Below are 144,179 nucleotides of genomic sequence, written 5' to 3'. Positions count from 1 at the left end.
ACTACCAAACCTTTCTACTTAGTTCTGAATTCTTGACCTTCTCCCTGCTGGACCCATCTTGGGAATCACAGATGTGCCCTGAGGGGCTTTTTCTGCTGGAACCACTGCACGTAGGTAGTGGTGTGTACATAGGTAGCTGGTTTGGGCAGAAGAAATAAACTTGAAGGCTCTTAGATCAAGACCCCAGGGTGGTTGAGGGACATAGTACAGAGAATGCACACAACTCACTAATTAATAGTTATAGCAGGCAGCCTCGTTTCATAAAGTGAAATGTTCACCTAAGATCCAATGATCAAGATTCATTTCTACCCAGGTGTGGTGGCCTGTGTCTGTTATCTTACCTTTCCAGGGTCTAAGCAGTGAGAGATTAGCTACAAACTGGAGACCAGCCTGGTCTACATATTGAAATCCTGTATCTAACTGACCAATGAACAAATGAATAAGTGAACTGAATACCTGATTCATAACTAGAAGAAAATCTACTGCAATTGTGAGCTAGTAACCTAAGATGGTCACTGAGGGGTTAAACCAAGCTGGGTTCATTTCAGCCCAGAACACTAGGAAGTGGAGAGGGACCAGGCAAGAAACAGATGTGGGGGAACATGCCTGTGATGTCAGCCCTCCTCAGGCATAGTCAAGGGTAACTGCCATGAGGTCAAAGACAGCCATAGTGAGTTCGAGGCCAGCTAGGGGTACATATTGATAGACTGTGTCTTAAAAAAACAACATGAGCCTGGTGGTGATGGTGCATGCATTTAATCCCAGCACTTGGGAGGCAGTGGCAGGCTGATCTTTAAGTTTGAGGACTGCCTGTTCTACAAAGTGAGTTCCAGGACAGCCAGGGATACACAGAGAGACACTGACTTGAAAAGCAAGCAAGCAAGCAAACCATCCCCCCCCAAAAAAGAAGAAAAAGAAAAAAGGAAAGAAAGCTGGAGAGATGCTCAGAGGTTAAGAGCTCCTAGTGTTCCCTGCTCTTCCAGAAGATAAGAGTTCAATTCCCAGCTGTGTTGGCAATTCACAACTGCCTGTAACTCCAGCTCCAGGGGGTTCAGTGCCCTCTTCTGGTCTCCTAGGGCACACTCATGGCAGACACTCATGAAGATACACATATATACATAAATCAAAACCAAACAGAAGCAGGCCCGGGCTAGCTCTGAGCCTGGCTGAGGCAACCACTGGGTCCTGTGAGAAGAAAATAAGCAGGCATCCTTGCACAAAGTGATGGGTATGTACTGAGTATCTGCTTAGTGGCATCCTTGAGGCAGCATGGAATATTGTCAGCAAGTGTGGTTCTTCCTCTCTTAAGCACATTTTGGTAGCAAGTAACAGAAGACACAACCTAATTAACTTACACATTAAAGGGAACGTACCCCAGTATCTAGCCAGGGAATTGGATCTCCCAGCACCTTCAGCCAGGACTCTGCTCTATTTCTTTGAAGTTCTCTTGGGCCTTCCTTTATCCATATACCCACTCTGGCTTAGGAAGGCCTGATTTCCTTTTTGTTGGTGGTGCTGCTGGCTGCCAAGAATATCTACAGCTGCTAGTCTAATGTTGTGTGCAGGGACATTATCCTTCAGTTGTGGCTCCGTGTACACATTCCTTACTTAGCATAAAGCAGAAGACACGGACACCCTGCTTGCTGTAGACTAACTCAGTGCTCAGTGTGGCTGGAAGAGCAGCTATTGACAGAGCATCCTCACTTGGGACTTTGCTACAAGTACAAATCCTCAGGATTGGTCCCCCTCCCTCAGCTGAGGGGAGAGCACGGCAAACAGTTCAACAGCCAGCTGGTGATGCACAGTCATTTACCCTCAGATCAACCGCATCCCATCTGGTATGGAGTCAGTGTGGTGCTGTTAACTGCACGACCTAACTATAGAAACACCGTGCCATGGTGGAAAGATGGAGTGAATGGGAGTGAGATGACTGTGGAGGACATCGCCTGTAGTGATTAAGATGGTTACCACAGGGGCTGGAGAGATGGATGGCTCAGTGGTTAAGAGCACTAGATGCTCTTGTAGAGAGGAGCTGGCTCAGTTCCCAGCACCCATATGGTGGTTCACAACCATTTCTAATTCTAGTTCCAGGGAATCTGACACCCTCTGTTGGCATGTGTGTGATATATAGATATGATGTAGGCAAGGCAAAAACACACACGTGAAAATAAAATAAATTGGGCTGGAGAGGTGGGTCAGTGGTTAAGAGCACTGACTGCTCTTCAGAGGTCTTGAGTTCAATTCCCAGCAACCACATGGGGGTTCACAACCATCTGTAATGGGATCCGATGCCCTCTTCTGGTGTGTCTGAAGACAGCTACAGTGTGCTCATATACAAAATAAATAAATAAATCTTAAAAAAAAATCTAAAAAAAAACTTTTTGTACCATAATTGTGTGTGTGTGTGTGTGTGTGTGTGTGTGTGTGTGTGTGTGTGTGTGTGTGTCTGTGATGTTTCCCTAAACAACGAAAGGAAATTTTAGTCAATGGAAAACACAGTAGAAGAGGAGAGATAGATTTTCAAGAGTGACAGCAGAGCCTTTACTCCCAGCACTTGGGAGGCTGTGGCAGGCCTATCTTTGTGAGTTCAAGGTCAGCCTGATCTACATGTGAGACCCTATCTTTAAAAAATTTATTTACGGGAGGGGGCATGGAATAGGGGGTTTATGGAAGGGAAACCAGGAAAGGGGCTAACATTTGAAATGTAAATAAAAAATCTCCAGTAATAAAAAAATTTCCTTTTATTTCTGTGTATGTGTGGTATACCTCATGTGTTCAGGTGTCTATGGAAGCCAGGAAAGGGCATCTGATTGTTTGGAGCTGGAGGTGTTTGTGAACCAACCTGTGTGGGTGTTGGCAATGAATTTGGGTCCTCTGGAAGAGCAGCAAGCACTTTTTTTTTTATCTTTATTAACTTGAGTATTTCTTATTTACATTTCAATTGTTATTCCCCTTCCCGGTTTCTGGACCAACATCCCCCTAACCTCTACCCCTCCCCTTCTATATGGCTGTTCCCCTCCCCATCCTCCCCCCATTACTGCCCTCCCGCCAACAATCACGTTCACTGGGGGTTCAGTCTTAGCAGGACCAAGAGCTTCCCCTTCCACTGGTGCTCTTACTAGGCTATTCATTGCTACCTATGAGGTCAGAGTCCAGGGTCAGTCCATGTATAGTCTTTGGGTAGTGGCTTAGTCCCTGGAAGCTCTGGTTGCTTGGCATTGTTGTTCATAAGGGGTCTCGAGCCCCTTCAAGCTCTTCCAGTTCTTTCTCTGATTCCTTCAACGGGGGTCCCATTCTCAGTTCAGTGGTTTGCTGCAGGCATTCGCCTATGTATTTGCCATATTCTGGCTGTGTCTCTCAGGAGAGATCTACATCCGGTTGCTGTCGACCTGCACTTCTTTGCTTCATCCATCTTGTCTAATTGGATGGCTGTATATGTATGGGCCACATGTGGGGCAGGCTCTGAATGGGTGTTCCTTCAGTCTCTGTTTTAATCTTTGCCTCCCTATTCCCTGCCAAGGGTATTCTTGTTCCCCCCTTTTTTTTTTTTGGTTCTTTTTTTCGGAGCTGGGGACCGAACCCAGGGCCTTGCGCTTCCTAGGTAAGCGCTCTACCACTGAGCTAAGTCCCCAGCCCCTCTTGTTCCCCTTTTAAAGGAGTGAAACATTCGCATTTTGGTCATCCCTCTTGAGTTTCATGTGTTCTGTGCATCTAGGGCAATTCAAGCATTTGGGCTAATAGCCACTTATCAATGAGTGCATACCATGTGTGTTTTTCTGTGATTGGGTTACCTCACACAGGATGATATTTTCCAGTTCCCTCCATTTGCCTATGAATTTCATAAAGTCATTGTTTTTGATAGCTGAGTAATATTCCATTGTGTAGATGTACCATATTTTCTGTGTCCATTCCTCTGTTGAAGGGCATCTGGGTTCTTTCCAGCTTCTGGCTATTATAAATAAGTCTGCTATGAACATAGTGGAGCATGTGTCTTTGTTATATGTTGGGGCATCTTTTGGGTATATGCCCAAGAGAGGAATAGCTGGGTCCTCAGGTAGTTCAATGTCCAATTTTCTGAGGAACCTCCAGACTGATTTCCAGAATGGTTGTACCAGTCTGCAATTCCACCAACAATGGAGGAGTGTTCCCCTTTCTCCACATCCTCGTCAGCATTTTCTGTCACCTGAGTTTTTGATCTTAGCCATTCTCACTGGTTGTGAGGTGAAATCTCAGGGTTGTTTTGATTTGCATTTCCCTTATGACTAAAGATGTTGAACATTTCTTTAGGTGCTTCTCAGCCACTCGGCATTCCTGAGCTGTGAATTCTTTGTTTAGCTCTGAACCCCATCTTTTAATAGGGTTATTTGTCTAGCAGCAAGCACTCTTAACCACTGAGCCATCACCTCTCAGCCTGTACCACTGGGCCACTGTTTTCTTTCTTTGTTTCTTTGTTTCTTTGTTTCTTTGTTTCTTTGTTTCTTTCTTTCTTTCTTTCCTCCTTCCTTCCTATCTTCTTTCTCTCTCTGCTTTTAGCAGTTGAAGAAAGACATTTATTGAGGGTGAATAAACACCTGTACAACAGCCTCAGAGGGAATAAGACCCTCAGCAAAGCAGAGGGACTTAGGAAGCCACACAAACCAATTCTCACCTTTTCTAAGGACACCTATCATTGGATTCTGTGTTCACCCTATTCCCTAAATAACCTCACTCTGAGATCTTTACCTCAATCATAGCTGCAAGGACAATACTTTGAAATAAGGTGAGCAGGGCAAGAAGGCTCAGTGGGTAAAATGGGATTATGCAAATCATGGACCCATGTAAAAGTGAAAGCAAAGAACTGAGCCTACAAGGCCTTCTTTTTCCTCTCACCTTCACAAGTGTGTTGTGTCATGGGTGTCTATACACATATCACATCCACTACCACCACCACCACCACCACCACCACCACCATCCTCGTTCTCATTTCAGGAGAGGGAATATATCTGGAAGCAAGGACATAATTCAGTCCCCTGGCTGCTATCCAGTGAGCTCTTCTGTGCACAAACACAGTTGTCTCGTACCCTCCCCAAAGCAGTTATGACTGTGAAGGGCTTTGTAAAGGAGTCTTTTCTTCAACAGGCTGTTTGTTCCTGGGCCCACCTAGAGGTCCATTTGTACCTCTTATCTGTGTGCAAAAACTTTCCCCAATCATATTAGCATATAATAAATCATGAGTTTGTTATTGTTTTTTATATAATTTATTTTATTTTATGTTTATTTGCGATTTGCCTGCATCTAAATCTGTGTGAGGGTTTCAGAAGCCCTGGAACTGAAGTTCCAGTGGTGTGAGCTGCCATGTGGGTGCCGGGAACCGAACCTGGGTCCTCTGGAAGAACAGCCAATGCTCCCAGCAACTGAGCCAGCTTTCCTGCCCCTGTTTATTGGTTTTGGTTTTCTTGTTTGATTTTTTGTTTTGTTTTGTTTTTTAGATTTATTTATTATATACACTGTAGCTGCCTTCAGTCACACCAGAAGAGGGCATCAGATCCCATTACAGATGGTTGTGAGCCATCATGTGGTTGCTGAGATTTGAACTCAGGACCTCTGGAAGAGCAGTCAGTGCTCTTAACCACTGAGCCACCTCTCCAGCCCTTTTTGTTTTGTTTTTGAGATAAGGAATCTATGATGTAGTCATGGCTGTCCTGAATCTCACTTTGTAGAACAGGCTGACCTCAAACTCACAGATATCCTCCTGCCCCTCTACCTTTTGAGTGCTGGGATTAAAGGAGTACATCACCAAACTAGGCTAACCAGGTGTTTAAAGACAGCAAGGGGGTTTGGGGGTTTAGCTCAGTGGTAAAGCGCTTGCCTAGCAAGCACAAGGCCCTGGGTTCGGTCCCCAGCTCCGAAAAAAGGAAAAGAAAAAAAAAATAGCAAGGTTCAGACAGGAGTCAGGCCTAGAGAAGCCCTGTATATTATATGATAAGGAAGTATCAACTAATTTTCCCTTTTTAATTCCTTTCACTTTTACATGAGTCTAGGATTTACATCTCCTCATTACCACCCAAGGGCAATAGGAGCCATAGGCTAGTTTTAACCTTGGACCTGGGAGGCAAAGAGAACCTTTCTCTTTGTTTCTTCCTTTCTCTCTCTCTCTCTCTCTCTCTCTCTCTCTCTCTCTCTCTCTCTCCTTTTCCTTTTCTGGAGGATGTAGGGCCACTGGTAAGATTACCATGCTCTAGAAGATGGCCCCACGCCATACATATATGAATAGCACTAAAGGGACTTAATTTTTTTTAATGAAAAAAAAAAAGACATGAAGTTGGGAGGGATGTATATTGTAGAGGCTATGAGGGGAATTTGAGAGGAAAAAGAGGGGTTATATATAATCATATTTCATTGTATATCTGCATAAAATTCTCAAGAATAAAGAAAATTAAAAGGTGTTTCTGGTGCTGAAGGTGAAGTGAGGTTAGTAGTGCGTTTGCTTAGCATGCATGGTCCCTTGGATTCCATGATCAACACGATGTATATCAGGCATGGTGGTACATGCCTCCTCCCAGAACTCAAGAGGTGGAGGCAGGGAGATTGGGAATTCAAAACTATACTTGGCCACCTAGCAAGTTGAGCACACCCTGAGATACCCTGAGATACGGGAGACCTTGTCTCAAAATCAATCAACCAACCAATCAATCAATCTATCAATCAATCTGTTGGCAGCATAGAGAATTGAGAGGAGACAGAAAAGTTAATTCAAAGCCCACAGCAGGGGTCTGTCTCATGGAGATGGGGACTGGGAAGTGGTAGAAATACCCAAGAGCATGGCTGAAGGTCTTGAGGTTAATCACAGGGCACTTGATTTTCTGCCTAGACTGTTTTTTCAAACAAGAGAGAGAGCAAGTTTCAGGGTAGAAGAGCTCAGTTTTTGAACTGATTTATTAAGAACTGAGTGAACTATACATGTGATTTTACACATGTATACATATGGCTTTGGGGTTTTTTGAGAGGGTAGACCTCTGCATCTACTCAACTTCAGACTAGGAGTCTTGTATGGATTACGTCTGAGTCACTGACCTGTCCCATTGGAGACATTTCAATTTGCCTTTTCTTTTTCTTTTTTCTTTTCTTTTCTTTTTTTTTTTCGGAGCTGAGGACCGAACCCAGGGCCTTGCGCTTGCTAGGCAAGCACTCTATCACTGAGCTAAATCCCCAACCCGCCTTTTCTTTTTCTGAAATTTTAATTATATTCATTTATTTTAGCATGTGTTGGGGAGGACATTACAGGGTGTGGAGGACAGAGGGATACTTACTTTTACCAGTGGACATGGGAGTTGAACTCAGGTTGTCAGGCTTTGAAACAAGTGCATTTACCCTTTGCCCTTTGAGTCAGCTCACCCCACCTCCTTTAATTTTAAAGACAAGATCTCTCTATGAAGCCCTGGCTGCCCCGGAGCTTGCTAGTTAGACCAGGCTGGCCTTCCAAATACCGGGGCTCGTGATGTGAGTCACCACTCCTGCTCATCAACGCCTTTATTTTATTTTCCTGTAAGAAGACCGAAAACTAAGCAAGCCACCTAGAATCATATAAATAAGTGTTAAACTGAGTAACTGTAAACCCAAGTCCAAAAATCCCTGCATGAAATCAGTCTGCTTTCCCAAGCCCCAACTTTTTATTCTGTTATGTCTGCGTGATGTGTTTTATATACATATATTTTACATATATGTATCCTATTATATTCATGTGTCTATGTATGCCAAGAGGGTGGAACACCAAGGGTAAGGCCTTATTTTTTGTTCACTTATATATCCTCAATGACTGATATATATGTATATATAATATATGTTATATACATTATATATGTTATATATAATACATATATATATATATTAGATCTTACTATATACAGTCTTACTACTTACTAGACACGGGAATGAAGGAAGGGAGGAAGGGATGCAAGGAAGGAGAGAGGAGGGAAAGGGGAGGGAGGGAATGGTGAATATGTAGTTAATTGACTTTAACCCTCAAGATTTTACTGAGAAGGGAAAGCCCAAGGTTTGCCTGTCTAAGTGACTTGTTATAAACAAACACAAATAGCACAAAGAGAGTAGGAATCTCTGAGAGAGAATGACCAAATTTACACACATTCATATATGAGTACACGTATTTAAAATCTGAGACACACAGTGGTAATGAAATGAATAAGTAAAGGATATGCGTGCGTGTGTGTGTGTGCGCGTGTGTGTGTGTGTTCTTTCTTCCTTCCCTTCCTCTTCTTTTTCTTCCTTCTCTCCCTCCTCTTCCTCCTCCTCTCCTCTCCCTCCTTTTCCTTTTCCTCCTTTCTTGTTTTCTTGAGATGGGGGTTTCTCTGTGCAGCCCTGACTGTCCTGGAACTTGTTCTGTAGATCAGGCTGGCCTCCTCCATCCTCCTGCCTCTGCCTACTGAGTGCTGGGACTAAAAGTGAGCCCCACCACACCCAGTTTATTTTCTTTATATTACTGTCCCTTCTTTGGCATTAGGTTTGATAGTGGTGAAATAGAGAGAGGATACCATTTAAGGCCAACCCCTAGTTATTTCTTATTCTTGCTCTTCCTCATCTTTGTTTTTTGTAAGCCAGACTGTCCTGGAGCTCCCTAAGTGGCCCAGGACATTGAACTCTGCGACCTACCCACCTTTGACTCCCAGGCACGTCTAATTATTTAACGCCCCTGGCTCTTGTAATTATTTTGCCTTCTGGTTTAGTAGAAAAGACCTAGGATTTCCTGGCTGCTTGTCCAAATACTTCATCCAGAGAGGAAGTAAGACATAATGATATTCTGAAAGGCGGGACCATGGCAAACACCACCCAGGCTGCTATCTGCTGATTGTCGACTTGAGTGTACAGAAGCACTCCTGCAAAATCTCATTTAAAATGTTGAATTACCACAGGGCACAGGGATGCATGGCTTTAATCCCAGCACTTAGAAGACAGAGGCAGATGTATCTCTTTTTTTTTTTTTTCTTTTTTTTTCTTTTTTTTTTTTTTTTCCGGAGCTGGGGACCGAACCCAGGGCCTTGCGGTTGCTAGGCAAGCGCTCTACCACTGAGCCAAATCCCCAACCCGCAGATGTATCTCTTGAATTTGAGGCCAGACTGGTCTTCAGAAGGAATTCCAGTACAGGGCTACACACAAAAACCCTTTCTCGGGGGTGGGGTGGGGGTGGGGAGTTAATTTCCACGTTTCACCCTAGTCAATCCCATCAGATTTTGGTCTGGAGAATCTGGGATGGCCAAGGCAGTCTACATTCACTGCCATCACTTGAGGAGCACTGACCATATGTTAAGATCCTCACTGCCAGCATTTCCGTGACTTTTCCTCAGCCTCCCGTTGTCAGCTCTGTGCTCTGAGGTGCAAGCAGGCCGGCTGACCCTAAAGTGACTGGCTGGTCTGTCAACGCCACTCCGGGGGAAGATGCTCTTCTACCTTATTCCAATGTGATGGCATAAAGGGAGATGCTCTCCGAGATTACACGTCCACAGCCAGGTCGAGCACGCAGAGAATGAAGGTGTGACTTACGGACCACCTTACCCTTTCAACATCTAAATGGCCTGACCCAGCACTGACCCTGGACACATGGCCCAAAAAGCATTTGAAAGAATTTAGGAAAGTTGACAAAGGAACCAGGGGGCAAAATAGGCTCAGCTAACGCCGTAGTCATGGTTGGGCTAAGTCAGGTCTCCCAGAAGCAGTGAGCTTTCAGCTCTTTGCAGCATATACTCCTTCCCCTTATCTCTACCATCAGTAGCAGCCATGGGATTCTGCTGACCACCCACAGGACACATCCTACTCTAATTATGGGATAGAGATGCTGACAGCAATCATTTCCCCCTTTCATTTCCAAGCTTTTAGGCAGGAAGACCTCATCCATCTATCCTCAAGGATATCAAAAGTATATTTTAAGATCTTCACAAGGTGATTTTTCTTCCTCTCATGGGCCTGGGCATCTTTCCATAGCAACCCTTCTGATGAACTATTTTATTTCCCTTAACTATCACTAATGTTTTATAATGTGTGTGCATCTAAATTAGTATCAGTTTCTGTAAAAGTAGATTTAAGGACATACAGGTTTTGTGATTTCAAGCCATAATGAACCATATCATACCTCTCTTTGCATGGAGGATCAATTGTTGGTATAAGACAACATATAGAGAGGCAATTGCTAGATCAAAGACTAGAGCCCTTAGCATTTGGAGCAAGTACCTCCCATCTCCTTCAAAGGTTATGACCGTTAAGACACCTTACAATATTGTATGAAGAAGCAACAGCTTCTTCATTTCAAGACTGGAAACTATAGATCAGGAAGCAGGAGTAACTCAGATTGGATTTTTTTTTACAGGAAATTTTATTTAGCCCAAGTTGACCTGGAGCTCACTTTATAGCTGAGACTGTCCTTATCCTGATCCTCCTGCCTCTATCTCCCAAGTGCTGGTGTTAAAAGCATGCACCACCATGCCTAGCTTCTATGATTGGATAGGTTTTTAAATTTTTATTTCATTATTAATAAAATATTGTTTTATATATTTGTGTGTGTGTGTGTGTGTGTGTGTGTGTGTGTGTGTGTGAAGTATTCATTCACATGTTCACATGTGTGGTCAGAGAACAACTTTCAAAGTTAGTTCTCCTATCATAGGAGTTCTGGGTGTCAAACTCAGGTTGTCAGGCTTGGCAGTGAGCCTTTGCCCAGAGTCACCTTACTGGCCCTGTAATTGGATATCTTTTTTTTTTTTTTTACATTTTTTTTTCGGAGCTGGGGACCGAACCCAGGGCCTTGTGCTTGCTAGGCAAGTGCTCTACCACTGAGCTAAATCCCCAACCCCTGTAATTGGATATCTTAATAATGAAACTGATAACAGGAAAAATAAGTTAAACCTATGGACACAGCAGTCTCTGTCAGTAGAATAGGAAGGTAGTTGATTCATTTGTGTATCTTTCTTAAACAATGTCCACGTTAGGCAAGAGAGATGGCTCAGTGGTTAAGAGCATTTGTTACACTTGCAAAGGACCCAGGTTTGAGTCACAGCACCCTATTTGGTGGCTCAAAACCATCTTTAACACCAATTAAAGGGGAATCTGACACACTCTTCTGAACTCTTCAGGCACAGGCACACAACGCAGTACACATACATACATGCAGGCAAAATGCTCATACACATAAAATAAAATAAATACATCTTTAAAAACCTTTAGTGTGGGCTGGAGAGATGGCTCAGAGGTTAAGAGCACTGTCTGCTCTTCCAGAGGTCCTGAGTTCAATTCCCAGCAACCACATGGTGGCTCACAACCATCTACAATCAGGTCTGGTGCCCTCTTCTGGCCTGCAGGCATACATGCAGGCAGAAAGCTGTGTGATGTATACATAATAAATAAATAAATGTTTTAAAAAAGAAAAACCTTCAGTGCTCAAGGGCTGTAGAAATGACCCAGTGGTTAAGAGCACTGACTGCTCCTCTAGAAGACCCGGCTTCAATTCCCAGCATCCACATGGCAGCTCACAACTGTCTATAACTGCAGTTGCCGGCGGTCCATGATACCAGGCATGCATGTGGTACATGTGTGCATGCATGCAGGCAAACACTCATGCACATAAAATAAAATAAATAAATCTTAAAACATTAGTGACCATGTTTCCTTTATGTCGAGACATACTAGTGATGGAGTAGTTTAATTACTTTGCAATCCTGAGCATTGAAGACCTCATGCACACCAAGAACTCTACCACTGAACTACATCCCTCAGCACTCTTTTTTCTCTCTCGTCATTTTTCTTTTTATTTTAAGACAGACTTGTCCTCATTGTGTGGCCCAAACTGTCCATGAACCTGTGATCCTCCTGCCTCAGTCTCTGGTAGCTGGGATCACAGGTTTGGTTTTGATACACAAACTCCATTAGGTTATGCTCAAGAAAAAAGTATATAGCTCAACTGTAGATGTCAAGTGAGGCTGAGCGCACTATCTGCTGTGGTAAATTCCATCTGACTAGGCTCAGCGGTGCCCAGCTAGCTGGTAATACATTATTTTAGGGGTTATCTCTGAAGGTGTATCAGGTAGAGCAGCATTGAGAGGGTTTCCCTTCCCGGAGGGGTGGGGTGGGTAGCACTGTCCAATCCATGTAAGGGTCCACACAGAGCAAAAAGAGAAAAGGCGGGCATGTACAACAGGTCTCTTGAGTTTTTGTTTATCTGTTTTGTGACAGTGTCTCACATAGACCAGGTGACTTCCACCTCGCTGTATAGCTAACAATGAACTTAAACTCCTCCTGCTTCTGCCTCCTCTGTATGTGCCAGAACAAGAAGCAAGTGTCACCACCCTGTACTGTGTGTAAGAAAGTTCCTATACAGATTTTTGAGGCCAGTGAGGTGGCTTGGCCTTAACTGACTGAGCCATCTTGCTATGTATGTATGTATGTATGTATGTATGTATGTATGTATGTATGTACCTATCTATCTACCTTTATCTATTTATCATCTATCTATTAATCTATCTAATCTATTAATCTACCTCTATCTATCTATCTATCTATCTATCTATCTATCTATCTATCTGTGACAGAATCTCTGTACATAGCCCTGGCTGTCCTGGAACTCACTATGTTTCAGAGACCTGCTCGATTCTGTATGCTTCTTAAGTGCCAGGAATAAAGGCATGCACTAACCACACTTGACTCAGTTTGTGAGCCTTAAATAAACTTTATTATAGCTATTATTCCCATTTTTCTATTTAATTGTGCTGTCTGTAACAGTCCATGGTGCCTAATTTATAGATGACACTTTTATCAAAGGCATGTCCTGCAAAAGGGGAACTGCAGCTAGGGTGTGATGCTCAGCAGTACCTTTGGAATGTACCTGTTAGACATTTTACTGAACAATGAAGTGAGAGGTCCCGAGTTCTTAGGCCTCTTTAATACTTGCGGAGACTCAAAAAAAAAAAAAAAAAATACTTGCGGAGACTCGACAGTCTTTTTTCCTGCGAAGTGAACCTCCTTCCACCTGCCTTCCGTTGTCCAAGCACCTGGAAGACTCTGGGGCCTCTGCTCCCTCATCTGTGAACAGCAGGGGGCGACAGCGACGACGCGGTTTCCTGTTTCAGACCTAAGAATCCAGAGTTGCTAGAGAAGCGTCTTCAGTGTAGATTATTCTACATTTGGCGACAAAGAAAGGAGAGGACAGATAGCAGGCCAATAATCATGAATCCAGGCAACTGTGAAATTCAGGTCACTTGGCCTGGAGAAATCCAGACCTTCAGGGACCCTCAGGGGATATGCATCAGGACTGGGAAAGGACAGAGCCTGTGTGCTCCTAGTGCAACAACATCGCATGGGGACAGATCGCTCTGAACGTACTCTGCCATTTCCAGAGCTGTCTCCTTGAAAGCTAACGACCCTCTGCTGTGAGAGAGCGCAACATCCTCACTAGATAGCGCATCCTAGAGATAAGGCAATCCCACCTGGATCTTAACCAGACCTCTTCCTCTTGCCCTGCTGGGCCCTGCATCTGCCTTACCTGGTTGTTTGTTCTCAAAGTGAGGGGGGCTTAATTTGTGCAGAGAGCCTGGGGACAAGGCCCTACTTTGGGAAAAGCCTGTTTGGTACCACGCCCCCTCCAGGATCTAGGAGAGGGCATTGTGCTTTGTAATGTGGCCTTGCTGTTTGTGTTTCTGGCGCTGGGGAAAGGCTGCTCCTAATTAAAGGCATAAATGCTTTAATCTCTGGCCTGGAGGCTTCCCATGGCGCATTAGCCCTGCTAGGGAGGAAGTGGGTTGTAATCCCTTTAATAGAAGCCTGGAGGAACTAGGGCTTCTAAGTTGGAGGAATTGCCTTCTGACCTAATGATATTAACAGACTGAATTTGCATAGACAGAAATTTGGGGGCTTGACTCTCCCTCTGAGGTACAGAGGTTGAAGCGGGATTCACACTAAGGAAAGCTTTGGGGGCATTCTGCAGCTCCTACAGCTTACTAGACTCGGAGTCCAGTAGGTGAATGCACACCACTTCTTTTGCTTGTCACAGCTAAATCTGTGAGTGTGTTTGGACAAGTGTTTTATCGATTTGGAGGTGACTATTCTCACTGGAGGAAAGGGGAAAGGACGAGCCTGAAGAACAAATGATGTTCCTGAGAACCTGAGTTGTTCCTGCTACCTGGGGTATTGGATCCTGTCCACAAAGGTCACCCCTCCCCTTCATTTTTGCAACCTTTTAAGTATTGTTTAATTTAGCACAACGACGTTTCTACAGTCTTATTGGCTACTAAATTTTTATTTAATATGTCTTGTCCTACACTACACATACACACTCAAGATGGAGTTTCTGGAAGCTGAGATGGGAGGACCCTTGGGGTCAGGATCAGCTTGTACAAAATGGGCAAGACAAACTTTGCTTTCTGGAGTATTTTTCCGTCCCTTGCAAATGTAGAAAGCATACATTTGAATGTCAATAAAGTATGTGATAATAAGCATCATGGGAAAAAAACATGTTTTGTGCGTTTGTTCTTGAGAAACATATAACTGGGTAGTGAGTGGTACTACACACCTTTAATCCCAGCACTTGGGAGGCAGAGGCAGGTGGAATTCTGTGAGTTTGAGGCCAGCCTGGTCTACAGAGAGTTCCATGATAGTCAATGCTACAAAGAGAAACCTTGTTCGAAAACGTGAGGAAATAAAGGGGGTTGGGGTGGGGGGACTCAGGTGATACAGCGTTTATCACACTAGCATGAGGACCTGAGTTCAGATCCTGCACGCCCACATACAAAAGCCTAGGCATTGGTGGAACACATCTGTGCTCTCAATGCTGTGGATGCAGAGAGGTGGATCCCTCCAGCTCACTGGCCAACTAGCCTACCCAAATTAGGTTCAGTGAGAGATCCTGGCTCAAGAGCTAAGGTGGGGAGTGATACTGACCTCTTAACTTCCACATGCATATAAGCATGTGCTCGTGCACGCACACACTCACTCAAATATATACCATACATGCACAAGGGGTGTGCTGTATTGCACTGTAAAAAGTTAAATTTAGTACAGTGTGATAGTTTGTGTGTAGTCTGTGGTAAGAAAGACTGAAGAACCCAGGCTTTCAGTCCCCAGTGAAGGACTCGCTGGAATGAAGTAACCTGCCCAGTTACTCATGCAGGCTGCTCTCCTAAGTGCCAAATAAAAAACAATCATTTCACCTCTGTGTCTCTGCATCTGGCAATGTCTGCTGCATTTGTCTTTTTGTGACTAGGTTTTGAACTTAGCCTGTTTTCAAGTTTCAGTCCCTCTGTAGCATGGGTCAGAACTTTCTTCCTTTGTGGCACTAACACCATTCAGTATGCCTGTCCATTTAGGTGACCCCTTTAGTTGCCAGTGGCCGATTAGGCATCATGAATTCTGCTGTCATGGGGAGTAGTATCCAGTACCTCTGCTTCTCTTACTCTAGGACTATGTGACTATAAGTGAATTTTCCAGATCACATGGCTCTTTCCCAAGTGGTTTTTTTTTTTTTTTTTTTGGAGCTAGGGACCGAACCCAGGGCCTTGCGCTTCCTAGGTAAGCGCTCTACCACTGAGATAAATCCCCAGCCCAAGTGGTTTTAAAGCACTTATTTATAATCTGTATGTGCACGTGGAGGTCAGAGGGCAACTTTCCAGAGTTGGTTCTCTCCTTCCACCATGTAAATCCCAGGTTCAAACACAAGTAGTACCATTTAGGGGCAAGCATCTTTTGCTGCTGGGCCGTCTTGTGGGCCCCTGGGGTTACCTTTGGAGGTACCATCACCATCATTGCATGAGATTCTCAACAACACTTGCTACTTTCTGCTTTGGGCTTTTTGTTTGTTTGTTTTTAATTAGCTTTACTAATATGAGTAAAAGAGAAAAGGCTTTTGACAAATAGGACGAGACAGGTTCTAAGGTGATAGAAACTTGCCAGGGCATGGGTTTAGTTAAAACCAGTTTGATGTCATCAGCCAACTGCCTGTCCTGGTAATGGTGTGATCTGTGGAGTACTGAAAGCATCTCTCCTCTGCCATCAGCCAGGTTTATTCTGGTCCAATTGGTCCAGATTTACTGAGACTCCAGGAGGGGTAAGCCAGGGACAGGGCAACTGACATGAGGACAGCTGAGTAGCTACCCACATCACAATGACCAGGGCTGATGACTAAAGCAGTTTCAATTGTGTAGGTCAAGGCTGGTCACAGGGGTGATTAGTTATCAAGACAGTGCCAACAGGACTCTCCATACAGCTGAGACACCTGGGGTTGAAAGGGCAGGAACACTGTGTCTTGCCAAAAGAAAAGGTAGGCTCTGAACTAAAGTGAGATCCTGTTTGTATTCAGAAAGGAGGAAACATGGAATATCAGTTGAGGTCTGGCCAGTACCACAGCCAGCTGACCCCCATGCACCTCCAGGCAGAGTAGTTCCTGGGAGTGAAATGAGGGAGCGATTGCTGGGGATATAGCTTAGTTAGTGGGGTGCTTATCTAGTATATGAGCTCTGAACTAAATTCCTAGCACCACCTAACCTAGACATGGTGGTGCACTTGTGCAGTTTGGTTTAGTTTTGTCTTTGAGACGAGGTCTCTCTATGTAGTCCTGGCTTGCCTAGAACTCACTATGTAGACCAGGCTTGACTTGAACTTGCAGAGATCCATTTGCTTTTTCCTCATCTGTGCTGGGACTAACGGTGTGTGGTACATGTTTGCAATCCCAGCAGTCAGGAGGTTGAGATACGAAAATCAGAAGTTTGAGGTAACTCTTAGCTACTAGCAGTTTTGAGGCCAGCCTGGGCTATATGAAACCCTGTCAGACAGGAGAGAGGTGGGGGAGGGGGGAGGACAGACAGAGAGACAGAGAGACAGAGACAGACAGAGAAAAGAGAGACAGAGATACAGACATACTCATGACATGGTTTCCCTGAAGATTTCAGGGTTGGTCATGAGGGACAGGGTTGGATCTTCATGTTCATCCTTTATCTGAGAATGCAGCCCAACTTTCTCTTGGACATCCTGCTTCTGAACTGTCGGAGCTCCAGACCTGGGCCTTGCCTCCTCCAGGCAGTGTGAGCCCTGATTCCCACAGGCGGGGAAGATCCCACTCTATGCACACCTTTGCAATTCAGCATCAGTGATGTATTAGAAGCGTGAAATGACCGTGCTGGGGGATTTACACCACAGGGATTGGTGGATACTGTGAAGTCATGGCTTCTGTTCCTTCATTATTAAACTTGCTTTGCTATTTGATGCTCTTATGAACAGATAGGTCTGATATTTTGAGTGAATTCTAATTCCTCTGAATCCTGTTCTAGTCCCTTTGTCTCAGGGAACCCCACACCCATCCCAGTGCCTCCGCTGGCCCCAGAGAATATCGAAAGTGGAATCTTAGGGAAGGTGGCGAGGGGATGGACTAAGAGGACCGGAACAGGCCTGCCTCCTTGCATAACTGTGGAAGCAATGGGATTGCCCCTGCTTGAGGCAGAGTAGTGCTAACTGACTTGTCTTTCTAGGTCCTTGGCCATGGCACATGTGGTGAAACCCCAAAAGGTGAGTGATGCAGGTTTCTGTCCCCCATAACAGTATCAGTATTAGGTATACAGCACCAGGGAAAGTTTTCACTCTTCTAGGGACTTATTTATTCATCATGAATTTATTAGGCACCCAAGGTGTATGAAGCATCAGCACTGGATTTCTGGGATAAAACTAAAACCTCATTAAGTTTGTTGCTATGGTGGCTGCTTTTGTTTTTTAAGTATGTTTATTTTTTTAATTTTTAATTTTTTTTAGACAAAGTCTCACTGTGCAGTCCTGAATGGCCTGAAACTTTATAATATTTTGCTACACTACTTTATTTTCCCAGTGGGTCATGTGCTTCCAAACACCCACCAAGAATCTTTGGGTTCTCAAATGAGAGACACACCCGCATTAGCTTATTTTTAATATCCCATCTAGCTCAAGGGCTGGGCACTTCTAATCCTCTGCCTGCTACCCTAGGCCCAATGACCACTTCCCCCAAATCTCACGTGGCTGGTTGGCTTTCTCTTCTGCAGCTTACGTCCGTCCGACCGTATCCCACGGTTTCGCCACGATTTCCCTCTCCTCTCCACTTGGTCCTAGCCTGCTCAACTCTAAGGTCCCGCCCCATCTCCCTTTGCCCAATCATTGGCCACTGGCATCTTTATTGATCCATTAAAAACACAATACCTTTAGCGTTTGGATTTGCAGATTCCCAGGTGAATCAAAACATTAGACCCAATCTCCAATGATGTCCTGCTATGTAGACCAGACAGATCTTCCTGACTCTGTCTCCTCGAGCGCTGGGATTAAAGGTATAAACCACCAAACCTGGCTAAATTATTTTTTGTTTTCTTTTTTTAATTTTATAAAAGATTTATTCATTTATTATATATAAGTACACTGTAGCTGTCTTCAGATACACCAGAAGAGGGCATCGGATCTCTTTACAGATGGTTGTGAGCCACCATGTGGTTGCTGGGAATTGAACTCAAGACCGCTGGAAGAGTAGTTGGGTGCTCTTAACCGCTGAGCCAGCTCTCCAGCCCCTTGTTTTCTTTAAAAAACAAAGATTGGCTTATTTTTATTGTGTGCGTGAGTGTGTTGCCTGTATGCATGTGTGTATGTGTGTCTGGTGCTCACGAAAGACAGGTGAGAGCATTGGATACCCTGAAGTTAGAGTTAAGCATACCTGTGAGCCTTTATATGGCTGCTAAGAACTGAGCCCAGGGCCTCTACAGGAGTAGCAAGGGCTCTTAACTGCTGAGCCACCATCTTTCATCCTCAGATTGCTTCTTCTTTAGTGATTTTTTGTTCATTTGTTCTTTGGAGTCAGTATTTTTTTTTCCTTTTTGGACAAGGTCTCTGTCCATAGTCCTGACTGTCCTGGAACTCACTATGCAGACCAGATCTACCTGCCTCTGTCCCCCAAGTGCTGGGAATAAAAAGGAGCTCCACCAGGTCTGACTAAGAGCCAGTATTTACCTTGCAAATGCTGATTCATAGGTGGGCACCACCACACACAGCTACTTCACTGAATTCCTCTGTAAAGATTTATTACTTTAAGTGTGTGTGTGTGTGTGTGTGTGTGTGTGTGTGTGTGTGCCCTCATATAGGTGCCGATCTCCCTAGAACTACAGGTGATTTTAAGCCGCCTTATGTGGCTTCTGGGAATTAAACTGTGGTCTCCTGGAAGAACATTTGCAAAGTGTATTACTGAAGCAGAGGGGAAAGGAAGGAGGTCTTCAGTCCTGAAAGCTAGGGCATAAGGGGGTGGGAGACTGATTGGGAAAAGTGACATTCAACAGGGATCTTGGGAGATGCGTTGGAGTTGGCTTGTTGGCAAGGAGAACAGTCTTTGTTTTCCTTGGGCAGAAGGAGCATGTGCCAGGCTCCTGTGATGGTGGGAAGATGAATGGGACACAGAAGAAGGGAGGAGGGTGGTAAGGGACAGAAGCCAGATTGCACAAACTCCTGATGTCATAAGAAGTCCTGCAACATGGGGGCTGGAGAGATGGCTCAGTGGTCAGAGCACTGACTGCTCTTCCAGAGGTCCTGAGTTCAAATCCCAGCAACCACATGGTGGCTCACAACCATCTGTAATGGGATCTGATGCCCTCTTCTGGTGTGTGTGAAGACAGCTACAGTGTACTTATAATAAATAAATCTTAAAAAAGAAAGAAAGAAAGAAAGAAAGAAGTCCTGCAACAGCTGTAATGGAACAATGGCAGGAACAGCCTCCTGTATCATTTTCTCACTTGTCTCCTAGTACCAAGTCGACCTAGATATGTACCAAAGCTCATACATGATCGACTTCAAGCCCTTCGGGAAGCACAAATACTCCAGAGTCACACCACAAGAGGTATGTGTTATGGAACATAATGCAGTGAGGGGGTGGTACCTTTGGCAGGCCCCATGCCAAGGTGTACCCCTAAGAAATTATTCCATGCAACAGATCTGGTGTAAAAGGGAGGGGAGAAGAGTGATGGCCTGGAGAAGGGATAGAGGCAGACAAGTGGGCATGTAGACAGACAGACAGACACACAGACAAGAGAGAGAAAGTCATGAGAGCAAGAGAGACAAGGCAGAAAGGGGGTACACACAGTACTGAGAGAGGGAACAGAGAGCTGGGGTGGCTGGTGGTGCTGTTATCTGCAGCACACTTCTGGCGCACCTGGAGGTAGCGGTAGGTGATGATGTAAGCAGTTGCTATGTGCCTGAGAGCAGCCCCGTGGAATTGCCTGTACACTAACAGAAAGAGCACCTGTAGGCCTGTTACCCACCCTACGATTCCCTGGAACAATATTTTAGACTACTTTATTTCATGTGTGCTTTGCCTGCATGTGTGTTTGTGTACTATATGCATGCAGGCCCACAGAAACCGGAAGAGGGTGTTGAATCCACTGGAGCCGGAGTTATAGATGGTTGTGAGCCACCATGCAATTGCTGGCAATTGAGCCCCAGTCCTCAGCAAGTACAGCAAATTAATTTCATTTTAATGTGGACATTGTGGCTTTTAAAATAGCCAATGCCAGGGGGCTTCACTTAGAGCTTTTGCATGTTTGTTTGTGTGTTTGTGTGTGCGCACATTCACTCATGTATGTGATATTCCAAAATATACAGCACATGTTAAATAACACTGATAAAACCAACACTAATGTACCCATTGTTAAGCACTGCATGTGTATTCCTTCTCTTATTCCCATATTCTGAATGTTAGCTTAGCTATTCCCATGTGTTTGTAGAATTATTTTAAGATAAGGTCTCGGGCTGGAGAGATGGCTCAGCGGTTAAGAGCACCCAACTGCTCTTCCAGAGGTCATGAGTTCAATTCCCAGCAACCACATGGTGGCTCACAACCATCTGTAAAGAGATCCGATGCCCTCTTCTGGTGTATCTGAAGACAGCTACAGTGTACTTATATATAATAAATAAATAAATCTTTAAAAAAAAAAAAGATAAGGTCTCATGTGTTTAGCCTTAAGCTTGCTATACAGCCAAGGATTGCCTTGAACTTAAATTTCTGATACTCCTGCTTCTACTTCTTGAATACTGGGAAGATAGGCATGTGCACCAGGGCCAGTTTATGTGGTGCTGGAAATTGAACTCAAAACTTGGTAAGCACTCTGTCTATTGGCTATATGCCCATACTTAGCCCTCCTCCTCCTCTTTTGTTTTTTAAAAAACAGAATTCTTGATCTGAGGGGATAATTCATTTAATAATGTACTTGCTGCACAAGTGTGAGGACCTGAGTTTGATCCCTAAAACCCACATAAAAAGCCAGGCATAATAGCATGTCTTATCATCCCAGTGCTAGGGAAAGACAAGCAGGTCCCTGGAACTTACTGGCTATGCAGTCTAGCGTGATAGGCACCATGAGAGTCTCTGTCTCAAAGGATAAGGTGGATAGTTCCTTAGAAATAATATATGAAGTTGATCTCTGGCATCCACATGTATGTACAGATATGCACATGACCATCCCCTCCCAGCACACACACACACACACACACACACACACACACACACACACACACACACACACACGCACGCACAGGCACAAACACAATAAAGATAAAATATACTATGTAGTGAAAAACAATGGGGTATGCGTGCTGGCCTGCATGCGTGTATGTGTACTATGTACATGTCTGGTGCCCACAAAGGCCAAGAGAGGGGCATCAGATGATTTGGTATTGGAGTTACTTGGTTTTAAGATGCCTTGTAGGTGCTTGGAACCAAACTCCAGTTCTTTGCAAGAGCAGCAAGTGCTCATGACGACTGAACCATCTCTGCAGCCCTATTATTGTATAAAGTTTGGAAAGTGCCCTTCTGTGGCTGTCACTCTTGCTACGCATTGTAGAGCTATCACCTTTTCTGTACAGTATGGCAGCCTACGAACTTGCTACCATGTGGGTGTTCTTTCCCTTGATGGACACTTGAGTTATTTTGTTCCTTCAGTGAAAAGGAGGCATATTCTAAGGTGTATGAGTTTCTTATGACAGGAGCGGGATTGATATTTCTCAAGTGTTAGGGCATCACAGTTTCCCTTACAGTTACTCCAGGTCAAACTATTGCCAGCCGTGGTGGCCATGTTGACACTGCGATCTTGCTCAGCTTGAAACATTTTCCAAATTTGGCCAGTGTAGAATTCTTTGGTCTGTGGCCATGGCTTTCCTTTTTAACATTTGTTTTGTTTTTCAAGACAAGGCTTTTCTCTTTGTGTAGCCTCTGCTATTCTGCTATGCTGGAACTAGACCAGGCTGGCCTAGAATTCACTACCTCTGCCCACCAAGTGCTGGGATTAAAAGCGTGTACCACCATGACCTGGCTTTTTCTGGGGTGGGGTGGGGGGTTATGTATGTGCCATGATGCCCATCCCCACATGCACACACTGCATAACTGCACAAATGCACAGCTACACACATGCACATATTATTATAGTATATAATATGTACACACTATTTCTCTCTCTCCTTTCTGTCATGTTACACAGCAAATATTATTTAAAAAAAATCAAAACTGAACCTAACTTAGAAAATTTTTTTCATGTCTGGGTGTTTTGCTTATATATATGTCTATGTATCTCATGTGTGCCTGATGCCCATGGAGGCCATAGAGGTATCAGATCCTCTGGAACTGAAGTTACAGATGGTTGTGAGTGACCATAGGTTCTGGGAACCAGACCTGGATCCTCTGTAGGAGCAACCGGTGTTCTCAATCTTCAAGTCCTCTCTCTAGGCCCGAATTAACATTTTCTAAAGTAGTGTGGATTTTGTCTGGAATGTTCTGAGGGACTCTGCCTCAGCGGCCTTTTCAGTCTTCTCTGTGTTTCTACAGCAGGCCAAGCTTGACGCTCAGCTCCAAAGCAAAGAGTTTTACCGGCCCAAGCCCAGCCCCAACCCCAAACTGGAGGATGGGTATCCTGCTTTCAAAAGAGTCCACATGACTGCCCTAGACTTGGGAGTTCCTGGCTTCTTCCCGCCACGAGACTCAACGGCTAAGAAGGATGATGGCAGGTTTACCACCACCTGCCATTACGCGTACCCAGCTTCCCTGGCTCTGTACCTGTCGCAGTACGACCCCTACTGGCTCCACCAGAGGGCAGATTTCCCGTGCCTCATGGAACCAGAGCGGCAGCCTGCTCCAGAAGTGGGCAAAGGCTACCTTCTACTCCCTGGCTGTCCCTGTGATCATCACCAGAAGGTCAAGGTCCCCATCTTGAATAGGTGGGGCCCCTTGATGCCGTTTTACCAGTAGAAGTGCGAGAATACCCGCTGTCTCAATGTATGAAGGAATTCCATGCCGATGCTCACAGAGAAGGCTCCCAAAAAATAAACCGGGAAGATGTTCCTTTTGCCAAGGGGTATTGCTTCATCATAATCCGGGTCTCATCTCAGTGCAAAAGGAGGGAAGGAAGGAGGGAAAATCGGTTTGTGTGCTGAATCGAAATTGGTATTTCATTTTTATTTTTTCTATATTTTGGGGAGTGTATAAAATGTACGTGTATGTGTGTGAGTGGTGGCATATGATCACAAGTGGTGGAGGTCAGAGGGCAATCTCAGTCCTCTTAAGATATGGTCTCTTCTGTTGGGTGCTATTGCTTACCCCAGGCAAACTGGTCACTAGCTTAGGGCGTAGGGGTATGGGGGAGGATGGGGAGAGGTGTGTGTCCTGCCTTTGCTTCCCATCTGGCTGTAGGAGCACTGGAATTAAAGATGTGCTATTGCACCTAGCTTTACATATGTTCTGGGGGGGGGGGGGGATTCAAACTCAGGTCCTCATGCATACACAGCAAGCATTTTATGCCCTGAGCCATCTCCCTACCTTTGTTGTTGTTGTAGAGAGTGGTTTTTGTTGTCCTTGTAGTTTGTTTGTTTGTTTTGTGGAGGGCAGGCATGGAAGGGTTGTACCACAGTGTGCTTGTGGTGATCAGAGGACAATCCATGGGAGTTGGTTCTCTCCTGCCATCACATGAGTCCTAGGGTTGAGGAGTTGAACTCAGGTTGTCAGGCTTGGCAGCAAGTGTCCTCATTTACTGAGCCATTCTCTGGCCCTTGGTGGGTTTTTGAGACAGGGTCTTATTCAGTAGTCTGCCTGGCGTAGATTTTACTATGTAGCCCAGGCTGGCCTTGAATCTTCTGGGATACTGCAACTCAGCCTCCCAAGCTCTGAGATTAGAGGCAGGAGGCACGGATGCATGGGTTTGTCATATTTTATTATAATGAAGTCTTTCCTTGTAGCAAGTAGAACTCTCTTCTGTCCTATGCCATGGGTTTAACAATCTCCAAGTTGGTATAAATGCAATCGTGTGGGAAGGGTCACACTTTTACCTACAGAAGCCTACTCAGGAAATAAACAGAAAAGATCTGTAAAGACAGTCCTGATGCCAGCGTCTTATTGTTGTAGGCATTTTCTGACAGACATGAGTTGGATGGTTTTCAGAGAGCTGAAGTGTTGAACTTTAACCCCTAAGTTCACAGGTCACTGGTATTTGGAAGCAAGGTGTTAGGGAGATAATTAGAATTGGAGGGGTGAGTTTGACGCTATCTGTGGCTTTATTTTTATTTACTTTTATTTTTTGTGTGAATGGGTTTCTGCCTGTATGTCTGGGTAATACATTCATGCTTCATGCCCTCAGTAGTCAGAAGAGAATGTCAGACTTACAGACAGTTGTGAGCCCTTGTGTGGGTGCTGACAATCGAGCCTAGGTCCTCTGAAAGAACAGTCAGTGCTCTGCTCTTAACTACTTTATCTGAAGAAGAAAAAGAGAGACATAAGCTGGTATGCTTGCCCCTTTCCCCATTTGATGCCTTCCACCAGGCTATGGTGAAGGAAGAGAGCCTTTTCCGATGTACCATACAGGCTGTCATCCTTGGTCCTTCCTTGGTAGTTGGAAGGACCCTTGGAAGCAAGCTATAGAGCAAGGCTGGGGCTTGGAGGTAAAGCCTACAGTTCTCGAAAAGGGCTATTTCTCGAGGTCTGCAAAATTTAGCCGCAAATGCTATCTCTCTTCATGCTCAATTCCCTTCCCTGAGAATAAGGAACTTGCATGCCCTTCTCACAGAAGGGACAGAAGACCAAGTAGCTGGGTAGGAATTCACACTGTGATTCAAACTTTTATTGCAGCATGGCTTCTTCTAGGTGAGCACTGCCTCATCTCACACTCACCCACAGTGGCTAGTTCTGAGAGTGCCTGCCTGAGGAAGGCACCTGGGCTCCTTAGGAATGTGGTCTCCAGGTCTAGATGGGCATTGTAAGGTCTGGCGTCAGCTCCTGAGATTCATTGGTGCTGCATAGGAGAAGCAATGGAATTGGATACTGAGCTTCAGGAAGAAAGGAACAGCAGTCAGGATCCCTGAAGATAAATATAATGGACTGGTGGGCTAGATAAATAGATATGGGTTAGGAGGTCTGCGTTGAAATATCTGAAACCATTCAGGTGGACACACATTCCAGAATGTGCCCATTAATCTCCAAATGTTATATATATATATATATATATATATATATATATATATATATATACATACATATATATATACATATATATGTGTGTGATATATTATATATAATATATTAATGGATATATAATAACATATAATATATTAATGAATATGTAATTATATATAATATATTAATGCATATATATATAACCATTAATCTCCAAATGTGTGCATGTGTGTGTATATATACACATCACATTTTTAAACTAATATATTGATGGAAGGCAGGAGTGGAGGGGTTGTACACACACACACACACACACACACACACACACACATATATATACCTAAAAAAGTCAAGCTCAGGGTTGGAGAGATGACTCAGTGGCTAGAACACTAACATACTGAGTCTTCCAAAGGATCCAGGTTCAATTCCTAGCACCCACATGGCATCTCAACCATTTATAACTCCAGCCCAGGGGATCTAGTAACTTATTGTAGCCTCCTAGGACACTGCATGCATGTGGTGCACAGATATACATGCAGTCAAAAAACACATTAATAATCTAGGAAAAAAATAAAGTCAAATTGACTGAAAGTACAATGGTAGCCACCATGTGTTGGGGAAGGGGAGAGAACAGAGATTGTTAGGCAGTGTGATGCTGTAGAGTGGCCTCCATAGGCCACTATGTTTGATAGCGTGATCCTCAGTTAGTGGAACTGTTTGGGAAGAATTAGGAGGTATGACCTTGCTGGAGTGGGTGTGGCCTTGTTGAAGGAAGTGTGTTACTGAGGGGTGGGCTTTGGGGTTTTTAAAGCCCACCCATACCAGGCCCAGTGTTTCTCTCTCTGGGCTTGCAACTTTCAGAGCAGATGTAAGCTCTAATGCCTGTCTGCCAGTTTGCTCCCCCAACAATGATAATCATGATGACCCTCTGGAACTGTAAGCAAACCACCAATAAAATGCTTTCCTCTATAGGCTGCCTTGGTCTTGGTGTCCCTTCACAGAAATAGAACAGTAACTATGACAGGCAGCATTTCAGGTGGGGAAAATTAAAAAGCTCTAGAGGTGATTGTTTTTGGACCCAGGACTAGGGACTGAGGTGCATATTTTACATACCAAAGCAGATCTGGCCTCCAGGTTTTCCCATCATCCCTCAGTCCCTACCTTGCATACTCCCTCCCCCAACCCTGAACTTTCCAGCCCAGGGGCTGGACTGCCCTTCCCCTAGAGGCTTCTCTTTAAATAATCTATACATTTTGCTCTCTCTCTCTCTCCCTTTCTCTCCTTTTCTCTTTACCCTGTCCCTTTCCCCATGGCGACTTCCCTAGCCTTGGTCCTTGGGGCCAGGGAACTCAACCACCTGACAACAGCTTCCCAATAAACCTGTCTTTAATAGAATCTATTCTGGCTTAAACTGGCACATTTTAGCAATGGAGAAATAACCTACCAGTGATCTGGAGGTGATTAAGTGTTTCCTGCGTAGGCATGAAGACTTGAGTTCCTATTGCCTACACCCATGTTGAAAGACCTCCGGAGAGGACCTTTCCCCCAGGAGGAGACCCAAGCGCCCAATGACCGAGCCGAGACCACTGGATGCAATCAGCAAGAGGGTTTATTGGAAAACACAGGTACCTGTGGGCACACAGTCTCTTCGGAGGACTTGCACGCCCAGCAGCTCTAGCATGGGGCTTTTATAGCATTTGGGGAAGCAGAAGCGGGCGTACAGAGGCAGATGCATAGTTACAGGGATTGGTGGATTCAAACGAGGCACACAGACATGTTCACATATGATTGGCTATTTCACATGATGAGGTAATAAGGTATAGCTACACACATTGGCAGGTTTGAATCATATTTAAATGAGGTTGCAACATGGTAAGAGAGTACGTGCAGGCTGGTGCATGTCGGGGGCTGGGGGCTTATCTCTTCCTGTCAGGTGGCCTGTGAGTCAGATCAGATACTCCTGGTCTGTTCTGCATTCCTTTCCTTTTATGGTCTGTTAGTTTTAACGGTGATTCGGCCCTGGGTATCTGGGTGTGCCTGGGCTCAGTCAAGCCTGTTGCAGCTCTGAGTCTTAAGACTCATGGGGGGGGGGGGGGTCTTTCAATGTAAAGCCCGGCATGGCAGAGTGTACTTGCAACCTCTGCACCAGGGGGAGATCTAGGCAGATCCTGGGAGCTCACTAGCTCTCTAGTCTAGTTTAAATGGCAAGCTCCAGCATCGGTAAAGAACCCTGTCCCCCAAAACAAAGTGGAGAGAAGAAGAGGAAGAGACCAGTGCAGGCAAGAAGTGGTAATGGCTTGGACCAAGTGGTACTCATAGTATGGAAAATGACAGTTTGGGATGTTCAGTGGTTTCCTCCTTCTCCTAGCTTCTTCTTTGTTTAGTTTTATTGCCTATAGTCAACTGTGGCCCCAAAATATTAAATAAAACGATTCATATGTATTCAAAATGTTTTTTGTTTTTTTTTTTAATTTTATGTTTGTCTAAATACCATGATGAAATCTTTTTCTGTCCTACCTGGGATGTAAGTCAAGCTTTTGGCCATCCTGCTGCAGATCCACTACCAGTAGATTTAACTTAGAGTGGCTTACAGATTAGGATGTTAGTTGCTGTGCACAGTGATTGTGTTACCTGAACTAAGTTTGTGTTGTGTTTCCCTTCATGTGGTGACTCAAGTGGGTTCCAGAGAGAAAGGTACAGCGGCAAAGCGTGGGTTTGCGAGAAGTGCACCCCAAAAGCCGTGGGAATTTGGAAGCGTGGGGCTGTCACAGAGCAACCCACCATGGGAACTTAGCGAGCCAGGAGGAGAGATGTAGGAGCCCTGGGGTCAGAGAGCAGGCCAGGCAACTGAGAACAGGCAGGCCAGGCGGCTGAGAACAGGCAGGCCAATTTGCCTGCTGGCGCCCTGCTGGTGGTTGTGTGGATTGCATGTTTTTATATCTCATGCAACAGCATCCTATACCAGTTGCCAGCACCATTGATTACACATTTTGTTCTCATTAAGTGAAATGAATGTTAGTTGAACACAGCTACTGGGACCCTTTGGTCAGTAAATCTAATAACCAGACAGTGTCTATGAACTCGTGGCCACCTCTTATAGCCGTGGTAGATGCTACTCAGAAAGCTAGAGGCAAGCTGTCACTAGTCATGCCTGAAAGTCACTTTGCACAACACTCCACCCAGTCTGGAATTGCTACAGCACAATGGTTAGGAAAGCACATACTAGTGCAAAAGTGGTAAGTCTGCCATGCAGGTAACCACATACTGATTGGATTTGAGGCTTGATCCACAGCAAGACAACCAAATCTTGTACGGTAAACTCAGACAAAAGCACATGTCTGGGGAGATTCTAGTAGGCCATAGTGGGGAGGCTCTGCTAATTGTTTTTTAAATGATCATGACATGTCAGTCAAATTACCAAATTCCAATAATTACGTTTATATCTATAAATTAGTACTGCTTGGCAGCTCTGGACGGAGTGTGGCACGTGTTTTGGGGTCCAGCTGTGGTTCTGTGTTGGCTCACTGGTTGTGAGTCCCAGGAATGGAAGAGTTGCAGGGAGAAGGCCTTCTCTGAGGATCTTAGTGTTACAGCTCTTTTAGGTGGAGGCCCTTGCTGATGATCTTCAACAAAACAGCTCTCTGAGAGGCTCTTAGCTTGTACACATCCACTTTATTTGGGGTGAACCAAAGGCTTTATAGTTTTAGGGAAGAGAGGGTGGGCAAAGGTCATTGGCTGAAGGCTAAGGTACTGAGATGCCTCATTAGCATGAGGAGGCATCCCAGGAATCTCAGGTGCTTGCTGAAGGGTTTCTTATAGAGGAGGGCTGGGAGTTACCTGTAATCTCACCAAGGCTATGCGACATTCCCCAGATAGAGGGTATGACAGACAAGGTCAGAAAAGAAGCTCTGCTTGTAAAGGGAGTCCCCATTTTGTGCTGAGCTGACAATGGTTAGACCAACCTTCATTAGCAGTGTCCAACAACGGAGAAGCTTTTTCTCTTTAGATATTCTTAACTGATGATAAATGACCATTGACTGTTCATGCATACATGGGACATACATATCCCACCCCTCTCCAAGGCTCGGGTTAGAGAACACTGAGGAAGAGAAGGTGGGAAGACTATGAGTTGGGGGAGGGGATCGAGTGCTCTGGAAAAGCATGACATGGCCCTGGCACTCTTAAAACTCAAGCGCTTTGAATACCTGCACAAAACCTACACAACATTGGGCAGGCCAACATTCCGTCACAGAAGAGGGTGAGGGAGCTTATGAAACCACTCTCCTCTACAGGCAGTTAATGTTTATTGGATGAAGGAGAGACATATTCTCCTCTGGAGTAGCTTATAAATAACCACTGACCTGTACTCCTGTAAGTACTGTAACTAAAACTGGTTCTCAAAGGGAAACAGACAAAAGAAATATTAATTGGAAAGAAAAGGGATCAATAGAAACATGAGAGAAACATGCAAAGATAATATAGGAGGGTCTGAATTTCATCAAAATAAATTATATATAGGTGTGAAGATGTCATAATAAAGTCTATTAACATATGAAAATACACTAAGATGAGGGCTGGTGAGACTGCTCAAAGGGCAGAGGCACCTACCACCAGCCCTGACTACCTGAGTTCAGTCTGGGACCTTTCACATGGTGGAAGGCAAGAACTGACTCTTGAAATATCTCTTACCTCCATAGATATACCATGACATGTACAAACAAACATGTGTACACACACACGCACACGTGTGCGCGCGCGCGCACACACACACACACACACACACACACACACATTGGAGGTAGACTGGATTGGAGACTTCCCAGAGGCCCTGATGATGGGAAATAAACATTTTGCCTTCACTGACCATGCTTGGCAAGGCCAACTATGACCTTTTGCCAGGGCCCAGTGAGGCTGTAGTCTAGGAACTAGAACTTGACATTCCTTCTGTACGAATGTGGTCAACCTGGGAGGTGAAATTATTTGTTTGCCATCCCAGAATGCACCTTGCTAAGAAGGAACTTGAGATATTCTGAGATCCTATAATTCTTCTGCTTGATACCCTTAATTGACTTGTTTTCTGCAAGCCATTGGAGGTATAAAAGAGCTGTGCTGTTAACAAACTGACTGGCTTGGTTACCAGCCCCTGCAGCCCTCCTGACCCCAGCGCTTGACTCTTTCTTCTTGTTTTTGCTTTATTATTTTTTCTGTACACACACACACACACACACACACACACACACACACACACACACACACACACACACGGTCTTTAGGACCCTGTAGAGAACCCTGATATTTATTAGATTTATTTAGTATGTATACAGTGTTCTGCTGCATGTATGTCTAGGCATAAGATCTCATATAAAGAGCACAAGATCCCATTACAGATGGTTCTGAGCTACCTCGTGGTTGCTGGGAATTGAACTTAGGTCCTCTAGAAGAGCAGACTGTACTCTTTTTGAGCCACCTCCCCAACACTCTCCTTCTTTGTCTGAAGTCTACTCACTGTGGATACATGCTGATCCATAACAGCAACCGTAGTATCCCCTGAGGTTGTCAAGGAGACTAGAAGTGGATTTCGCAAACATTACCTATGTAACATCTATTTGTGTCCTGTGGGGTCCGTCCATCCGTCTGTCGGTCTGTTCCAGGCATTCCATCCTAGAAGGATGGGATTCGGTATGCAGCACTTACATCAGAAAGAAAGCCATCCAGGAGCCCCACCCACTGGGGCTCAGCGGGTGTGCGCCTGGGGTAGGGTCTTTCAACTCAAGTCAGGGAGGTAATTAATGGAAGGGGCTGATTGCTCCTTGCACCCACACGCCCGCCAGGTACCTCTCCCAGGCTCTCCTCACAGTATTCGAGCCCACCCTCCCGAATCCCAGATAATCTTTCTCCAGTGATTGGGTTACTTATACAAGTTTGCCTGGATGAGTTTCCTCAACCTGTGCGTCCCGCAACTGGCATTGTCCCAGCCTTTCCCCCAGGTAGCCAGTCTGAGACTTTGGTTTCCCTTTACCCGCTCTCTACACCAACAATTCCTGGCGCCACTCCTCGCTGGGCTGGAGCCAGATTCCTGACACAACTGGGAGAATCAATACAGCATTCCTTTATTTTAGGTCTTTGCAAACTCAGAGGCCACGCTGTGCCCCGACTCCAGGCAGACTCTGATGGGCGGGTGGGTGGTGACTAACTCACAAACTAGCTATGCCCCGCCTCCGGGGGTGCTCCGCAGTCTAAGGTCAAAGTCCTGGAAGGAAGGAGATAATCCCAGCTCTTTTCCCACACTACCCCAACCCAAGCCTTCGCCTATCGAATAGGAATTGCTGGGAAGTCTCTATCCCTGTCTCTGTTCTCCCTGCTCCCCTCCTTTCTTCAAGGACAGTTCTCACTACTTCAATAACAACCATATGCATACTAGGTTGACATCATCTAATCCTGGACGCTAGTACCTGCTTGGCAGGTACATACTAACTATCTCACCTGCTTTTCTTTGCAGTAGGTTTTACTAGGCTGGGTTCTGTTTGCTTGTTTGTTTGTTGTTGTTGTTGTTGTTTGTTTGTTGAGACAGGGTCTTACTAATAGCTCTTTCTGGCTGGGAACTCACTATATAAACCAGACTGGTCTGGAATTTATAAAGACTGGCAAGGGAAACTACTTCCTGAGTGCTGGGATTAATGCCATGTCCTGCAAGCACCCCGCAAAAGTTGCCTGGTCTTTGCAAGTCTTTGTTCTCTTCTCTGCCGCTTCCGTTTTCACCCAGGTGAAAACTTGGAGACTAATCAAAGGGGACAGTCCAGAGTTCCCGTTTTACCCCTTTCTATCCAACCATACAGCAGGACACTCAGAGTTCTGTATATATGTATGAGGGTTTTTTGGGGGTGGGGTGGGATGAGGTGGGTCGTATATGGCTCTTTAATCCACGGTTTAGCCAGCAAATCTCCACATGAACCCTGGCAGAATGCACTCGTTTTCGAGCTGAGTGAACCCTGACTTCATCCTTAAGTCTCTGTTGAACTCCTGGTATGTAGGAGAGTCTACTATACAAGTCAAATCTCTTAAGTCTTCACACTGTTATTTGCAGTAGTGGGTATAGATTGGAGAGCTTAAAGGCAGTTGTAAACAAGAATTCAGAAGCTGTGATTCCAGAAGACAGGATCCTGTCACCTGTCACTCCTGGAAAAAAATGCCCTCAGGGTTTTTGAGAAGCAAGATAGGGACTTGTTATGCAAATATGGGTGGTGCAGGGGCAGGAGGGTTATTACGAGCTACAGCCTTTGTTAGCTATGTGATCTTGTTTCCTGGCATGCAAAACAGCAACCGAAAACAACTGTTTTTACCGAGGACCTAGTAAAATTAAAGGTCACGTCAAATTCTATAAAACAGTACAAATCCGAGATCACTTAAGTTATTGTAAATATTTCCTTCCTTCTTTTCTCTTTGTGCGTGTGTGGGGTGTGCTGTGTTTTTTGAGACAGACGCTCAGGTAGCTCTAGCTGCCTCAGAAATGTTTATGGAACCAAAACTGGCTTTACATTTCTGAACCTTCATTCAGTGGCACGCGGATGTGATCCCAGCAGGAGCTTGTGAGTTTGAGGCCAGCCTGGTCTTTATATTGAGTTGCAGGTCAGCCAACCAGACATGGTAAGACTCTTTCTGTAATAAGTAAGTAAGTAAGTAAGTAACTAACTAAGTAAGTAAGTAAGTAAGTAAATAAATAAATAAATAAATAAATAAATAAATAAATAAATAAATAAATATGATTCTGGACATCCTCCTGCCTCCACTTCCCAAATGCTTGGATTCCAGCTGTGAAAACACCTGGTCCTGGTTTTGTTATTTTATTCTCTTGCCATGACTGGCAGGTGGTAGGACACAAAGTAGTCTGAAAACTATTATATTTTTGAGACGAAGTTCACCCCAAGAAGGAGTTTAGTGATGGCTCCTATAAACGCTCTATACCCGTGACAACAATTTCACCTACAGAAAACGTTAGGATTGGGGGCTATCATGATGTTCCACCTCCCGGAAACTTGCCTTGGCCATTTATTTTCCTAAAATACCATTTAAAAATTCCACTTCTGGGGACTGGGGATTTAGCTCAGTGGTAGAGCACTTACCTAGGAAGCACAAGGCCCTGGGTTCGGTCCCCAGCTCCGAAAAAAAGAACCAAAAAAAAAAAAAAAAAAAATTCCACTTCTGCTGCTGACTCGTTGGACATACTGTTAGGGTTTAAATCTCAGCCCGTCCCTGGACAGAACACACCAAGCCAACATAGTTCCATGTGGAGAGGTTTAATGAGAGGAGAGGAGAGGAGAGGAAAGGCCGGCCATGAGCAGGTGGAGGGAAAAGGGGGTGAGGGAGATAGGGAGAGAAGGGACAGGGACAGAGAGGGCAAGAGAGAGCAAGAGAGTAAGAGGGAGGGGGGCAAGCATCCCCCTTTACAGTCAGGCACAGCTAACTGTTGCCAGGCAACTGTGGGGCAGAGCATACCTGGCTGTTCCCAGGTAGCTGTGGGGATGGGGTTTGACAGAATACCAACACCAAGGACTGACAAGAAGGATACTTTGACACTATCTCTCATGATAGTGTCTCTTGGCACACTGTGAAAGCTAACTTTGGGCAGACCTTGGAGCCCATGATGAGATAGCTCAGCACCTAAAGTGCTTGCTGCCAAGCGAGTGAACCATACCCACCACACATCTATCTGCCTCCACACATAAACATGCATACAGAAAATTTACTTCAACAATTGTATTTATTGCTGGGCAATGGTGGCACACACTTAAGTCTAACACTTGGGTGGCAGAGGTCTGCTCTACAGACCGAGTTCCAGGACAGCCAGGGCTATACAGAGAACCATCTCCATAAAACAAAAGAAAACAATGAATGTATTTGGCGGGGAGGAGGGTGGGCACATGCCAGAGTGTGTGTGGAGATCAGAAGATAACTTAGTGGATTTGGAGTTTTCCTTCTACTACTTGAAGCCCAAGGATTGAACTCTGGGGAGCCTTTTCCTACTGAGCCATCTTGCCAGCCCAAAGAATAAAAATAAATAAAAGTTAAAAATCCCTTAAGAAGGCAGTGAGTACTTCCACAATGACAAGCCACTCAGCCCAGTCACCATACCACCCCATGGAGTCCCTCACAACTGAACATGAAGAACAGTTGTAGAGAACCCTCTCTGCCTTGGGCTGCTGGGGCCTTTACTCCCTTGGCTACTGGATGGGGATGTCTTTCAGCTCCTGCTCCCTGACTTAGGCTCTCTGGCCTTTTGCTGAATAGTTAAGGTTGTGGCCTCCCTGCTGGCTTCTTGTTTGGAACTCTTTCTCCCTCTCATCAACCCACTTCTTTACTCACCATGACCTTAAAATTGCTCCTTGTGGTGTCTCTGGTGTGGAGACTTCTGTCAGCTTCCCATCTGCTAGCCAAATCCCATCCCCCTCCCCCACTCCCAGAATTGTAAGCTGTCTTTTACTAAGGGAATACTTGACCTGGCATGACGGTACACACCTGTAACCCTGGTATTCAGGAAGCTGAGAGAAGATTGAAAGAGGCTAGCTTGGGCTATAGAGCAAGACTCTACTTCTCCCTTAAAGGGGACACTTACCATTCTTCCTGCCTCCAAACCATCACTGGTATTCTTAGTATAGAATCCTAGGTTTGGGTAGTCCCAAGAGGGTAGGCTCGACTACAGGTCTCAATATGCCAATTAGAGTTGAGGAATGGACAGTGTAAAATAGGTCTAAAGTGGGTAAAGATGCTTGCCAACAAGCCTGATGACCTGAATTTGATTCTGGGGACTCACGTGGTAGAAAGAGAAAACTGATTCCTGTAAGCTGTCCTCCGGCATCTGTATGTGTATGGTGACATGCACGCATCCCTGCTCCAATATTACAACAACAAAAACAAGTTTAAAAAAGAAAAAGGGCTGGAGAGATGGCTCAGTGGTTAAGAGCTCCGCCTGCTCTTCCAGAGGTCCTGAGTTCAAATCCCAGCAACCACATGGTGGCTCACAACCATCTGTAATGAGATCTGATGCCCTCTTCTGGTGTGTCTGAAGACAGCAACAGCATACTTATATAAATAAATAAAATAAATCTTTAAAAAAAATAAATAAAAAAGAAAAAGATGGGGCTGGGGATTTAGCTCAGTGGTAGAGCGCTTACCTAGGAAGCGCAAGGCCCTGGGTTCGGTCCCCAGCTCCGAAAAAAAGAACCAAAAAAAAAAAAAGAAAAAGATGGGGCTGGAGAGATGGCTCAGCAGTTAAGAGCACCCGACTGCTCTTCCAGAGGTTATGAGTTCAATTCCCAGCAACCACATGGTGGCTCACAGCCATCTGTAAAGAGATCCGATGCCCTCTTCTGATGTATCTGAAGACAGCTACAGTGTGTACTTATATATAATAAATAAATAAATCTTTAAAAAAAAAGAAAAAGATGAGTAACAGTGAGAAGTAGAGAAAGATTTATTCGGTGTGGTGACATTGGGAAGAGGACACCATCCAGTGACCCCCCAAGTCTGGGAGGTTTACATTTTCAGATTGTATCTTGGGTGAGGAGTGCAGTGGAGGATCTGTCCTTGAAGTTGCTGCTCTTTCGAGAATTCAAGGCGACCCAAAGGCAGGGCTAAGGATGGTGACTTATCTCCATGCCTTCAACCAAAGTACTCAGAATGAAGGCGGAAATGCCTGCCTTCCCTTCTGCTTTTTTGACCTTGGGAACTACACAATGAATCAGTGCTTTTACCAAAAGCAGCTTTGGGTGTCTGTTTCAAAATAGCATCCTCAAATAGATTCAAAAAGGCATCCTCCTATGGAAGACTTATTCTAGAAACTCAGGCACCGTGTCCTCCTCACCCGTGGTCATCTCTAGTGTCCAGACCTCAGTGGTAACTCTTGAGTTATTTCTCTTCCCTCTAGCCTTCCTACAGAGGGGTGCATTTCACACTTCACCCTATCTTATGCCATCGTCTTCCCCCAACTTTTCTCTTTGGTCTCCAAAGTGCTCAGGTGACAGCCATGTGCTTGGCTCCACATGAAGAATTTAAATGTCCATGGCTCTTGGGCTTGGTGTGGGTGGATTTTGTCAAGTGTGGCCTGCAGAGTTTGTTACCTGCCCGTGAGACGATTGAGATTGAGGAAGAACTCTACATAAAGGAAATTTGGGTCTTCAGCTGTAGACGTGTTCTTGGTGGAGATGAGCCACCGTGTGGCATTTACTGTGTTTGCAGTTCTAGAATCCTGGACAAGCTCCACAACACTCTGCTTGAGGATGGATAGCAGATGTTCTAAGGTAGGCAAAGGGCATGCAGAGTCCCACTGAGACCTTTTCCAGGAGTCAGATTGAATGACTATGGCTGTTTGTTCTATTCTCATAGAGAAAAAGCCAAAGCAGTGCAACAGTTTTTGTTGTAAATGTATCTCCAGACAGAAGTAGACAGGAGTAGAGGAGAGGAGAAAGGGAGGGAGGGGAGTTGGGGAGGCAATCTCATCCTGAAATCAGAAAGGGAGAAAATGAGTAGTTACTTTTAAACCTTGCCTAGTCTCCCTGACCAACACTCAGTTCTGGACCATTCACTTCTGAGTTGATTGTGGAAGATGCAGAGATGTTCTTAGGGCATAGGGCCCAGCAGGTATGTGTGTCTCTGAAGGATGTTGGATGGGTGAACATGTGTACCAGGCCATTTCTTTTGATTTAAACAAAAGTGCATTAGAATCCAGACTTTTTATTGTCTTTCCCTGACCCATTCCTCAGGCAGGTACTGTCCTGGATCTTGCTCTGTAGATAAGGCTGGCCTCAAACTCAGAGATTGATCTGCCTTTACTAAACTCTTGAGTGCTGGGATTAAAGATGTGTACCACCAAGCAATTGGGTCAGACTGAGTGACCATTCGAGCTGGTATGGTTTACAGAGCAGAATGCATGATGTACACTTGTGTGGCTGCTTTTGATAGGTGGGGATTTTTTCAGACGTTGTTGACACTGGCTTTATTACATACATGAATGTATCCCTGATACCGTCTGCCCAGGTACCAAGGGAGGGTTGTGTGTGGGTGTGGGGCAACAGCAGAATTGCAGCTTTTTGTTTGTTAGTTTTGTTTTTGAAGACAGTGTTTCTCTGTGTAGCCTTGGCTGTCTGAGAACTCTCTCTGCACATCAGTCTGTCCTCAAACTCAGAGATCTGTCTGGCTCTGCCTCACCACTGATGGACTATGAAATTGCAGCTCTTTATATACAAAATTGCTAGTGGTGGGTGTCTGGGTGCTATGCTAGGAAACAGATGTGAAAAGCATGGGGCCAGGGGTTGGGGATTTAGCTCAGCGGTAGAGCGCTTGCCTAGCACGCGCAAGGCCCTGGGTTCGGTCCCCAGCTCCGAAAAAAAAAAAAAAAGAAAAGCAAGGGGCCAGCGTGAACCTACATTTTCCAGCACATCCCTGGTCCTGCAGGGCAGGCTCTCGGATCCAGTTTTTGGGGATGTCACCCTGTATAACCTTTCCTGTTGCCACACCTGTTTCCTGTGGAGAAAGCAGTCTGTGTTAAGTCACCTTAGCCGATTCTGGCTCCTGAACCAGCAGCCATCAATTCAACCAGTTAAGTAGAATGCCTAGGAGTACCTGTGGAGTCTCAAAGATGGGGATGGGCAGGACTGACACCTAGAGCAATTCAAATGGAGGCTGTAAGTCTTGAGATGGCTCCTGGTCCCAGCTGTTAGAGGGTGAATTTGCAGATTTCAGGGTTCTTTTTTATTCAGGTTGTAAGACCATGGGCTTTTGAAACTTCCTCATAGCCATGATCCCCAGTTCAGTGCTGATGTTGCTGAGACGCTCTCCCACCCTTACCCACGTAGAGGGGAGATTCCCTCTCCTGTCCATCATGGAGGGCAGGTGCCAGGTGCTTTAATTTCCTTGCTGTGCTCTGCATTCCATAATTTTCTCCTCTCCTGCTGCGCACCAGAGCGTTCTGGAACACAGCCAGCCATGTACCTTGGTTCTGTTGCCGGGGTTCTTTTTTAAGAAGGAGCAGGTAAATTGGTCACTCATCCACCCTTTGGCTCTTGACAGCTGCATCTGTTCTAGTGTTAGGTTCTTCCGTCCTCACTATGTACACAGCCAAGGCTTCATGCAGTATTGTAGGGTGGTAAGGAAGGACTTCCCTTTGGAGGCCTCAGTGACTAACAGAGACAGCTGACCTGTGACAGATGCTTACTCATCTGCAGACTGCTTGTTCTCTCTCCTCTGTCTCTGTGTGTGTGTGTGTGTGTACCTGAGGGTATGTATGTATACAGAAGCCTAATGAAATTAAAAGAGGATATTGGATCCCTTGGATTGCAGTTACAAGAGTCTGTGAGCTGTTATGTAGCATGGAAGCCAAACTTAGGTTAAGTGCTCTTAACCACTGAGTTTTCTCTACAGGCTTCAGTCCATCTAATTATGAATTAGCCCATTGATGAGATCCATGCCTTCATGAGCCAATCTCTCTTCCAAACCTCCAAAGTTCTGCCTTTGAATGTCAGAGACAGAGCCTTCAATGAGCCCTTTGCCATAGACCCACCATAGACATGGCTGTGACTAGTTGGCTTGCATTTACCTACCCAGAATGCCGCACTGTTTCCTGGGCACTGAGCCAGTGCTGTCAACTTGACAGAACCTAGAATCACCTGGGAGATAGGCTCCTGAGTGTTCCAGAGGAGAATTATCTTGATGGGGTTTATTGATATGGGAGGACCCATCTTAATTTGGGGCAGGAATATTTCCTCAGTAGGCAATCCTGATGGGTATAAAATGGAGACAGGAGAAACAAGATGGTGGCAGCAGAGCAAGGCAGGAGAAGTGGCAGTGGCAGAGGCAGTAGTGGAGCTAGGGGTGGCCCCAGCTGCGGGACACATAAGTGGAGGACTGATGATAAATCTGTAAAAATTGATGTTAGGTGGGTCAACTGTGAGAAACTCTCTGGATGATTCTGTCACAAAGGTATTCCTGAAAAAGTACAAGCATGTGGAGAGCTTTGGTCTTATTGACATAGCCTTACTATCTGTACCATCCCCTGCTTTGCCGTAGTGGCTTTGATGGGACTAAACGCATCCCTTTCCAGAGTCCAAGCCAATTTTGGCTTTGTGCATCATATCCTATTTTGTGATGATGGGGATTCTGACCATTTATTCCTCATATAAAGAGAAGAGCATCTTCCGTGTGGCCCACAGAAAAGACCCTACAGGAATGGATCCTGAGGATACTTGGCAGCTGTCCTTCAGCCTCAAAAGGTTTGGTGACAAATACACCCGGAAGTTGACCTTCATCAGTGGGAGGACAATGCAGCATTGGCAAGCCGAGTTCACCAAGTCCATTGCTAAGTTCTTTGACCACAGCGGGACGTTGGTCATGGATGCATTCGAACCTGAAGTATCCAGGCTCATGACAGTCTCGCCACAGAAAGAAAAATAAAACAGCCAATTCTAAAAGTTCTCCTTCTGCTGGATCATACGAATTACTGGTGGGTAGGGGAAAAGACAGGAAGCTTAAGCTTGGTCAAGTAAAAAATGTTAAAGATGCCCCTGTTTAGTCCACCCTGGATAAACAGAATTTCCTAGTACAGATATGCAAAGTTGTATCTTTGAAGGCTAGCTGTAGCCTCCTTGGTCTGCTGAACGGTTTTCTGTTGTTTTCCTTAAGGCTTTTTGTAAAAGCTAAGCATACTTTTTCCTTTATGCTTTATAGCACTTTATACAGTATAGCTTTGGGCCATGCAATGTTTGAATGCTCAGTTCTTAAGAACTAACCTTGCTGGGGTGAGGTAGTGTTCACCTATAATCCCAGCACTCAGAAGGTTGAGGAAAGGGGATTGAGTTTGAGGCGGTCCTGGGCTGTAGAGCTAGGCCCTGTCTTGGGGAGTGGGTATTGTTAACTTGTTGCTGACTTTGCGTTGACTACCACATCAGCAACTATTTCCTTAAATCTAGGATACAACTTCTTAAGTATGGCAGCTTTCCTTTACACATCAATTTTGTGGATATGTATATTTGACTTGGGGAGAATTATTATTATTATTATTATTTTTTTTTTTTGATTCCTTTTTTCGGAGCTGGGGACTGAACCCAGGGCCTTGTGCTTCCTAGGCAAGCGCTCTACCACTGAGCTAAATCCCCAACCCCGGGGAGAATTATTTAAAAAAAAATACAAAACAGCCTTTTAATTTGTTTAAAATAGACCTGCCTGTTACATTTTGTGTTCTTAACCAATTAAAGAAGCCAATGGCATTTTTAGTTAAAAATAAAACAAAGAGACGACAAGCTGGGCACGAGCACTCATGTTTTTCTCTCTGCTTTCTGAAAGACGTGATTTGACCAGCTACAGCATACTCCTGATGACTTGATTTCCCCACTATGGTGGATTGCTCCTTGGGATTGTGAACCAGTTTCCCCTTACTCTTTGGAGTTGCTTTAGTCTTTGTGTTTCAATAAGTACATTTCAGCAACAGGAAAAGAAAAAGACAGGCATAGTTGGGAATTGGACACAATAGGCATACACAGGTGGCCCTAATTAGCAACACCACCTTCCTTTTTTCTGTGAGCTTTCACTTCGGGGAATGGTCCTCTATAGTCCTTGGCATGGAGTGGGGCATAGAAGCCATCTTTGATTATGAATCTTGTGAACTTGCCTTGGATAAGCTGAAGAGTAAGTTTTTATGGAGCTGGAGAGAGCTGTGTAGTGGCTGGTGTTCTCTTGCTATTTGTATTACCCAAAAATCTTGTTTGCAGTGCACCCCACCCCCAACGCTGCAAGTAGGCTAAAGGAAGCCTGACCTAGCTGGCTCTGACTGGTAATAAAGAATTGATGTACAGCCAGCCAATGGCTGGGCAGAGGGAGACCTTTAGATTTGCACAGGCTAGGAACTGGAAAACAGGAGACTCACTGTGATTCTGAGGGAGATGGGTCAGATTTAGAGCTGCAGAAGGAAAGTCATCTGAAATGTAGGTGGAAAGGAATGCAGCCCCCGGAAGGGCTGCCCAGAAGCATCTTGGGCAGCAAAGGCTAGGAAGCCATCCAGAAAGAAACAGGGCAACAAAGATAAAATGTGGAATTAGAGGGAGTTAAACCAGGATTACAGGAGGGAAATGTGCAGTAGGCCCAGGGAAGATTACAACTGCCCAGTCTTTGAGCTAGCCAAGGCATTTTAAAATTAACTGCTGTGTGTATGTGTATGTGTGTGTCTTCCATTCCCAAATCCAGATATCTCCTAGAGCCAAAGCAGTGCAGCCTTTTACCACTATCAGAGCTCAGCAGTTAAGAGCATTTGCTGCTCTTTAGATCAGAGGACCTGAGTTTAGTTTCGAGCACTAGATCAGCTGTTTTACAACCAGCTCCAGGGGACCTGATATCCTCTCTTCTAGCCACCCTGGTACCTGTGCACATAGGGCAGATATGCACACATACACAGAAGTAAAAATAGAAAAGAACGTAAAAAAAGGAATCCCTTGACTTGAGAGTAAGGGGTATAACCTTTCAGGGTTCTAGGATCCCATTTTGTAAGTTAGAAGACAATCATTTAACAAGTTTCTAAAACCAGGCAATGCTGGTGCACACCTCTAATCCCAGCACTAGGAAGACAAGTGCAGGCAGATCTTTGAGTCTGAGGCAGCCTGGTGAGCAGAGTTCCAGGACAGCCAAGACTACACAGAGAAACCTAGCCTTGAGAAAAGCCGAAAAAGCAAAAGCAAATACAGCAAACAAGCTCCACAAAAGGAAACTAGATTTCTAAAGTAAGAGTCAACTGTAAGTATAATTTAAAAACGTTTTATTAAATCATTTAGACTTGAAAGAAGTCATAATAGTTAACACACTTATGTGCATCCTGTACACCACCAACCCAAATGGATTGATTTCAGAATTTTTATAAATAAAAAATAAAGATATTTACAGGAAAAATGAGAACATGTTAGCAAGTTGAGATGATTAAACTTACCTATAATCAGTTTGGGGGATATGCTGACTTGTAGTATTACACATAAGGTAGACTTCTACTAGGACAAAAACTCCATAATGGAATAAGTTAGGTGTAATAGGTGACCCATTTCTTACTACACTTCTTTTTAAACCCTCCAATCAGATCTTTTGACCAATACCTAAAAAGCTTCATTTTCCCATTACTGGAGATAAAAAAGTACAAAAAGCTCACCGTGCTCCCTAGACCACCTAAAAAGTGAAGTTATTCACTGCTGCAGACTATGGCACTACTGACATAAATGGCCACCCAGCCTGTGCTGCGCCTTCCAAAATAGTGCAGATGGGTCACATGCTCACCAGGGACAAAAATGGAGTCAGCTTTATAACAGTCGCTTCCATAATCACCCTTGTATTTCTAGAAAGCACGTTTCTAGAACATGTAGTTCCCATGTGAGAGGGTCTTTCACACCTTTGTGCTTTAAAGTCATTTCCAGTTCAGATGGTTTCAGGCTGTCTTCTGCCTCCTGGTGAAAAGTGAAGGTTCTGTAGCTTGACCAGCTAGTTTTGGGACACCAACAAGAAACAAATCCACTTGTCATTTATATAGCCCTTTCCTTGAAGTTTAGTTAAGATCAAACTGGGTTAGGCCCATAATCCAGTCTGACTTAGAAAAATTGGTCCTAAGTCAAGTTGATCAAAGCATAAAATGAGTCCGCCACCACGGAGAGCCACATTCCTCAAGGTGCCCGTCCTGTGCCACCTCTGAGGGCCGCAGGCACAGCTGGAGACTAGTTGCCAGGCAGTGGGCTGAATGTGCTGCTGGGCTGTCTGGAATGTTTAGTTCCGGATGAACTCAAGGAGCGGGACCGCTGTCTCAGAACCGTTTTCCCAGGAAACTCCAAGTTCTCAAACACAGCATTTTCAATGATGTCTGTGGCTTCAGGCCGCTCCATGGGGGATGGAGAAAGCATGTCTTGAACCATCATATGCTAACATAAAAATGGTTTTGTGTTAAAAGCTCTAGAGTTAGATTAAGCAGTCCTTAAGTCATGGAAAATAATGAACACATAGATATATATGCACACACACATACTCACTTGGGCACATGTGTGCACATGCATACATAGACACACACACACATATACACCAAACCCCACACCCTCTCAATCTCCAGTACATGACCTCTGTAAGTGGTAGGTATAATGGTCTCTGTTTAGTTACACCCTCATCCCCAGCCAAACTTCTGCATAACTGTTTTAGTGTATGAACCACATCTGATTAGACAGCTTTCCTAGAAGTCCTATGGCAGCCACAAAGAATGGCAGTAAGGAGCATGGCTGAGCTCCATTATCGTGTGTGTGTGTGTGCGCGCGCGCGCACATGCGTGTACAGGTGGCATATGCATGCGTGCCTGTGAGCACCTGCAGAGACCAGGGGAGGATCAGTGTCCTGCTCTGTCACTCTCCACCTTATTCCTCTTTCTCTCACTGGCCCTGAAACTAGGCGTGCACCCAACAAGTCCCAGTGGTCCTCCTGTCTGCCTCCTACAGTGCTAGAGTTAAATAATATGTGTGCAGGCATGACCAACTTTGTGTGTATGTGTGTTAGGGACTCAAACTTGGGTCCTCAGTAAGCAGTCTTACCCACTGAGCCATTTCCATGGCCCTTGCTGTCAAGCTTAATGACCTGAGTTGGCTTCTCAGGCCTCATGTGGTAGAGAGAACTAGACCCCTTAAGTCCTTTAACTTTCATATATGAACCATGGTGCACTCATTCATACATACATACATACATACATACATACATACACACACACACACAGACACGTACCCCCCCCCACATAACAAATAAATTTATGAATAGGCAGTAGGCTGAATTTAGCTGGTAGCCTTTCTGTAAATGTACAGAGGTTATCTGGGTGTAAAAAGTGTCTTTATAATGAAATGAAAGGTTTTAGAATCACATCCTTGAGACATGGATGTCACCTGATTTTAAAAAGATTCATTTTTACAAATACACACGAATTTACAATACAATAAAGCCAAGATTTATCAATGTGTAAACATTAAAGTACTAAGTTTGTGGACCCACACACACACTATAGGAAATCAGTTACAAAAAGAAATGATGTTACAGTGTATTTTTTAACCCTAGGACCAGCTTAATCTTCGGCTATGTTCTAAACCACTTCCTGTGTGGCCTAACCCTCTCCTGGTATGAAGAGCAATGGAGCCATCTGCTTAACAATACGCCATTTTATGTTGGTGACTGACCAGGTCACCAGTACAGAGTTAATGGGACATGGCTGCTCCTGTAAGGGTGCTTATGAAGTTAGTCTCAGGGAAGACAGCACTGCAGCCTGACCTCTGCAGGCCACTGGGTCGAGTGGCTCCCAGATCAGTGCTCTCAACCTTCTTTAATATCTAGCTCCTCATGTTGTGGTGACCCCTGCCCCCATGCATAAAGTTATTCTGTTGCTACTTTTTAACTTTAATTGTGCTACAGTTATGAATCATAATGTAAATGCCTGTGTTTTCATATGATCACAGTCAACTCCTATAGGTCTAAAGGGGTCGAGATGCCCAGGTTGAGAACCATTGATCTAGAATGTTAGGTGCCTCATCTGAAAAGGTGAAGCTGACCAGCTGACTGCTAAGGACCCTTTGTGTTTACAGATGTCTTAAGAACAATTTAAGTGGGCTGGAGAGATGGCTCAGAGGTTAAGAGCACTGACTGCTCTTCCAGAGGTCCTGAGTTCAAATCCCAGCAACCACATGGTGGCTCACAACCATCCATAATGGGATCTGATGCCCTCCTCTGGTGTGTCTGAAGACAGCTACAGTGTACTCATCTATAATAAGTAAATAAATCTTAAAAAAAAAAAAAAGAACAATTTAAGCACTACATACAATGCTTTTAGAGAAAGAACTGAAAATTATCCATACCTCTTGGGGATATTTCTGAGTGAACAGTGGTGGAAACTTGAGATTTCTTACATCAGTTAAAGTCTAAAAAGAAAGAAAGTACTCGTTAATCTTTTAACTTTATTTTGTCATATGGCCCTTTCTCACCCATGCTAGACAAATACACTGATAACACTGCAGCCTGTCTTTCCCCTTTTCTCCTTACTTTTTATGAATATGCATGTGCCTATGTTTGTTCTGTGTGTGCTCATGCCTGTGTGTGTGCATGTGCATCCAGGCAGCCCAGGTGTTAGCTCCCTGGAGTACAAGCAACTGTGAGCTGTCTGCCATATGTGGGTGCTGGGAACTGAACTACTGACCTCTGACAGAACAGCAAGGGCTTTTAACCACTGAGCCTTCTCTCTAGCCCCAAACTTTCCACTTTCTTAGCAGTGTCTTTGATGAACTGACGAACTCCACAAATTTGATTCTTGATTCTTTACTTGGTTGGATCTCCTTTTTGTTTTGTTTAGACAGAGCTCACTTGGTAGTTAGTAAGCCTTGAACTTACTATGTATACCAAGCCAGCCTCCAACACACAGAGATCTGTCTTGTCTTCGCCTCCCAACTGCTGAGATTAAAGGTGTGCAATACTATGCAACTTGTACTGTCTGCCTGAAAAACCTATGGTCATGATTTGTTCTGAGAAGGAAACACCTAGCCATATGCCCTTTGCCAGCATGTCAGTCCGTGAGAGCATGGCCACTTGTCCTCTGTACTGATTTCCCCAGCCAATTGTCACTATTTCCTTCTCCCACTCATGATGCTCTTCCAGCTCCCTCTGGCTTTGCAGTGGTCACAAAGTTGCCAAACGCAAAATACTGTTAAGGTTATAATGAACTGACACAACAGAACATCTAGGAATAATCCTGTCACTCACATGATCCCATTGTTCCTAGTTAACTGTCTAGTGGCATCAAGATTAAACTTAATGGCGCCAGAGAGTTTAGCTGTGCAGTTTACAAGTGCATATAACTCCAGCTCCAGGGGCACATGAAGCCTCTGACATCAGGGGATACCTATACTCTCACACACAACTGCGCACACATGCACATAGATAAAAGTTTAAAAAAAGAATAAATATAACCATCTTTTTAAAACTCTTGTAAAATTTAAATAACTTTCTCCTTCCATCCTTTTGGGTGTGTGATATACTTACCCTAACTCGTTCCATCTGAGTGCTGAATGGGTAAAGGAGTTCAAACAGAATCAAGCCTAAAGAGAAGATGTCCACTTTATGGGAGTAGTTGTTTCCATGAATCTGCAATAGCATAAAGACATGTTAAAAAAAAAAAAAACTATCCCAGAGAGCACATCATTACAGCATTCACACAGAGATGGCTCAGTTCCTATGACAGCATCACGGAACCGAGTTGATTCAGTTACCTCTGGGTATAAGTGTATGTGTAAAACAGTTAGCAAAGAGTTAATCTCTAAGCCCCTGTTCTGCCCTTTTTCACAGTAGGCAGGTGTAATTATACCACTCAGCATCACAGAGGGAAAGCCCAGGTAAGGCTCCAAAGAGATATGCATCAGCACAATCGGCAGAAACTTGGAGCCTTGTGCTCTGGAGTCTCTAAGGGCCCCCCTGAGGTGAAGCTTTTCAAAGCGACACTATCTGAAGCCAATCTCATTTCTAATCACCTGAGGTAGTCCTGAAGTCAGTCATTATTGCCAGCCACTAATCAACCTTCGAGCCTTCATTACGCACTTAATTGCAGATGGCTTTGCATGCGCAGCTCTATTTTTCATGTGCATATCTCTTGTTCTTTCCCAGTACTGGCAGGGAAGAGACTGCTGGCTTTTGTGTTCCTTCCCATCCTTCAGCACTGGGCTAAGTACAGAGCAGGCCCCAATAAATACCTGATACCACAGGGCAATGAATCACATCTGGTCTGCTCTATTAAGGAAAGCCCCCATTCAAATGCAAAGCAAGCTCCTGGAGCCTTGGGAGAGCCTTTTATTTATGAACATATCCTTAGGCCAGTTACTCGACAGCAGGTAAACACCTTTGGAACTGGCTCACCTCAGAACTGTACTAGGGGGAGGACAGGGGAAAACAGATGCTGTCAGCGTTGAGGCCATCACCCCTCTCCTCCACACCACTCTAGGTATCTGCCTCTTTGGTTCCTTCTGTGCAGACCACTGTCTTCTGCTCAAAAAAATAGCAGGCGCAAAGTTCCGCTGACTGTATCAGCTGTGCACCCACCATCCTTCTCAAGTGATCATGGCAACCTATCTGCACTGTCCCTTGACTGCCACCCCTTCCCCACCTCTGTGGTTTGGGAAGGGTTCAGAGAAAATGTGTCTAAGGATATTGCTAACAGGGGTACAGGGGGAAAAAATACAATATTTGGATAATGTAAACTGACTCATTCACTGGAGGAAGCTGGACAGCTGATACTCAATCCCATCGAATTCTATCCATGGCAGAGTGGATGAAGATGTGACAAGGATCTGGCTGGGCCAATTATACAAGTGACCGGCCTCACAGCAAAACTGGCATTAACTTTAGTGTTCAAAACAAATGTTGAGCAATCTGAACTGAGTGAATGCTTCACAGCAACAGCGCTATCTAAGGATGTCCAAGAACCTATGCATGGCCACGTTTGAATACTGATCAAAATTTTTATGAAACAAAATTCCAATATTGGTTTCCAACAAAACAATTTATATGTATTTATATATATAAGATATATGTGTGTGCGTGCATGTACATAGCTGGAAATTGGATACCTATTTTTGGTAAATGCCCTTTTATTATATATTCCTATATTTTCACACTCCTTATAAAGAGGAAAGATTAATATATAAAGAGAAAGAACAACTTTTAACATGTTACTGGATTATAAAATTCTTGAGACTTTAGTTTTTTGCATTTTTATTTTATGTGCATTGGTGTTTTTGCCTGCATGTGTGTCTGGTGTGTGTCAGATAACCTGGAATTGGAGTTAACAGTTGTGGGCTGCCATGTAGATGCTGGGAATTAAACCAGGGTCCCTTGGAAGAGCAGCCAGTGCTCTTAACTGCTAAGTCATCTCTCAACCCTCCACATATTTATGCTAATTGTATGAATTTGTGGAGACTGAGCTATTGTTTGAAGAGAACTTTTACTTAGTTTTTGAAGAAGTTTGTTGAGTATACCACACGTGGGCAGCAGGATGGGCAGTAACTAGTGTTGCCTGGCACTATATTTGAAGGCCCACAACAGTGAATTTTTTAAAAAGCAAATTTTACATTAAAGGAATGCCAGCACATGCCTTTAATCCAAGCATGCAGAAGGCAGGGGCAGCTGGATGTCTATGAATTCAAGGCCAGCACGATCTACAGAGTGAGTTTCAGGACAGCCAGGGCTACTCCGAGTAACTCTGTCTCAAAAACAAAACAAAACAAAACAAAACAAAACAAAACAAAACAAAACAAAACAGGTGAGACTGCAGACTGCAGACCCCTGGTTTGAGGCAGGGCCAGGAAACTGGGAATTCTAGTTGTATTTTACTCACTGTGCACTGCACTATGTAGTTAGAAGTAGTTTTCAAGGAAAATAAAGGTTTGAATCTATTTGTTTTGTTTTGTTTTTTTGTTTTGTTTTGTTTTGTTTTGAGACAGGGCTTCTGTGTGTAGCCCTGGCTGTCATGGAACATGCCTTAGACCAGGCTAGCCTCAAACTCAGAGATCCACCTGCCTCTGCCTCCCAAATTCTGGGATTAAAGGCATGAACCAACACCACCTGGATTAAAACTAATTTTTAAAAATTTGTTTTATAAAATTATCAAAGTATTGTGCTTCACTTGTTGCCCCCTCCCTCCAAACCCATCTTTTCCTACTGGTCTTGTTCCTTGTTCTTCCCGATAGTCCTACTACGCCTTCATGTAACACAGCGAGATACTAACCTTAATAGTTTATGTTTTAGAGAGGAGAAAAATCTTTTTAGAGAGTTGAAAATGCTATGAAAAGAACACATGTACAAGATAGTAGGTGGTGAGGTAGGTGGGTGCTCTGCTGTGTGTGGGAGTCGGGGTGGGTGGGTACTCTGCTGTGGGGGGGAGGGCAAAGGTGGACGGGTGCTCCCCTGTGTGTGTGTGTGTTGGGGGTGGCTTTTCCAGTGAGCCCTTCTCTAAGAAGCATCCAGAGTCAGTAATTCCTACTTTGCTTCCACATTACTTAAAATGTAAACATTATTTTTGATCCTGTAAACAAAGGCTAATTTTTAATTGTTAGCTCTTTGAAGTGTACTTATTTTTGTGTGCTTGCACACACATGCCACAGTGTTCCCATGCAAGTCAATAGAGAGTTGTTCCTTCCTTCAATCACATGGGTCTCAAGGATGGAAATCAGGTTGATGGCATATGCCTTCCTTTACCCAACTCAGTTTATGATTAACTTTTAAAAATGTGATTAAAATCCTTTTTATCTCAGTTCTGATAATAGATTGATGTATTAAAGGTTAAAGAATCCAAGGGCAGTTGGCAGTTTAGGGCTCCCCTGGTCTCTCCTCTTGGGACACAGATGTAAACTTAGAACATTTTGATATTCCACCCTGTTTTTTCCTTCACTAAATCTTGGCTACATGACTAATGAAGCCAATCCGATTACTTAGGCCAATTGATTTCTCTCTTTCTCTGTGACTTATTATCTCTGCAGTATGCTCCCTTTTCTTTTTTTGTTTTTTTCTTCCTCTTAAGTAGATTTGCTTAGAGAAATTTACTGTTTTGATTTAGAACTATCACAATCAACTCGGAGATGCTGTTTGTCGTAGGTTTGCTTGCTGTTCTGTGGCTCCTCTCCTCTCTCTGAGCACAAACCATGAGTATTCTTAAGCAAAGAAGGCTCATGTAACAAAACAAATGTATGCAGCAGAGGCAGGAGGCCGAGGGTTCAGGCTGAGCTGTACGAGACGCTGTCTATGTGTTGATGTGATCTGTCTCACTTCCCCACACCCCATCTCTCTTTCTCTTTTTTTTTCTCTTTGGGTTTTTGAGACAGATCTCATTTTGTAACCTAGACTGGATCTGAACTCAAGGCAATCTTCCTGCTCTAGCCTCCTGACTGCTTGGATTCCTGCCACGAGCCACAATGCCATGAGAGGCTCTCAAAGTCTCTTCTCCGGTTCTGGTTCAGAGGTGACAACATGTTTCACAGTTGTATTTTCTCACTCCAACCCCAGGGTGGGGCTGTGCTCCTTGGGGCAGAATTGCTTTCATAACTTTTAGGCTGTGTGTTACTAGGTACTGTACCAAGACATTGGAAAGACTCATTAGGCACAACCATCTCACTGCTTAGCTACCTACAAGTTTGAAAGACTCACCTGTTCTGGGCTCATGTACAGCTTGGTCCCGACTTGTCCCGTGTGTGTAGCATAGGCTGGCATTGGAGTCAGTACTGTCTGCTCTTCTTCATCCTGGTCCATTGCAGTCACTAGCCCAAAGTCCCCAACTTTGACCACATCATCCATTGTGAAGAATATGTTGGAAGGCTGGGAAAATAATAATAATAATAATAATAATAATAATAATAATAATAATAATAACAACAACAACAACAATAATAACCACAGTGATTATGTACAGAGAAGGGGAAATACCCAAAAGAATAGTTATGATTTTTAGAAAAGAAATAAGAGAGCTAGATATTCTAAAGGACATGACCTTTAAAAGGAGCTGCTGTCCTGTGAGGAGCAGCTGGCCAACATTAATCAGATTCCATACTTTTTCATGTTTTGTTTTGCTGTTGAGAGAAAGAACATGCAGTGGTGTGGGTAGGGAGGTGGAGGAGGCTCTGGGAAGAGCTGGCCTGCATTCTAAATTCCCACTTGAATTTACATTTTAGATGCAGCTAACCAAATGTCACATGTGCTCCTCCGACTTCAGGTCTCGTGCAAGAAATCTATGACTTTCATCACGGAAAGAGGAGCCATTTAGTTCATAAAAATCAAACCTCATCATGCTTCCAACACTGACAGAAAATAATAACTTTGATTCCTAAGATACCATCATACAATTCTGACTCTGAAGTGACAAGGTTATGGTAACTAAAATCTGTGGTAATAATCTAGAACTTTCTCACCAATGGCCCCATATCAGAAGCAATAAATGGCACTGCCTTTCTTTCTTCTCTTTCCTCCTTCCCACCGCTAGGCCACAGAACCAAGCCAAAGCCGTAAGCCTGCATGTAAGAGCTATACAAAGTGGTATTTGTGGTGGAACTCTGTCTCTGTTCTTCTCTTGAGGCTCAAGCAGTCCAGGGTGATTTCAGCCTCACTCTGTAGGTGAAGATGACTTTAAATTTCTCCTCACAATTTGTTTTCATGTGGCACTGAGGATCACACATGGCTTCACGCATGCTAGACAAGCACTCTACCAACCAAGCAACACCCCTAGTAGTGTAGTGTACGCTCCCATTTTCCAATGGCAATTACTGAACCCTTAAAGACAGTGTTTGTCTCTCTAGCATCTATTTCCTGTGCTTCTTCTAGAAGCATCCAGACTTTGTGAATTTCCTTCTGCCTGGGTATAGAGCAACCCCATGCTTGCCTGATCCCTTCCCTGCCAAGAAGTCTGGTGAAGGGATGGTCTAGGGACCTTGGTTTACTGGAAACAAGCCTTAGGATTTCTGGCCACCCCAGGGATCTTCTTAATTGTTTCCCACTTTGTACTACTACCAAATGCCTTCCAGAGAGCTTAAAAGACAAAACATGTCTGAGAATCATTGGTGGCTACCTTGAGTCTATGACAGGAGAACCTGGCTGAAAGTGGAAAGAAGAAACAGGAAGCAGAGAAGCATGCTCACCAAATTGTCTGATTCTAGCTGAATAGCCACACTTTGTCTGAATCTCTGACAGTTTTGTTGCATGGTTGACCTCGGACTTTGTCAGTACTAATGCTTTTGGTTGCAAGCAAAGGAAAATCCAAACTAAAATGAACCAAGGGTCCAGAACATGCCCAGCATTGCTCTGAGGCTGGGATGAGGGAAAAAGGTGGGTGGGCATGGTTTGGACCACCATAGAAACCAGAGGACAGATGATCTAGGTGTGATGGGGAAACACTGAGAAAAGCTGAAAGGAAAACAGAGTTACTGGAGAGGTGGCATCACCCGTGCTGACGACACACATGTGACCAAGCTTTACGAAGGGGAAAACCTGCAAGGTTTGACATGGAGACTTGGGTCAGAACATGGCAAAATTCAGGCTTTTCAATGAGGGGAAAGATTCATGGTTGGTGGTCTTGTTATCATACTAAATATCTTTGAAATGATTGCCCTTTCAAAGGAATAAACCTCTTTATATTTTTAGAAAAACTAAAGGGAAAATTAACTCTTTTGGGAATTTTTATGGTGGACATAAAAGTAGAGAAAGTTCTTTACACAAGGTATTGAGCAAACCTTTCCCCAACATCTTGCTTACATTATAAAACTGCAGACTATACTGTTAAGGAAGGCATTGGCCATGGATTTTATGGTGCTGCTTTGCATGACAGGGAGTAGGCCCATGGAGAACTTGTACATGTATTAGGAAGGTTGACCATATTCACACCTCAACAGCTAGGATCACCAATCTGAAGCTGGAGGTCTCTCTAGTGTAAGACATCTTCTCCACTCCAACTAAAGGAAACGCCTCTCAACTTTCATTGTGTGTGGATCAGTCCATGGCACCCAGCTTACCCACATCAAACTTAGCAAAGCACAATGACTGCTTTTAACAAGGAGCAGGTATGTAGGAGCACAATGGGGTCTTATTCCCATTTTCTCCCCAAACCCTTAAAGCACATCAAAACTTTAAAAACACTTAGGTGATGATTTTAGAAGAAAGCAACTGTTTGTTTGTTTTAAAGTCAGGTAATGGTCTCGTGTAGTCAGGCTGGCTGGAAACTTGCTATGTGGTCAGAGATCGACAGTGGGGATCAAACTCGGCCTCACTGCATGCTAGCAAGCACTCTACCATTGGAGATCACTCCCAGCCCGAGAAAACAATTCCTGTTATAGCTACTTTAGTATCTGAAGCAAAAGTTTGTTACATAAAAATAAAATTTAAAATACTTAATACAAGGTCAAATACACCAGGTGTTTAAGTCACTACCCTTAAGTCAGGAAATATTTATGGGTTCATACACATCTACTGAGGGCTACCAGGAGCAAGTGGGTCATGACAAGAAACAGTCAAAAGTTTAATAGAATCATCAAACTAGCTACAGTTCTGTATATTTTAGAAATATATACTATGGAAAAATTATGTATGTATATGTGTGTATGTGTGTGTGTACGTACGTATGTATGTATGTATGTATGTATGTATGTATGTATGAATGACTTGGACAGGCTGGTCTTGAAATCACAGCAATCCTCCTGTCTCAGCCATTTAGTGCTATGATTGAAAGAGTGCAGTAGCCTCTGAGTTAAAATTTTATGCAATTTAGCACTGTATTGCTGTACTGCTTAGTACTGTATACTCTGAGAAAAGGGCTTAAGTCTTACACGGCTCTGGCCTCTTGGTTAAGCGTTTGCCACTTTTCTCTAGTCAGCTTCTTTCTCCCTCAAAGTCCACACAGTCGGCAAGGGGGTAAAACTATGGGCATCTGCTGCTCCAAATCTAAGCTGGAGAAAACTCATCTCTCCTTCCGCTCAGGTCCCTCTCACCATGTGATGCAGAAACCCTGGGTGCCTGTGTCAAGGTTATTCAAAGTCATAAGAAGTACCAGGCCACTGAGATGGCTTAGTGGATAAAGGAGCCTGCTGCCAAGCCTAACAACCTGCGTTCAATCCCTGGTACCCACACGGTGAAAGAAGGGAAACGACTCTTAAAAGTTATCCTTGGATCTCCACATACAACCAAGCACACACACGCATCCACACTCTAAATACTCGAACTCAAGAGAGCCACCTGTCCCTACCTCCCTCAGGAGTGCTGGGATTAAAGGCTTGGGCCACCACTGCCCAGTGATGTAAACTTATTTTTAAAGCATAGGAATTATGTGGTATATCTGCTCCTGATGGACTTTAGATACAAGATCTTTCCCCCACCAGGACTACTGGAAACAGTAAAACAAAAATGAACAGGTTCTAAAGGAAGATGCATGGTTCCCCTGAGCCTTTCAAATTCAAGATGTCTTCCTTTCCTGCTTCCTTCCTGGGCCTCTGCTTTCCGATGCCTTTATATTAGTCCACTCTGCTCTGAACCCCACGTCACACCCAGACCATGACTGTCTCAGGCTACAGACCGACCTTGAGGTCCCTGTGCATGAGTCCCTTGCTGTGCAGAAACTGCACTGCCTCTGCGATCTGCAGAAAGATGTGCAGGCACACTCTGTGCTCCCTGTCCTCCATGCTGCAGCGCCGGTTCATCCAGTCTTTAAGGTTCTCCTTCCTGCACAGCTGCATCTGGATGTACAGGTACACCTTGGGGGAGCTGGGCTGGAGCCGGTCCACCGTGTTCCTGGTGAAATCTAAACTTAGGGTGGTTGGCCTGGTAGGAGAGGTAGACAAGGTGGCTTCGGAAGAAGACCTGCTGCTGGAGTGCTTGAACTCAGTTAGCTTATTAACGTAATGGTGGCCATTATGCAGCCGATTCATTCTGGGGTCCTCCTTACTGGACGCATTATCACAGCCAGAGTCTTCAAACACTATGGAAGAGGACGTTCCCTCCCTTGACCTGGTATAGGGAGAAGCTTCAGAAGGACAAAGTTCAAAGGAGTGTCCCTCATCATCGCCGTCCACTGTACCATCTTCCATGTCGCAATCTGTCAGGCAGCTGTCCTGGAGGTTGTGGGCTGCGTCCTCTGAGTCACTGTTGTCTCCACAGTCTGTCCCTGAGAACTCCAGGGGAGAGAACTGGCTCTCAGATGAGCTTGTCCGGCCACAGGAAATGCCCACTGAGAAAGACCGACTTCTTTCAGGAGAAGGAGCTATGACTTCAATCTGTTCTTTTGTAGAGAAAGGATCCATCTGCCGGATCTTAACAGATGGGGCATCCATTGGGCTAGGGGAGCTGAGTGGCCAGTCTGTGCTAAAAGTGGGAGAAATACAAAGAATGGAGTGAATATATGTCAGATGTGACCTGCACAGTGGTTTAAAATGTTTCAGTTATTATAAACACAATTATCAAAAACACATAGTGGAAATAAAACACGCCATGTGGGACAAAAAAACATCTCACCCTATCTATTCCTTTTCAACATTTTTATTTGAAAGCTTAATTTTGTTTGTTTCAAATCTGTGTATTTAAGCAGTGCCTACAGAAGTTAGAAGAACATATTGGATTCCCTGGAACTGGAGTTATAGGCAGTTGTGAGCCTCCCGATATGGGTGCTGGGTAATGAACCCAAGTCCTCTGCAAGAGCCCTGGGAGCTTAATTATATACTTGAAATATGTACACAGTCATCTCTGTGTAGCCTTCTGTATGAAATAATTCTGAAGCCCTGTGCAAATTAATGTAGCTCACAGGCCTTGATGCAAGAGGCCACTTCCTTTTGTCCTGGAGCCTATAACAGGTGTTGCTTAGCAAGATGCCTCCAGGGACTGAATGCTCTGCAGGCATATGCTTCATTATTCCTCATGGTGGTTTCTGAGGGGCTCCTTCCTACAGCACATCACGCACAGATAACAAACGCTGCAGGGGTGGTGGGGTGGCGGTATCTGCAGGCTACCTAAGTATATACACTTTTAAAAACTGAAACAGCCAGCCAGGCAGCGGTGGCGCACACCTTTAATCCCACCAGGGGCAGAGGCAGGTAGATCTCTGAGTTTGAGGTCAGCCTGGTCTACAGAGAGAATTTCCGGACAGCCAGGGCTACATAGAAAAACTCTGTCTCAAAAAGCAAACAAACTTGAAATAGCCTAGAACCATTTTTAATGGAGTTATAAATTATTAACTGCCAAGAGAAAAAACCCCCAAAAGAGAAAAGAGAATGGAGACAGGTCACATTGAGAGAAAAGCCACCATGGGTTCCTTGAGTACAAGTCACAGTAAGATAAAGCATGGTGAGAAAGCCTACTCCAATCTCGAGTACTCAACGAGTGCTCAGAGAATGACCCGATGACACGGGGTGGCCCCTGAAATGGTCACCCCATGGCCACAGCAAAGTGCTACCTAGAAGCAGACACTCATTTGTAAGTCACTGAACAGAGTTACCTTTCGTCCTTCAGCCAGATTTCATCCATCTCCTCTTGCCACTTCTCTGGTGGTGTTTCCAGCCACGCATTGAAATACCTCACGATGCCTGGGTGCTCCAGCTTAGCCAAGGCTTTGACTTCCCGCATTACCTTCTCCCGTGCCAGCTCCCTGAAGTATAGGAAACAAGAGTAAGTATCTGCTGTCCAGTGGTGAAAAAAGAAGAGTGCATTAGAAGTCTCTGAAAAAGCTTCCAGGGACTAAGCCACTACCTAAAGACTATGCATGGACTGATCCTGGACTCTGACCTCATAGGTAGCAATGAATATCCTAGTAAGAGCACCAGTGGAAGGGGAAGCCCTGGGTCCTGGTAAGACTGAACCCCCAGTGAACTAGACTGTTGGGGGGAGGGCGGCAATGGGGGGATGGTTGGGAGGGGAACACCTATAAGGAAGGGGAGGGGGGAGGGGGATGTTTACCGGGAAACCAAAGAATTATTATTACGTATTAAATAAATTAAAAAAAAAAAAACAAGAAGTCTCTGAAAATAAAATTAAGAGCATATGATTAGCCTCAGTCATGTAGTAGTACTGAATTCCTTTTAAAAAGTGTATTTTAGTTTTACCCCTTCAATTCTGGGGGATCGAGGGGGATATGTACACACACACACACACACACACACACACACACACACACACACACCCCTATTTTCTCATCTAAATAAAGTTCCTTAGCTGAAGAAAAATCGCCATTGACTCTTACATGTCTGTGGGTCCATGTGAAGAAGACTCATCTAGGATATAAGCTTCTGGGGGTATCTGTGAGGGAATGGTCTATATAGATTAGGTTAAATGAGGTAGGAAGACCTGTCAACTCTCACACAAAAGAAAGCAAAAGGAGAATAGAAATTGAGTAGCAGTATCCACCTCTCTGTGCTCCCTGATGCAGCAGCATCCATCCCCCCGTGCTCCCTGATGCAGCAGAATCCATCCCCGTGCTCCCTGACTACAGCAGCATCCATCCCCCTGTGCTCCCTGATTACAACAGCATCCAGCCCTGTGCTCCCTGATACAGCAGCATCCATCCCCGTGCTCCCTGACTACAATTGCATCCAGCCCTGTGCTCCCTGACTACAGCAGCATCCATCCCCCTGTGCTCCCTGACTACAGCAGCATCCATCCCCCTGTGCTCCCTGATACAGTAGCATCCATCCCCCTATGCTCCCTGATACAGCAGCATCCATCCCCCTGTGCTCCCTGATACAGCAGCATCTATCCCCGTGCTCCCTGACTACATTAGCATCCAGCCCTGTGCTCCCTGAGTACAGCAGCATCCATCCCCGTGCTCCCTGACTACAGCAGCATCCATCTCCCTGTGCTTCCTGATGCAGCAGCATCCACCTCTCTGTGCTCCCTGACTACAGCAGCATCCATCTCCCTGTGCTTCCTGATGCAGCAGCATCCACCTCTCTGTGCTCCCTGACTACAGCAGCATCCATCCCTGTGCTCCCTGACTACATTAGCATCCAGCCCTGTGCTCCCTGAGTACAGCAGCATCCATCCCCGTGCTCCCTGACTACAGCAGCATCCATCTCCCTGTGCTTCCTGATGCAGCAGCATCCACCTCTCTGTGCTCCCTGACTACAGCAGCATCCATCTCCCTGTGCTTCCTGATGCAGCAGCATCCACCTCTCTGTGCTCCCTGACTACAGCAGCATCCATCCCTGTGCTCCCTGACTACAACAGCATCCATCCCTGTGCTCCCTGATGCAGCAGCATCCACCTCTCTGTGCTCCCTGACTACAGCAGCGTCCATCCCCGTGCTCCCTGACTGCAGATATGATATGACCAGCTGCTGTCTCATGCCCCTACCACCATGCCTCCCCTGGCATGATGGACTGTCTTTTCAAACTGTGAGCCAAAATAAGCCCTTCCTTCCTTATGCTGTTTTTGCCACTTGGTACAGCAATGAGAAAAAGAACTGATATTACTGGCATCAGACACACTTAACTGGCTTGAAACTCATGAGCATCCCTCCTCAGCCTCCTGAGGACTGAGGCCACAGGCATGGCAGGTTCAGGACATTCTTGAATATGGACCGTCCCTGAGCTACAGGAAGGTGATGGCGACTTTATGCAGTAGCCCACTGGGGGTGTACCCTAGAAGAGATCAGTGGGTTCTGAGCTTCCTCCCTAGCCATGAGGGGAACTGTTAAGCTGTTTCCTCCATCGTATGTTCTCTGCCTTGCCACGGGCCTAAAAGCAGTAAGGTCAGGTCACTATCAACTGAAACCTTGAGAACCCAGAGTCGAACCCAACACCTGCAAAGTGAACTTCCAGTCTTTCGTTACACTGATGTAGCCAACCAATACACCACACGAAAGTGACTCTGAATGCTGTGGCTCGAGTTTTTACACTTGCCTCCGGGGGGAATCTTGAATTAAGAATCTGCATGGATGTCTGTGTACATGTGCTGTGACTGTGGTTAGTGCTCATGCACATGTGTATTGTGTGGCCATAACATGTACACATGGACACATAAAGGCTGGAGGATGGTGTCGGCACACTCCTTTATCACGCTCCATATTCCTTTAGGGCCAGGTCTTAATGAACCCGGAGCTTTTTTAAAAATCTAGGCTAGCAGCCAGCAAGCCTCAGCAATCCTCCTGCCTCTGTCCTATCTGGCACTAGGGTTACAGGTGAGTGTAGGATGCCCAGCTTTTTATCTGGGTGATGGGATCTGAACTCTAGTCTTCACGCTCGTCCAACAAGTGCATTTAACTTCCATGCGATCTATCTTGCTAGTCTAAAAGGCCACACTTTAAAGCTGTCTACAGCCCAGAACTTTTTTTTTTTTTTTTTTTTTTTTTTGGTTCTTTTTTTTCCGGAGCTGGGGACCGAACCCAGGGCCTTGCGCTTCCTAGGCAAGCGCTCTACCACTGAGCTAAATCCCCAACCCTACAGCCCAGAACTTTAAGATCACTTGTTACCTGGCTACGCTTAGACCCAAAGAGTTGGAAGTAGAAACTACGTTGTGACTATGGCGCACAAGCTGGACACTGTGCGTAATGAGACAAGATCCAATCTAACAAAAGAATCATCCAGTACCTGTTTGGGAGACGGATCCTCTTGATGGCGTAATTGCAGTCATCTACTTTGTTCTTAGCTTCAAAGACAACGCCAAAGCCGCCTCGACCCATGCACTGAATTGGCTCAAAATCTGTTAGGTATCTTAAAAGATACATACAAAACTTTAAAGTTTGAAATGTTACAGTAACACCTCAAAACTGAACAAACAGTTCAATATGAATGCATAGCCTCTAAAACTAGAAAAGGCACAGAGAGAACTGACTAGCAGCGTCTAAGTTCACCCGAGTGAATTGCTTTGTTTAGCTGGCAATCTCTTGTTCTTACAGTAACTGTACTAACGATCTGTTCTACCCCAAACTTTGTCAGCTACCAAGATACCATCTTCTCCATTCTCTAAGCTTCTGCTTACTTCGGCACGTCTCTCTCTGTTAAAAATGTTCTTTAGCTGTGTTTCATTGCTCATAAAATTTCCCGAGACAAAGACAATCCTATTCTATTTAAGTACACTCACAGCTGGCACGCTCAGTAGGCACCAAAGCTGACATGGGCAGGGTTGCCTGAGAGTCAGTGCGCCCACCAGGAAGATGTTCAGCCAAGCTTAGTCCCCTGAAGCCTGTCGCCTGCAGCCTGTCACCCTTCGGTGCTTCATGGCAGTCCTACTGTTGGCTACATCAGCTTGGATTACTGCCATGAGCCTCCATGCTTGGTTTTCCTGTCAGGTTCGGAGGGGGAATGCACGTCTCATGACTGTACGTTCTCACTGCAGTTCCAGTTCAGGTTGCAGTGTGTGCCCCATGGCAGAACTGATTTCCTAATTGTTTGACTATGTACATTGGGTACTGTAATGGGAACATGGGAGACGACAGGGGTTTGACCTATCGTGCTCTCTCTCGGGTTCAAGGCTCTTGTTCCTGCCCTGCGCTCTTGCAGACAGGTTCTTTACCTTTAGTGAAATCTTACCCTCCCTTCAGTCTGCTGATCTCACACAGCACTGTCCACATAACGGAGGGAATGCTCTTTTATTTTTGAGTTACAATGAAGTGCATGTGTCTCAGCACCACTGTACCACGGGGGCCATAAACGTGGGCAAAATATTTTTGTTTCTCTTCCTAGCTCTAGAATTTGGACACCACTTGGCAAATCAAATGTCTAACAGATGTCTGTTGAGTGCCTGTGAGAATTAAGGTATGCATGCTGGAGACTACTCCAGCCACACGGAGTGGAGACTCAGCTGTTCTACAGTGTCACTCTTATGACGTAAGCGACGACTCGTACACTCTCGTTAATTTAGTAGTTGCCTCAGCTGGTCAGAGAACAGTTAAGGTGGAGACATAATTGATGCCAACCCTCCCTAGGCCAATTACCTTCACACAGAAGGAAGAGCAATTGTCCTAAAAATAGCTTGTTAAGGACCTCAGAACAAATCACCTCCCCAAATGCAAAAGCCCTCAACAGTTCAAGGGCCAACTGCACTCCTTCCAATTATCAAAAGGAGCGACAGCTCATGCATGATTCCACATTTTGCTAAGGTCTCAGCTGGCGGACGGTGAGGCTGGACGTGAGTTCACAGCTGAATTCACTGACTTCACAGACTGAAGCTGTCTGTGTGCATCGACACTTGCCAAGACTCTTACCGGGACACGTATCCTGAGTGTTTAATGTCGTTCCAGCTGTTGTCGCTGTTATCAGCACTCACAGAGTCGTATTTACTTTCAGTTTGGCACTGAGTTTCAGACTCCTTCCGTTGCTGAGAAGGCAGAAAGCAGTTACTATTAGAACGGAAGTCAGCTCATCGTCTTAGCTTGTGAGAAAACACTGGACCACACATGACACTCACTGAAAGGAAAGCCAAACACCAGAGCAGCGATTCCCCCCACTAGACTTTACATCCATCGCCGTCCTCTGGACAGCAAATGGATCTTGTTTCCTTTCTCTTTTTAAAGCTGTTATTTGCATGTTTGCCTCATGTACATGTACACACTGTATGTATATGTGTGTGAAGGTGCCCACCCAGGGCAGAAGAACATGTCAGACTCCTTAGAAATACAATAACAGATAGCTGTGAGATGCCCTGTGGGTACTGGAACTGAACCTGGGTCTTCTGTAAGAGAAGTACTCTTAACCTCCAAGCCATCCCTCCCGCCCTTGTAGATGCTTTTATAAATGTTCTGACAACATAAAATTAAACTTGGCAATGTCTCTTTACCAACAATTAAAAGGTTTTCTAGAGCAGCTGTTCCCTACTGGTGGGTTGCATTAAACAACCCTTTCAACAGGGGTCACATACCAGATATCCTTCATATCAGATATTTACATTATGATTCCTAACAGTAGTAAAATTACAGGTAGGAAGTAGCAATGAAAATAATTTTACGGTTGAGAGTCACCTCAACGTGAGGAACTGTATTGAAGGCTCACAGCATAAGGAAGGGTGAGAGCCACTGTTCTGGAGTGGACTAAAAATTAGCACAGTATAAAGGGCAGAGGCAATCCTGGTTTGTCTACTCATTAACTGGTTCTTGTCCTGCCAGGTTCTCTGTAAGGGACTGGACAGCTGGACATGTAACTAGCTGGTTCCAGAGTGTCATCACAGGCAGAGAGAAATGAGACTGTCCCTATTAACTGCACCAGCAAGGGAAGAGGCTGTTCTTGACAGAAGCAGAGGACTCAACTCTCGAATCTAAGGATCCAGGCATGGGAAAGGATGAGAACAGAGCAGGCAGGGCAGGAATCACTCAGAATCCTTGCATATCTGAAGAAAGCTGAGCTTTATTCTAACAAGAACGTCAAGTCAGTTATTAGGATTTACAGGCGGAGTAGGGATGGAGAATGGCTTACAGACAGGAGTGGACTAGAGGCATGAACCCAGTTACGGGATGTTCCACCAATCAGATGACAGGTGTATGTACAAAAAAAAAAAAAAATGGAAACAGATATAAGGAAACGAGAACAACACTGCAGATAATTAGAAAGAAGACCTTGGCAGATGGTGACTGTCAAGGGAGAGAATGGCTTTGGTTGTGGGACTGCAGGGGACTGCAGGGGGACTGCAGGGGACTGCAGTCTGAGACAGAAATGCCTGTGGGACAGGCTGGGGATGGATGGATGAATGAGAACAGTCCGAGATACAGCTCATCTGAGCCATCTGTATAGTCCTAACTAGAAAGTTGCTCCAGAGAAGGGATTTGGATCTGGGATCAAACCTTGAGTCCAGCACCCAGGAAGCTGAGGCAGGTGGCCTGCCATCAGTTCTGCTCAACTCGGGTTACAGGGTAAGACCCTGCCTTAAAAAAAGGAAGGAGGTGGGATTTGGAAATCTCTTTGCAAGACTTGGTGCTGAAAAGAGCAGAATGGGTGAGGAGACTCTGTGGATGCTGAGGAAGATGAAGTCCTGAAGGATCCACTCATCCTCCAGGGAGACTGGGAGGGCCTGGGTCAAGGAAGGCAGATAGGAAAAGTCTAAGAGAAGCATACAACAGTGTCATCCCAGAGGCTCAGCCAGGGACAGGAAGATACCCACTCTGTTTAGCAAAAGGTCATCTAAAGCTCTTGTCAACGTCAGTTTAGTGAGCTGTGAGGAGTGAAAGCCAGAATGCAATGGACCGAGACCTGCGTGAAGGCGAGAAAGTAGAAATGGCGTGTAGCCATGCCTCGCATCATGGCCATTCAGGGACCTACAGCACGTCCACAACAGTGTGTTATAAATGTATTACTATTACAATTTAAAAAGATAATCGAGTTTTATTTATGTGTTTGACCCTATGCCAAAAATATATGGCCACCTGTGGAGGCCAGAAGAGGGTGTCGGATCCCCCACAGATGGGGTTACAGGCAGTTGACAGTTGTCTGATTTGGGTGCTGCAAAACAAACTCAGGTCCTCTAACCACTGAGCCATCTCTCTGGCCCTCCCATAACATTATAATAGAGTTGAAAACAACTGTGGCTAGTTTTTCTTTTCTTTAATTGTGCCTTATCTATTTCAGATGTATAGACACTAAATACTGTGTTGTAGTCGCACACTGTATGAGACTGCAACCTGGCGGCAGCAGGCTGTGTCATACTGCCTGTTTAGGTTTGTGGACGTACACGCTAGGACCTTTGCACATGATAAAACTGGCGGTACCTTTGTGGCTACGTGACGGAGCTCATATGGACATAGGCGATTCTTTGGTAAGTCTGAGTACACCGACTCCCTCCTCCTGTTAAGTTTTCTACACAGCAAACACTTGGAAGCACATTAGGAAGAAAGCATCTTACCCTGTGGGGCTGAGGATGGAAAAGCCTGCGCACGATAAAGGTCGTGGCCACAATGCAAAGCAAGATCGTTCCAAATATTTCCTTCCACCAGTGCAGGAGGAGGATGGGGTCCTTCTTGCGGATGTTCTTGCTGTAGTGCGGGCTGTCCAGGAACCTGACCGTGATCTGCGTGCTCCGCTTATTCCTTTCTCTCTTGTAATAAGGCAGATAGTAACCGTTGTCTGAGAAAACAAACACCGAAAGGGGTTTCTGTTAAGACAACTGTAACAGTTCTGTTCCCCACCCTCCAAGACAGGGTTTCTCTGTGTAGCTTGGCTGCCCTAGAACTCACTCTGTAAACCAGGCTGGACTTGAACTCTGAGATCCACCTGCCTCTGCCTCCTGATTGCTGGGATTAAAGGTGTATGCCATCACCACCCAGCCAATTTACCTCATCTTAATTCCTATTAATTAATTTCACATAACTGAATAAGACAAATGAAACCAAGTATTTTCCATTTAGGAGTAATGACACTTACCATATGGATACTGTAGGATTGAAAGCGCACCATTACTGTATTCTTCATGGGAATATTTATCATTACTTAGACACTTGTCAAATTCATCAGACCCAACCAAGACAGGAGTCCTAGACGGAGAATCTAAAGAGAATGTAAACTATCAACCGTGTGACTTCAATGAAAGACACAGGTTCATTCATACACTTAGCTGACATTTACCCACAACTTAGTTCAAAGACGCAGGTCAAGGAGTCCAACAGACTTGCTACTGAGACACACGATCAGGCCCTACCCTAGGAAGACGACCTACATCTGTGGCGAGGGAGCTAGTTTGAGCTTAGGAGTTGGGAGCCGAGCATGGGCAACATACTCAGACCATATCTCAAAATGACAGATGCAGAAAGAGTCATTTGAAGAATCACTTAGGGTAAGCAAGTAGGGTCACTGGGCACAGGCATCTGCCATCGAAGCCTCAAACTTGAGTTTGATCACTCTAATCCACATAATAAAATTTAACTAGAACAAAAATTTAAAAGAAGCACTTCAAGTATAACATTTACAATTAAAACACACAAAACATTTGGAAAGAAAACTAAAGGATGTACTTCAATTTATTTATTTGTCTCAAAAATATGAGGTGATAACCAGGAAACATTTTTACCTATATAATCTTTGTAATTTTTTGGGTTTTTTGAGAAAGGGTTTTCTGCTGTAGCCCTGGCTATCCTGGAACATGCTCTGTGGACCAGGTTGGCCTCGAACTCAGAGATCTGCTTGCCTCTGCACCACCATGGCCTGGCATATTTTTTAAATGCTATGTTTTTTAAAAAAGATTTATTTATTTTATGTATGTAAGTACACAGTTGCTATCTTCAGACACACCAGAAGAAGACATCAGATCCCATTACAGATGGTTGTGAGTCACCATGTGGTTGCTGGGATTTGAACTTAGGACCTCTGGAAGAGCAGTTAGTGCTCTTAACCACTGAGCCACCTCTCCAGCCCTAACAGCTATGAATGTTAGTTGGTTTTGGAGATGTGGTCTTTCTGTGTAGCCCTGATTGGCAGGAACTCATTGTGTAGCCCAGGCTGACCATGAACAGAGACCTATTCCTGCCTCCCAAGAGCTTGGCATAAAGGTGCTTGTTTATTTGTTTTGTTTTGTTTTGTTTTGTTTTGTGAGAGGGTCTTCTGTAACCCAGACTGACCTCAAACTATGTAGCTGAACCTCCTGCTTCCACATTCCGAGCTCTGGGGAGTTGCAGACCCGAGCTACCACACCTGGCTTACCTAGGCACTTTGGCACTTTTTGCAAAGTCTCTGAGTGACTTACGGATTAAGGGCTTCCATTTGATCGTCGGCAGAGGAATAATGGCACTTTCTCCATTTACAGACTCCAAGGCCTTCGGCCTTGTAGGGAACTTTTCCGAGACCCTGACGGATGATTGCAGGTACAGCTGGCCTCTGTACATCCCTGGGTCAACCACAAAACATGCCAGTCACGTGATGGAATTCTTAAAAAATTGCTTTGATTTAATGCACCTTGATAAACTTTACTCATGTTTTTGCTACATGGCTCTTTCCAGAGAAAATGCTTAAAGCATTTCCATTTGACTCAACAACACTGAAGAGTACATAAAAAGCCCCTACGATGTTCCTCGCTGAGTAAATAGCACCTATTCAGTAACCAAAACATTAAAAAAAATAACACTCTCTGTGCTGCAAAGAGATGAAGTGAACTGTCTGTGAACAAGGTTTATCTAAACAACTCTAATTCCAAGGCCATGACTAACAGTTTGGCCAAATGCTACTATAACATATGCATGATATTTTATTTTATAAAAGGGAGGGCGTTCTTTATTTCCATGAATAGATTATTTAGCAATATATTTGACTTGTTCATGTTGTCAAAAAGATTTATTCCTTCAGACCACAGCTTTTCATGGAGACTGGGTTGAAGTATGGGTGGCATGTAGTTTATGATTTTGTGATAATAATCCAAACTAACTGGAACAGATACAAACATTTCAAAATGTATTTATGTAATATGCTCAGAATTACAGGAGAGCTTTTCCTACACAGTGAGAGCATTTCCAAACCTTTCTAACTTATGTCTCAGGTCTCAGATGAAAAGAATACCCTATACTAATTAGGTTGCAGAACTGGACAGTTAGAAAAGCTGCAGGAATACGAATCAAGGCACAGATGTTAAGGGAAAGTGAGGCAAAGACTGCACTCAGTAATTAAGGTAATTAGGTAGAAAGGGCCACCAGTGAAGCACTCTGGGTGCTGGTGGACCTTTCCTAGCGACATCTACCCACCTAAGTACACGCTGTTCTCTGTGGCTCCCCGAGCAGCCTCTACAATGTCTTCTTCATCTTCCAAAACTTCCTCATTGGCTGTGTAACTTGTGTCATCAAACAGACTGATGGGGATGACTTTACCATCCCTCACCAGCCAGGCAGACGCAATGGGAGTACAAAACTAGACAAAGGAGAAAAGCAGTCAGCAGCGTAAGCAATGTTTACCTGATTGCCCTTCCCCCCTCCTTTCCTCCCTTCCTCCCTTCCTCCCTCTGTGTATGTGTGTGTATGTGTGTGTGTGTGTGTGTGTGTGTGTGTGTGTGTGTGTGTGTGCTCAAGTCTGCACATGCTGTGAGTATGTACACTTAATGTAGAAGCTAGACATTGATGATGGCTATCTTCTTTACTTGCTTTCCACATTCATTCATTCATTCGTTCGTTTATTTATTTATTACATGTATGTGTGTTTCACTTGCACACATGTTTGTGCACCACTTGCATGCCTGGTGCGTGTGGAGGTCAGAAGCGGTGTTGGATCTACTGCAAATGGAGTTGTAGGCAGTTGTGAACAGCCACATGGCTGCTCAGAACCCAAGCTATGTTCTCTGCAAGAGCAGCAGCTCCTCTTAACCACCGAGCTGTTTATCTCTCCAGCTCCTTCTTCTTATTTTTCGATTCAGGTTCTCTTACCAATTACAGGGATTCACTGATTGGGCCAGGCTGGCCAGCCAGTGAGCGCCATGGTTCTGCCTTTCTCTGCCTTCCCAGAGCTGGGAATAGACCTGGAATCCCAGGCCTAGCTTTTCACGTTGGATCTGAACTCAGGGCATCAGCCTTATGCAGCAAATACTTACTGACTGAACCATCTTGCCAGCTCCACAAAATGCCTCTTTAAGTCACAGTTTTAAAGCAGAGGAAAATCCCTGAGATTCCAAAATGGCATTACCTCCCTCTAGCAATGTGTGTGGTCAAACAAAACCTGGGGACACAGGGTCAGTGGTCTCCAATACCTGGTACTCCCATTCTAGGCGGCCTCCCTTCTTACTAAACGCCATGACCTTCCAATCAGCAACGGAAACTTTTATCACTGTGTCCACATCTTGTTCTTCCACATCTGAAATGATTTTAGAGTCTTCTTTGTTTCCACCCAGTTTAAAGGTGCTTTCAATGAATCCGGCTCTAGTTTCCATGTCTGGAATATACCGAAGTTCAAAGTGGCCAACACTGAAATTCCACCTTAAATTTATAAAGGTGTGTTTTAGAATCTCATGTTTAAATGAAGGGACCAAATAATACAGCACTGTTTTCAGACTGAAGAAGAAAATAGAACACTTTAGTGATGAGAAGACATCCTAACTTTCTGGGATGGAATGCAATTCTGACTCACACCACAAGAGGGCCTCGGAGAGCCGTGCTGGTTCTTTGCAGGCAGCCATTCTGAGGTCGGAGACTGTAAACACCTAAGGCCAGATGCTCTCTCAAAAATTAACATGTACTTCATAAAGCACAACAAAATCACAGAAAAGTGAGGTGACTTGCAGCCTGCCTTAATTTCTTAATTACATGAGCACATGTCATTCAAGCGCAGTAAAACACATCCCAATAGACCAATGTAAAAGGCAAGGTGTATGCATCACTCTTAGATTCTAATGAAACTTTTATTCGATCACCTAAGCCCTATTGTCGGCTCTCTACTGACCAAGACATGGCAGATGATTCACTCTGTCTTAGATGTGTGTGCTCTTATCCATAATGCAGCAGTGTTTCCTCTATAGTTCAGAAGCAGGAAATGCACATAAGTAACTATAATGACACGGCACTAAGATATAAAATGGCCTAGCTATGTATGAATTTGAAAATGTAGTGATATACGTATGTACATATACATATGTACACACACTTAAGGAACATGGGGATTAGATATCTCTCTCTCTCTCAAACAACACAGAATTTAGAGCCCCACGCTTGCTCTTTGGGTTCCGGTAGCCACTTCTGCTCCCACAGATCTCTCAGACTCAACGGTCTCACAGGCAACTACAAATCTCTCTTCACAGGCCAGCAAAAACAGAAAGAAGAAATACATTCTTAATCGGCTTTGAAATCAAATTTCAGGAGAGATGCCTCAATTCTATTTCATCATATGACAAAATCTGTAAGTCATTCAGTTTCAAAAGATCAAAATGGAATCTAAGGTGATTTTTTTTTAAATAACCCAGGTGACTCTTGAGCTTAGTAATCAGGCTGAAAAAGTCTGGACATGACAGAGGACTAGCGGATCTAATAGCTGAATCATATATTTAAGTGGTAAATTACATAAGGAGCTCATTATTTGAAAATAAAAAAACAAAAAAAAAAGTATTAGGTCCAAATGAAAGGCTGGTACTTTTAAAGATAGCAGAGTAAATGACTGTTCTAAATCTGGGAGCTAGAACTGCAGCTCAGTGACGGACACTGTCTAGCGTGTGCAAAGAGGTGGGTTTGACCCTCAGCACACACACACAAACACAAACGTGAAAAGAAAAACAGTGCTCATGAGACAAACTATGAAAGCATCCCCAGACACTCAAGGGATACATGTTACCTTTGCCTTAAGACTTCCCTGCCATTAAGTAGCTTCTATCAGTCATGTGACTATGCCAAGAGTCAGTGACCAAGGACTAAGCTAAAATTACATTTTATTTCACGGGACTCCTGGGTACCACACCTTGAAGCGCAGGATGTGATGCTGCTTCGCTTGCCTCCATTTTAGGCTTGAAAGCCGCCTCATAGTAAAGACTAACTGGGTTCATTCCTATTTACCATTACATCTGTTTCTCAGGAATTGGGCTCCGCCCCACCCACAACCTTAATTACTGATGCTTTTGTTGTTCCTCTTCCAGGAATGGCAATCATGTCTTTGTTTTAAAAGCTGTCATAACCATCTTGTAACCCTACTTTTGTTTCAAAAGGATTGTTTCAAAATGGTTACCTTGTTGTGACTGTTAAGACCACCTTGCAATCATGTCTTTGTTTCAGATCATTATGACTAACTTGTTATGCACTTCCTATAGGAATCCTGTTCCTATAACCCTTCCTATTTTGCCTGCCAAATTTCTCATTTGGGAAACCCCTACCCCAGAGCTACAAAATCCTTGTCTCCCCCATGTCCAATGTTGATCCCATGAACCCTGCCTTCAGCGGTAGACAGCCTGTGTATATGAATAAAAAAGCTTGCTGCAACTAATTTGGCCATGACACTTTGGGTCCGTGGTCTTTCTTCTCACAGCTTTGGGATTAACATGGGCATTCATTTCTCTTAAAAGTACATTGTGCTCTTAGGTTAACAAATAATTCACAGAATCTCTACAAAGCAAAGAATTCATGAAACCTTGGGTTTAAAGGAGTCACACCACCTTTTTAATTTGCCTACAGAACCCAGAGGTCCACCTGCCTCAGCTGGGATTAAAGGTGTGCACCCCATGGCAGCTTTTGGAACTCCTAAATAATGCCATTACTGATGTTCTGATACCCACTTCTCACTGCCGCTTCGAGGCCCGACAGCTCGCACAGTCTTCTGCGTGCGTTGCAGAAGCAAGATGTCTTCCTCTTCTTCCATTTCATCACTATCCCATCGGCGACATCCCAAGGCAGAACAGATATACCTCAGCTGGAAAGACAGACATAAAATAAGTCAAGGAAGCAAGACAGACAGACAGACAGTCAGACAGACACACACACACACACACACACTCACACACACACACGCACACACACACCCTATCTCTACTAAGCCCTGGCTGACTTGGAACTTGCTCTCATAATTAAAGTTGGTCTCGAAGTCACAGAGATCCACCTGCCTCTGTCTCCCAAGTGCTGGAATTAAAATGTGTGCCAACACGTCCAGCATGAGATCTCTATAATTTGTTTTTTCTTGAGACAGGGTTTCTCTGTGTAGCCCTAGCTGTCCTGAAACTCCCTTTGTAGATCAGGCTGGCCTCAAACTCAGAGATCTGCCTGACTCTGCTTCTCTAGTACTGGAATTAAAGGAACACACTACCATGCCTAGCTTATAATTTTTAAAAAGTAAAATGAAACTAAAGAAATACCTGTTATGAGTATCACTAGATTACTAAACCAGAAAATGAGTTATTTAGAACCATGAAAGTTCCAACAATATTTATTTCAGGGAGTGGATGATTTTAAGGATTTGTATAATTTGAGCCCTATTTTGGGGTTAGTCCATGGGGAATTCCAAAGAAGAAATGAATAGCCAATGGTATCTTTCCAGAGATTTCACTCCAGATGACTTGACAGTAATCAAGTACACGATTTCCACCTAGTACTATGTATACAGTTTTAAAAATTTGAACCCTAATATCTTTTGACTTAAGAAAAAAGGAGGTTTTTCAGCTAAATCTAAACTAAAATCCTCAGAAAAGGCAGAAACATGCTGGAATCCCAGACTTCTATAGCAGTACATGCAGAGAACCAGGTGGCTGGTCAGCCCTGCTGCACTACAGAGGAGAGAGCTAAAGTAAGGGAGAGTGGCAACCTGCCTTATTTAAGAAGAAAGTTTAAAAAGCACCAGTGGCCGTCCCGGGGGGCATGGAACCTCAGTACCTAGGCTGCAGGAGAGGCCCGGCATCTGGAAGAGGGAGCACTGAACTGGGAACCTACAGGTTAGGAAGTCCTGCTCCCATCCTTCCCTGTCATAGTGTAAATCCATACAGAAAATGTCTATGCATCCAGGGACTAAGATTCTGGACCGTATCCTGGGAGTCTCGTTGGAGAGAATATGGGTCATCAATGACTGCCATTAGCCTGATCTGAGGCAATCTGACCCGGGAGTTTCTGAATCAGTTAAGGTTTCCTTATCTGCTTAGTGAACAGCAGCTCTCTCCTTGGGCAATTTTATAACCAAACCAGATAAACAAGTGTCAATCACTCCTATTATCAGGATCGTTACTCATCTTTGAGGGGTTCTTTGCCTGTAAAAATACACCATCCTTAGGAATATGATGAAGACTTCAAAGTAACGTACTACAAAAGCACCCAGCACAGTAGATCATGTTTATGAACTCCTCTCCTCCTGTTATCCTGACTCTGATGTTTACTCCTGTATTTTTGGTTGTGAGCCTTCGACAGCTCGGCCATCTCTCCAGCCCTGTGATGATTACTCTCACATTGGATAAACTTAGTTTCCCACGACTCCCTCACAAGTGTCTTACTAAGACAAATTCTGTTCTCAGGGGGGAATTACAAACGACCAACTGCCAACAGCACACAGGTAGGTAGGTCTCGGGAGTTTGAGGCCAGCCCGGCCTACACACTCTAAGCTGGCCAGTTACCCTGAGATCCCGACTAAAAATGCCGTTCCTCCTATCCTGCTGTTTTCCACACCCCTAATACGTCACCACTCACCTTTCCACTATATGCACTGAGCCCGTATGTGGTCAGAGACTTTCCTCCAACCAGAACAACATCATCTCCAAACTTGTATGAAGATTCGAGAAGGGACTCCACAGTGAAAGGGACGGCCTCCATGCTCTCTCGGTCTCGGTCCCACTGGAAGAGGTCTCCGTCCAGGGAAGGAATGATCATCTTGTTCCCAAACACCTAAAACAAAAGCCCACTTTTACAAGCCTCATACCTTGAAGAGAGGTGATAAGATCTAGCGTTTTGAAGAACATAGAAATCAATACGGCTATCAACCAGAAGTAACTGGAAAGGGCCACCCATCACCTTGTGAGCCTACAGTCCCCCGACCTGGCATGGCAGTCTAGTACGGTTTTTCTCAAACTGTTATAGGTCAAGAAGGTCTCATGTTGATGAGTAAGCTGCCAAAAGAGAGCCTGGGGATCCAGTGAAGTAATAAATAATAAAACAAGGCCACTATAGCTTTTGTAGCTGTTAATATGCTAAGAAGCGTGCTTTTCTAGTAAATGGGTGACATGGGTTACTTTCTAGGCCTTCATTTTTCTAACCAGTTACATCATAGACTGAGACTGAAGGAGCACAGGGTGAGGGATGCAAATTCAACCGCTGTCCCTCTTTTTTCCTTTTACTTTCTCAACTCTGCTGAGTTAGCTGACAACTAAGCCTCCCAAGAGTTTTATATGTGCAGTCCCCCCTTCTTCTTGTTCTTCTTCTCTTTTAAATCCTCTCTTTAAGAAAAAAGTCATATTTATTAATTTCATGTATGCGAGTACACCACAGCTGTCTTCAGACATACCAGAAGAGGCCATCAGATCCCATTACAGATGGCTGTGAGCCACCATGTGGTTGCTGGGAATTGAACTCAGAACCTCTGGAAGAGCAGTCAGTGCTCTCAACTGCTGAGCCATCTCTCCAGCCCTCATCCTTTCTTTGTCAAACAAAATCTTTTTTTTAATTTGTTTTTTCAAGACGGTTTCTCCTTGTAGCCCTGGCTGTCTTGGAACTCTCTCTGTAGACTAGGCTGGCCTAGATCTACCTATCTCTGTCTCCCGAGTCCTGGGACTAAAGGCATGCACCACTATGGCCAGCCAAACCAAATCTTGACAAACAAAATCAGAGTCCTATGGAGCTTGAACTCTGGTGTCTGGAGACGTCACAAGCATCACAAGCAAATGATGTATGTCAGTGACAGAGATCATCATAAGAGGAAGGAGAATTAAAGATAAAGGGGCAGAGGAGCACATGGGGTGAGTGGGAACTGTCAATGGAGAACTCATGGCAGGTCCTGCTGAGAATGTTAGTTAATAACGGCTGGGCAAAGCTCTCAACATGAAACAGTATATCACGTTGACACTTGGGGAACAAGCTTGCAAAGGCCTCTGGGTAGAAATGACGTAGTCATAACTGAGGCACCACAAGAAGGTAAACAGGCTGAGGAGAGAGAGCGGAGGCACGGGCGGCAAGCACAGGACAGAGACTGGTTAGCCGTGAAGGAGGTAAGTGTCAGAGCAGTGTCTTAACAGGGAAGCCTCAATGGCAGCCTCACTGGGCAGCATGGGCAGAAGACAGGGAACCAGGGCACAGCCCAAAGAATGTCTTAGGAACTTCAGTACAGATCTTCATGGCATTGGCCTTCTGCTGGAATTAAAAATAAAATTTCATCAACTCCAATTAACAACACAACTTCTGTCTTGATCCATGAGGCTTAAAACTTTGGGATGAGAGAATACGAAAGAGTTAAGGACAAAACAAACCATGCATGCAAAACAAACTCTTTAGACAAACTGTCAGACTTCCTGGTTTAACACAGAACCCCCACTGGATGCCTTGGGTTCCTGAAGCAGCAGGCTTTCTTTAAGTAGCTCTAAGCTGGGATTCAACTCTCTATGCTTCCTTACCTCTGCTTTAAACTCGGGATCTGGAAGAAGGTGAAGACCACTGTCCTAACTCCATTCATACTCCAGCTCAGATCCTTATTATGTCTGACCTGAGCTCCTATCATAAACTCTTCACAGATCTCCCCTGGAAATGCCCCAGTTGAAGCTGATGCATCTCTTAGATTAATCCCTCTGGGCCAGTTAAGCTTGTTATGACAATATTGAAAAATCTTCAATGGCTCTTCATTAGCTTCTTACAGAAGACCCCAAATCCTAAGGACTTGAAATCCTGTGGAGGACGTCCAGAGTCCTGTAAGTGTGACCTCCAACACCCTTTCTGTCATGTGTCCTTCCCTTTTCCCTGTGTGGGCAGCAACCTGGCATGGCTACGTAACCACACAACTGCCCTTCCTGGTACCACTCATTTCACTGGTGATGTGTGTCTTTTCCCTGGAGCACTTTCTTACACAACTGCCCACTAAAACCCGACTGGCCTTCACCTAGTATCATTTACCTGTTTCAAATCTAAGAAAATAGTGCTAGTGCACATTTGCTGTTAGAAAAATTTCTACTCCAGATAAGGGTTGGGGGTGGGGTGGGGGTAATGCTCCACTCCTCAGCCTCTCTACTTTTCTATCTCTATCTTTTCTTAAGATCTATTTATTCAGGCTGGAGAGATGGCTCAGTGGTTAAGAGCACTGACTGTTCTTCCAGAGGTCCTGAGTTCAAATCCCAGCAACCACATGGTGGCTCACAATCATCTGTAATGAGATCTGGTGCCCTCTTCTGGCCTGCAGTCACATATGCAAGCAGAATGCTGTACATAAAATAAATAAATTTAAAAAAAAAAGATCTATTTATTCTTATGTGTTTTGCCTGTATTCTTCTTTGTACTATGTATACAGTTCCCACAGAGGCCAGAAGAGGGCATTAGAGTCCTTGGAGCAGCTGTTACAGAAGGTTGTGAGTTGCCATGTAAGCGATGGGAAGTGAACCCAGGTCCTTTGTAAGAGCAGCAGTGCTCTTAACCACCGAGGCATCTCTCCAGCCCACTCTGTATCTAATTTTCCTGGGACAGAGATGGAGCCTAGGGCCTCAGGCCCTGGTGAGTGAACTAATATACCGACAGGAAACTAATGTGTCGTATTAGGTGAGTGGTCCACCACTGAACTACATCATACCCAGTCTCTATTTCACTTTCTGGGCAACTAAAGCTGAGACTCTACAATGTTCTCAAATTGTTAGGATCTCAAAATTATAGACATATTTACCAGACACAGAAATGTTTATAATTGTTTGGATCCAATGACTGTTAATTAACCCAACACTAACAATCTAGATTTTAATTTTCTACCAAAAGGAAATGGTCCAGAGCGGAGGAGGAGTAGGTACAAGGTGAGCCATTGCCATCTTATGATGACAAAAGACAACTATAGAGGTTTGGTGCGAAGACAAAGGAAGCACTATTAAGAAAAAAAGAGAAATTCCTAAGTTCGGGTTAATTTAAAAAAAAAAGTACCAATAAAAAAGACTTGGATTAAAAAAAATAGCATTTTGTAACCATGATAGTAAAATTTAGATCAGACAAGAATCATTAATGTTAATTCTAGGCAAAAATTCTGATAACAAATAGGATGGTTACATGATCTTTCTGTTGTAGCTTTGAGACAGATTTCATATTGTAGCCCAGGTTGTCCTAGAACTCATTATGTAGCCCAGGCTGGCCTCAAACTTAGAGCAATCCTTCTGCACACTTTCAAAGTGCTGTGATTACCAGGCATGTACCATCAGGTCTAGTCAGTATCTAACTTTCGTTAAGTTTTCCAAAGACATCGGATGCATGCCACCTGAAATTACTTAGGTTAAAATTTCCATTTATTTGTTTCCTTGTATCTCTGACTCTTTTAAACTTTATTTATTTTATGTGTATGGTGTATCTATGCATCGCATGCATGCATGAGTAACAGGGAGTTGTGAATTGCTATGTGGGTGCTGGGAAGTGAAACCAGGTCCTCCGGTAGAGCACTTAGTGCTCTTAACTTCTGAGCCATTTCTCGAGCTCCCCTTCCTTATATTTCTTATAACAGCTTAATATACTTAACATAATTAACTATATATTTGTAGAATATCTGATTTAAAGTTGCCATTAAAACAAATGTGTGCTGTTATACAGATACAATATGCAGACAATATGCTATTTCAAGATACAAATGAAAAAGATCAAGTATTTATTATTGTCTATTTTCCATCATCTATTAGAAATTTGACAGTACACAACAGACGACAGATTCAAGTTACAGTAAATTCAAAGAGTGTGGGGAACACTGTCACCAAAACAAAGGGAGGGTCAGTGGGTTGGCCACAAGCAGCGAGCGCTTCCTGTGACATGTGCCCTCTTTCTTTTCCCCTAGAGTAGCAGCTGGTTTGCAGGGAACACAGGTCCTAACTGCAGAAAGCGGCTGCCAAACTCATGTGCACTGAAACTCAAGAATGACCCATGCACCTCCGAAGTAACAGAAAACTTATCTCCAATTTAAAAAAAAAATGTTTTAAACAACATGGGGGGGAGGTTGTGATGTCTGGCCAACTGAAAATGGCTTTATATGTAGGAGTTAAACCTTCAATGGTGGTAACTTCAGTAAGTGTAAAACATACGATTGATATAAGAACTGTGATTCAGTATGGACTCATCCTGTCATATGTTTGGATTATGATTTTAGAAGTTTACTTTTCACCAGCTGCTCTTTGCTGATTGGCTGCCTATGAGTCATACTCGAGGCTGGTGACCTTTGCACCAATCTCTGCAAAGCCTTTCAGGCAGTGGATATCAAAGCAGATGGTGCTTTTCCTGGAGAGCCTGAGCAGTGATCTATATGCATGCAGTTCAGGTAGAGATGACATCACCCCTCACAATAGCATTACCTCATCCTCTAAGCAAAGGAATGAGTCACTCTGATAGTCAGCTTTGAATCTCTTGATAGAAAAAAAAAATGTAGGTTGCGGTTGACGGATGATGCCCGACCATATTCCAGCCATCTGTCCCTGTGAGAGCTATTTGTTCTGATCTGCTGCTCTGCATCTCAAGGTAATTATGGGACCTGGCTTTCCCTTTGGTCATTTCAGGAAGTATAAATTCATGCTATTTTGAATTTATTTCCTCTATTTGTTTTCCCCCGTTCATAATTTTAAAACAAAGGGTCTGTCACATTGGTTAGCAAACTCAGTACCAAAGATCTAGAGCCTTTTTCTGTGCAATTGAAAAGCATTAACAGCCGAGTAAAGTAATTTGACTTCTGTCCTGAATAGAAATCTAAGTGGCACACACATGTACACATGTAATCGAAACTGTCTGAGAGACTGAAGTGGAAATAAGAACTCTGACTTACACAGGAAAAGGGAACCTCAATTGAAGAAGAGAAAAAGAAACATTAAATACTATCAGAGAAAAAGAAATCCTCCAGCTGCATGGAACGGTTTTCCATTTACTTCTCCCTTCCTCACCCCCCCCCCCCCCCCCAGTCAGGATTTCTCTGGTCAGTCCTGGCTGTCTTCTTCACTTTCTTTGTGCCCATACATTCAACTTTAACTTACTGTGAACTATTTCAAACATTTGAAAGGTAACGAGGCCAGTGCAGCAGCCCTCACGTATTGATTTCTAATAACTACTGATACTTGGCCAGATGGTTTATAAACACGTAAGAATTCACATTTCTCAGACTGTCCCAAAGATTCACTATATCATAAGGGATTCTATCTGATTCCTCACATCACAGTATGGGCTTCTTTCAGTGCCCTTTCCTTAAAAAAATTTTACCACTTGACTTTACATGTATGGGCACATTACCTGAGCATATGTCTGTGTACAGTATGTATGCCTGGTGGAAAAGGAGGCTAGTGGAGGGTAGCCTGGAACTGGAGTTCTCGACAGATGTGAGCCCCCATGTCAGTGCTGGGAACTGAACGTGGGTCCTCTGCAAGAGCAGCCACTGAGCCATCTCTCTAGAAGAATCACTTCCTTTCTGGAGAAAGGATTCAATTTCCTATAGATGGGTCATAGCCAGGACTTATACATTCCTTAACAACTTCTTTTAACCCATGCATCCTGGAATGTGTGCTTCAGAACTAGTATTTTCTATTGTTAGGAGTCTATGAACTGCATAGGCAAAATCTTGCCCAAAATGTTTCATTAAGGAAAGTCTTATGGGGGCTGGAGAGATGGCTCAGTGGTTAAAAGCACTGACTACTCTTCCAGAGGTCCTGAGTTCAAATCCCAGCAATCACATGGTGGCTCACAACCATCTGTAATGAGATCTGATGCCCTCCTCTGCTGTGTCTGAAGACAGCTACAGTGTACTTATTTTTTTTTTTTTCCTTTTCTTTTTTTCGGAGCTGGGGACCGAACCCAGGGCCTTGCGCTTGCCAAGCACTCTACCACTGAGCTAAATCCCCAACCCCCCTTACTTATTTTTAATAAATAAGTAAATCTTTTTTTAAAAAGAGAAATGCATTCACACATCCTACCATTTGCATATACCCATGAGCACTTCTGAGTCCCAACTGCAGAGCCCACTGTAACTATAACCATTGTTAGAATAGCAACAGAGACCATGTGTCCCTTGAGGCCTAAGGTATTTACCATCTGAACCTCTACATAAAAAGCTTGGTGAGTCCTGTGTTATGACATATTACATGGTGCGTATTATTTGTCTGCCCCACTTTTAATAATACGGCTACCAAACTGAGTTCTAGGGAGTCAGCTCAATTTTTCCACGTAAAAGTTCCCCATCAATTTTTCATTGTAGTATTGATTGATGGTCCTATTATTCACCTAAACAGAATAAAATCATGGCTTCTAATCTGTATTTGCTTCTTCTGTACTTATTAGATTTTTTTTCTTAAAAAAAATTGTTCTCAATCTGCTTTGGAAGCCAGATGTATATATACAACTGTTTTGTCAATTCCTGACTCAGACATAAACTATCATCAAATCCCTAAAGTTGTATCCAGTACTAATTCCCACACAGTGTGACTTAAAGTTGAAAATGGCTCCTGTGCTCCAGTGACGCCAGTCTGCTCTGTAACCCAAGAGGAAATACACCAGAAGAGCTAGAGTCGTAAGTCCCAGCTATAGCATGGGTGAGAAAGAATGACACGGGAAGGAGAGGAGGAAGTGGGGCAAGGACGACCCATCACATTGCGTGACAGAGAGAACAGTGAAAACAGTTATCCTGGAGCACTTACTACAGGGGAACACTCCCCTGTGCTCCTCCATCATGGCAGGGCATCTGTAGCACCACACAGCAACAACAAAGATGCCAGGAACCAAGACTGAAACTCACTAATCCTAGGGAGGGGCAAAATAGGTGGACAGTACTCATCAAAAACAGGAAGTCGGACAATGCCTGCCCACAACTGCTGTTTTAATCAGCACGCGGCTTGCTGCATCTGAAGCCAGAATGCACGACAGACTGCTCTGCACCTCGCCTGGCCCCACTCCTTAGGTCCCTCACACCATTACACACTTGCCGGGAGACCGTGTCTTTCTTACAGTTCTCACATCATACTCCGCAACTATTTCATCTGTCTGCCTGTCTGTCTGTCTATCTATCTATCTATCATCTGTCTGTCTAAAGGAGCAATGTTTAGGCATACATGAATGAGGTTAGAAGACAACCTTCAGGAACCAGTTCTCTTCTTCCACCCCGTGGGCTCCAGGAAGTGAGCTTGGGCCTCAGTCTTGGTGGTAGGTATCTTTACCACCTGAGCCATCCTGCCAGCCCCTCCATAACTATTTTTAAAGGCTCACCTCTTCTGGTCCCCAAATTCTTTTGCTGTCTTGTAAACAGGCTTGCATATCTTTCCTCCACCTCCTCTTCAAGCTTCCCCAATCCCTCTATCAGCAAAATGGAAAGGCTTTTGACATTCTCTTTGTTGTAGGAATTCTAAAGAGACTCTAATAAATCAAGGGGGTTGTCTACAAGAGACACATTTGCCAAATATGGCAGGTATCTCTAATTGTGAAACATTTATATTTTAAAATATTTAAAGCAGGGGCTGTGGATGTAACTCAGTTGGCAGAATGCTTGCCTAGCATGGGCTCCATCCCCAGGACTGCAGAAAACTGGTAGGGTAGTACACGCCTGTAATACCATAGTCAGGAGGTAGAGGCCAGAGGTCAGGTGTTAAGGTCATCCTCAATAGCACAGTGAGTTCAAGACTAGCCCTGTTTCAAAAAGGTGAGACCCTGTTTCAAAAATAATAAATAAATAAATAAATAAATAAATAAATAAATAAATAAATAAATAAATAAAATAAAGTAATATGTATTAACACCAGGCAGCAGTTAAAGATATTGGAAGTAATGCAGAAAAACCATAAAAACCATAAAACCAGCCCATCTCCAAAACACCGTTTTCTTTGCCTATCCCCGTCTCAGTTTTAGGAAATTGGATTCTAACAGTCTTGTCTTCAGCTGTCTTCTTGCTTTACTCTCAAGGTGACCAAGTTCTTGGTTCCCAGGACACTAACACTGCTCTGTGTGCAACTCAGATCTCTCCTCTGGAAATCCAAGGCCCGAACAGTCAAATACTTCCTTAGCATCCTGTAAGGAGAGAGGTCTTAATGTCTTGGAAACTCGTGGGTTTGAAATGTGTGGAGTGTTGAGAAGAAGAAAGGGAGCCCATAGGTTCTGCTGAATCCACTGCAACAAAGCAAGCTCTAAACTTCACTGGGTTACAGACAGTTAAGATGTCGGTTCTGGAACTCAAACCCAGGTTTGAGAAGAGAAGAGAAGCCCGTTAGACACGCCTCTCTAGAACCAAGACGTATGTGTAATATTTCAGTTTCTTAAAGATGATGTGCTAGGTGTAGGGCATAAAATGGTAACTTTTTAAAAAATTGAGTGGCTCATGTAGTCCAGGCTGGCCTTGAACCCTCTATGTGGTACAAGATAACTTTGATCCTCCTGCCTCTACCTTCATACTGCTGGGATTACGGGCTTGTGCACCACACTAGTTTTCTGTGGAGGTGGTGACTGAACCCACTCTACCAAATGAGCTATATCTTCAACCAAAAATGGCAATTGTTACCCAAAGTTAACCAGTGACTACACCACCAGATGAACAAGTGACTGCACTGCTTTATTACGTATGGCTTAATAAAAAGAAGCCCCGACATTGTTGTATTATAGAAGTAGCCTGTGTTTCCCCTTAAATGCCAACATTACTGATGGGGAAGTAAAAATAAAGTTGCTAAAGAATCCCTGAGGACAGTGCCTCACGGGTAAGGGGAGGCTTCATGGCTAACAGGACCTCAAGTTCCTGCAGGAGGGGCTTGAGAGCTTCCGACACACACATTCAGTTAATAGGACACACCCGAAGTGACATGCTCCCAAGAAAATGAAGGAGGTCAGGGACAGCTTAGTGGGCAAAAGCAACTGCCCTGCCTGTCAGACACCCAGAGTTCAACCCTGGAGCCCATATAAAGTGAAAGGAGAGAACTGACCACACAGAGCTGTCCCTGACCTTCATGTGAGTGCTGGGGCAAGTGACACTCCCCCCATCACACACACACACACACACACACACACACACACACACACACACACACACACACACAAAATTGTGTGCGCAAGCGCGCACAGGGAGAACCCCATTCCCTAAACAATAGCAATGGAGTGATCTCAATCTCTCATTTGGCAGCATGCTTACTTGAATAAATTAATTTAGTTCACAGGATTGCTTTTGGCCACGTTAAGGAAGTAATAAAAATTAAATCAAAACAGTTTCATTTCTATAATGAAAAGCAATTAGGCAATCAATTAGATACTGGCTTGGTGCAAAATTGACAGTTACTCTTCAAAACAGACTTCACAGCTGATGACTTAGCTGATTCAAAAAGCACCTTTTAATGTCGAAATCAAAAGAAATGTGGGTCAGACACACTGGTGCATACCTGTAACCCAGGCATTTGGAAGACTGAGAAAGGAGAGTGAAGAGGTTAAGGCCAGCCAGGAATAATGTGTTCCAGGCCGAGACCCACTGCTTCGTCTCTCTCTTTCTCTGTCTCTGTGTCTCACCCGCATACATACACAATCCCTTTAAATGACTTGGGCAACATTTAGTATAAATTAGGCAGTCTTTAAAGACTTATTTATTTTAAGTGTATGAGTATTTGCACATATGTATATGCACCACCCGTGTGCCTGGTGCCCATGGAAGCCAGAAGGTGATACCCTAGAACTAGAGTTATAGATGACTGTGAGCTTCTGTGTGGACGCTAGGAACCAAAGCTGGGTCCCTCTGCAAGAGCAGCCAGTCCTTTTAACTGGTAAGGCTCCTCTTTAGCCCCGAATTAAACAACATTTCGGAGGTGCAAAGGACACGTGGTATAGCCCTTCCCTAGAGTTCATAAAGTCTGTCTTAGTTACTCTGCTCTTGCTGTGATGAATCACTGCTGTCGAGAGCAATTGGAGAAGTTTAATTCAGGTCATACTCCATCACTGATGGAATACGGAGGTGGGGCCGGAGCAGAGGACATGAGGAATGCTCTTTACCGGCTTGCTCAGCCTGATTTTATTATATATGCCAGGACCACTGCTTTGAAGCAGCAGCACTGCAGTGGACAGAACCCTCCCCTATCAATCACTAGGAAAATGGCTCACATGTCTACCTACAGACCAATCTTATAGAGGCATTTTCTCCACTGTGGTTCCCTCCTCTCAGAAGTCTAGGCCTTTATCAAGTTGACAAAAAGCCGGCACAAGCCCAAATTCAGTTTCCAGCATTATATAGAAAAGAGTGAGAGATTGCAGCTTTCTTTCTTTCTTTTTTTTTTTTTTTATTCATTTATTATATATAAGTACACTGTAGCTGTCTTCAGATACACCAGAAGAGGGCATCGGATCTCTTTACAGATGGTTGTGAGCCACCATGTGGTTGCTGGGAATTGAACTCAGGATCTCTGGAAGAGCAGTCGGGTGCTCTTAGCCGCTGAGCCATCTCTCCAGCCCTGCAGCTTGCTTTCTTTTTTGAGGAGAAAGGGGTTGGAGTTAAGGCAGGGTCTCACTGTGTAGTCCAGGCTGACCTTGAACCAAATTCTGAGATTATAGACATATGCCACCCATGCCCAATAGGGTTCTGATAAAGTCACATTCAGTTGCTATGCATGTACATGTTTGTGAACAAATCAGAATTAGTAACTACGAATGGCACACTCTACATGTGAGTGCACACACACACACTTGTGTTCATGTTTGTGACAGGATCTCATTCATGCAGCCTAGGCTGGCTTCAAACTAACCATCCAACTGTCTCAGCTTCTCAGTGCTAGGATTATAGGTGTGTGCCACCATGCCCTGCTCTAGGTACTTCTGTTCAAAGGTGTTTCAGCTGACCAGTGTGGCGGTGCATGCCTGTAATCCTGGTACATACGGCTGAGGCAGGAAGCCCCTGTGCCGATCGGGATGAAGGCAGGTGGGGAAAACACTTCTCTCTGCCAACAGCAGCGTTTCATTGCTGTCTGCTGTCTATGCACCTGTCTGTCTATGCACCTGTTTGAAACAGAAATGCTCATCTCCTGGGGATAACCATGCCTAAAATAAAACAAAACTCTAAGTAAGTATCGACTAACAACAGAGTTGTTTGCTCTTTTTAGGAGGAAAGGGGGGCAGGCACAGTGCAAAACCAGAAAACAGCATGCTGTGTTTAAAGTCTAAGTGATGAAATGATAAAAGCAGCCATCCAAGTACAAGTTAGCTGCAGATGTGTACACACTAGGAAGGTCATTATAAAGACATCCTTACGAAAAGTAAGGATTGCCTGCGCGCAAATAAATAAATATGCCCCAAGACACAGAGAAGTAAGACTCAAAAACATTTAGTCTATTGAAATGTACATATTTAATTTATTGACTGATTGATAGAGACAGGATCTCACTATGTAGTCCAGGCTTGCCTAGACATCACTATGTAGATCAGGCTAGCCTTGAACCTATAGATTTCTTGTTTGCCTGTTTCCTGAGTGCTGGGATTGAAAAGTGTGCCACCATGCCTAGCGCATCAACCAAGATTTTGTTTTTTAATTACGTGTGTGTGTGTGTGTGTGTGTGTGTGTGTGTGTGGTCAGCCATGCATGTACTTGCCAAGACATGATGATGGTGACGGTCGGGATAATTTGAGGTTCTCTCCTTTCACCATATTGGTTTGGATCAAACTAAGTTTCTCAGGTTTGACAGCAAGTGCCTACAGTAAGCTACCATGACAGCTCTGGTCTCTATTCAGATATAAGTGTGGTCCAAAGGCTGCCCAGGGACCTTCAAAGAAAAAATGCACTACAGAATGAATTATTATCTATAAATTAAAATTTTAAGGTTGAAACTAGCTACATTTCAATTACCAAAGAAAAAGCCAGATCAGATTTCACCTCAGGGGGTCCTTCTGAAACCTTAAAACACAAGTCTTAGCTACTGGTTGTCCTACAAAAGTGGTTCATTAACCAGGGAGCATAGTCTACTATGCCTGGCTCCCTAGTCATCCCAACACACACTCAGAGGCACAGTTGTAGGTTGGTTTCATTATCAACATTCTTTTGAGGAAGTTTTGTGGGTGCCCTGTCAACAGGAAGGAGTGGCAAATGAGATGTGTCCCAGGACACCTGAACCTTCCTGCCACATGCAAGTCTAAATATAATACAAACTATCTGTTCCTCACAGAGCTGTCACTCTCCCTTGTGCACCAGAAATTTTCACTGACATATTCAAAACACAAACAAAGCAACACAACACACTGGTTTATAGACCCTTGCAGATCAGAAAAAGTTCATGACATCAGAACAAGCCAGAATGCAAGGAGATCTGTAACGTGTAAGGAGTCTGCACTTTTAATAAAAATTTAGTGTTAGTTCATATGGGCTATGTGCATATGTGTATTTGGGGGATGGGAGGGAGTATACATGTATGTCTGCATGTGGCGGTCAGAGGTCAACACTGAGTATCTTCTTCAATCACTCTGGACCTCCTGTTCAAGACTGTTCACTGATCAAGTGAGTAGCTGACCAGAAAGTCTTGATGTCTTCCAGTCTGCTCTTCCTCAGCGCTGAGATTTTAGCATTAAACCATTTCACAGCTTTCACCTGGGTCCCAGGGGATCCCAACTCCACTCCTCATATTTATGTAGCAAATACTGGTTTACCTTGCTGACTTTATGCAGGCTTCCTCTATGTTTTTATCTGTTTGTTTTGCTTAGTTTTTAAGCAGGGTTTCATGGAATCCAAGCTGGTTTGGAAGTCACATGGATGTAGCCAACGAGGACCTTAAATTCTTAGATTTACCTCCTCCAACCCCAAGTGCTGGGGTCTGGCTACCACGTGTCTGGCTTTGTTTATGTCTCCTGAGACAGGTTCTCACTGATGACCAGGCTAGTCTAGAAATCATCATTCTGAGTCAGTCTTTGGAATTCAGAGATTGCAGGCGTGCACTACTGTGTCTGGCTTCATATATGTTCTTGTCAGAGGCAGGAGGATATTTCTGAGTTCAGGGCCATTCCTGTCTACATAATAAGACCCTGTTTCAAAAACAAACAAAGAAACAAACAAACAACAACAACAACAACAGAGCAGTTCCTGGTGGGCCTGAGGATGAGGCCTGGTGCTAGGGCACATGCCTGGCGTACACAAGACCTCACATTTAATCCTTAGCACCAAAGAGCCAGTCAGGCACCATGGCAAATGCCTATAAACCTAGCCCTCAGGAGGCTGAAACAGGAGGACTGTAAGTTCTAGGAGAGCCTGGGCTCCACAGCAAGACTTTGCTGAAGGAAGGGCAGGGAGGAAAGACAATGAGAATAGGAAGAGATGGAGAGAGAGGGAAGGAGGGAGGGAGAGACAAACAGAGAAACAGAGACAAACAGACAGAGAAATGAAAATATTTGAAGTAACAACCATGATGAATTTCATTAACTCTCGGCCCTCAGTACTCTCCTCTTCCTGTCCTTGTGACTAATCAGGACGGGCGCTGGGCACTTGCGCACATCTGAAGCAGTCTCAGGAGCAGCACTTGTGTGGACTGAATGGTCTACTCTGTTTAGCGGCTCCACTCTGTTCATCAACTGAAACTGAAGATCACAGAGATGAGACTCGAAATGCCAGACATTTCCTCAGCAAGCAAGAACAAAGTAGGCTTTTCACGTCAAAGCAATCAGCTGGCAGTATTCATGACAAAAGTTGAGTTTTCAAGAGAAAATTAGAAAACTAGGTAGGCCGCCCTATGTCTGCAGGAGTAAACTGGCCTTTTCCTAGTACTTCGAAGGGTGTTTAAAGGCTGGGTAAGTAGCACAGTAGCAACCTAGCTTAGGTACAGGAAGCCTTCAATTCCTAACACCAAAAACCCAACCCAGCCCAGCCGTTTCTAATTAGATCAGCGATGTTAGTGATAACTAAATTTTCCTATTGTACTGTGTATTAATAACGACTCTTTATTTCCTATGAAGTCAGAAAAATATGGATTTTTTTTTTATACAAGGCAAGATGGGCTAATGGATTTTACTGCAATGGAGTGTAACATTTTTACTGCCAGAGCTGTGAGATGGCTCAGCAGTTAAGAGCACTTGCTGTTCTTGCAGAGGACTGGGGATTAGTTCCCAGCACCCATACTGGATTCCAGGTCCAAGGGACCCAACACCCTCTTCTGGCCTCTCTGGGCACAGCATAGATGAACACAAGGACACACACAAGCGCACGCGCGCGCGCACACACACACACACACACACACACACACACACACACACACACACAAATAAAAATAAGGTCAGAGAGGTGCACTCCTTTAAACTCTGTGAGTTTGAGGCCAGCAGGTCTACTACACAGCAAGTTCCAAGGCAGCCAGAGGCACATGGTGAGCCCCTGACACAAAGAAAACAAAATAAAACAACAAATAAAAATATTCCTTAAAATGTTAATGACTTTAGATTCAGACTCCTTCAGATACTTGCTCTGGAGCAGTATCAAAACAAAGCAAAAGGCCACTAAAATACTCCTCCCTTTGACCGATGTAGGTGGTTGAATTTTCTTCATATAATCGAAACGTAAGTAAATATAATTTTTGTCTGTTCTTTTGGGGTTTTTCTGAGACAGGTCTCATATATTTCAGCTGGCCTTGAAGTCATGAATAGCCAAGGCTGGCCTCTATCTCCCCATGAAGGAACCATGGGCATTTGCTATCATATCTGGCAACAATGCAGTATATTTAATAAAGAAGCAGCTATATAAATCTAGTTGTCACCAGGTGGTGGCGGCGGTGTGCGCTCCTTTAATCCCAGAGCTTAGGAGGCAGAGGCAGGCTGATCTTTGTGAGTTCAAGGTCAGTCAGAGGTACACAGAGAAACCCTGTCTTAAAGAACCCGGGGGGGGGGGGGGGGTTGCAAACATGTAAGAAGAATGTCTCTTTCGTATTGATAGCGTGCTGTGCTATCAGGTATTGGGTTTATTATTAACTAGTAAATCTTTTGGGAGTTCTCTCTCCTCCCTCCCTTCCCCTCTTCTCTCCCTTGTTTTACTTCCATACAGAATCTTACTGTATAGCTCCAGCTTGCCTAAAACTCACGTAGACCAGGATGGTCTTGAACTCACAGAGATCCATCTACCTGCACAATTTATTTTAATTTTTTTTAATGTAAATACAGATATATAGCTGGGTGTGATGGTACATGCCTATAACGCCAACACTCAGAAGGCTGAGGCAGAAGAATATAAATACAAGGCTATCCTGGGATACCAATGCAAGGCTATCCTGGGATACCTAGTAAGACTGTTTCAGAAAACATAGAAAAGGCCCCAAGACAGACACACGCAATACATCCAGACAAGTCTTTATCATTCTCCAAGTAAATCACAGCTGAGTTTCAATTTTCAACATTTTGTACAATGGGATTGACTTAGCAACACCAAGAGGAGTACTACAAGGAACATCAAGTATATAACACTGAGAACAATGTCAGTAACATATCTATATATTAAGCTATCATTATCATAAAATGATCTATGCCTTTAGATTTTCTTTTTCTTACAAAGTAGACAATTTAAGACTAGATAATATATAGTGAGTTTTAATTTTTGTTTTTTAATTTTTGGAGGCCTGGAGACTTTTAGTTCTAGCACCTATACAGAGTGGCTTACAACGTCTTGTAATTTCAGCTCCAGGAGATACAACACGCTTTTCTGGCTTCTGGATATACATAGACAAGGCACATGCACACACTCAAACACACACACAAAATGTAATTTTTTTACATTTATTAATTGATTTGTTTTTGCATGGGGTGGGTGGGTTGCAGCCACAGGGTGCATGTGGAGGTCAGAAGACAACATTTGGGAATCCATTTTTTCATCATGTGGACCCTGGGTTTGAACTCAGGTTGTCAGACTTGGGTAGTTGCAGCTTTACCCACTGAGCATTTTTGGCTATCCTTAAACCTGCTATGCAGCTGAAGATGACCCTGAGCACTTGCTCAGAGGTGGCACGACTCATTAGTACAGCTCTTTGTACTAACAAACACTTGGCCATGCCATCAGCCAACCCAATTTTGTGTGTGGATTTTCTGTTTACAAATACACACATGCATTGAATCACACGACACACTAAAATTACCTCAGATATAAGTGGTTTATGATCTCAATTTGCTGATCATCTTTCACATCAAGTTTAAAAATGAGGAAAATTCTAGAAGAGCACAAATAAACATGTTTAGTGAGAGTAACACTAATCATATGAATACCTTTTTTTTTTCTTTTTGGCTTTTGAGACAGGGTTTCTCTGTATAACCCTAACTGTCCTGGAACATGCTGTGTAGACGAGGGTGGCTTTGAACTGCCTGTCTCTGCTTCCTGAGTGGTTGAGATTAAAGATGTGTGCCAGCACCACCAGGCCTGAATATCATTCTTATATTTTTGGTTATGAGTCAAGCCTTTAATGGCTGAGCCATCTCTCCAGCCCCTGAATACTGTTCATAAAACCTGATTTCAGTTTAAAGAAAGTCAACTTGCTCTTAGTGTTAGTTCTTCTTATAAACAGACTCTCACTAGTCTCAGAACACACTTCTTCATACTGTCTGACAAAAATAAGAGCGTGACGAACACTGCTCGATGCTCCAAGTCTAGCAAACGGGGAGTGTGGAGATTCAGTAAGACTGTCCCTACGTCACCCCTTCCCTCAGTGCAGCAGAACGATCCAGGCTGGGTTTGCTGGAAGACTCAGGATGTGTAGTCACAGAAAGGAGGCTGGTAGCGGTGTATCCAGTGCACACGTCCACGAGCATCAATGTCATTCTTAAACCCCTCATGCCAGCGTTTGTCTCTTCCCAACTTTTTAAAGACACGACTACTGTGAGGGTGTCCACACCTAGGGACGATTAGATGTGGGAGGAGGCAGGCGACTGACTGCATGACAGATGGATTTATTTACAGACTAAAGCTCAGAAGGAGGAGGCAACCCAGAGGCAAGACCAAATACTGAAAAATAAGCTTATTCCCTCTGGGCCCCTCTCCATCCCATCTCACTGGGGTGGGCTATTCCTCACCTCGAAGAACTCGCTGCTAAGGGGCAGAGTCAGAATAGTTTTGGAAGCGTGGTTTCAATCTGTGCTCTTCACATTCTAGAGCTAAGTACAGGTTTTCTGCAATTAATAAAATTCAATGAAATGTGATACATTTAGGACTGGAGAGATTGCTCGGTGGTGCCTGTCATATAGACCTGACCTGATGACTGGAGTTCAATCCCTAGAACTCACAGCGGAAGGAGAGAACTGACTCCACAAGGTTGACCTACGACCTCCACATGTGCAACATGGCATATGTGCCTATGTGCTTGTGTCCTCTCTCTGAGGACCTCTTTAATTACACACGCACACGCACATTTTTAAGTGACCGGGTTTGGACCACATAAAAAAGAATATTAGGATGTATAGCACTTAAAAAATGTAGAAAATAACAAAGCATTGGATTCTGCAACATGGATTTCTAACTAGAAATTTCCAACTATTGTTACTCCTTGGAGATCCTATGATGACCATAAGAAAAGATGATCGTGTTATCCATCAGATAATGTGTTACATGACATAGCAGACGCAGTTCCTCAGTTACTAATATGATTAACACACTTAACGCCTGCAGCAGTCCTAAGATGTGGGTGCTGTCATCCGCCCCATTTTACAGAGAGGAGAAGTGACTGTTCAAGTCTCTAATTGAGGCTCTAAGCTCAAGCTTCACAAGAATCAGCAGCGATTCTCCTTACAACCTGAGTTTTCTTACCTCTGGCTTGCTAAGGCTAGATGAAACCAAGGAACCAGATCCCACGTCCAAATCCCACTGCTTTTTCCCATGATTCTCGGCATCCAGTGCGGCAATTCGTCCATCTAAAGTGCTGATGATTACTAAGGACCTGTAAAAAGGAATAGAACAAAATTGGAAAGCAATCTAAGACACCTTGCATTTAGTTCGTGTCTGAAAGAAACTTGGTCCCATCCAGCAGTAAGAAAAGCAGAGAAACCACTGCCCCTCAACATTTACGTTCTTGCCACCAATCTGTCTCCAGAGCAGGACAACAAACTTCACTATACCCTGTATTTGCTCAAGTCTCTGATGAAAAGCTCCCAATTCCTAGTTGTCCCTTCCTCCCACATCCTTACTACGATCAAGATGGAAATACCCCTGGCTGAGTCCTCTCCTCTTCCCTTTCCCCACCTCCTGAGATCCATTCCTTGGCAATCCCCTCCCCCAACCTTCTTGTATGTGTGTACATGTACATCTGTGTGGAGGTCAGAGTCACAGGGGTTTCTCTGTCTCTGCCTCCCCAGGGTTTTGGATTATGGTAGTGTCCCACCACACTGGGTCCTCATGCTCACACAGTAAGCCTTTATTGACTGAGCCCTGGACCCTCCCTAAACTTTCACTCAGATGCTTGCTTTCCTAGAACTTTAAGAATACTGCTTCCCTATGGAAGAGAGGACAGTCTGCTATCATGAGTCTTGACTACCAGGTTTTTATCTCTTTGCTACTTCTGGCTTATTTTCTTCTACTTCTCCCTGAAAATAAGGTCAGACTGTCCCATCCACCACCTCTCCTAATGGTCCAGTGCTAATCCTTACAAAGGTCACCAGATTATTCCTGGATAGTTTAGCTGCTTACTGCCTTATTACCTTATATTATTTCACCTCGTTCTCTGAGTTTTTCTACCTTGCACCAGTCCCAGCTGTCAGACCCCTGACTCTGTCAGGACCACATTTCAAGCATGTTGTCACAGCCACCAGCCCTTCTCCTTCCTGCTTCCTTCCTCCTCTTTGACCCCAAACAAACTTTTTTTTTAATTTTTATTCTTTACATATATTACATACATATTTCCCCTACTTCAACTCTCGAAACTTTTCTGGCTGCATGAGCAGGTTAAAGTCACTGATCCTGTGACCCTTAGTACCATCTGGCCCTCACCTCTCTTTCTTATCCACAACTGTGAGAAAAATATTTCAGTTGTTTCTAGCCTCCCAGTCTATGGTACTTCACTAGAGCAGCCTGAATATGCAAGACTAAGATTCAATCTGCTGTAATTCCCTCCAACTTAAAATCAGAACAGGCGGGGGCTGATGGATATGCCTATATTTCCAGCATCTGGGAAGCTGAGGCAGGACAATTAAGAGCTTAAGGCCAACTTAGGCCTCACAGAAAGGCCCTGTCTCAGAGACCCCTCTCAAAGAATCCGAAAACTCCAAATACTAAATTAAGCAAAACCAACCAACCAACCAACCAAACAAACAAACCAAACCAAACCACTCTCTTGTATCTCCCCTCCAGACCCTTACTTGCTTCTTTTTACAACCTAACTCCCACAATACTAAAGCCGTTCTTACTGGAGTCACTACTGATCTTCACAGTGCCAAACACTCAGGGCCAACTATCAGTCCTGTACTTTGTGATGCATACATTTTTAAAAAATATTTATTCTTTACATATACATCGCAACCACACTTTCCCCTACCTCAACTCTTAAACATACTTTTTATGTGGTTTCTAAGATACCATATTTCCTAATTTATTTGTTTGTTTGTTTGTTTGTTTACGGAGGCAGGGTCTTTCTAAGTAGCCACATAGCCCTGGTTTTCCAGGAATTAGTTACATAGACTTGACCAGTCTCAAACTCAGAGAGCCACCTGCTTCTGTTTCCTGAATACTGGGATTAAAAGTGTGCTACCATGCCTGGTTATTTTCCTATTTTATTTTTTTTTCTTCTTTTCAAGACTGGGTTTCTCAGTGTAGCCCTGCTGTCCTGGAACCCAATTTGTAGGCCAGGATGGCTTTGAATTCACAGAGATCCATCCGGGATTAAAAGGGTGTTCCACAACAGCCTGCCCCGCCCCTGCCCCACCCCCTGCCCCAACAGGCAGACCATTGCAGAAAACCACAACCAATTAAAATGCAGAGGAGTAAAAGGGTGTTCCACAACAGCCTGCCCCGCCCCTGCCCCGCCCTGTCCCGCCCCCCCGCCCCACCTCCTGACCCAACAGGCAGACCATTGCAGAAAACCACAACCAATTAAAATGCAGAGGACAAGCGAACATGGATCTTGTGGTACACAGACCCAAGCACTACACCTACATCATACCTCCTGAGGCTCAGGGATTATTTCAGAAGAGGAAGTAAAAAAGTTTGTAAGAATCTGAGGAACAGGAAGTTTGCTGTGAAATTGTGTCTCCTAGAAATGTCAGAGAAACTACACCCTGAAGTCCCACCAATATGGCTGCCTAAACAAGACCTGCACAAGGATGACACCAATGGACAAGATAACAATGGAAGGGGGAGAGCTCGAAGGGCTACAACCCTAAAGAAAAACTACTAGCCACTGGGGAAAGCTGAGAGTGGGAGAACGTCTTCCCAGGAAGAGCTCCCCAACTCCTGCAAGTGATTACCCAATACCAAGTGGTCAGCCCTGAAACTGAGATGTAACTTTATATGAACTGGACAGGTTGTATTTATATATTTAGGATTGTATGTGAGTGTGTGCGTGCGTGCGTGTGTGTGTGTGTGTGTGTGTGTGTGTGTGTGTGTGTGTGCCAAAGTAAAAACGCCATAAATCTGAGAGAGGAAAGGGGCCTGGGGTAAGTGAGAAGAACTGGAGGAGGGAAGAGTTTGAAAAACTATGTAATTATAAAAATTTTGAAAAATGAAAAAATTATTTTTTCACTCAAGTCTCTGATCCTCTTTCTCAGTTTTGTTTTCTGGTTCCTCTTTATCTTTCTAGTCTCTTAAAATAATTTCTCCCTGTGTTTAACTACTTTGGTGATCCCAGTCAGTCTCACAGCTTAAACACATCTCCGTGCTGGCAATTCCCAATTTTTCATCTCTGGCTCTAGGCCTTTCCCCTGGGTACACATGTCTACCTACTATAATGAAGTTACCTACGGGCTTCTTGGCTAATCAAAGTTGCTATATCCAAAGTCAAGACAACTATGTGAGTCCTTCAAATGTTCAAACAATGATTTTTCTTACTGTTGTCTCTTTTTTGCTTGGGGCATACATCCTAGATACACAGCAGACTATAAATGCACATTGGATGAAAGAAAGTGTGGAACACTGTTGTCGACTCCTAGTTGAACACTAGCAATCACTGGGTTTATTTGCCAGCTTTAAAAACCGTGCAAGGGTATGGCGGGCTCAGCTGGTAACGATGCTTGATGATTGCTCAACATCCTGAGTTTGAATCCTGGGACCCATATGGTCTGGAGACAGTTAACTCCTGAAGGTTATCACTGATCTTCAAATGTGTGTGCTCAAGCACACACTGCAGGAGCACATACACACAAAACAAACACATAGATAAAAAATTTAAATCTTTTAAAAAGACCATGCCAATTCCAAATATATAATTACATTCCTGTTTAGAATTATGAGGCACAACTTCCCTCCTTACGTGGCATTTGATATACAGTGCACACAAAGCAAAGCTATGAATTAGCCAGGGAAATAAGTTAATATAAACCCAGCTTAAGTCACACACAGCACAATTTGTAAGGTATTTTGGTACACCCCATGATCCCAGCATTCAGAAGACAGAAGGATCTCCAGAAAACCAGCCTGGGCAACATATCAAGTTTAAGGCCAGCCTGAGCTACATAGCAAATCCTGTCTAAAAAAATCCCCAAAACATATAAGATAAATGAAATCGCCAAATTATGCATTAATTTTCTTATTTTGAATTTTAAAGTGGTAAACCTTTAACTAATTTGGGAAAATAAAGATTTTGCTACATAACTTCAGATGACAAACCACAGAAAAGGACCAGTTCAATTCCTTGTAAACTTTCTACCTGTTGTCCAAGCTGGTCTAGAACTCCTAATGTCAAGACACACACACACACACACACACACACACACACACACACACACACACACACACGCGTGCGCGCGCCCGCGCCTCATGAGTGCTCTGAGAGTGTTACAAAACCAAAACAAAACAAACCCTCCCAGACCTTCTGTGCTACAGGCTGGGGTGTGTGACACGTTGGCTGTCACCAACTAGGAGTGTTCACTGTGGCTCCTTCCCACAGCATGCATCCAGAAGGGAAGGATCCCTCGTGCTACAGCTGGAATTGAGAAGCATCACTGGGACAATGCAGACACGAGGGTCTGTAGATCACCGAATTATGTCATGGATGCACGCTTGCTGCCCCTGACTGAGAGAGTAGAAGCAGCCACACTCTACAAGTCAAAGAGCTTGGCTGAGTGCAGGGATAACAGGGGACAGAGGGAGGAAAAGAGGGAGAAATAGGAAGGCATTTATCGCCCCATGAATGCTCTATTTCAAACAAGATAAAAACCCTTAGCTTACTGAAGAGTCAAAGAATTCACAAGTAGGGCCTGGAAGTCAGACCCAGTACACATCTCCATGGCTCTGCCTTTATGCCCCTCAAAGCTTCACTCAGCTTGAGTTTTTATAATTTTTATTCATATATTTATTTCTGTATGCATAAAGGCTCCCTGTGCACATCTGAGGGTGACATCTGGCGTCTTCCTTGGTTGCCCTCCCTTTTATTTAAAAACAAGATTTATTTTTAGCTGGGTTTGGTGGTGCATGCCTTTAATCCCAGCACTTGGGAAGCAAACAGACCTCTGTTGAGTTTCAGGCCGGCCTGGTCTACATACTGAGTTCTAGGCCAGCCAAGGCTATATGGAGACCCAGATTTCTGTCCCCTACCCTCCGCCCCACAAAAAGATTTATTTTTATTTATGTGTAGTATGTGCATCTGTTTGTTTTCCATGTGTAGGTCACATGTTTGTGGTGCTGGTAGAGGCCAGATGTTGTTGGAACCCCTGGACCTGGTGTTCGAGGATATTGTGAGCTGCCTGACACGGGTGCTGGGAACCAAATTTGGGTCCTCTGGAAGGGCAGCAAGTGCTCCTGAATGCTAAGCCACTTCTTCTGCCCCTCTACTTTATTTATAGGGACAGACCCTCTTGTGGAACCCAGGGCCTGACAATTCCGTCTAGTCTAGTTAGCCAGTGTGCTGAGGGCCCAGAGAACACAGAGTATGGGTTCTGGTCTTCACATCTGCAGGGTAGCAAGTGCTTTATCCACTGAGCCACCCCCCAGCCCCTCACCTTGTTTTTTTTTCAGTTGGTAAAATAATGCTATTTCACCTAGATCAATATAACCCAAATTGTCTGACCATAAAAATTATTACATACTACTCAAGGCTCACAAGACAAGGTATCGTGACATCCAGGGTAAACTTCACACTAAGCTCAGCTGTGCCAACTGACTTGCGATAGAAGAGGCAAGAAATCATGGCTCGTTAGAACGTGATCTGTAACCACTTCTCAAAGCGCTGCTTCTTTAGTGTAGCAGAGCATCAGTTTAGGTTCCCTGCAAGCACTGTCCAGCTACCCCTAGGAAGGGTTTCAGTGTTCCATCCCCCTTAGCAAGTGTTCCACAGAGGCCCCTGCTTCCTAGAGGACCAGTTCCGCACACTCTCACCTGTCATTCCCACAGCCCCAATCCCTCCCAGCAGGTACTTTCTGTCTGCACTGCATGCTCTTCCTGGAAAACCAAAGCCCAGTTTTCTCTCCAAACACAACGTCATGGTACCCATGGTTCGCCATCCCCTTCTCCATAGCTCAGCGGTAGGTTCCATCCCTTATCAAGAATTCAGGCATTCGGAAAGCCAAACCTCTCACCCAACATCTTCCTCCCACCTCCTCCTCTCTTCACACTGTAACCACTCACTTTGCCATCATACATGTAACGCAGACGTCACACACCTGCTCTCTCACCCTCTTGAGATATTAAGATCATAGCTATGTACTCTTGACTCGTTTTCCGAAGCTGCCTTTACACTTATTTCTTCATTACCTCTGCCCTGGCCCTGGAACAGACTCGGTTTTTGTCACGACATCTCCAAGGCCTCTTCAATGTACTTTCTGGCCCAGGACCATTTCTTTGCTTTTCTGATGAGTCTGCTTCCAGAGGAGAGTTCTGATTAACTTCTCTGCTTTGCAGTTTGGCTCCTGTGTACTTTCCTAACCTCACTTTCAGTCTCTTCTGCCAAACTAATCCCCTCTCCTCACACCTCCCTCAATCCATGACAACATGCACACCCCCAGGGGTTTCCAGCCTTTTCAACAAGGTTCCTTTGTTCATTCAATTTTCACTGTGTCTGCAAATATTTCATTTGCCAAGTGCTTAAGACTCTGGTTTTTGTTTTTAAATAATTTATTTTGTTTGTTAAGGGGGTAGCCTATGCATGTCAAAATCTGAATTGTGTGGGTCAGAGGTCAATTTACAGGAATTTATGGCTTCTCTCCTTTCACCAAGTAGATTCCAGGAATGGAGATCATGTGGTCAGGGTTGGCGGCAAGCCCCTTCACCTGTTGACCCATCTTGGTAGCCTGCACTGTCCCCAGCTTTAAGAAAATAATTAAAACTAATCCAAATATTCAGGGTTTCTGGAAAGAAATAACTAAAGTTATTATCTAAGGTTTGACATAATTTGAGCACAAAGCAATGAAATTCACTCTTTCGTGTTTGTCTCTCTGTTGAGACAGGATGTCTTATAGCCTCAAATAAATTGTATATAGTAGAGGATGGCCCTGAATGGTCCTTCTGCCTCTGAGTGCTGGGATTACAGGTATATGCCACCACACCTGGCTTGGCCTATTAATCAGTGCTTTCTTCATCAAATGACTCATTGCATTACATTATTTTAAAACCCTATAGTCCACAGACTCCCACCAGATCTCAAAGAAGCCCTCTGCAGATCCACAGTGATCTGGGAGTTCAGGTGTAGAAATCCCGCTAAATTCACTGTAAACCCCCAATGTGCCCTTGCTTGTGTGATTCTATTGTCTACTGTGCCCAAAAGAATTTCTTTTAAAATCCAAATTTTATTACTGTTATTTGTGTGTGTGCGTGTGCATACTCACACACGAGCCTATGGATATCACGAGATAACTTTGGGAATCAGTTTTCTTTCACCTATTTTTGGAACAGGGTTATCTGTTGTTTCTTCGAGACACTGTGTATTCCAGGCTAGCTGACCTGCAATATCATGGTAACTCTCCTGACTCTGCCTCCCATCTCGAAGTAGGAGTGCAAGGATTTTAGATGTGCTGCCTCATCTGGATTCCAGGGATCAAGGCTCTAGGAAGGCATCTTATCTACTGAAGTATTTCTCTGGCCTTTGACATTTCTTTGACAAAAATGTTTTATGTGCATGCGTATTTTGCCTGCATGTATGTATGTGCATCTCATATATGCCTGGTGCCCCGGAAGTCAGAAAAGGGTATCAGATCACCTGGAACTGGAGTTACGGATGGTTGTGAGCTACCATTTGGGTGCTAGGAACCAAACCTGGGAACTCTGCAAGAACAGCAAGTGTTTTCAACCCTGAGACACCTTTCCAGCTCCTACCCTGACACTTTTTTATTTAAGGACTTAATTATATGGCAGTGACACTCAATCTCTTTACCGTCATGGCATCATAAAGATGCCTGACTGTCTACCACAGTCTAGTTAATTCCATAAACAAAGTTATTTCTGCTAGACCCTGAGCTTCTCTCTGCTCTCAGTACCTAGCCTAGCAAAATAAAGAAACGTTTATTATACAAATTAAATACACGATGTAAAGGCATTGTCCACATCATACAGGCAGGGAGGCCGAGAAAGATGCAAAGAAATGGAACTTGTCTCGGAACACAGACGGTAAGTAAGCATAGGGCAGGAATGGGGAATTCCAGGCTTCCCAACCCTATTAGTCTGTCAACTCTAAAGCTGCCTCTTATGCTACTATAATATGCAGCCTCTTTCTTCCAGAAATGTCATTTATCTTCTATGTGTGTGAGTACACTGCTGCTGTCTTCACACACACCAGAAGAGGGCATCAGATCTCATTACAGATGGTTGTGAGCCACCATGTGGTTGCTGGGAATTGAACTCAGGACCTCTGGAAGAGCAGTCAGTGCTCTTAACCACTGAGCCATCTCTCCAGCCCTCTCTCATCCCCGTCATTTATCTTCTAACTACTTTGATTATGCCCTCAATTTAGAAGAAATGACCCAAGGCCAAATGAATACACAGACTGCCTTGGCTCTGACTGAATTCTAAAGAACCTTTGGTTCTGATTAAGTTGCTCAGAATATCTATCCACAGACCATCAGGTTTGCTAGATGCTAAACTCCTTCAAAGGAGTCTTATCTCCTGTGGACAGTCCCAACAGATGACAGAGGGCATTATCTGGATTGAATAATTACAGATTTACAACTGCTTACTTTAATATTTTCTATTTATTTCCTTCTGGCGAACTTACCTTACAAACTTGGAAATGTGATTTGATATATGTATGTTATGGGGCCAAGAATCTTCTACCAAAACACACATTCAAGAAAGGAAGTGTGTGTTTTCGTACAAAAAAACTAGTACTGACTGGATTTGACTGCTAAATAAACCTTCTAATCAAGCTTCTTGTATAAGCATATCATAAGAATAGCCAGGCCTCAAGTGAAAGCAAATATAATGCCTAAAGCTGTCGACTATGCTCGACTGTTTTGAGATATCAGCTAGACCTTGAAGAAGCTTAAGCAAATTTATAGGTAACATGAGAGTAACAGAGAGTCCTTTTAAAGATGGAAACATTTTCCAAACAATCATGGCAGCTGCCTATAATCATGCCAATAAGGAATCTGGAGGATGGAGAGCTTGGGCCAGCCTGGGCTATACTGTAACATTCTGTCTTTAAAAAAAAAAAAAAAAAAAAAAAAGGAAAGAAAAAGGCCCAGTATTTAGATGGTGGAGGTCAGAAATCATAAGTTCAAGGCCAACCTGGGCTACTTGAAAAAAATAAAAAAGTATTCCCATATCATACAATGAGGCCATTTACTCAAAAGATCTACTCACAAACAGAACAGGATTTTTAAAACTACATAATTCCCTCCTCTCACATTTACCCCTGTAACTTACAAGTTCTCTACCATTTGTTATTGTATTTTTATGTAGGTTTTCTTTCTTTGTTTGCTTTTGGTGTTTAGTCCATTTACTGGCCCCAAGTAAGTTCGGTTTGACAACAACTTATTTGCAAAGTCACATGTAAATTCTTCTTTAAATAGGATTTTTGGTTATCCTCCAGAGTCTGGAGTGGGAAGAGTGAACCCTGACAGGCCTACATGGCTGACAACACTCTCTTTCAACACAGTATTTGGAGATGTTATATATTATCGAAAGCCCAAAGGGGCTTAAGACAACAAACAAAACATTATGAATTCGAACATCTGAGGAAAACTAGCTTTCTGCACTTATCAGCTCAGTCTGGGAAAAGACAGAGACGAAAGAGAAATAAAGAAATATTAAATCGTCTTACATTTGCAAAAATGTTTAATGTTATCTCAAGCCAAAAGCTTCTGTTGGCAGGTGCACAAGTGTATAAAGACACCAGGAAATGTCACCTTTAGTAATACTTTTGTTAGGAAATAGAGAGACCAAGCAAGGCAAAAGAAAATACACTTTGCAGTGAGAGTGACGTGCAAGATTAGATTAGTTCTTTATAACTTCAAAACGTCTTCAGTGTGAAGATAAACGATCCTGGGTAGAAACCCTCAGTAACATCTCACTGGCCCAACCCACTTCAGGAAACAAATAACATTTTGCAGGCCAAACCCACTGCAGGAAGCAAGTAACACATCGCAGGCCTAAGCTCCTGCAGGAACCCCCAGTCACACTTGGCAATTTGTTAACACGTTGCAAGTAGAGCTGGTAACAAAACAGTATCCATAGTTAAGTGTCTGACTGAAGCATTCTTCCCAGGGTTCTCGGTGGGGGGTGGGGCGGGGCGGGGTGGGGAAATACCATTTACCAGTGTAAAGTTTAAAAGAAAACTTTCCGGAGACTGCTACTAGAAAAACAAGTTTACATTTTTGGAAAAGGGACGTTTATCCAATCAGTCACATGCCGGAGCGAGCGTGCAGGCACCGGTAAGGAGGATCACCGGAAAGAACTGAATCTCTGTAGGTCCCATCTTGCTAAGCATCAAAAGACAAGGCACAAAAATGCAGACCTTAACCCGGACCCGGCTTCTGCAAGCTTCATAGCTCTTCACAGCTGTTTGTAGTCAACGCTTGGCTAACTCGGTTCTGCCCCTCCAGGCCTCCCCTCGAAACAAACGGGACATCGCTCTATTGTTACGGTCCTAATGTTTTCAGATGTTTGACTCGTGTAGAGTACGAAGGCAAAACGCTGACACCCGTGGGTTCTCTCTCATTCACACTATGTGGACTCCACACTACTGTGCGGTCCTGTTCACAGCGATCGCGCACACACACTCTCCTCCCGGCACACTTCCTCTATTTTCACTTGTGTCTGAGTAGGGAAGAAAGTGGTCCTCCCGATTGACAAGCAGATCCTTTGCTGCCCTTTGTAACTATTACTCACTGCAAGCCTCCTACCTTGGCCTCCCAAGTGCTGGGATTACAAGCAAGAGCCACCTTGCTTTCCTGTATGGTATCCTTTCTTTCATTTGCAACTGTCTATACTGGCTTCCTCCTGGTAGACTATCAGTGAGGAAAGATAGGAGTGATTCAGAAAGAGAGTAGTCCTTACCTTTTGCAATTGACTTCCCTGGTTTGCTGAAACTGTTCAGTGTGCTCATCACCAAATTTTTCCAGACTCAGGGCTATACTCCGCCCTAGTCAGCTGTGTGGCTGCTTTCTGTAAGATTTCCTGGGGCTTTCCTGTACGCACCTTTCCCCCATTATAACTGTAGCTATCTGCCTGTCTTCCCTTTAGCTGAAGTCTTTCATTTTCACCTTCTTGCCAAGCATCAGCCTGTATGACTTGCATCTCTGAGGCATCAGGACCAACATCCCTTACCTTTTTTTCCCAGAGTCTCTTAACCTCCCGAGGTTCCTGTTTGTTATCATTTTCTGGCCACCGACTCTTGACCTTTATACAGGTGTAGCAAGAGACGAAGACCAATTCACTTGCTAACTAAGAACTAAGATTTTGCTTCAACTATCTCTCATTCATATTAGTCCCATATAATAGAATATAATACTAGTATCCTTACCTCGAGTTTCAGTAAACCTTGTCACTAGAGACATAGACCTGACCATTCAAGATTAGGATTTCTCAAACTAATATGCATATAAATCATACGGTGATCTATTAGAATTCAGATGCTCAGTTAAGTTGGGAGGTACTTGATCTGGAGGTCTAACATGTTTCCAAGTGGGAATGCTGTTAGGACCGGAATACACACACACACACACCCCAAAATGGTCTCAAGATAATTTCCAAACCCTATTCTTCTTGCTGTCTTAAATCCACCATCTATCAGAATTCTACCCATTTTAAAGAACCAGATCATTCTGTCACTGCAATCTCTTAGCTACGAACCTACCTCACCCCTTTGCCCTACACAACGTACACCAGAAAACTGTGGATCAGCCATGACAGTTCATTTGAACTGCCCTACAGTTAAGACCTTCTGCTTCATCCTGACTGCTAGGCTGCATATTCCTTCCAAGGGCAGGGACTTCCTGCTCTACCTCCATAGCCCCAGTGAATCTTGGGCTCTGCTTAACTTCGGTAAGCCTCTGCCACTGCAGGTGTGTGTTCTAAGGAAAACGAAATATTTCACTCTACTCCATGTAATTTACTCTGCACAACTGGTTCACTCATCTGGGAGAGTGCATACATTAGCAGATAGATGAAAAGTGTATTCTTTACTACTTAAAAACTCTTAAATGTAAGCATTCAAATGGTGTATGGACAATTTTAGGGTTTACTCTATTTCTGGAAATCACTTGGTACATAGATCAAGGTTCTGATACTTGTTATAATCTAGTAACTTCTATGTTACAAACTTAGATGTGTTCTAATTTAGATGCGGCTCTTAATTTACCTAATGCTCTTTTAGCATTCTTTTTATTAAATAGTGCCACTTTCTCCACACATGCTATCTGAAAAATACTTTATTAAAGGTATTTTACATTCTGTGCAGACTTTGAAAATTGCTTTAAAAGTTGTCTCTTTAATTTGTAAGTCTGTAAGACTAAGAAATCCAACTGAAATAAGCTATGCTAACCCCCTTTAAATACCACAGAACTGCCAGTATAAAAGAACTCAACCACACTTCTTAAACTTGTGTGTTCAAGAGCTCTTGAGAGGGCTTGTTCAACACGCAGATTCCAGGTTCTTACCCAGAAAAGGTCTGGTTAAGTAAACCCGGGGCGGAGCTTAGAAAACTGTCCATTTAACCAGCATCCCCCGGGTAATTCTGATGCAGGTGTTCCTGCAGATCTCAATTAGAAACAGAAAATCAGAACCCTCGACCGGGAGCCATAACAGACTTGTATTTGAAGGATAAATGTGGGCATCTCTTTTGAAAGTCCTTTCTCAAAACACCTGTCGCAACAGAATCAGGACAGAACGAGTCAAATATTTGGGAATGGGAGTGTAAAAGGGACCAGACATATGATTAAAGCCCGAAACAATGAAAGCGGGGAAGTGACTTTCTTCCCTAAGCCGGGTGTTGCATTCTTCAAGCATCCCTCATTCTCCTTTGAAGATGCTGTTGCCCTCCCACAGTCAGGACCAGGCAGGAGGTCAGAGGCGGGCAGGAAAGTGTCGCGCGGCTCTCTGCTTGTCCGCAGTCACTCGCATCCCTGCGAGAGGTGCCCGGACCCTGGTTCCCAACTTCTCACCTGCCGCGAGGCCGCAGTTCCACGTCGTCATCGGACTCGGTCGCGCGTGACTCCTGTTCGCCGGAGGCAGCGGGCAATGCCTCGGCGTCTTCCACGGTCACTTCGGCCGTAGCCACCGCAGGCACCCGCGCGGCTGAAGTAGGGGCGGCTGCTGCCCCCAAGCCAAATGCCGTATCCGATGTGGGAGCAAGCAAGCTGCGGGCGCGCGCGACCGCTGAGATCCCCGCCGCGCAGCCCAGCAGCAGGAACAGCAGCAGCAGCGCGCGCGGTCGGGGCTGGGTGGCGCGCTCCATCAGCGGCCCGCCCCACGAGCGGGCATGGAGACCCTGCGGTCGGCGCCGGCCCGTCTCGCCGCTAGGAGCCTTGGAGCACCGAAAGCGCGCACCACGGACCCCGACGCCTCTCGACTTCACGCCGCAGCAGCAGAGCTGCCCGGCCACGTCTCAGCCACTGCCACCTGAGTGACAGCCTTGTACAGACATCGCCCATTGAGCGAGGGTTCCGTGTGTCTGCTCTGCAATTGGCTGCGCGCCTTGTCACTCTGAGCCAGGCAGCCGCGTTCCTTGTTGTCAACATTATACCTACCAATCAAATTGTAGTTTTCCGTGTGGAAGTCCGGCCCTTTTCCGGAAACGATGACCAATGAGAAATGCCCCTCCCCAGAGTCCTCTTAGGTGACTGGTGAATCTTTCCAGTTCCCGAATGCATTCTCTGGAACAGATTGGTCCACTCTGTGATTGGCCTCGCCCCTCAAGGTGAGGCGCTGGAAAAGGCTTGGAAATTATTGGTGTAAGTGGATGCCCCTCAAAGGCCTGAGATAACTGCTTTTTGATTGGTTGGAAGCGGCACTTAGTACGTGGCCGATTCTGAGTGTGAAGAGGACAGTCCCCTGTGAAAGAAAGAAGAGTGGAAAGGAGTCCCGGGTGGCCGGGAGGTGGCCGATCTTAAAGGGATAGATGCTTTTGCTATTCCCAAGCCGAATTTATTTGGAAAGAAGGGATGCGGGTTGGGGGGAAGTGACTGCACAAGTCATGTGTCCTTAGAAGTGGATGGAAGAGAAAAGACGAGTTCAGAAGTCGTCCAGTTAGTGTCTAGGAAGGTATTAAGAATTACAATTACAGCTTTGATAGAGATGACACTGATCAGTAGAACAGATAACCCAGCGTTCCCGGAGCGCCTCTTACCTGTTTATAAAGGAGGATCCCAGGCCTGGCGCACTTAAGTATCTGCCCAAGGTCTCACAATCCCAGAATTTTATTAAGTCTCCTGGTTGGTTTGGCATGCTTTACAGTGCTCTCGGGAGAAATTAAACGACAAACGGCCAAAGTAGAGAAGGTTTGAATGTTTAACCAACGCATTTAAAGTTCTCTTAAAGTAGTTGTGAATACCCTGAAGATCAGAGCAGGCGTGTGGGAGAGTAAGGGGTTGCTTCCTTCAGCTGTGTGTTCAGAACGCCAACCAAGCACTGGGAAGATTTTTAAAGACGTTGGCAGTTTGTGTACACTGGTCTGCATGTGCACGAAGCACACTACTGTTTCCACCCGGCCTCAATCCATATAAACCCATGTCTCCCTTTAGTTCTTACCACATTGCTTCGCTCTCCTGTACAATAAACCTCTAAATGCCTTATCTTCCTTTCCCCTCTCATCTCACACACACTGCACAGGCATTAGTACTCCTCAACTCCACCCAAATTTCTCTGATACTCTGACATATTTTTGAAAAATTCGAAGGAGAGTACCGTTTTCGTCCCAAGTCTCAACTGTGGATCTCAGCCTTTCCTCTATGAAACATTTTGTCCCTTGTTTTCCTGCTTCCCTGTAGGGCAGGGTATGACCTTCAAATGACCCTGTTTTGCTCAGAATGAAAGCCAAGGACCCGAAGTTCTTGCCTATATATTAGTTCTCTGGGGTTGTCAGAGCAAATTCCCTCTAGCATATGAGGCTAGAATTCCACCATCAGAAGCCATCAGGATTGACTTCTTCTGAGGCCCCTCTTGGCTTGCAAGTGCCCACTCTACTGCCTCTTCATGTGAACTTTCCTCTGCTCATATGGATCCCCTTTCTCTTTTTATTTATTTTTGAAGATTTTATTTTAAGCTCATATATATAGTAGTACTGTTGTGTCTGGAAGAAACTCTTTCCTTGGTGCTATCTGCTACCTGTGGCTCTGGCAATCTTCCCACCTCTTCTTCTATGCAAAATGATGAGTCCTGAGAGGGGAGAGGTTTGATACAGGTATCCTATTTTGGGGCAGAGGGCTCCAGAGTATCTAACTTTCTGTATATTGTTCAGTTGCAGATCTCTTTGTTAATTACTGTCTATTGCAAGAGGAAGCTTCTCTGATGAGGATGAACAATGCTCTACTCGATGGTATAGCAATATGGCGTCAGTAGTCCTTTTATTGCTATGTCCTTATAACAGAATAATAGTAGTAAGTTTGTCCCTAAGCATGTGACTATCTAGTTTCAGGGTTTTCACCATGGCGGCGGTGGCAGCAGCAGCAACGGCAGCTATGGGTTCCATCTTATGGAGTGGGTCGTAAATCCAAGAACATTTGTGCTATTTTTGCGTATATGGACTCAACAGAGACTCTGATAGCTTACAAAAGACCTGCACAGGCTGGAACTAGACAAAATCCCAGCACTGACGACGGGAAGTGGATACAAAGTCCTAGCCCAAATCAAGAAGCTATCTGTAAGATAACTGCTGGGAAAGGGGAAATTAGTTTCCTCCAATGGAGTCTCACTGGGTTTATCAGCCACACTCCAGGGTGGGCGCCATGCCTACAAGTACTTATTAGGTTAACACAAAACGTATGCCGTTTTTTGTGCTCTTTGTTTGGTTCGGGAGGGTTTTTTGTTATATTAATTTTTTTTTCAGTTTGCTTGTCTGCTTTGATTTTTGGTTGTCTTTTTCTCCTGTTTCTATTTTAGAAAAACAACATGAAGTTGGCCGAGTAGGGAGGTAAGTAGGAATTGGAAGGTGGAGAATACCATTATATATATGTAAATTTTAATGTAATTTTTTTACTTTAATTATTTTTAATATGTGTATATGCGGGTCTCTATAGGTTTGTCTGTGTGAGCTCAGTGCCTGTGGAGGTCAGAGGAAGGCATATGATCCCCGGAGCTGGAGTTGCAGGTGGTTCTGAGCTGCTTGACGTGAATGCTGGGAACCAAACTATTGTTCTGTGCAAGAGCAATAAATGCTTTTAGACATGCAATATCCCCTCCTTTCTTCTTTTTTTAAAAATTTTTAAAGATTTATTTATATACTGTAACTGTCTTCAGACACACCAGAAGAGGGCATCAGATCCCATTATAGATGGTTGTGAGTCACCATGTGGTTGCTGGGATTTGAACTCAGGACCTCTGAAAGAGCAGTCAGTGCTATTAACCACTGAGCCATTTCTCCAGCCCCCCACCCCCTCCTTTCTTCTTATTCTAGGTAAGACATTAGCTATACTGGATTAGAACTCTGCACTGGGGTTTTAGTTTAATTACTCAACTACTGGGAGCTCTTATCTCCAAATTGTGTTCTGGGATACTACAGGTTAGGATTTCAACATACAGACCTAGGGGGAAGGACAGATTTCAGTGTATAATCTGGACACCAGAAAGTTGTGTTTTCCTGTTATTCAAAGTTATAGTACCTTTCCAGCGAGGCACCTCCTGTCACCTTATTTAAACTGCAGTCCTCACAACCTCACCACCTGTGCTCTTTTCCCTGCTTTATTTCTCTCGGACTTTAAATGCTACACATACTACATCTTCTGTCTACTGCCCACATACCTCTACTTGCTTGTAAGGGTTTTTTGATCATTTGCTCATCAATGCAGTTTTAAGTTCAAGTAGTTACTACTAAGCATTGAATAAATATTTATCAGATGAATCAATAAATATCCAAGGATGAAAAGGAAATAAACAAGCGGGAAGAAAGGATGGCGGGAGCTGTGGAAGCAGCATCCTAGCCTGTCTGAGGACACAGAGACAAATCTGCTTTCCACTCTGAAGGCAGAGATCAGGAGGCGCCCCTGGAGAAAAAATTATTTTGAAACATAGAGAAAGTAGATTTAAGAAATAACTCAAGCCAGTTGACTAATTACTCACTCAAAAGTGTGTGATAGATTATTACAAATGACATGAAAGTTAACATCAGATGAAAAACGAGCCTTAATACATCTTGTAACGGCTTGTAACTAAAAATGAGCCAGTGTCTATATGTTAGTGGAGACAGACAGTCGTCACGGTTTTGTAAAATGTTCATGAAGTGATCAGGGATTGAGGAAGGCTATTAATGAACTGGGGATCTGCTCGACATCTCCAAGAGATGTAAACGGTTTGGTGCTGTTCATGCATTTATTTCATTAGAAGTTAGGGAGCGTCTCATGGCTCCTGCATGTATTAATTAGTAAGAATGTGTCCTTGTTCTCCTGAAGCTTAACAGCTATCCTGGTAGGGAGATGGACATTAGTGATTAGGCATGTGCTTTGTTTATTTATAAAAACAAAGATAAGTTCTCTGATGGTTGGAGTGCCATAAGAGAACAGTGATGGGCAAGGCTAATAAGGATTATTTTCTCCATACTCAGGAAAATGACAAGGAAATCCATTTTGGAAAAAGAAAACAGTCATGACTCAGAAGCAGCTGACTTGGGTAATAGCGTGAAAGGCAGAAAAGGAAGCCTGCCAGTTTTAGGTCAACATAGCACATCATGGTGATAGGTAAAGGACCTGGGTCTGAGTGTTTGGGAGACGTGGAAGGAAGTGGGTCCTCAGCAGAACAGCTGGTCAGTGAGTCCAAGCTAGGAAAAGAAGGCACTGAAGTGTCCTGAGCCAGAACTTGCCTGAACAATTAAGATCTAAAACAGGCTTGGTTTAAAAGGTCTGTGAGATGGATTTGAGATTCACAAACTGCAAACTCATTCCATTAAAAGAGAGTCAGAGTCTTTGACATCATGTCTGACTGTAAGTAACAGGAGTCTTTCTCCCATGACTAAGGAGGTTTTTTCCTCCACAGCCCCCACAGTGACGTAGATTTGTGCTTTTTCTTTCCCTCCTTCCTGAATGACATTCTGCTTGTCACCTCACAATCTCGGGATAGCAACTCCAGCAGCAATTCTTTAGGGGATAGGGGAAAGGTCAGGAGCATGTGGCCACCTGCACTCACCCTTACTTAAGAATAGAAGCCCAACAAGGGAATTAGTATTTGCATAGCACAGGTCAGACCATTTCCAACAGCCTTGCTTAGCTGCAGGAGAAGTGTACTGCCACTCTAAGTAAAAGCAGGGCTCTTCTACTGAAAGTGGAGGGGACGATTGTTATGGGTGTTGCTAAAGGTAATGCAGTTGGAAGTAAACAGTCATGCACAAGTATGACTTGTACAGAACTACATTTGTATTTCTCTTCAATAAGTACCCAGATAGAGAATAACTGGCTAATATGTAGATGTATGCTTAAGTTTATGATAACCTGATATTTCCAAAGGAGTTGTACCATGTGTGGGACATGCTCCTAGTGGTGTGTGGCTATTCCAGTAGTTCTTACCCTTGCCAGTGTCTGGTCACTGCTTATCTTTTTGAGACATTCTAGTGTGTGTGTCGCATTATCTCACTATGTTTTTTTCTTTGAAAGCAAGTTAACCTTAATAAACACTCTGGGCGGTGACTCAGAAGCACCTACAGGGCAGGCCACACCCACCTCCCATTCCTAAGATCCTGAGACTGGAGCAGAACATGCACCCAACAAAAAACAACACCAGATATCAACACCTAGAATCACCTCAATCATCCCTGCCCCAGAAACTAGACACTAGCAGAGGCCTAGTGGCAAATAATTAGGTCAAAAGGCAACAATTAACAGACAAGACAATACGCATTCACCAGAACCCAGTAACCCTTCTACAGTAGACTCTGAGAAATGCAATATAGCTGAGACACAAGACGAGGACTTCAAGATAGCAGTTATGAATATGTTCTAGGACCTTTAACAGGATATGAATAAATCCCTTCATGAAGTCTGCGAAAACACCAACAGTGGAATGAAATAATGAAAACCTCAAGATATGAAAGTAGAACTAGAATCATTAAAGAAAACTTAAATTGAGATAAAATTGGAAATGAAAAAGTTAGGAAGTCAAACATAAACCCAGAGATAAATCTCACTAACAGAATACAAAACATAGAATAGAGACTCTCAGACATTGAAGACAATATAGAAGAAAAGAATACCTCAGTCAAAGAAAATGTTAAATCTAAAAGAAAAAAATCTTGGCACAAAACATCTAGGAAATTTGGGGGAATATTAAAAGACAAAATTTGCAAATGATAATTACAGAGAAAGAAGAAAAAACACAGGTCAAAGGCATAAAAATGTTTTTTAATAAAATCATAAAAGAAAATTTCCCTAACCTAAAGAAGGAGGTGCCTGTCAAGGTTCAAGAAGCACATAGAATACCAAGTAGCCTGAACCAGAAAAGAAATTTCCACAACACATAATAATCAAAACACAAACAAAGAGAGACAAGTAAAGGCAGAACCATTAGAATAACATCTGACTTTGCTGTGCCCAGGGAGACATTCTACAAACTCTAAGAGCCTTCAGATAACACCTAGATGAGTTTACCAATAAAAACTTTCAATCTTGAGGAGGGAGAGAGGGGCTGAGAAGCCGTGGCAGGACAAGATGGCAGGTGATGTTAAGATTCTGCTCTGTGTATTTACAGGTTGTTATTAATGTTCTCAAGGGATGGATAGTACCGGGGTTTGTATGTTTAAGTGGGCAATTATATCTTACCAATTGGAAAAAAAAACAAAAAAAAATTTTCAATCTCAATAGAGAGACAAAACCAAATTTAAGCAGTGTCTTTCTACCAATCTAGCTCTGCAGAACCACTAGAAGGAACCACACCCAAGAAAACACAAGGAATAAATAATACCAGCCCAGCAAACCAAAAGATGGGGGTGGGAGGAGACCCACAGAATAACAATAAAAAAATAACAAGAATCAACAGAAACTGCTAATTGATCACTCTCAATATTAATGGCTTCAATTCCCCCAATAAAAAGACTAACAGATTGGATTTAAAAACAAGATCTATCCTTCTGCTGTATCTAAGAACAGACATCACCTCAAGGTAAAAGGATGGAAAAAGATATTCTATGCAAATAACTTAAGAAATAAGCCAGTGTATCATTATTATCTGACCAATACACTTCAAGCCAAAACTAATCAGAAGTGATAATGAAGGATGCAGGATACTTATCAGAGAAAAAAATCCACCAAGGGGATATTCCAATTTTTTACCGTTTATGCATCAAGTACAATGGTAGCTATGTTCACAAACAAAACACTACCACAGCTAAAATCATATAGATTTCCACTTGCTGATAGTGAGTGACTTCAGTACACCACTCTGGCCAATACAGAGATCATCCACACAAAACTGGACAGAGAAGTCCTGGAGTTAAGGAACGTCATAAATCAAGTAGACCTAGCAGACAGTCATAGAACATTTCACCCACACCCAAAAATTATACCTTCTTCTAAGCAGCTCATGGGGCTTTATCCAAAATTGACCTCATACTTGGACACAAAGTAAGTCTCCATAGATATAAGAAAATGTTGCATCCTATCTGACTACCACGAACTAAAATTGTTTTGTTCTTATTTGTTTGTTTGTTTTATTTGCCTGCTTGTTTTCTAAAGAGAGAGAAAGGTGGCATTGAGTTGAAAGGCTGGGGATATGGGGAAGAATCTGGGAGGAGAAGAGGAAAGGGAAACCATGACTGGAATGTATTGTATTAAAAAGGATTTATTTTCAATTAAAAAAATTAGCCAACCTTAATTTTTAAAATTTTATTTATTTATTTTTGTGCACATGAATGTTTTGTTTGCATGTGTGTCTGTGCATCATATGTGTGACTGGTACCCCTGGAGGCCAGAAGTGGACATAGGAACTCTGAGATTGGAATTACAGATAGTTGTGACCCACTATATGTATAGTCGTTGAGAATTGAACCTGGGTCCTCTGGAAGAGCAATGAGCTATCTCTCCAGACCATCACTGTGGTTTTGAAAGTATAATATCAAATGCTCCTGAGTATTTTAAGAGTATTTAATTACTTAAATGTATGTGTGAGTGTCTGCATAAGTATATGTGTACCACATGCATGCAGGAATCTGTAGGGGCCATGAGAGGGTAGTGGATCCCCTGGAGCTGACTTAGGAACTCAGCAGTAGTAGGTTTAGCCTTCCTATGGAAGACTAAATAGCTTCTTCCAGTACTATGCAAGCTAGTCTTCGGGGAGGAGGCTTTTGGATCAGGTTTGTCTTGAATCCTTCTAGTCCTGTGTCTGAAGCACATAGTGTCTTTAGCAGGGCGCATCTTTTTTTTTTTTTTTTTTTTTAAGGAGAAGACTTTGCAGTCCAGGTCCTTTGTGTACATCAGGCCATGAGTCCGTATGGAATGGGCTCCAGCAGCTCAGGCTCCTTTCCGTTAGTCCTCACAAAGTGGGCTTCTCTGGGTGGCGCAGGCTGGCGCTTCAGCTGAACCCAGGTGCCCTTCTCTTTGGCTTCCTTTTTCTTCTGATCGTTCTCCTTCACCCGCTTCAGGAAGCTGTCTCTGCTCTTTGAGTGCTTGATGTGCTCAGTCTGCACATTGAACCTCTTGGCCAGAATCTTGCCTTTAACTTGGTTGTTTACAATGATGCCCACGGCATGCTGGGTGACATTGTAGACTCTTCCGATTTTGCCATGGTAACACTTATGGGGCATTCCTTTTTGAACAGTAAGGCACATCTTTCTTAAGCATAAGTTATTTGGATGGTGAAGATGCAAGGGAAAATTCAGGAGGTTCGGATGTAGTAAAGCCTGTTTTGAGGGGAGCTGTTTCAACCCTCCAAAGGATATTGGTGGCTGGGTGTGGTAGTCTCTTGTATTCTAGCACTTGAGAGGCTGTGGTAAGACAATTGCAAGTTCAAGACCAGTCTCTCTCCTCTCTCTCTCTCTGTCTCTCTCTCACTCTGTGTGTGTGTGTGTGTGTGTGTGTGTGTGTGTGTGTGTGTGTGTTGTGTGTATCAATAGAATCCAGGAGAGGGTGTCAGATCTTCTGAAATTGGAGTTAGGGCCAATTAGAGAAGCCATGTGGGTGCTGGGAACCAAAGCCAAGTCCTTTGCAAGAGCAGGGTACTTTTAAACACTGAGCCCATAGTCTCTGAGGTTTTTCATAGTCTAAATTCTTTCACAGAAAGAGGCTTATTTCTTTACCTGATTTATAAATTGTCTAACATCCTATTTTGTGGTGCCAGAGCTTCGTATTGTGCTAAGAGATGAGTTTCTCTTGTTCAACTTTCCTTGTAATCAAACCTGAGTGGTTCTAAAATGACTAAAACTGCAGCCCAGACAGCACTAATTGGACTCGGGGGGGGGGGTGGTGGTGGTGGAAGTGGTGGCTTGAACTCAGGAGGTAGACATGGAGGTGTGTGATTATAATCAAAATCCATTGTATAAAATTTTAGAGAATAAAAAATAATCTAAGAAAAAAACCACTTACAATAGCAACAACAAAATGCATCCAGGCACTAGGTCACTGGACCTTGAAATAATACTAAATCTGCAACTCTGAAGATGCCCCTTGACATGGGCACAGCTCTGAGGTGCCCCTTGAAAACTGCCCAGATCTTTATTGCTTTCATTTCATCTGAAGAGGTGAAGGGGTGATTTCTTCCTTCAGTAGTGTGGAGGAAAGGACCATCCCTAGAATTGCCCAGTGACTTGTTGCAAGCTCAGGGATCATCTGCTTCTCCTCTCGGGCCCTCACAGTATATTGTTGGTGTCTTACTAGGCACCTTCTTTGATCCCTTACATGGGATTCTGAAAGTTCCTGGTGTGCCACAATTTTATTATCAGAAAAAATCAAAACAATTAGGTAGTGATAAGTGATAAAAAGGCTCAGCCATTTAAAGTGCTTGCTGCTCTTGCAGAGGACCGGGGTTCAGGTCTTAGTACCTACACTGGGCATTGTTCAGGCACCTTTAACTCCAGCTGCAGGAAATCCAGTGCCTCCTTCTGTCTTATGGGCACCTGCACACATGTGGCACACAGACACATGCATAATTTTTTTGCATAATTTTTTTAGTTCTAAGAAAAGTAACGGTGTTGGGGATTTAGCTCAGTGGCAGAGCGCTTGTCTAGCAAGCGCAAGGCCCTGGGTTCAGTCCCCAGCTCCGGAAAAAAAAAAAAAAGAAAGAAAGAAAAGTAACATAAGTGCTAAGTATCACTTTACGTGTCAAACACTGTGTCGATGCAATATTTCTCCTACAAAGACCATCAGTACAAACAGTGTTAATGTTCCGTAACAATGGAGTGGGAACATAGGGACTTTGGTGTTTTCATTTACACGATAACTTTTTAGTGTATCCTAGGATCACCTGGTTAACTCTTTCTTGACATCTGAAGGTTCAGCCTTGTGTTTTGTGTCTATCAGACTGAGCATGCAGCCGTGCTATTTGAACTGTCAGAAGCAACTGAGGAAAAAGAGACCTATGCTCTTACATGAAAAGATTTTTTATTCTTTCAAAGTAAGACCCAAAATTCTGGCAAGCTGTAAGAGCAAGCACTCTGTAGCTGTTCAGAACACAACAGCAGTGGTGAGAGAATCAAGTTCTCACACAGCGTGTGGCTCTGTAAGTGAAACAGCCCACGTCTCCGTGGACAGCCTTGCGTGCGCTCTCAGCACAGTGATGGAGTTTCATTAAATTGTCACCCGAGGGCATCTGCTTCCAGCTCCAACAGAGTAGCTGGCTTTAGAGAAAAATCTCTTCCTGACTCTGATCACATGATTATATAAAGCAGCAGCAGCAGCAGCAGCAGCAGCAGCAGCAGCAGCAGCAGCAGCAGCAACTCTTTGAAGACATCAGGCAAGAACCAAAGCATCCAGGACCGGAGGGGCTAAAAATCAAGAAGAAAGAGAAAACCATTGCATTAAGGTGAACCATCTCCTGTATTGTTCCTCTTCCGTATACTTGTCGAGTTACGAGGAAGACTCTCTCAAGACCAGAGGAGGAAAGTGTAGCTCAGAGAGAGTTTTAGAGTCTCAACAGGCAACAGAAACAGAATGTAGAGTTGAGGGCTAGCCTGGGAACCAGGATTGGAGGGCCAGAAGAACAGCAGAATGACAAGCACTGAGACTCTGGGCTGAGGCTACTACCCTGCCAATGCCTTTGCCGATCCCTAAAGCCAGCAGGTGAAAGAGCAAAACTCTAAGAAGGTTAGAAAAAACTTCAAAAAGTACTGAATCTCACAAAGTGCAGGATTACAGCTCCGGTGAGTATCTCAATTGGCCTCAGAAAAGCAAACAGTCTCAGAGTACCGACTTCCCTAACTGGATCAGGGAAACGAACAACAAAAAAACCAAACATCGCTTAGAAAAAATATCAGACAGAATGTTCACGCTTTACATAAACTGTCGGTAGGATGTGAACCAATGTGGAGTCAGATTGGTACACAGGATTAGAAACAGAAAATCAAAAGAAAAACACCAGACAGAAACAGATTAAACTCAGCTTCCTTATACACAGCTGAGCATGTGAAACTGTGCAGATACTTTGGAAAAGACTTTGGGTATTTCTCCAGAATGTTAAATATAGAGTTATTACACAACGCAGTATGTACTCCAAATATATATTTATCTAAAAAATGGTCACAGGAATATTATTTTGATTCTCCATGATTTCTCTTACTGTTGATTTTTAGCGTCATTCCATGATAAACAGACAGAAGACATTAAGTTATTTAAGTTTTCTTATATTCATTACGACTTGTTTTGTGTCCTAAAATGTGTTTTATTTTAGAGAATCCTATTGGCTACTGAGAATGTATTTTCTGTTGAGCTGACTTAATCTATAATGTCCTCTAACCTTGATATATCTTTGTTGGTTTTGTCTGAATGATTCGTCTATTGACACAACTGGGATATTGATGTTAATTATTATTATTATTGTGTTGATGTCAATATATGTATTTCCAGCTTATTTACTCTATGAAACTAGGAGCGTAGATATTTAGTTCTTATGTCTCCTATTGTAATATATTCTTGATGGTTTGGCTCCTTACTCCATATATAGTATCTTCCCTTGTCTTGTCTGACTAATTTGACCGGATGCCTTTCTTGTGGGACATGAGCACAGCTACATCTGCTTACTCCTGGGTGTCATTTACTTGGACTGTTTCTATTCTTTCATCTCTGCTACTGATGTGGTTTTTACAGGTAATAAAAACATTCCCTGTTTTAAATCCAATCCGCTATGACTTTTTATTGGAGAACTGAGACCATTCATGTTCAGAGTTGTTACTGGAAGCTGCCCATTAGTTCTGGCGTTTGGCTGTTCCTGTTAGGTTGCCGCTCTCCTATTCCCCATTTGCTGACCGTTCTGGTGAGCTCATTCTTTCCCGTGGCCTCTTGCGTGTGCTTATCTTTTCTTTAATGTGTAGGATTCTTTCAACTTCCATAGAGCTGGCTTGGTGGTCACAGAAGTCCGTTGGTTTGTGTTTGTCATGGGAAGACTTTATCTCTCAATTTTGAAGGGTATTTTTCTGGGCATAGTAATCTGGGTTGGCCTTTATTGTCTTTCAGAGACTGAAGTACACCATTCCTACCATCCTTGCCCTCCTGGATTTTAGAGTTTGTTTGTTTGTTTGTTTGTTTGTTTGTTTTAGAAATCTGACATTCTGGGCTGGAGAGGTGGCTCAGCGGTTAAGAGCACTGACTGCTCTTCCAGAGGTCATGAGTTCAATTCCCAGCAACCACATGGTGGCTCACAACCATCTGTAATGGGATCTGATGCCCTTTTCTGGTGTGTCTGAAGATGGTTACAGTGTATTCATACACATAAAATAAATAAATCTTTAAAAAAAAAAGAAATCTGACATTCTCTTCAGGGTTTGCCTTTGTGTGTGTCTTAGTGCACTCTTACAGCTTTCAACATTATTGTATATGTTTAATATTATAACTATAGTATGAGATGGGGGATATTCTGGCTTTATTTTATATCCTAAATTCATTATATATTTGGATAGCCATCTCTTTCTCTAGAGTCAGAAAATTTTGTTATGATTTTATTGAAATTATTTTCTATGCCTTTAGCTTATATTTCTTATTCTTCTATGTCATGGTTCATAAAATGGGTCACACATAAATCATGTATGTTCTGTTCAGTTCCCTTTAAAGATTTATTCTGTTTTAAGCTATAGCTCTGTGTGTGTGTGTGTGTGTGTGTGTGTGTGTGCGTGTGTAAGCAGAAATTACAGGTTGCTGTGAGCTGCCTGCCTGACATGGGTGTTGGGTATTAAACCCAGGTCCTCTGGAAGAGCAGCAAGAACTCTTCCCTAGTGAGCTACCTGTCCAGCCACTGCTCATGCACTCCTATTACTTTGCTTTGTCTTTGTCTGAATTCCTCCACCTTGTCTTCAAGTCTTGGTACCCTGTTCTTTGGAACCAAGCTATTGGTAGTGTTTTTCACTGAGCTTAGCTTATTTTTATTTTAACTTTTCTAAGTGACATATTGGGATTTTCGTTTTTAAATCTTATTTTTTTAATCATTTCTATTCTAGTATAGAATTTCTCTGTCATAACTTGTTCTGGTTTCCTTATTTCACTTTTTATTTATAATCCCTTTGAATTCATTCAGGAGTTAATTTGTCCTCTTCCTCCTGCTCCTCTTCCCTTCCCCCTCTTTTCCTCCTCTTCCCCTCCCCATCCCTTTCTTCTCCTCATCTTCCTTCTCTTTTTCTGTATAGTCTTGGCTGCCCTGGAACTTGCTAGGTAGACTGGGCTGGTCTCAATGTCACAGAGACCCATCTGCCTCCGCCTCAGCCTCTGCCTCTGGGATTAAAGGTGTGCACCACCACTACCTGACTAGTTTGTTTCTCTATTAAATTGAAAATTCTTATAATCATTCTTTTTCAATCTTTGGGATTTTATCTAATTCATTATCATTGCTATGGAACTGGTAATTTTTGAAAGAATCATGTTACCTTAAATATCAGTTTTCTTGCATTTTTGCAACGAGACATGCACATCTGGCTGTGTGGTTTGGGTTGACATTTTTATTTATTTATTTATTTTTGGATCATCTCCATTCATTCAGTTGAAGGATTCTCACTGTTCCAGTGGGATTAGGCTGTGGTAGGATTGAGGTGTAAATCTCCCTTGCTAGACTGAAGATGTAGCTCAACAGCTAAGCCCACAGACCATGTGCTCTGGCACCAGGCACCTCTTCTGCACCACTGGAATAGAACAACTAACTTCCCCAAAGCGATCACTGCTACTGAACAGACCTACTACCAACATACCGTAACAGAGATGGGCATGAAGGCTGCACGCCTTTAGTCCCCACACTCAGGCGGCAGAGGGAGGTTGGGTTTTTGTGAGTTCAAGGTCAGCCTAGTCTACATAGTGAATTCCAGGACAGACAGAACTATGAAGTGAGACCCTGTCTCAAAAAAAAAAATTACTTGAAAACAATCACATCTTTAAGTCCAGTAACTTTAGTTTTATTTCTTTTTATTTTATATAAAATATAAAATATGTTGGATATTTTGCCCACATATATAAACATACATGTGGTGTGTGTTTGTTTGTTTGTTTGTTTATTTATTTATTAATGTGTGCCTGGTACTTGTGGAATCCAGAAAAGGGCATCATCTTTTTTTTTTTTTTTTTTTTTTGGTAGTTACAAACAGTTGTGAGGCACTATGTGGTTGCTAGGAAGAGCAGCCAGTGCTCTTAACCATGGAGACATCTCTTTAGAGTGCAATAATTTTCAGAGAATAAAAGAACCAGAATATTACTAAGGTATTTGTTACTTGCAGGGCATGGCAATGCATGACTTTATTGCTAGCAGAGGAAGGAGCATCTCAGAAATCAGAAAAAAATAATCTGAGTGAAACTAGTCCTTAGTATTAGATCAGCAGAGAAAAAATAGAAAGGGAAAATGGAAACAGAAAAGAAGGGGCAACAAAGAGGAGAGGAGACAAGGCAGCTCCAGGCAAAGCGAGAGAAGTAAAGAAATGTACTCACACAACCTAAGACAAGCCAATACTTAAGAGGCCACTGGAGAGAGTCCCAACCCCAGGTCCAGTCTTTAGGGAGAGAGAGAGAGAGAGAGAGAGAGAGAGAGAGAGAGAGAGAGAACAAAGTGGACCACGACACCTCCATTAGCACTGAATGCCAGAATGCCCGTCTCTGTGCTGGCATTCACCTGAGCAGATCCTGTCTCTCACCATCTTGCTTTTCCTTCTTTTGCTGTTTGTGTCCGTGGCTTCTGACCAGGGCAAACCCTTTGCAATATTTCATTTCCTGTTTCAACCTTTATGTTGTTTGCTCAGCAATCAAAGGGTAACCAGAGATGAGTCTCTGGGTACTAGGAAGGGCTGCCAGGAAGCTCTCCACTGACCTTCCCTGGACACCAGCATCTTCAAACACTTGGTGCTACCCTTTCCTCTTGCAGGAAACTTGTAAGTCTAAATCTGGTCTATGGCTCAGCCAGGTACCCTGTGGGCCAGCACTCAGCGACCAGTCCCATGACACGTGCCCTGTGTTCACAGTGTCGTGAAAGGAGGTACCTTTGCCTCTGCAGCCCTGTGGCCAATTACTCACAACGGCTTTTAAAATAGCTTCAGGTTGCTCTGGTTAGAGGCTGGGAGGAGATCATTTCCTGACTGAAAAATCTCCTCAGCGTTATGTGTAGCGTGGACTGTACATTGTCAACCTCGGTTTTGTTTTTATTGTTGTTTTGCCTTTGGTCTCTGCCAGCATATGCAGCTGCCATGGACTCCCTGAGTCTGTCTCTCTCAATGCCTTTCTCCCTCCACCCCCTCTCTCTGCTCTGCAAATTTGGTACTGAAAGTAGTGTGCAAATGTTCAGGCTTTCTATCTTAAGCGTGCACTCGCTCTGCCCAGGGAGCTGGGGAGAAGTACTCTGGGCTGTTTCTGTCTACTTTCTAAAGTTTTCTTCTCTCTTTGCTTCTAACATTAGTGTCACCTGCCAACCTCAGGTCTCCCTCTCTCTCCCCCTCTCCCTCTCCCCCCTCCCCCCTCTCTGTGTACGTGTATATGTGTGGTGGTGGGGCTAGAGATTAAAGTCAGAACCTTGACTGAGCTGCACCCCTAGCTGTTGTTTCACACATTCATTTTTTAACAAATACTTACATGCATATGGTGCAGCTGACCAGTTAAGAACTGGGGTTTCAACTCAGATTTTCATTGTTGGGGAACATATAATAGACGTTGGGACTTGAAGGAACACCTCACCTGTATTTCCTTTAGTATTCTGTACCCTCACACAATGTCTGTAGCTAGACAGGATGAAGAAGAAGGTGGGGTGTAAAGGCACACCTTCTCAAGAGGATCTCAAGTAACTTGAGTCGATATCCGTGTATATCCGTGTGTGTGTGTGTGTGTGTGTGTGTGTGTGTGTGTGTGTGTGTAAGCCAGCTCCTCTAAAGACCAAGGCCTCGGATCCACTTGTTCCCACGTTCTCTGCAGAGTGCTGACTTCAACATTGAGCCCCCTGGTATTTTCAGGGAAGTCCAGGATAACACCACAGGATACAAAGGGGTTATTACATGTTTGATCTCTTTCTTGACTCCCTCCAACTTGGCAAAAGGCAGAACATTTTTCGTAGGTGTCTTAATTTACCTTCAGCATCCTTTCTTAATTCATTCTTTCTACACTGACCTTGCATGACCCCATATTTTTCGGTTCAAAATAAGGCAGAGTCCTCATGGAACGTTCGTGGCATCTTCCCAGAAGGCTTCCTTGCCTTTGGCCACACCCTACCAGTGGTAGCTCTTTTCTTGGCTTCCATACAACTCTGCTCACCTCCAGCAAGCACTTCCCATAAGGCATCTGACTCACCCGCTTAATTACCTGCTTCCTCTAAGACTATGATTTCCTTAAGGCAGGTGCTATGCCTTCATAACTGGGTCCCTGGGGCCCGCCTTGCAGGACGCCAGGAGCTTTGGTCTTTTCATCTCCCCCTGGGTTTTCTGCCTTTAATTCTCTTCCACCCCGTCAGCAGCTAGCCCCATAGCATCATATCTATTCTCAGAGAACCCAAGGAAGGCTTGCTCCCTGCAATCAACTGGCACCCTCACTAAGCCCGGTTCAACACTGTGCAACAACGTGAGAGAATGAGGGCTCCCTCAGGACACGATTGGCACGGCCATCTCAGGAACGCTGATGGCCAAGGTGGTTGTTGAAGTATTTTATTCAGGTGAGAGCTGAAGTCTTCTGGAGTTCCAAGTAAAGAAACCGGGGAGAGATCAGAACCGGATGTAGGGCTTGAGAGTGAAGCATGAACTGGAAGATGAAAATCAAGACAAAAATTTGAGCTGTGGGAGTCAGTTTGTTGGAACGGAGACAGAGCATTGCTTAGCATAGAACTTATAAATACAACTGGATATATGTACAGAAAGGAAGGAAAAGGGGGAATATGAAATTGGGCTGAAGAAAGAATATTTAAGAAAATAATCCAAACCTTTAGATTTTTTATTCATGTACAGATGAGTCTACCAATGTCCCACTCAGTGTCAGCTCTGATGAGCTTGAGGAGGGACAAAGGACACCCTCCTTAACCTTTATGGGTGAGATTCAGTCTTGGCTGTACTTGGATTTCCAATGAAACTTTATAAAATTCTTGGACCTGACTCCTATGGAGTCTGATGTAGTTAATTTTTTTTGTGAATTCTTCCTAAGCTGCCTTACCAAAATTCAGCTTTGTACAATGTTAAAACACTATTTTTCGCTACCACCACCATTTAAAAATTAAGATTAAGTACATTTTTATTGTTATTGTTGTTTTCCTGGCTGTCACGAAATTGGCTCAGTAAACCAGACTGGCCTCAAACGCACAGAGATCCGACTGCCTCAGCCTCCCAAGTGCTGGGATGAAAAGCAAGTGCCAACACTGCCTAAGAGTAAGTGCCTTAACACCTATGTTATAGATGCTAAATACGAGGTCTCTACTAAAGAAAAATTTCTTGGAGAAACTACTCATATTAGAGTTGAATAAAAATACACAAGGGGGTCTTGTGTAAACTGCTTTTAAAAGAAAAAAAAAAACAAAGATAAAACAAAGAAAGCGAGTTGGTTTGCGAAGACTAGTAGAACCATACACATACAAAACCCAGGTTCTGGAACTGGAGAGAAGGTTCACCAGTTAAGAGTGGCTACAGTTTGTTTTAGGTCAACAAAAAAACTAACAAATACACTGATTAAGCAAAACTCAGCCTACAAGAAACAAAGAATTGAAGGTAAAAGGAAGGCTCTTGAAAAAGCATTAGCATACCAGGCCTGATGCTGCTCCCATGCAAAGGCCTCCTTGTAGAGTTGGTCCTTGGTTGATTTAGGAAAGTTCCCTCCATCCTGTAACTGATGAGAATGGTTCTTGGTGCTTTAGCTGCCCTACAGTGTGGTTTATGGTGATGCATGCTTTCATTCCAGAGTCTTTACAGTATGTGCAGACACTGGGTACTTATAGGATCAGCTGCCAGTAAATACTTTGGATACTGAGTTTTTGATGAGCTTCTCTGCATGACAAGAGCCCATACCTTGTCAAAGTTGGATGCTGGGGACTCTATCTTCTGGTGTTTTGAATGAGGATGACCCCCACAGACCCATACAGTTGAATGCTTGGTTCTGAATGGTTGAAACTGTTTGGAAAGGACTAGGAGGGGTGGCCTCGCTGGAAGATGTACGTTACTGGGTGCAGGAAATTGAAGTTTCAAAAGCCTATGCCATTCCTAACGTCTCTCTGCCTCTTGCTTATAGGTAAGATGTAAGCTCTCAGCTACTGCTCCAGTACTATGCCTGCTTGCCTGATGCCTTGCTCCTTGTCATGCTGGCAAGACACTCTAACCCTGAGAAACTATAAGCCCCAAGTAAACTTTCTCTTATAAATGACCTTGGTGTTTTACCACAGCATAGAGCAATAGCTAAGTCACAACTTTTTCTTTGGTTAAAGTTGTGGGTGTGTATGCATGTGGGTGTGCAGAGGCCGGAGGACATCTGGTGTCCAGCTCTATCACACTCCACCTTATTCCCTTGAGGCACGAACCTGGGGCTGGGAGGGGAACCAGGAAGCCCCGGTAGTTCTCCTGTTTCTGCCCCCAACAGTGCTGGGATTACAAGTATGCATGTAGCTACACTAGCTTTTGGTTCTGTGGGTTCTAGGATCCAAACTCTGGTTTTGCACTTGCCCAGTGACTATTCTCAGTGGCCCACTGAGCCATCACTCCATTCCCTGATTTCTCTTGTCCCCCACTGTGTGGGGTGGTTTTGGTCCTGTGTGGATTTGCCTCCCTTAGCTTCCTTTAGAACTCTGTCCTAGGTCATGTGTAACTCCAATTAAAAATAATTCCCAGTTGGGCTCCCAGAGGGATGTCCTAAAATGCTAAAACAAATACCTACTCAGCAGTAGTGTGGGTCAATGCAGCCCAAGCATTCAGGGATTCCCAGAGGACATCCTACTTGAGGCAAACTGAGCTGAGGCAAACCATGAAGTAGAAAGAGACACTGTTGCCACTGGAAACCGGGGATAGGTGGTGGTTGGTGGTGGTGGTGGGGGGGTGGAAGAGTCAGGGGTGGGGGTAGGAGGTGAGGGTGAGAGCTGCCCAGATGCTTCAGCCTGGAGCTGATTGAACACAAGCAGACAAAAGTGTATTGGTCTGACATTACTGTGACCAAATGCCCAAGAGAAGTCTAAGAGAGGAAAAATGCGGCCCATCATGGAGGGATGGCAGAACAGAGTGCTTCCTGGTGACGGGAAGCAGCTAGATGATACTACACCACTGGCTTTTCCCTTTTCTCTATTTTGTTTTGTTTTTTCTTGTTTGGGACCCAAGTTTATAGCATAGTATCATAGAGAAATTTCTCCCCCTCGTTAATTCTTTCCGGAAATTCCTCCTAGATACACCAGGAAGTACACTCACTAATCTAGGTGCTTCCTAATCCTTTCAAGCTGACACATGCACTATCCTGTCAGGGTCCCCATGTCTTTTGCACACTGGAGGAGATGATTGCAATCAAGGGACAATGGGATTTTCTTTGGGGGGGGGGGAGTCCTAGTTCTGTGGCTGGTAGTAGTTATGCTATCCTGGGATAATTTTTTGTAAGACTTCGAGGAATATTAGTCAAAGCTCTTCTGTGGCAAGCCATATAAAACAACTCTTATAATTTTTAGAGAAAAAAATCAAAAGACTATTGTAAGAATATAGGTATCTCACAGAATTAAAGGGATTGCACTATGGTTTGGATATAACATGCTTTCTGGAGGATTCCTAGGTTGGAAGCCTGACCCATAGTATACTGCTACTAGAACAGTGAGACTTTTAAGAGGTGGGTCTAGTAGGACTTCTAAAACTTTGTATTTGTTTATTTATTTATTTATTTTTTTTGGTTCTTTTTTTTGGAGCTGGGGACCGAACCCAGGGCCTTGCGCTTCCTAGGTAAGCGCTCTACCACTGAGCTAAATCCCCAGCCCCGTATTTGTTTATTTTTATTTTCTCTATATGCATGTGTGCCTGAGTGCAGGTTGTATACTATATGCATATAATGCCTGAAGAGGCCAGAGGCGTCAGATCCCTTGGAAATGGAGTTGGGAGCCTTCATGTGGGTACTGGGAATCAAACCCAGGTCTTTTCTCTCGAAAAAAGCAGCCAGGGCTCCGCTCTTCTATATCTCCAGTCCAAGTAGTAAGAGTTGTCACAGGCACTGCATGCAGACAAGAATAAGAACATTATTTCCTACAAGAGTGAATTGTTATACAAGTCTCAGCCTGAAACCCTGAGTTACTGCCTGGCCTTCTGGTTTTCATCTGGCATTGTGATATTGCCCCTTTGCGTGCTTTCCTAACAACATAATAGCCTTCAGGGGACTGAGCAGACACCAATGACCTTTGAACAGAGAGGGGAATAGATCTAGCTGGGGGCTGGGGCTTGATCACAGCCCTCTCATGACCACATGCAGAGGGTGGTAGAGGGGTGTCTTCCTATAGGGAAACAGTGGGATGATGACTATTTCAAATACCAGGGCTGGAAATGGGGCACTGGCTGCTCTTCCAGAGAACCTGGGCTCCGCTCATATGTGTGTGGGCTCCGCTCATACATATACATTTTATATGTATGTATGTGTGTGTGTATGTACATACAAATATACATATATGTGTATATATAATACATATACATATATGTGTGTGTATATATATAATACATATATATGTATTGTGTGTGTATCTTTTAAAAGAAATGGCAGTTCCCCACCACCCCTACACACACATTCATATACCCAGGCTGACCAATAGCTGTCGGTTACCTTCAACTTCTGATCTTTGTGCTTCCACCTCCTGAGAGCTGGGATTGCAGCCTGCACCATCACACCTGGCTTCTGTGGTACCAGGATCATACCTCCCTTTGGGTCAGAGTTGTCTTGCGGCATAGCCCACATCCGGTTTCAGGAAGATGAAGGGGTAGATGACATGGGGGCTCCAGGTCCTCATCTACCACCTGTCACTTAGTATACACTCATTAAATATTTGATGCTATAAACGACAGTTAAATAAAGGCATGACTAGCATGCATCGTATTGGTCTGGACTTGTTCTGGAATGAGAATCCGGGGCCTCCACCCTTCTCTAACACTAAGTATAGAGTCTCCAGGAAAAGAAAAAGTTCAGCAAAGGTCAGTCGCGACCTCACACTCAGCACCTCAGTGCCAACCACGGTCACAGAGAAGTGGTCAATGGAAAACTGAGCTGAGGCAGACGACCTCTGTACGGTGTAGAGAAACAGACCGTGCTTTGTGCTGATCTTGTTTGCTTATCCCCACACCTTCCTGTCCTAAGCAGTCTGCAGCTCCGGGGTTCCCCTTGCTGCTTGGAAGGTGGCTCTCAGTCGGCTCAGAAGCAGGAACTGTGCGCTGCTCATCCACCTTCCTGATTGGCTGAGGAGTTGTGCTTTCAGCATGGTGACAGTCACCTGACCCTGAAGCTCCACTTCTGTTCTATTCATCCGACTTAGCCTGGGCATGTTTTTCTGAAATGCCTAAGGGGTGGGGCTGTGGCCCGTTTGTTCCTGGGTGGAGCTTGAGAACGCTGCAGTATTTTCTAATTTATCCAGGGAAGACTAGCCGATCTGGGAAAGGGATCACAGAGGCTGAAGGTGGTATATTCACTCCCCCTGGTACTCACCTCTCTGCTATTTTGGAGGTTGGGAACCGCTGTTTAGTAGGAAAACTCTTAACTGTCGACCTGAAAAGAAGGCAAAATAAGGGTATTTTCATACACGACATCAGCCTCCCACATTCCTGAAAACAGTGAATGCTTTCCTGGTACATAGGGGCTGCCCGGCCAGGCAGGTAGATGTCAAAGGCAGATGTCAAGAGAAGGTAAGGGATCCTTGGTGGGATAGAAAAATGTCTCCGGGAGGAAACTGTGAAGCACATAATGGCCAATGGAGGAGTGTCTGCTGGTATTCACAGCCGAATGAAACTCCTCACCAATCCTGCCCGCATCACTACACTCTGCACAAGCTTTTGGGTGTTTCTCAGTGTGTGTTGAGGGTGTTGGGACTCCCATTTTTCTGTTTTGGTCCTTTCCCATCTCCACCTCTATGTACTAGAATTACAGGTGTGTGCCACCATGCCTGGTTAATGGGAGGCTGGGGCTTGAACCCAAGGTTTCAGGCCTGCTAGGTCAGCACTCTGTCAGCTGAGCTACATTTGTGGCCTCATTGGGGGGTGGGGGGTGTTGCTGTTTGTTTTTATTTTTCTTTGGTGGCTGAAGGAGAACTCTATAACCGGTCTTCTATATAACCATGGCATATAATTAACCAAAACCAGAAAAAGGAAACTTCAGGAAAAGCCCTTTAGATATAAAACCCCAGCCTGTGACTGTGTCTTGGTATAGGTTAGCTTTTTACCACTGTAAGGCTCTCCCAGAACTGAACAGGACTACGTATTTCTTTTTAACGTTCTGACAGCCCTTTGTCATGTACACCAAAACAGGAGGTCTGCACAGAAAGTGTTTAGTGACTCAGCAAAGCCACTAACGCTTTCTGATAGAGAAAGACTGCCCAGGGCTCCAGACATGGCAAATTTGCTGCAACTAAATGGGGACTGTGGGAGATCCAGCTGGAGAGAGGGAAGGGTCACAAAGGGGACTCTCAGATTAAAGTCTTTATTTTCTAAGCAAAAGAAGCAGAAAGGATTAGACCTGGTGGATAATAGGAAATGAATATTTAAAAATAATTAATTTGTGCGTACATGTGTGTGCCTGTGTGTGTGGCTATGCATGCCATATAGCATGCTTAGAGAAGTCAGAGAACAACTTACAGTCCTCCTTCCGCCAGGTGGGTCTCAGGGATCAAACTCAGGCTCTAAGGCTCGGTGACAAGCACCCTCACCAACTGAGCCATCTTGCCAGCCTAGAAAAACTGTATTTGAAAGACACTTGCTTTGCCATTAGTTCATGTGTTACATGAAATGTGAGTCCACAAAACCACTCTCCTATACACTTCCCACAGACAAATAAGCTTGAGAAACCCTGTCTATTGTTGTTGATGTTACAGGGTATTTGATTATTGTACATAGAAAAGCAAATTGTTAGCACAACAGGACAACCTAGAAAGACATTGTGTTTGTCAGGTACAGTTAGGTGTGTCCAGAAGAAATGAAGTGTGGGTGTACCTCTCAAAGGCTAGATAGATAAGAATGCTAAAGGATGGGAAGTTCCTATTTTAAGGCATGTTGATAGGGGGAAGTCTTGTGGTCTTTGCTCTGTGGCCAGAGGCAAAGTCAGCTGGATGGCCTTGAGCTACCTCACAGTGAAGGTGAAATGGTTCGGTCCCTACTTACTTGGCTTGGAGCCCCATCCCCCACCATGAAGGAGACATGGTTCAGCCCGCCAAGGGTATATCGGAGGAGCTAGAAATGTCTTTTATAATAATTGTGCCTTTGAGAGATCCCTTTCAGCTCTCGTTGACTTGGGAAAGCTTCATGGAGGAGCTTCTGGTAAGAGATAGAGATTTTCTCTTTGGGCTTTCAAAGAACCATTGAGAAGCAGCTGGCAGGATGCAAATGAAACAGGGTTCTAGGAAGAAGTGCAAAAGAGCTCTTTTGGGTTTGGAAGAGCTCACGAAAAAGGTAACCTAGCTCAGGAGAGTGACACAGATGGAGATTTCTGAAGAGCTAGCGGCTTGAAAATAGATACCTTGTATATAGTTAAGAGAATCAAGGTACCTCGCTGAGCTGGCAAGTTTAACCTCAGTTCCTGCCTCCTGTGTCTTGGTGTAAATATTAGCTAAATTTAAATAGTTAATGTATTACAAGCCTTGGAGTCTCCTGGTAATCCATGAGACACATTTGTTTTTCAAGTCTCTGAGAAGTCACAAGAAAAACATTACTTTGCTTAGGCAGCCCTGAGACACACTTGTAGGTAGCTTGTCTTTCTGCCGCAGTGTGTTTGCCAATCGGTTGAACAGTAGGCAAATCTAAGTAGAATGTCCAAGTAGCACTAAAAAGTATTTCCAAAAGTTCCATAACAGCCATTACACACACAAACTCACAGTCAGTGTGGCCATTTGCATAAGACTGGTGGAGAACCCTGCTGCTAAGGTTTCAGTCCCCCATGACCATAACCGGATAGTTTTCTGAGCTTGGAGCAAAATGGAGGACTCCCTTTCTCACTGGGACTTCCCAGTTTCTACCTGGCTTTGTTTGGAGAGTGTCCCTGAACACAGGTGGCCGGCCTTATCTGGAAAGTGACCTTACACAGAGCTCTCAGCAAGGCTGCATAACTCAGCACACAAGTCCCGTTCTGCCTTCCTGACCTCATGATAATTAGGTGCTGTATTATAACCAATCGGCCCTTCCCACCTGCTGGTGCTATGACCAATTAGTCTTTTCCACCCATACTCCAAAGAAAGCCCTTATATATCCTATCCCTGGAGCAACAAAGTAGACTTGTCTTGCTGCAAGGGTCTCCAGAAGTTCTTCTGTCATACTCATAACTGTCTGAACTCTGCTTGTCACTTCTGCTCCGTTTGTCCTCAAGGCCTGGTGTCCAACAACCCCGGAGGAGAAGGGAGAGCCACTTAAGACCGCATGCATGTAAAGGAAAAGGGACCCGAGGCCCCGCCCCTCACTGAGCAGCCAATGGTTGAGAAAGACTGGCCATTGGTAGGTTCCCATGCCCCAGTGATGACTACACGAGTGCCCGTGGACAGTACTGACTGGACCTAGTGGATTATAAAAGGAGAGAGAGAAAGATGAAGTTGGGAGGGAGATATGAGATACTTTATAGACGGTGGAAGGAGCTGGAATATGGAATGGGTGGATGAATATGACTGAGATACATTAGACACGTATAAGAATCTTCACACAAGTGAAGAAAGATCCCACTAATAGAAATATCATGGGACTTACTGTGCAGTGTGTTTAACAATGTTGTATTTCTAGAGTGTGGTATTTCTAGACAATGCCTGTTTGTGGTTCTTGATAGTTTTTCCTTTGGTTTGGGGCACAGAAGTATTGAAAGGGCTGCTGTCCCTGATGCCCCAGTTCATGCACGCAGTCTGCCTGGCAAGCTTCTGCAGTACCTCACTGAGTTCTCTCAGTTCTCTCATTCGTGATTGCTTCCAAGTGACTGCATCAGGCTGCACCCCTCTGGCCAGCAGGGAGAGTCACTTCAGAAGTATCATTTCCAGGAGAGTGGTAGGGCACAGCTCATGCACCAGGGTTTCTCTTCTAACTATATTCTTCCCTGTCTCAGAGCACATTGAATATGAGAGAGAGCCAGACTCCTGTGTGTGTGTGTGTGTGTGTGTGTGTGTGTGTGTGTGTGTGTGTGTGTGTATGAGAGAGAGAGAGAGAGATTTTAGAAAATTGTTTTCCATGATTATTCTTCTAGTATTTATTTTTGATCATCATATAATGAGTTAGATATCATTATGACATTTTTTGAACAAAATTTTAGTGGTTCTCCTCTTATCTCCTACCCCTCTCCACTCCCGATGGCCCCTTTTAGCTTCCCGTCTGTCCCTAGCTGCTTTTCCTCTTTTGTGTCCTGTGTCCTTTTGCCTTCCCCATCCTTTCTGGTCCCCTGCCATTACTTGCTCTTGGTTTCCTGTTAGATTTCCAGGCTTCATATTACACTTACTTCTGTTTATATATACCCTGTAGGCTGGGTTTTACAGAGGAAAAAGGATAGACTTTTTTTCCGAGTTAGGGTCACTTTACTTAATATTATACTTTCTAAATCATCTTTTTTCCTAAAAATTTTATTTTTCTTTCCAGCTAAGTAAAATCTCATTGTGATGTATGCCACAGTTTTTAAATTATCCATTCCTCTGGTCTGTTGACATTTCTTATGTGTACATCAGTGCATGAGTGTAGATACACAAGCCCCACAGTGTACTGTGGTCAGAGGGCAGCTTTCAGGAGTGGGTTTTCACCTTCCACCTTATTGAGGCAGGGTCTCTCCTTGTTTCTTCTGATATACTTCATATTACAGAATAGCTGGCCCATGAACTGGCTTACAAGCTGCCTGGTGATTCTCTTGTCTCTGCCTCCCATATCTCCTTATGGGTGCTGGAATTACAGTTGTGCCCCACTACATCTGGCTTTGTACATGGTCTCTGGGATTGAGCTCATATTGTCAGGCTTTTGTGGCTAGCCTTTACCTGTCAACCCCTGCCCCCAACTCATTAAGGCTAGTCAATCTGCAATCTGCAGAATGAGATAGAAACCCAAGGAAGAGTTGATGTTAGTGTCAAGTCAGAGTTTGGAAACAGATTCCCCTTTTTCCTCCAGGAGCCTCAGTCCTTCAGGTTTGTCCGCTGTGTGAAGCCTACACACATTAGAATCTGGTTTGCCTAACATCAACTGCCGTAAATATTAATCTCATCGACAGTATCTTTTCACAGTGGCGCTTAGATTAGTGTCTGACACCAAATGGCTATAATGGCTTTAGCTAACTTAACTGTCTCCTTAGTTGTTTGTGGAGTTGGGCCCGTCCCATCAGACTCCTGGGTCTTGTGAAGTGACTTTCTTCTTGGGGCACTGTCCCTCTCAGACACCTGATTTTCATGAAGGGCAAACCTTAACTAAACACTTACCTCTGGTCCAGCCTAGGTGATCTGTAAAGCATAAAGTGTTAACAGTCCTTAACCCATCAGAGCAGCGTCAGTTTGCAGGAAACTTAGTAGTTTTTCTCTCAAAAGTTCCATTCCCAAAGAGATTCTTTATTAGTCAAACATCAGAGGTTTTCAGTTTAATTATTAAAAACTCATAGTAGGCCTACAGAGAGATGGCAGATTAGGAGCTGGCTACCAGTCAGTAGCAGGAAGGCAGCCAGACAAATCACCATGCCATGTGTGGAAGACTGAATAAAAACAGTTAGGGTGTCATTCTGTGCTGGACAAAGTAGGACAGGTGACTGGACCTCTGTGTCCAGGCAGGGCAGGGAGTATGTCTTTAAAAGTTTAAATGTCTTCATAGAGCATGGGATATAGTTCAGTGGATAAGATGCTTATCTAAGATGGGTAGGTCCCTCAGTTTGACTCCTAACATCATATAAATTGGATGTGGTGACCCAAGCCTATAACTGTGCCACTTAGAAGGTTTAAGGTCATCTCAGCTATGTAACAAAATCAAAGCCAGTCAGACATTAACCAGATCTTGACTTAAAAAAAAAAGCCAAGGGGCATAGATATGATCAAGATACATTGTATATATGTAAGAAACTGTCAACAATAAAGATACTAGTAAAAGTAAAAAAGATAAATGTAATGAAAGAAGAAGTTAGGGCACCCCTATACCTACCTATTAACGATCCTTTTATGCCTCCCCCACTCTGCTGTTCCTCTGGTGTCCACTGTTTTATTCTGCCCCTCATGGGGTTGACATTTTCAATTTAAGGATGAATTTATAGTGTCTGTCTGTCTGTCTTTCTTTCTTTCTTTTTTTTTTTTTTTCCGGAGCTGGGGACCGAACCCAGGGCTCTACCACTGAGCTAAATCCCCAACCCCAATGTGTCTGTCTTTCTAAGCTAGATTTATTTCACTTATAAGGTATTCTAGGTTCACCCACGTTACTGAAGACCAGAGGTCTCATTCTTTCCCAGAGCTGACTCATTCCATTATGTGTAAAGAGGCAAAGATTACTGTTTTAAGAGATTTGTTTATTTATGCATTTTATGCATATGGGTGCTTTGTCTGCATGTATGTCTGCAAACCAGGAGCAGGTATCATATCCCAAGTACAAACGGTTGTGAGCTACCATTTGAGTGGTGAACTTGAACTGAGACCTCCGAAAGAGCAGCCAGTGCCCTCCATCATTTAGCCATCTCTTCAGCCCCACGAAGATTTTTATTGGCCATTGTGATTTGCTTAGACCTATATAAGCTCTCAATCATAGGTTCATGAAGACCATTACCCCCATTTCATCTACTGATTTCTTAAACTTCAATACTGTCCTGGTTCTTATCAGTCTGAGTTCTACCTTTTTTTTTCCCTCCAGTGTTTTCACATAAAAGATACCGACTCTAAAGTCTTTTGGTGGTCTGGCCCTGAATATTATTTAGCAATTCACTAAAGTGTGCCTGGTGACACATCTCTCAAACTGGCTTTGCTATTACTCATTCATTCTACACAATAAACCGCTTGGGCCTCTCACTCCATAGTGAAGTGTTAGCTTTTCCAATTCAGAATACAGATAGCGTTTATAGAGAAGAACAGGGCACTTACATCCCATATCATCCTATGAGAAGTGGCCTCACTATGGACTGCAAAGAGGCCATGTGATATAAACGCCAGAGAGATAGGAAGACATGCACATACATACATTTGAGGACATGGACAATACCACTCACCTACGTGAATGTACTTCTCAACCTTTCTAGATGGGATCTGATCAACTTGGAATGGAAAACCATTTGAACACAAAGCCAGCAAGTATTTCTAAGAGCCTACTCCAGAAAAGATAGCATGTGAATGTGCCTATCTTATGCACAACAGCACATATTTGGTTCAGTGAATATTTCTTGGATGCCATCATGTCTGAAAAAATGTTATTGTCTGTCTTGTAACTAAACCAAGGGCTTATCAGCTTTAGAATATAACTCACCCCATGTGCGCTGGGCCCCACCATTTGAGCCCAGAAGTTATAACTTTGTAGTATGTTCTTATGAGCAGCCTGAAAGCATTTGTACCAATTAAGAAACATTGTACATTACAAACACCCAACTCACTTCTGAGGCACGCTAATGGATCGAAGTGGTGTACAGGGGTATTGTGCCAAATGCCCATGCATAAAACTTAGGGAAAGGGTATGGTCCACTTTGAAATCCCCTTGATTTGTTATTTTTTTCCTCAGGGTAATTTGGGAATTGTACCAGTCTAATATTCATGGTCTGTCCATCCTTCTTTCTCTCTCACCCCTGCAAATAGCAAATCCTTGGACTAGTATTATAATGTGACTGCCTGAGGCCCTTAGTCAGGCTAAAGAGAGAACTGGAAAGCTATTTCAGTAAGATAGTGAGGAAGGGCTTGAGGTTTGTGGGTCCCAAGTCCAGACTACAAAGCCCAAAATAAGGGTTTCTTGTTTCCTGGAATGGTTGTTTTCCTTTGCTGCATATTAAATTATTAAAAGCTCCACACCCATAAAATCAGTCTGACCAGTGCTTTTCCAGCTTGAGTAGTTATACAAGTTACTCAAGGAGCAGATTCTGGATAAGCAGGTGCGGGGTCCCAGAACCTCCTTTCTAAGAGCTCCAGGGCAGGTGCTGGTGCTGTGGGCCCACAGCTATCACTGGCTTAGCAGAGTCCCAGAGTATCAGGCTGGGAAAGCAAGACCTTTAGTGGGTCGTACAATCAGGGTATGACCTGGATGTTGTGGATTGGCTTTGACCACATCCCTTCCAGCCTCGATTAGTATACTTTCCCTGCACTGTAGAGGCAAGAAACTCAACTTTGCTTCTTGGGCTTTGAATCTAACCACAATTCTTCCAACTGTAAGAACTCAGGTGACATTTGAGTCTGTGACTGACTTAGATTAGGGAGATAAGGTAAGAGACACCTATCTTACTCTGTGGATTTTTAAAAAAGATTTATTTTATTTATATGAGTACACTGTAGCTGTCTTCAGACACACAGAAGAGAGCATCAGATCCCATTTCAGATGGTTGTGAGCCACCATGCGGTTGCTGGGAATTGAACTCAGGACCTCTGGAAGAGCAGACAGTGCTCTTAACTGCTGAGCCATCTCTCCAGCCCCATTCTGTGGATTTTATTAAAAGTGCCAGAGCTGGGTGCAGGGAACGGTAGCATCTGCACACAGCAACGATCCTGGGAGTTAATTTCTTTGGTGTAGAGATCACGTGTTTCTCCTGAATGTTCAGTCTACACTCTGTGTCTTTATAGCGTGCCAACACTGCTGAACGCTTTAAATTACTTTGAACCAAGTCCTTTCTTTGTGAGCTAATGAAGGTGGATTCTTCTTTCTTAGGTAGGCCTTGACTAATATACCAGATAAGAAATTGTTTTAGGTACTAGTCACAGTTCTGGGGCACCCGCTGAAGCTTTTAGGTTCTTGTGACTGAGGACAAATAACTGCACCAGGGATACATCATTAAGAGTAAACAGAGAGAGAGAATTTATTAAGAATTTGTTCTAATCCACTCCTGGAAATGGGAGTAGGTTAGTGAATTGAGAAAAGGCATAAACTAAAAAGTGCTTGACCACCAGTCTCATGACCTGTTATAGGTCAGTCGCATAGCACTTGACCTTTTGGGCATTTGTATACTATGGGATTTTCTGGAACACGCTCACTGTGCTACATGTAGCCCAGGTAGAGAAGGGTTGTCAGTTATCTTTGTGAAATGACTTTTAAAGATACGTTTGTTTTGATGCCCCTTCCTTCACAGGGCACAGTACTAGGTCTTGTGTGAGACTCTTATTTCCGGGGAGATGTAAACAAAGGTCTAATCACCTTATGTAGGGAATCAGTAACAGACCAAAGTAATGACAACATCAAAGTCCAGCTTAGTCAACCAATGAATTTATTGGAGTTGCTTACAGGAGTATGGGTGGGGGTTGCTCATAGGAGCAGCGATGACTCAAAGGCAGCTGCATCCGCAAAATCCCACCCCAGTATGGGTGACTCCAGAAAGCGGGAACCCTGGAGTTTTCTGCACTACTGCATGTAGAGGCCATTGGTTGACGTTGTGTGTCTTCCTCTCTTGGTCTCCACTGAAAGTCTGAGTCAGCCTCTTACTGAACCTGATGCTCACTGATTGGCTAGACTGGTGGGTTACTGAGCTCTGGTGATCCACTTGTCTCCATGTGCCCAGTGCTAGGGTTATAGACATGTGCCATTACATCCAGGTGTTTTGTTTGTCTGTGAGTGCTGCCAATGCCAACTGGGGTCTCCGTGCTCGCACAGCAGGCACTTTCCCAGCTGAGTGGTTTTCTATGCCAGCTTTATCTCCGGTTGACTGGAATTGACGAAGTCAGGCTTATTTTTCTACACATCTAAATCTGTGCCCCAAGGACCCTAGTATGTGAAATGTGACTGTACCTCGCTGAGGGAGGAAGTGAGAATGAGGCCGTGGTTAGCCCAGGCTGGGTCTAGGCTCTCCCATGGATGTTTGGGGTGGCAGCTCACCTCTGTTCCCAGCTGCTGTCCTTCTCAGGTGATGTCAAGTAGCAGAGCCATGAGTCATCGTCACGGGTTGTCTGTGTCTGTTCCCACTCTGTCCCTTGCCAGATCAAACACACGGATACAGAGGCAGCTGGCCCTGGGTCCCAGAGCCATGTTTACCTTGAAACTTGTGCAGTCTTTGCGGTGTGCCCATTATTGATTTACAGGCTATCTTCGGACACACCTCGGTGAGGCCCAGCGTCCTTCTCTCTTCACCCTATGTTCCCATGTCCAAGTTTTCTGAGAAGAAGCTTGCAGGGGACAGCCATATGGACCCAGTTGTTCCACCTTTGCTGAATTCTCCTAATTTTGGTGGCTAACATGCTAACTGTGTATTTATCAGAGTGAGGCTGACAGGGTGTGGGCGGGTTTTTCGTTTGTTTGTTTGTTTGTTTTGAGACAGCGTCTCACTCTGTAGCTCTGGCAGTCTAGGAACTCATTATGGAGACCAGGCTGGCCTCAGACTCACAGAGCTTTGCTGGCCTCTGCCACCCAAGGGCTGGGATTAAAGGTATGTGCGCCCATATCTGGTCATTATGGACTAACTGGTCTCATTTCAAATTGTCTCTCCAAGTTCCATTTCTGAATCTCTGACTGTATCCTTAAGTCCAGTCTGGAGACGAGAGGGTTACCCAGATGTGCAGGTAGGATGAGTCTCTAGGAGCTCATACAACGCTCTTCAAGATCACCAGCAGTGATCTTCTGGGGTTGCCAGTGCCTCATGCTCTGTGTGTCTCTAGAACATGACCTTTCAAGGGCTGAAAACAAGGCTGAGTGTGTAGTCTTATGTGATCCGGCTGTCTGTCTGTAGCTCGAACTGTACAGCAGGCTGGCCTTGAACTACAGAAATCCATCTGTTTCTGCCTTTTTTTTTGCTTTTACTTTTTTGTTTTGTTTTCTTTTATTGTTATTTTTTTTCAAGACATGGTTTCTCTGTGTGGCCCCTGATGTCCTGAAACTGACTCTGTAGACCAGGCTGGCCTTGAACTAAGAGGTTTACCTGCCTTTATCTTCAGAATGCTGGGGTTAACGGAGTGTGTCCCCACACCTGTCTTGTCTTACCCATTACATGTCAGTCTCACCTCCCACCTGCCAGGCTCCCCTGCCACCTATTGGTGTCCTCTCCTACCTCCAAGCTCACCTCCCACCCCTGCCCCAAGGTTCATTCTTCCGCTGTCACACATGAAGCATTTCTGGTTCTGACAAACTGCATTTCATTTGTTTCCTTAGTGCTGACTGCTCTCTTTGTCTACAATGTTACCTCTCCTTTTCTCTTAAGGATCAACTACAGTCCCTCCTCCCCTCACTCCGGAGTATCTCCAGGCTCTGGTGACTCAGATCTGCCGACGGATGTTGTCCTAGCATTCAAAGGGCGTCTATAGGCAACTCTGACAACGGTACACAGAGACAACCTTGCTTGGCTGTCCTCATGGCAGGGCAGGCTTAGCAGCAAGAGAGGAGAAAGTTGTCCTGAAATCCATTCCTATGTCTCCCAGTGACATGTCCTTAGACTGGGAGAGAACCCCCCTCCAAGATACAGTGGCCAACCAACGGTTTTGTTTTCTAGTTTTGTGAGATGTGAGTCTTTTAGATTTCAAGCTTTGACAGTTTCAAGGAAACTTCAACAAGCTAGTTATTCTGCAACCAAAGATTTTTGAAGGAAGTTCAATAGTCAATCGAACTGACTTCCAGGAGTTACAGAATGCTCCTTCTAAGCTCTCCTCAATTTGGAGAAGCTAAGGACCAAATCACGAACATTGGTAGAACCTTCCTGTAGATAGGTCCAATAGGAACATACCCTGCAGTAAACACACACACATACACACACACACACACACACACACACACACACACACACACACACACACACATACACACACACACACATATACACACACACACACATACACACACACATACACACACACACACCTTACACACACACACACATACACACACACACATACACACACACATACACACACATACACACACACATACACACACACACACACACATACACACACACACACACACACACACACACACACACACACACACAAATGTAAATGTGCTGGACAGCTGACGTTTTATAGAACCCTGGCCCCAAGTCCTCCTAAGGTACTCATTGTGAGAACTTGGTAAATATTTGATAGACCACTGAACCAAGTTTAACTAAATGTACTGTTGGATCATTTTCAAAACCTTTGGTCCAGAAAAATCTAAAGAAACTGCATTGCTCCAGAAATTCTTCACAGCAGAACTAGGAAGAAGCTCACAATTTAAAAATTGCTAGTTACCATTTCCTGTGGTGACCAAATCATTCAGTTAACAGAGTTGGTCTGCCACCTGGTGGCCATAATAAGCATTGCTCTCTGACAAACCCCAATTTCCATGTTGGTTAAATCACAGAACGTAAGATCTGGAAAACTCATCGGTCTCTGCATTTATTTATAACAACTAAAATAGAAAAACAATTGACAGAGAATAATTTTAGATTATTTATGAATATTTGCACGTGAAATTGTGATGAGGTAAAGAAAGAGAGACCTTACACTAAAATCTGCTGATGTTTTTTTTTTTTTATCTTTATTAACTTGAGTATTGCTTATTTACATTTCGATTGCTACTCCCCTTCCCGGTTTCCAGGCCAATATCCCCCTAGCCCCTCCCCCTCCCCTTTATATGGGCTTCCCCTCCCCATCCTCCCCCCATTACTGCTCTCCCCCCAACAATCATGTTCACTGGGTGTTCAGTCTTGGCAGGACCAAGGGCTTCCCCTTCCACTGGTGCTCTTATTAGGATATTCATTGCTACTTATGAGGTTGGAGACCAGGGTCAGTCCATGTATAGTCTTTGGGTAGTGGCTTAGTCCCTGGAAGCTCTGGTTGCTTGGCATTGTTGTTCATATGGGGTCTCGAGCCCCTTCAAACTCTTCCAGTCTTTTCTCTGATTCCTTCAACGGGGGTCCTATTCTCAGTTCAGTGGTTTGCTGCTGGCATTCGACTATGTATTTGCTGTATTCTGGCTGTGTCTCTCAGGAGAGATCTACATCCAGTTCCTGTCGGCCTGCACTTCTTTGCTTCATCCATCTTATCTAGTTTGGTGGCTGTACATGTATGGGTCACATGTGGGGCAGGCTCTGAATGGGTCTTCCTTCTGCCTCTGTTCTAAACTTTGCCTCCCTATTCCCTCCCAAGGGTATTCTTGTTCCACTTTTAAAGAAGGAGTGAAGCATTCTCATTTTGGTCATTCTTCTTGAGTTTCATGTGTTCTGTGCATCTAGGGTAATTCAAGCATTTGGGCTAATAGCCACTTATCAATGAGTGCATACCATGTGTATTTTTCTGTGATTGGGTTACCTCACTCAGGATGATATTTCCCAGTTCCAACCATTTGCCTATGAATTTCATAAAATCGTTGTTTTTAATAGCTGAGTAATATTCCATTGTGTAGATGTACCACATTTTCTGTATCCATTCCTCTGTTGAAGGGCATCTGGGTTCTCTCCAGCTTCTGGCTATTATAAATAAGGCTGCTATGAACATAGTGGATCATGTGTCTTTGTTATATGTTGGGGCATCTTTTGGGTATATCCCCAAGAGAGGTCTAGCTGGGTTCTCAGGTAGTTCAATGTCCAATTTTCTGAGGAACCTCCAGACTGATTTCCAGAATGGTTGTACCAGTCTGCAATCCCACCAGCAATGGAGGAGTGTTCCTCTTTCTCCACATTCTGCTGATGGTCTTATGAGCTAAGCATTATGGACACATAGGGTCTTCCTCACAAGCCCTCACCATTTCTAGGTCTCGTTCTGCTCAGGGCTGGCAACACAGGAAGTGAGTCTTCAACTTCCTGCTCTTGCTACCGTACCTTCACTTATGAACCCCCGAATCTGGAAGCCCAAATAAAGTTCTTTTAATAAGTTGCTCTGTGTGTGTGTGTGTGTGTGTGTGTGTGTGTGTGTGTGTAAGAGAGAGAGAGAGAGAGAGAGAGAGAGAGAGAGAATGAATGTGCATCTATAGAGACCAGTAAAGGGTCTCAGATAGCTTGGTTATGGTGTTTTATCACAGCAACAGAAAAGTAACTAGGATAATAGGTATGCAGTAATTCATTTTTTCTTTCTTTCTTTCTTTCTTTCTTTCTTTCTTCCTTCCTTCCTTCCTTCATTTATTCTTTCCTTCCTTCCTTTATTCTTTCCTTCCTTCCTTTATTCTTTCCTTCCTTCCTTCCTTCTTTTTCTTCTCCTTTTTTTCTTTTAATAGAGAGTAGAGTCTCACTGTGTAGTCCTGACTGGGGAACTTGCTTTGTAGACCAGGCTGGCCTTGAACTCACAGAAAGCTGCCTATCTCTGATTCCCAAATGCTGAGATTAAACACACCCAGCATGGGTATATTTCCGAAGTATTCATATACACTTCCTAAGGCCTAGTAATGCTGATCATGTTTCACATTTTTTTTGACACCATTATGTCCTCTTCCATGAAAGGCAATTTTTATGTTACTGGCTGATTTATTTTAATTTTATTTAGCGAGTGTGTGTGTGTGTGTGTGTGTGTGTGTGTGTGTGTGTGTGTGTGCGCGCGCGCGTGCGCATGCGCGCACACCCACAGAAACTAGAAGAGGCCATCAGATCAGATCATCTGGAGTTGGAGTTATAGGCAATTGTGAGCTGTTTAATGTGGTTCTTGGAACTGAACTTGGGTTTTCTGTATGAGCAAGATATGCTCTTAATGGCTGAGCCAACTTTCTAGTTGGAAAAGTTTTGTTTTGTTTTGAGACAGGGTTTCTCCAGTAGCCCTGGCTGAACTGGAGCATTCTATATAGATCAGGCTGGCTTTAAACTCACAGCTTTTGCCTCCCAAGTGCTAGGATTAAAGTCGTGTGCCACCTAGATAGCCTAGGAGGAGACTTTTTTTTTTTTTTAAGATTTATTTACTTTATATATGTGAGTGCACTGTTGCTGTCTTCAGACACATCAGAAGAGGGCATCATCGGATCCCATTTCAGATGGTTGTGAGCCACCATGTGGTTGCTGGGAATTGAACTCAGGACCACTGGAAGAGCAGTCAGTGCTCTTAACCACTGAGCCATCTCTCCAGCCTGGCAAGAGATTCCTAATGAGAAATTATCTAGATCAGAGAGAGAGAGAGAGAGAGAGAGAGAGAGAGAGAGAGAGAGAGAGAGAGAGAGAGAGAAAGAGAGGTAGGTCTAGCCGAGCAATTAAAAAGATAAGCTAGGAGCCATGTCTAAACTCTCTGCTCTTGACTGTGGATATGATGATGTATCTATCCTCTCTTGGTTTCCTCTCTTGATTTTCTGAATCGATGGTCTGTAAACTGTAATTCTAAGTTAAATAAACTCTTTACTCCTGTGTTGTTTTCTCTACAGCTATTTGTCATAGCAACATGAAACTAGGACATGTGTTCCCCCATTTTATATGTTTTTTTGTGTTGAGTTTACTATTGAGATCTGAACGATCACATATCCTTTAGATCCATATGTTCTATACTCCAAATGTATGTATGTGCATATGTGTGTGTGTATGTGTGTGTGTGTGTGTGTGTGTGTGTGTGTATGCGCCTGTAGTTGAATTTTCATCCTTTTAATACAAACAAGGCACATTTATGGAGTAAAGTCTTTAATTTTGGTGAAGTTCAATTTATCAGTTTTTCTTTCATAGGTTATGTTTAGTGCCCACTTAAGAATCCTTCCCCAGAAAGGGGATCATAAAAAAGGAAGAAGTGGGCTGGAGAGATGGCTCAGTGGTTAAGAGCACCGACTGCTCTTCCAGAGGTCCTGAGTTCAATTCCCAGCAACCACGTGGTGGCTCACAGCCATCTGTAATGGGATCTGGTGCCGGCTTCTGGTGTGTCTGAAGTCAGCTATAGTGTACTCATATACATAAAATAAATAAATTAAAAAAAAGAAAAAGGAAGAAGGGATCTTAAGGGGGCAGGAGAAGGATTAGAGAGAGCAAAAGAATGTATGTGACATGAAAGCAAAGGAAGGTTCCCTAATTTTACCCCACACCTCTTTCCTGCAGTCCGTGGGCCCCCAAGGAAGAGAACTGTTCTGGGTAGAACGTGAAGTGTCACCTACAGGCTCCTATGCTTGGACACTTGGTCCCCAGTTGATGATATAGTTTGGAGAGGACACATGTCTCTGGGGTGTGGGACTTACTGATGGAAGTATGTCATTGGGAAGTGGTCTTTGAAGGTTCAGTCTACCTCTGGCTCTAGTGTAAGCAGTCTCTGGTGCACCCATTGAACAGGCAGTGCCCCCTCCTCCCCAGCTCTTCCTCAATGCCTCTGCTACACAGATGGACTGGAGCTTTGAGCCAAAACCAGCATTCCTTTCTCAAGCACTTATGTCAGGTTTGTATCACAACAAGAAAAGTAACGAATGCAGTGACTCTAGCTCAAGGATTTGGGTCTGAATTAAAGAAAACCTGCCAATGCCAAATGATCCTCATCTGCTGAAGATCTAAGGAGGTCGAGTTAGAAACATAGGTGGGTGGCATCCCTGACCTGTGGGCCACACACACCCCGCTATGGATGTGGACCAACACAGAACTGCAAACTTAGCTGAAATATGTATTTTGTTTGTTTCTGTAACCCGACTGCATGATTCTCCATCGTGAGCTTTTTAGATGACAATGTTGTGTTGCTGTGACACAAGACAAATGTATTTAAACTACTGCACCCCAGGGCTGGGAGCTGCAGGCCAACACGGGGAAGCAGAGGCCTTTGCTTGTGAGTGGGAGGCATTGCTGATGCTTCTGGCATGAAGGTAAAGTTCATCAGCCGCTGGAGCTGACCCAGAGGCTGCGTTGATGCTCAACATAAGCATATCTTTAAAATCTCGATCAAGCAGAGATGGAAATGATTTGGTTTGGGGAATCAAGCTCTCCTTATAGCCACTTTGGGCCAGGTTTTGTTACCTAGCAATGAAGGATTTCCATACTTGAAGACTTCCCTAGAAGGGACACCTTACCCTGGGAAAGCCAGAGCCAGCGACAATGGAGGGACAGGCGCCACAGATCCCCTGGGCCACAGATCTAGGCCCATCCCCCTTTAACTTTGAAGCAGGTGGGCAAGAGGCCCAAGGAAATGGGAGACCTGAGGGGACTGTTACCAGCTCAAGCAGGGTACATGTAGCTCTGGCAGGCCTTGCCCTTCTCTGCCATTCTTTCTGTCTAGCTAAAACAACCACCGCCCCCACCCACCCACCCAACCAATCACCCACCCACCCACTCAGCCCACCAACCAACTACCCACCCACCCAGCCAGCCAACCAATCACCCGCCCACCCACCTAACCATCCAACCACTCAACCAACCACACACCTAGCCAAACACCCACCCACTCACCCACCCACGCAAACAGCCAACCAACTGCCTACCCAACCAACCATTGGATTACACCCCTACAGCTAGCCATCAAGGTCTATTCCCTTAGTTGTCCACTTCCTCCTTCTGAGGCTGACTACCACAGTCTGGCTATAAAAGTATTGAAGTTTAGCAATCAAAAGCTCCCTTTTGCTCACCTAATTAACATTCCCAATTAAAATTAACCACCTCATTCTAACATGGGGGTTCCCCTTGTACCTTTATAAATTATCATTTCCCTACATGTCTGTCTCCTCTCTGTCCAGTCCTTTGTTTCCACCCTGGACAAGTGCTCCTACCCCCCCTTCCCCACTTTTCTCCTCTCTCCTTTGCACCCTTCCCTTTCACTGTCTTCCTCTCTCTTCCTTCATCCCTGCCCTCTGTTCCTTTGGGAGGAAGAAATCTCCTTTGTGCTGAGGTCTTGGTCTTGGGGTCCTGAGCTGAACCCTTTCCTTTCAATAACAAGCTCTGAAGCTTGGGCTTCCTCAACAGAAAGCTCTGAAAGAGCGTGACTTTCCCTAACAATCTTTCCGAGAGATGCTGGGTACTGCATGGTGCTGACACAAGGAAGCCTCTGAGGAAGCCCCTCCAGACTTGTTTCCAACTGAAGTTTAAAGACTCTCCTTTCTACCTCCAATATCTGCCCTTTATCACCCAGAGAATGACACTGAATCCATCTTTTCCTTGGGCACCGCCATCCTGCTCTGGTTTTGCACTCTAAAGGCCTTACAGTTGTGTATTTTAAAGATTTATTTATTTATTATATATAAGTACACTGTAGCTGTTCAGACACACCAGAAGAGGGCATCAGATCTCATTACAGATGGTTGTAAGCCACCATGTGGTTGCTGGGATTTGAACTCAGGACCTTTGGAAGAGCAGTCAGTGCTCTTAACCGCTGAGCCATCTCTCCAGCCCCAGTTGTGTATTTTAAATCACTATTTGCCAGGGTTTGTAAAACCAGGCCGTCAGAGCTCCTAACGTGCTCTGTGCTGCTCTAACACAATACCAGAGCACGAACAGAATACATGAAGAACACACATTTCTTTCTCGTTGTTCAGGAGGTTGGGAAGTCTATGACTAAGGGTCTGGGGTTTGGCAAGGGGTCTGGTTTATTGCCTCATGATGGCATACCACCCACGGGTGCAGGTCTTTGAGGATATGGGGCCTTTCTCAGCCCACATATACTTGATCCCTGGGACTAAGGTACCAGACCAACGACAGAAGTCAGCCTGAGATAATGGTTTCAAGTTCATTGTCTCATGTCAATGAGGGATAAAATGTGGACAGAGAGAAATAGGAAAGCAGAAATGTATTTTAATAAGGAAATTTAAAGAAAAATGAGAATTTGAGGGAAAATGAGAGTCAGAGGAGCCCGGAGAGGGAGAAATCTCGCTAGGGGTCTAGTGACTTTTTATAGGACTCTGGAAAGAAGCCGGAAAAACGAAAGTAATTTCCATTGGGATTGATTAGTTTTCTGTGCATATCCTGTCCGAGCCAGTGCAGAGTGGGAAGGGGCACACATTACGCTCCTCCCTCTGGCCCAGCCAGGGAGAGACACTCACATGTTGCTCATGTGCTCTTGCTTAATTAGGGGCAGTCAGGTGTCGAAGTCCCCCCTCTGTTCATCTTTGAGTTCTGCTTTGTTAGTCACTGACCCTGGCTGCCTGGCTGCTGCCAACCCTGACCCGAATTGTTAGTCACTGCTCTGAACTCTGGCTGCTGTCTTGCTGGCTGTTAATTAAACTATATTCTTTCTACTCTCGCTTTTATGTGATCAGCATGTAATTTTCATCAAGGAAAAGTCCCTTACTGCTTAATTTAGGACTCGCCGTAGAAACTCCTTTTATTGTAATTGACTGTTGCAACCCTCACCTTCAGCCGCTAGGTGGCAGCAACACTCGGTTCAGTTCTTAAACCAAAAAT

General features: G+C 44.1%; 2 protein-coding genes, 1 long non-coding RNA gene and 1 pseudogene across 6 annotated transcripts; 3 read left to right on the top strand and 1 right to left on the bottom strand.

Moving 5' to 3' along the window:
- The first annotated feature begins 16,204 nt into the window (after positions 1 to 16,204).
- On the top strand, positions 16,205 to 23,442 carry Spmip9 (sperm microtubule inner protein 9). Its single transcript, NM_001109240.1, has 4 exons — positions 16,205 to 16,285; positions 17,490 to 17,526; positions 19,763 to 19,855; positions 22,832 to 23,442. The coding sequence occupies exons 2-4, from the start codon at positions 17,500 to 17,502 to the stop codon at positions 23,249 to 23,251; spliced, it is 540 nt and encodes a 179-aa protein (NP_001102710.1). The 5' UTR covers positions 16,205 to 16,285; positions 17,490 to 17,499; the 3' UTR covers positions 23,252 to 23,442.
- Positions 23,443 to 34,078: 10,636 nt separating this feature from the next.
- LOC134486589 (signal peptidase complex subunit 2-like) lies at positions 34,079 to 40,177 on the top strand (annotated as a pseudogene).
- Positions 40,178 to 42,219: 2,042 nt separating this feature from the next.
- On the bottom strand, positions 42,220 to 103,653 carry Eif2ak3 (eukaryotic translation initiation factor 2 alpha kinase 3). 3 transcript variants are annotated; one of them, NM_031599.2, is made up of 17 exons: positions 103,116 to 103,619; positions 90,190 to 90,319; positions 72,000 to 72,194; positions 70,112 to 70,245; positions 67,610 to 67,835; positions 66,618 to 66,780; positions 65,630 to 65,770; positions 64,315 to 64,437; positions 63,797 to 64,017; positions 61,173 to 61,285; positions 59,557 to 59,679; positions 56,472 to 56,621; positions 54,565 to 55,345; positions 50,657 to 50,824; positions 46,508 to 46,609; positions 45,331 to 45,393; positions 42,220 to 43,374 (listed from the first exon to the last, which is right to left on the bottom strand). In NM_031599.2, exons 1-17 carry the CDS (start codon positions 103,406 to 103,408, stop codon positions 43,174 to 43,176), a joined length of 3,327 nt encoding a protein of 1,108 aa, NP_113787.1. In that variant the 5' UTR covers positions 103,409 to 103,619; the 3' UTR covers positions 42,220 to 43,173. The 3 variants fall into 3 exon arrangements, with proteins under 3 accessions (NP_113787.1, XP_008761199.1, XP_006236686.1); XM_008762977.4 differs by lacking the exon at positions 103,116 to 103,619 and adding an exon at positions 88,532 to 88,603 and having other exon boundaries at positions 90,190 to 90,237; XM_006236624.5 differs by lacking the exons at positions 42,220 to 43,374; positions 45,331 to 45,393; positions 46,508 to 46,609; positions 50,657 to 50,824 and adding an exon at positions 50,842 to 51,075 and having other exon boundaries at positions 103,116 to 103,653.
- A 38-nt stretch (positions 103,654 to 103,691) lies between these two features.
- On the top strand, positions 103,692 to 106,342 carry LOC102549525 (uncharacterized). 2 transcript variants are annotated; one of them, XR_005503638.2, is made up of 5 exons: positions 103,692 to 103,870; positions 105,410 to 105,487; positions 105,581 to 105,811; positions 106,051 to 106,081; positions 106,188 to 106,342. It is a non-coding gene; the product is annotated as an uncharacterized LOC102549525 (long non-coding RNA). The 2 variants fall into 2 exon arrangements; XR_005503637.2 differs by having other exon boundaries at positions 103,692 to 103,904.
- Positions 106,343 to 144,179: the final 37,837 nt, after the last annotated feature.

The sequence above is a fragment of the Rattus norvegicus genome, chromosome 4 (genome assembly GCF_036323735.1).
Source record: "Rattus norvegicus strain BN/NHsdMcwi chromosome 4, GRCr8, whole genome shotgun sequence".
In the NCBI taxonomy this organism is placed as follows: Eukaryota; Metazoa; Chordata; class Mammalia; order Rodentia; family Muridae; genus Rattus; species Rattus norvegicus.
Note: the sequence above shows the minus strand (reverse complement) of the source record. Positions and strands in the feature narration are given on the sequence as shown.

What these genes read in the sequence shown, in the direction of transcription:
- Spmip9 (NM_001109240.1), top strand. Translation starts at nt 17,500, where the DNA reads ATGGCACATGTGGTGAAACCCCAAAAG. An exon ending in ATGTGGTGAAACCCCAAAAG is followed by an intron (nt 17,527 to 19,762) that starts GTGAGTGATGCA and finishes CTTGTCTCCTAG; the next exon opens with TACCAAGTCGACCTAGATAT. An exon ending in CCAGAGTCACACCACAAGAG is followed by an intron (nt 19,856 to 22,831) that starts GTATGTGTTATG and finishes GTGTTTCTACAG; the next exon opens with CAGGCCAAGCTTGACGCTCA.
- Eif2ak3 (NM_031599.2), bottom strand. Translation starts at nt 103,408, where the DNA reads ATGGAGCGCGCCACCCAGCCCCGACCGCGCGCGCTGCTGCTGCTGTTC. An exon ending in GCCTAGAATGGGAGTACCAG is followed by an intron (nt 66,781 to 67,609) that starts GTATTGGAGACC and finishes TCCTTTGTCTAG; the next exon opens with TTTTGTACTCCCATTGCGTC. An exon ending in TGTACATGAGCCCAGAACAG is followed by an intron (nt 46,610 to 50,656) that starts GTGAGTCTTTCA and finishes ATGCTATTGCAG; the next exon opens with ATTCATGGAAACAACTACTC.